General features: G+C 40.1%; 2 protein-coding genes across 4 annotated transcripts in view; one reads left to right on the forward strand and one right to left on the reverse strand.

The window, feature by feature from the left end:
• The window catches only part of dnajc22 (DnaJ (Hsp40) homolog, subfamily C, member 22), a 23,648-nt gene extending 4,609 nt beyond the window's left edge, over positions 1 to 19,039 (reverse strand). Inside the window, exons 1-4 of one of the 3 annotated variants that reach the window (XM_039747253.1) lie at positions 18,769 to 19,039; positions 17,085 to 17,131; positions 7,620 to 8,190; positions 7,236 to 7,531 (exon numbers count right to left, since the gene is read on the reverse strand). In XM_039747253.1, coding sequence (XP_039603187.1) covers positions 7,236 to 7,531; positions 7,620 to 8,151 — 828 coding nt within the window. In that variant the 5' untranslated portion in view covers positions 8,152 to 8,190; positions 17,085 to 17,131; positions 18,769 to 19,039. Of the gene's footprint in view, positions 1 to 7,235; positions 7,532 to 7,619; positions 8,191 to 17,084; positions 17,137 to 18,768 lie in introns of all 3 variants that reach the window. The other 2 variants (XM_039747252.1, XM_039747254.1) reach the window with 2 other exon arrangements.
• A 37,558-nt stretch (positions 19,040 to 56,597) lies between these two features.
• lmbr1l (limb development membrane protein 1-like) lies at positions 56,598 to 114,007 on the forward strand. The gene is made up of 17 exons (XM_039747255.1): positions 56,598 to 56,862; positions 74,834 to 74,918; positions 83,666 to 83,699; positions 91,772 to 91,911; positions 92,283 to 92,386; positions 94,519 to 94,645; positions 97,389 to 97,457; positions 99,966 to 100,030; positions 100,242 to 100,314; positions 100,407 to 100,490; positions 100,717 to 100,793; positions 100,883 to 100,960; positions 101,136 to 101,209; positions 105,345 to 105,435; positions 105,527 to 105,593; positions 110,533 to 110,694; positions 113,234 to 114,007. The coding sequence occupies exons 1-17, from the start codon at positions 56,800 to 56,802 to the stop codon at positions 113,317 to 113,319; spliced, it is 1,479 nt and encodes a 492-aa protein (XP_039603189.1). The 5' UTR covers positions 56,598 to 56,799; the 3' UTR covers positions 113,320 to 114,007.
• Positions 114,008 to 144,179: the final 30,172 nt, after the last annotated feature.

Raw genomic sequence — 144,179 nt, forward strand, 5'->3', positions numbered from 1 at the left:
CATTGCTACTTTCCACTCCTTTTCTGATATATTAATTGAGAGATCATTTTCCCAGTGTCCTCTTGGATCTTTGAAAGGAAGGGATTGTAAAAGGATTTTATATATTGTAGAGATGGAGTCTAACTCCTTGAAATTGAGCAATAATTTTTCCAGCGTGGATGAGGGTGCAAGATGAGGAAAATCTGGAAGGTTCTGTTTAACAAAGTTCCTGATTTGAAGATAGTGAAAGAAATTTGTAGCTGGAATGTTAAATTTGGAATGTAATTGTTCATAGGATGCAAAGGCGTTGTCTATATAAAGATCTCTAAGCAAGTTAATTCCAAATTTTTCCAGATATTAAAAACTGCATATGTTTGTGAGGGTTGAAAGAGGTGGTTCTTTTGCAGGGTGCCACAGAAAGAAGCTTCTCCGTCTTAAAATGCTTTCTACATTGGTTCCAGATTCTAAGTGAGTGGAGCACAATTGGGTTATTAGTGTATTGCCGATAGCGTGTGTTTATTGGAGCACAAAGCAAGGAATACAAAGAAGGACTGCAGGATTTTACTTCTATTGCGGTCCATGCCTGTGTATGTTCTTCTATTTGTGTCCAGGTTCTTATCGACTGTATATTTGCGCCCAGTAATAAAACTGGAAGTTAGGTAGAGCCATGCCGCCTTCTGCCTTTTGTCTTTGTAGGGTCGCTCTTTTGATGCGTGGATGTTTAGAATTCCAAATAAATGAGGTTATTGTTGAATCTAATTGCTTAAAGAACGATTTATTAATGTATATTGGTATGTTTTGAAATAAAAAGGAGCTTAGGAAGAATATTCATCTTAACAGTGTTAATTCTTCCAGCTAGTGTGAGATGAAGGGTTGACCATCTATGCAAGTCTTGTTTAATTTTTTCCATGCAGACGACGAAATTTTGTTGATAAAGAGCTTTATGTTTACTTGTGATGTTTACCCCGAGGTATTTAAACTGTTCTGCAATGATAAAAGGAAGGGTGTCTAATCTAATATTATATGCTTGCGAATTCACGGAAAGAGTACACTTTTATTCAGATTAATTCTGAGACCAGAGAGCTTTTGAAATTCTGTGAGTGCTGCTAAGACTGCAGGCACAGAATTTTCTGGGTCCATATATACAGTACCATGTCATCTGCATATAATGAGATTTTCTGTTCCAGTCCTTCTCTGCTAATCCCCTTTATCTGATCGGTATTTCGACAATGTATTGCCAGTGGTTCAATGGCAATTGCAAACAGCAGTGGTGACAAAGGGCATCCTTGTCTTGTGCCACGTTCTAGTTTAAAGTAGTCTGAGCAAATGTTATTGATGCAAACTGAAGCTTCTGGGTTAGTATACAGTAATTTAATCCATGCACAAATGTTCGGGCCAAACCCAAACTTCTCCAAAATAGTAAAAAGGTATTTCCATTCAATCATGTCGAATGCTTTTCTGCATCCAATGATAATAATATTTCTGGGGTGTTTGATTTAGTTGGTGAGTATATTACATTAAACAGGCGTCGAAGATTTGAAGATAAGTGTCGGCCCCTAATAAATCCAGTTTGGTCTTGTGATATTACTGAGGGGAGCACTTTCTCCATCCTTCTAGCTATGATTTTAGAGAGTATTTTAACGTCGTTATTCAGAAGTGAAATTGGTCTGTATGATGCACATTGTAATAAGTCCTTATTTTGTTTTGGGAAGACAGTGATTAGTGCTTGGCGAAAAGTTTGTGGAAGAGATTGGTTATCTCTGGCTTCTGTAAATGTTGCTAATAGGAGGGGAGCTAGCTGAGCGGAGAATTTTTTGTAAAACTCTGCAGGGTAGCCGTCAGGGCCTGCTGCTTTTCCACCTTGGAGTGACTTAATCTCTGTTTCCTTAAATTGAAACACTTCAGTCTTTTCTCATAGCTCATACCTCGCAGTTCTGGGATCAGCCTGGTCGATCTTCTCTGGACATTCTCTAGTGTTGCAATGTCTTTTTTGTAATATGGAGCCAAAAACTGCACAAAGTTTTTTAGGTGAGGCCTTGCTAATGTATTATACATATTAGGCATAACCTCCCATGACTTACATTCCTCAATTTACACCCCAACATCTTATTTGTCTTTTTAATGGCTTTTGTACACTGTCTAAAGTTAGGTAGTGACAAGACCACTATGATACCCAGGTCCTCCTCATAAAGGGTACTTTCAAATTCAGTCCTCCCATTGTGTATTTTAATTGAACGTTTCTACTCATTATATGTAATATTTTACATTTATGTTAAATTTAATTTGCCACAAATCTGCCTTACGTTGTATGCTGTCTAAATCTATCTGTGCGGATTCTGCTACTTCTAAAGTATGTACTGTACTGTGCTCTTCCACCTAGTCTGGTATCACCTGTAAACTTAACCAGCTTGCTATGTATATTGTCATCCAGGTCATTTCTGAAATGTTTAAAGGACACAACATTTTAACATCACCTAATTCCAATAAAGGTCCCCTCAGCATAATCCTTTGCTTACTGTATTTGTGTCGATTTTGTATCCACCTAAACACTGCCTTGAATTCTCACTTGTTTTAGTTTGACCACTAACCTCTTGTGGTACTTTATCAAACATTTTCTGAAAATCACATAAATAATATCATATGCACCTGCCTTGATGTATTCATTTGCTGCTTGTCATAGAACTCCAGTATATTAATATAGTGTACCAAATATTAGTGAAATAGAACCTGCCCATCTAATCCATACTGAGTGCTTTCTAATACACCTGTTTTGCCGGGTGATGCCCATTCTTTTCCTTAATAATTGTTTCCATTAATTTACCCATGATGCCTGCTAGGCTTAATGGCCTATGGATACCTAGAAGTGGCTCAATCACCTTCACTATATCAGAATATTAGAATAATCTAGACAAGGACACAGCATTTACCCCAACAAAGCTCACCAATCCTATCCAGTTAATTCTTCCAAAATAGCATCAAGTCTAGTCTTCTAATGAAGATCCCTAAAGTCCTATGTTCTACCACACTACTTGGTAATTTATTCCACGTGTCTGTGGTTCACTGTATGAAAAAAAGTTCTTGATGAACTCATTTTAAAGTAACAGTTTTGATCCACTGTACTAATTCCCTCAATAATTTGAAACACTTCAATCATGTCTCCTTTTGATCTTCTTCTGCTTAAACTGAAAAGGCTCAGCTTTTTTAATCTTTCCTCATAATTCATCCCCTGTAGCCCTGAAATCAGCCTAGTTGCTCTGCTTTGGACTTTTTCTAGCACTACTATGTCCTTTTCGTATCCTGGAGACCAAAACTGCACAGAGTATTCCAGATGAGCCCTCACCAGTGCATTATAAAGGTTGAGCAGAACCTCCTTGGGCTCCCACACTGTGCCAAATATTATATCATTCTGTTAGCCTTCTTAATGGCTTCTGGACACTGTCTGACTCCTAAATCCTTCTCATAAGGTGTACATTTGATTTTCAGACCTTCCAGTGTGTATTCAGACCTAACATTTTTACTTCCTAGTGTAATACTTACATTAAATTTCACCTACCACAAATCTGCCCAAGCCTGTATGCTTTCCAAGTCCCTCTGTAATGATTCCACGGATTCTCGATTATCTGCCAATCCACATAGTTTGGTATCATCTGCAAACTTAACCAGCTTGTTATTTATATTCCTATCCAAATCATTTATATATATTAAAAACAGCAGTGACCCTAGCACTGACACCTGTGGAACACCACTCTTAACATTGGCCAGTTCTGATGAGGTTCCTCACACCATCACCCTCTGCTTCCTGTGTCTGAGCCAATTTTGCACCCATCTACACACTACACCCTGAACTCCCCCTTCCTTTAGTTTGATGTCCAACCTCTCATGTGGCTCCTTATCAAATCCTTTGTTAAAGTCAAGATAAATAATATCATGTGCTCCACTTTGATTATATTCTTTTGTTGCTTCCTAATAAATTCTAGCATGTTAGTAAAATACAACTTCTCTCTTCTGAACCCATGTTGACTGTCCAATAAAACTCCTGTTCTTGCATGAATATATAATGCCATAATATACTGTATAACAGGACAACATCTTCTGGCTTCCAATTAATAGGAACTCCTTCATGGATGTTGATTTTTTGAAAAATGCATGTCAGGGGTTTGTATACATGTACTTGCTGCCCTGTTCAAGCAATGCAGATAAATACCATTCAGTGATTTCATTAATCGCAGCCATTTTAATTTCAGCAGTGCTTTTTCCTATACACTCCTAAAAATAATGGATCTGTAATGATACTTTATTGGGTTTTGTGGTTCTTTGTAGGGCATTTGCTTGACAAAGAATCATTTAATTCTGTGAAGGGTTCTTTATATATATCTTTGGTTCATTGGTCTTTTCAAAGGTTTCTTTAACCTTTAATCTCCACCTCAAGAAAACCTGAACTAAGCCAGACTAATTGTATGAAGCAAGAGTCCTTTTAATATCATGATTTCATTGTCACAAATCTATATTGTCAATTCATGGTTACCTTTGAAACCCGTTATGAAGTTAAATAAAAGGATGATGTGGAGGGCCTTTTCGGGGCCCAGAATTGGCTCCCCTATGGCATAGCTCTGAAGAACCACTTTGGCACCTTCATTTTTAAGAGGACACAGTTCACATGTAAAAACTTAAAAAAATGTGAATTTAGACTACTTGCTACTGCACAGCCTGTATCTTTTAGTTTGCCCTCACTTCTGCTAATACTCCTCCTTCACTGAACATTTACTGCTTAAATACTGAAAACGTCTTTGAGTCATCTTTTCCATTTTCTGCAACACCTCTCCAAATGCACTTAATCATTCCTTTTGTAATTGTTACTCTCAAGGTCTCACATCACCAAGGATTAGTGATGCAGTTATTTATCTTGTACACTTTATACAATCACTGTATTTTTTTCTTTGAAATGTCTTTTAAGCTCCTTATGTGTCAACTGCAGAGTTCTCTTTTATTTGTTACTGCTTCTAAATTTTGGGATAAAAGAGTCCTGCATTACACATTAGAAACTGCTTAACTTGTTTCACTAATCCTCAACTTTCTCCGAGCCTAAATGTTTGTCCAGTTTGAACTTTTCAGACTTTGCTGCATCTGGTCAAAATTTAATTTGGGTGGGAGCATGGATGTGCGTTAGTTGCACTACTGCCTCACAACGAGAAGACTGGGGTTCATGTCCTTTGTGCCCTTTGGGCGTTTTCCCCATGCCTGCATGGCTTTGCTATGGATGCTCTGGTTTCCTCCAATAGTGCAAAGACAGTCAGGTGCGCTGGACTGGCATTGCTAAATTAGCCATTACATGTGTGGGTGTATGTTCACCCCATAACAGAGTGTCACTCTGCCCAAGGATTGTTTCTGCTTTGTGCCTGATTATTTCTGGGCTACAGCAACCCTCCACTGGATAAATGGGTTCAGAAAATGGATAGATACAACATTAAATGTAACATTTTGAGCTTTTGAGTAGGCATTCTCCACTGAGAAATGTCTAATATTATGGTCACAAGATTGTATTGGATCAATCAACTCCCCCCCCTGCACTCTGTAGTGATAATTACTAATATTGATGGGATTCTACTCAAGCTGAAGCTTTAACAAACAAAAGTCACTTATTATGTCCAGGAAATCTGGTTCTAATACTCAGCTATTTATCAGGTTATCCCATTTAACACTGATGGAACACACAGGGAAAGACAACACAGAACAAATACAGAAGGACAGAACCACTGACAGAGAATATAAAGTGACACTCAAACTGGCGGAATACTTAAGACAGCTGCTTGTCAAGATTTAATGCTACACAATCTAATAAGATAGGCGGGCACAGAGGTAAGGCTGATTTTGTACTTCTGCATCAAGCCTATGCTGTAACATGCGTAGCCTATGGTGTATTATGGCCTGACATGCACCACCTCAAAATTGTGATTACACATTGTGCCAACGCGGATCCTACATAGACCCCTATGGCTCTGATTGGTCAGTTTAGTAACTACCTATAACCTTAAACATTATTCTGTTCATCTTCCACTTAGAACTCAGTGAATGTATTGTAGTATAGCAAATCCATGGCTTAGAAAAAGGTGGCTGATTTTTAATAAATAAACAATTGGCTGGCCCGATCTCTATGGGTGTGCGTGTACATGCAGCTGCGGGGGAAGGGTGGGTGGATTTATTGAGGTGAGATGCACCTGCACATGAGAATGAGGTCTATCTGAATTACTTCATCAGCTTTCCACAGTTCATGATCAACATGCTGTGCCCACGGAGGTAGATAAAAAGGGAACCGGCACAGTAAGGATGGGTCAGAAAAGAACTGGAAAATGAAGACAAAAGGAAGAAAATTAGCTTGACAAGTTAGAGAAAGATCAGTGAGAGACAGAGGTTAAATGGAGAGAAGACAAAGTCGCAAAGAGAAAGCGAGAGTGCCTGTACTGCAGAGAGCAGGAGGCAGGTGGTCCGGAGTGAGCTTCATGGCTGCGAGAGCCTGAGGCTGAAGAAAAGGTGCTCCTACTGAGCGATAGCCTGGAAGTACGAGCGGCCCTATGGTTAGTGTTTCCCGCAATGGCCAAGTGTGAGTTGCAGAAGAGGCGTGTGTGGATCAAATAGTTGACCAGCAGTGAACGGAACTAGGAATGAAGGTTGACTGCACCTGTCGGTTGGCGTCTCCTCCTCCTGCGAGTTCTGAACAGGATAAGGGGAGAAGGCGCCAGGTATAAAAGGGCAGTATTTAAGACTCAACATTTTGTGGATTGTCTCTGATTTTAATAGATTATTTATTTGTTTTTAATCTTCACCATCACCTTACTTTTATGGATTTTTATTGAACATTATTACTCCATTTTATTTTATTATTGGTCATAATAAAAGCACTGGAGCAGCAACCTATTGCCTAGTGTGTTGTGTACTCATTTGTTACCTCATCCTTGGGTAAATTATCAGCGGTGGTGGGTTCAAGAGGCTCCCAGGATGCATCAAGTAGTGTGGAGCCAACCATCACATGTATGAAAAAGGGGAAAAATGAGAGAGACAAATATGTTTGCTTATGGAAGAAAATGTGTAGCAACAAAAGCGGTGATCCTGGAGGGAAAAAACTGCCCACATTTTATTTTCTTACATGCTACAAACATTGCTAACTAATGTTCAGCAGAAGTATAAACTGCTTTCAGCATAACTATGACATAAGCCAGACACAGAATAATCAGCACTTCTTTGACTTTCTTGGACCTCACCTGCATGGCTGCCTCCCTTCTCTCATTATGAATGCTGACAAACCGCTCCAGGACCCTCTCCCAGTCTTCCAAGATGAGACGCCCTCCCCCAGTCACCAGACAGAATGCTCGGTAAGGCAGCAGAAGAACTGACTCCAAGAGGACACGCAAAGAAGGGAAGAACCATAACCAGTCCAACAGGGCAGCAATACTCTCAGCTACATAGGAGATGGTGGCTGTGGTGTTGTAGACTACACAATAAGACAAAGGTGCAGAGAATGCTAGCCAGGCGAGACTGAGGCGGTAAAGTCTCACACCTAGGTTAAGAGAGAAAAAAATACTATGAAGTTTCTTCTGATCACATATCCAACAGTTTGCCTACAAAAGGCTTTATAGGTACATTACCTAGGGGCTCCTCCAGAGTTTCTCCACCTTTGTAGCGTCGGTTCTGGGTGGCTGTCAAGCTGGCTACTAAACTAGCTGGAAAGGTCCCTAATGGTCGGCCATAAAACACAGTTGATGTCACCAGGCTGGCCATCAGGGTCTTGTGAAGATCAGAGGTCTCCTCACCAACATTGGAAACCAAATGAATGCCCATGCTGACAGCCAAAGGCAGAACCAGGAGGTAAAAGTAATTGAGTGAGGAGAGGCAGATGAGAGCTACCATTCCAAAGTAAATGCCCATGCAAACCTGGCCCAAGAAACGAACTGGGCTTACGGGTGGTACTGGCATCCCAGATGGGCGATGCTTACCATTTGTCTTTTTTACGTATGCTGGCAGTCGGAAGAATTCCCGTAGCCAGCCCACACCAAAGCCTCCAAAGGTCAGCATCCACAAGAGGGCATGGCTATCCCGGCGCAGATAAAGATGATGAAGCCCTAGTGGGCCTCCTACTGCCCAAAGGACATATGTGACCCAAAGCCGTCGTTGCTGCATGCTGTGACATGAGGATTTGGAGATGTACCAGGAAATTCTCTGCAGGGGAAAAAAAATACAATGTGAAGTTGTCTAAAACTCTTAGCTTGCACTGACATTTTCTTGGGGATCATCAAGAACATCTATACATTTAAAATGATCATGTGCGGGCTTAATGACTGGGGTGCCAGCCTATTTTTGACTGCCATTGGTATGATCTTGGTGGTGCAATGGCTTAGTTGGTTGATCTTGGGTTTACCTAACAGCAGTGCCTGTTGATTTTATGGTTTAAGGTTGAAAAACATGTAGATTATTACCCAATATGGCACTCGCATACTCTCATCTTCAATAACCCTGCTTTTTTTTTAGATAGATAGATAGATAGATAGATAGATAGATAGATAGATAGATAGATAGATAGATAGATAGATACTTTATTAATCCCAAGGGGAAATTCACATAATCCAGCAGCAGTATACTGATATAAAGAAACAATATTTAAAAAAAAAAAAAATAAAAATATATAATTAATGTTAGCATTTACTCCCCCGGGTGGAATTGAAGAGTCGCATAGTGTGGGGGAGGAACGATCTCCTCAGTCTGTCAGTGGAGCAGGACAGTGACAAAAGTCTGTCACTGAAGCTACTCCTCTGTCTGGAGATGACACTGTTAAATGGATGCAGTGGATTCTTCATGATTGACAGGAGTTTGCTTAGTGCCCGTCGCTCTGCCACAGATGTTAAACTGTACAACTTTAATCCTACAATAGAGCCTGCCTTCTTAACAAGTTTGTCCAGGCGTGAGGCGTCTTTCATCTTTATGCTGCCACCCCAGCACACCACCGCATAGAAGAGGGCACTCGCCACAACCGTCTGGTAGAACATCTGCAGCATCTTACTGCAGCTTTACTTACTTACTTTACTTTACTTACTTTAGGTGGGCATGCCATGTTGCTTATCTCATGAGCCTTCCTTGCCCTTTCAACTCTTGCTGACATTTTTGACAATGCCAGGTTCTAGACATTTCAGTCCCTAAAGTCTGAATTTGAAATTTCATCCTCCTCTTTTTCCTTTTATTTATAACCCGAGAATACTCTGAGACCAGTCACCATTCAGGGGGAGGATGTGAAAATGGTTCCATTACAGGTACCTGGTGGTTCACTGTGGTGTTATGGGTCCACAGCTCACTGAGCAAAAGCCGTTTCTTTTTAAATAAATAATCACCTCACTCGAGGCGGCTTAATGAGGGGGCGTAGTGGCCATAGCATGCCATGGGGCGATCTGCGGTGTGAGCATTTCTCACCTAGTGCACAGGTGAGGGACTGTCCACATCCGTGATTGTTCCCGTGGCTAATGTGCTGCAGCTGCTGTGGCCCCTCGCTATTTAAAAGAAGCGTGAGTCGGTTGGGAGAGGGAACAGATCAGAAAAAGAGAGAAAGAAAAGGACGGAGGTTACAGGGAGCGAGGAAGCAAGTCGGTGAGAGAGAGAGAGAGACACACACAAGGAACGTGTGGTCGAGCGAACGAGCGCTCGTGGGCAGCTGCGAGGAAGCTGGGTGTTAGGCCGATGCCCAGGAGTCGTAGTTGACGTCGCTCCCGCTGAGCAAACAGGTAGCGGGAGTGACCTGGGAAAGGCGACTGGCCGCGGAAGGCCGGAAAGGCAGCGGGAGTCGGGTGGCTTGGTGGTGGAGTCCCCAACGTGAGCGACCTGGCCGTTGGTGGGAACCAAGTCTTGGGACTGGGATGTGTGCCAGACCGAAGCCAGGGATTGGGAGGTCTCCAGTCTCATGTGGACGTGATACAAAAAGGGGCGGCTACAGAGAGCATCTCGCCTGCTGCAAAGTCCAACTGGGAGAAGCAGGTGAGACGCTAGCATAGAAGAAGTACCGGGCTTGTTGTTGTTGTTTTTAAAGACTGCTTCTTGTTGAACATTTTAACCTCTGGTTTTAAAGGATTGTTTTTGTGTATTTTTAACCTCCACGTTTTCTTTTATGGATTATTTATTGAACTTTGGAAAGCACTGCACTTATTGAACACTTTGTTTTTTGATTGTCTTTTAAATAAAAGCACTTTGCACATCTTTACCATCCCCTTGCTCAATTGTTATCGCCTCAACTGTCTAGCTCATCGGTGACATTACCGACGGTGTTGGGTTGAAGGGCTCCTGAATAGTGATGGGAGCGTGGAGCCAAACCTGCATCGTCACATTCACATAAACAACAAATTGGACTGGTCTGACAGTGACAATACAGTGGCACTGTACAGGATGGGCCAGAGCAGACTTTCCTTGCTGAGGAGACTCAGGTCTTTTGATGTGTACAGCAAGCTGATGGAAATGTTCTACCAGTCAGCAGTAGCCAGTGTGGTGTTCTATGTTGCAGTCTCCTTGGGAAGCAACTTGAGCACAAAAGATGCACAATGCCTAAACAAACTTATCAGAAAAACCTGCTCCATCACAGGGTACACCCTGAGCATACTAGAAGCTGTTGTGGAAAAGAGGATGGTGGCAAAATCAGATGCAGTCATGAATAATCCCCTCCAGGAGGCGATCACTTGGAGAAATTTTAGCCACAGGCTCATTCCACCAAAGTGCGCTAAGAAGTGCCCCGGGTGTCTTTTCTGCCCATTACCGTTAGGCAATTCAGTGCTTCCACCTGACGTACTTGTTAAGTTTATTTATTTATTTATCAATTGATTGGTTGAGTGTATTATCTCTCCTGTGAGTCTGTATTCTTGTTTTTTTTATGTTTTTGCTTCTGAATGTATCTGAATTTCCCCATGGGATTAATAAAGTTTATCTAATCTAATCTAAAATGCAGATACAAATTAATGTTAATTAGTTAACTAGTTAACTGACTAACCAATTGAAAACTTGATTAATAATAATTAATTAGGTAAATTTCAAAGACACTGACTTTGATTGACATAACAGACACTCTATTACAGGGGTATTCAATTACGGTCCTGGAGGTCCACAGTGACTGCAGGTTTTTATTTTAAACATTTTTTTTATTTAGAACCCATTTATTTATTAATAATGTAATATGGGGGTAATTTTTGTTAATTTGCTTGTTACAGTTCAGAATGCTTAATTGTCCAATTTAATTTTAAACTGCTACATTTTGGTTTTGATTGTTGACTGTTCTCTTAACCAGCCTTCATTTAATAATGAGGTGCAAGTCATAAAGGAATGTACTTCCATTTAAACCTGCATGTATGCATCATGAAGTTTCTGTTTTAATACAATGTTTATAATAAAAGTGACAGAAGGGTGCAACCACAAAACATATGGATAAAGTTCTTAAAAAAAATAAATAAATGTGTGTCTCGGGAGAATGAAAGCACAAACAAGCCATACAATTAAATACCAACTTTCATTATCTGTTAGGCCTGACTTATAATGAAACTGTTTGGAATGAAAACCTACAGCCATTGCGGACCTCTAAGTACTCCTGCTTTATTAGATACTGTACATCAAGGATCTTCATTCACGGCCCCCAAGACTTTGCGTGAAAATCCCTGCTGTACATGGATAAGCACAGTGGATCCTTTTGATTTCTAATTGATGGAGAAAAGTGAAAGGCACTAGACAATTTTCTTCTGTTCTTTATCCTAAGATGTGGCAGGAGCAGTCTACTCCCGGTCAAAGTCTTCTTCAGGCGCTTCTTGAACATGCTTCTAGTTGCAAAGCGCCTTAGCATATTGTAGACCAGACTGCCCCTCCAATTCCCTGTGTCTATGGCTGAACTGATTCTTTAAACAAGCAACCAACCAGCAGTCACTTTATACTTTATACCGTCTAATGAAGCAAATGTGCTATGTTAATATTGACTTTGCATAAAAGAGTGTTACATATAATAAACATAGATAAGAGAGTGTGAAAGGTGTTAAGACCATAAAAAGTTTGACAAACAAGAGGAGAGCATTCAGTCTTTTTATCTTGTTCGTTTGTTTAACTCACAGCTAAGATGTCCTGATATATCACTCAGATTCATCTTAAAGCTTGTCAACGGTTTCTGTTTCAGCTACATGACTCTGTAGTTTGTTTTAGATTGGCTTCACTCTTAGAATAGACAGTTACATAAGCTGTAATGGGAGTGATTAATTTCTCTCTGAATATTTTGAAAAAAACAATTTTACAAAGTAGAAAAGTGTAAGAATTTCTATGGGTCCCCCTCGATTGGCTTTGGTGCACATATTACATGATGGTTGGGTTGGGAGACATAGAGGTAGATAAATAAGCTGGTCAAGACAGAGGAAAGAATAGAAGGATTAGACTCTGCTGAGGTGGAGTTTTTCTATTCCCTAAATTCATTTGGGGTTGGCAGATTATGAGCCTTTCAAAACTTACGAGAGCTCCATTTCTAAACAAAGTTAGTTGTGACAGCAAGATTCCAGGAAGTTTTGGCTGAAGGTGGAAATCAAAAGGTTTATTACACACTAGGTAAACATTGTTTTATAGTTAAAAATGTTGTCAAGACTGAGGCACTGTACTAGATGGTTCTTGAATGACAAATGGTTCTTGAATATACTACACACATTCTCTCCTCCTTTATTGTCCCTCATTTTGTAGGACACAAACTAGACAGCTGTCTGGTGGCCAGTTTCAATATTCTTGCATGATGACATGTTTAATGTGAGAAAACAGAAATATAGGCTGTCTTGCTTGTTCTGTAATGTTTTGAAAGCATTCTTCCCTTCTTTCATTTTACTTTGTTCTGGAAAGCAGTTAATACAGTTACCACTGCCTTACTATTTGCCAAACATCCATGATGTTGTTTTGAAGCCTTTGTGAAGGACAAGGTGGTGATTACCATACCTCTATATGCGAAGGGTCTACCTCTGTTTTGTACCGTTGACAATGAATTTTCTGGGAAGCTTAATAACAGTCCAGTTTAAAGATATACTAAGATGGTCACTACAAACAGCCAAAATGAGACAGCCAAGAGGGGTTAGTGGTCTCACACTCTGTGAGATGAGCTCAGCAATATGGGGGAATCTCGCAACAGAAATATGGCTTCTCCAGACTGAAGGAAAAATGGAAGTGGTTTGACATGTGGTTAGACCATACCCAGGCTCTGCCCTTAGGAGTTGTATCTCTTATAGTCCAATGGAAGGACACCCCTTACACACTGGTGTGACTAAACCTCTCAGATGGCATTATGAGGTGATGGAAAAGCTGTCTAGTCAGCCCAACTCAGCATATTGCTAGCACAACCCTCATCAAGTTGAGAAAAGTGAAGATGATGATGAATGTAATTTTCTCATTATTTAATTTCAGCCTTCTTCATAAATTACCAGCTGCTGTTTGAATGCAGAAGTGGACATGTTCATATTTGAGTGAGCTTTAAGATCTGCTGAGCAATTCTGTTTTTAGATTTTTGCCTTAAGCTAAAGTCACATTACACAACTTATAGTCGGAGTGGATATTAGACTTGACAACTGCAGGTCCTGATTTTGTTGTTGGGCCACGTCAATTTACACAACTAGAAATTGTTGGGTATGTCACTTTAGGTTTCCAGCACATTTTCACATTTCCAAAGTAATGTAGACTTATCCATATTCTGACAGCCAGTAATGTGCTACCTGACAGAGACAGTTGTCATGAAAAGGGTTTGCAGGCACAGAAAATTCAGACACTCTATTTTACATCTTATCACAATACTTAAAATTAACAGAACAAGATGCAGAGGAGAGAAAGATATGGAAGAAGATGATCCGCTGTGGCAACCTCTAATGGGAGAAGCCAAAAGAAGAACATCACAGTACTTAAAACAAGAGACATCTGAGGGAAGCTTCACTTCTGTTTTTGAGATTGTTCTTCCAGGTGGGTACTCATTGGTTGTTATCTCTCAAGCACACAAAGTCCACTCCTATGACTTAAGGCAGACGTTACAGACAAGTTGGAGTGAAGTGCTGGACATGTCACATTATGCGATTGCCTAAGGTTCACTTATGGAACTGAAGTCTACATGTGGAAATCTCTAGAAAAGTCATCAAATGTGACGTGGCCTTTAGACTAAAGTGAGCCAGTGTGGATTTGCTGGAGATGCACCCAGGCCTTTAGTGCCATCTCGTAGATTAGGAGTAGTAATTAGTGCTGGTGCAGTTTTGCCCTGCATGCACTTGTATGCATTTACTTCTACTTGATTTGGTTTTATTTAAATGTATTTATTTGGTAAATGCTTTTACCCAAAGGGCATACAAATCATAAGTGCAGAAAAGCAATGTCATGGATATTTTATCAAAATGATTTTCTCAGAGAAGTGCTTCTAACAAGAGTTTGGACACATTAACGGCACTCTTACTTAGAGTGCTGTTAAAGGTTTAAAATAACCTTCTTCTAACTACTGACACTGGAGATTCTGCTATTCTTGTACTGCTAGATCTTGCCTCAGCTTTCGATACAGTGAATTGTGCAATTGTTATATCTCACCTTGAACAGTATGTAGGCATCCATGGCAATTCCCTTAAATGGTTCATATCCTAATTAAGCAATAAGAGTTTATCTATTCACCCAGGTGTGTTTTCATCCTCTAGACCCTTACTTGAGGAGTTCCCTAGCGTTCCATTGGGTCATTTCTCTTTTTGATATACATGCTGCCTTTAGGCTCGACTCTTAGGAAGTATGGCTTCTTTATTCATTGCTATGTGGATATCACTCAAATCTGTCACTGAAATCAAAGCAGAGCTACATAATACAGTCTCTCCATGTATTTTAAATGATATTAAAATGTGGGTGGCATTGAACTTTCTTAAGCTTAATGATAACAAAACCAAGATTGTGATGTTTGGATACCCATAGTTTGAGTGTCCTTGACGTTGTTCCTGGATCACTCACCATACATCATAAATCTTCAGTTAGGAACTTAGGTGGGATTTTTGATAGCTCATTCAATATGGGCAAACAGGTAAACTCTGTATAAAGTGTAGCTTTTTCCAGTTGAGACGTTTAGCTAAGGTATAGACCTTTCTTTCCTTTAGTGATTTTGAAAAGGCTACTCACGCTTTTATAACATTGCACTTGGACTAGTGCAACTCTCTGTACTGATCAGGCATTGTTACAACACCAGCAACTAGTCCAGAATGCTGCCGCTCAGCTATTGACAGGCTCTCACCTCTCTTACCAATACTGACCTCACTCCATTGGCTTCTGGTCCACTACATAATTGATTTTAATATACTGTTACCCGTTTTCAGACTTCTGCATGGGATTCCCCCAAAACACCACACACACGTTTTGGAACTTCTTCATGTTTACATGCCAATGAGAACAGTGTGGTCTACTAGCCAGATGCTCTTAGTGGTGCCAAGGTTAAGGAGGGAGTAAAAGGGGGACTGGGCTTTTGTGGTGTCCGCTTCCTCTATTTGGAATACCTTACCTTATTAAATTACTTCTACCCAGACATAAGTTACTTTTATGCCATCATTAAAGACATTTATTTTTGCAGGTATTTGACCCAATAAGATGTTAAACATTATGATGGAATAAGTTGGTTCAAGTACATTTATAATTAAGTGTGTGTATGGGGGTATTTTATGCATGTCTTATATGTAGTTTGTCATTATTGTGGATTTGTTCTGCTGGGTCTGCTGGAGCCAATCCCAGCCAACACACTTTTGCCAAGGCATCAAGGCAGAAGCAAACAAACCCCAGGCAGGCAGCCAGCCAATGAAATCTCAAGACTATCAAAGGACTCTAGAGAGAAATGTGCTATATATATATATATATATATATATATATATATATATATATATATATATATATGGAACAGAAGGTCTGTGATATTGCCTCAAAGGTTGGTTTGCATATTTGCAGCTGTAGATCCACAAAGGGAGAAAATGAATCACGTATCAAAAGTAGGTTTTTATTCCTGAGCTGCCAGGGGTTTTCATCAGATGATAATGCTTAGACTTACAAGAATCAAAGGCAATATATAGTAAAAAAATTACGTGGAGGGGGTTAGGAAGGGGTGTTTAAGTCAGAGTGGTCGGGTGGGTATTGGGTGTAAAGTCTTGTTTATTATGAATAGATTCTTCTTAAGTTTGCATATGCTGGATTTATGTCCAAGTGTCTGTTGATGGCATTCTCATTTGATAACCAGGATTCGGCCAGCTCTCTGGCACTGTTAGTATTGGCTTTAAATTTTACTTGTACATTGTCCCCGTTAAATGTACAGTATGTCCAGTTGATTTAGTGTGCGTATAGATCAATGATAGTGAGTCCTTTCTTCTGACGGCGTTGCTGTGTTCCTGTGTACGTGTTGCGATTGTATACGAGTGGCATTCACTCCATTATCACCACAAGGTGTCTGAAGGTGCAGCGTAAAACCTGCCCAGGTCTGGCGTCAGAATAGCACACAAACCCACGAACAATCTGCACATGGTCCTCTTTAATGCTAAAAACAAGAAATCGACAGCAGAAATGAGAAATGCAGTGTACAGCATTTCATGCAGTTCGTGCTCAGCGGTATACATTGGACAAACTTCAAAAAGAATTGCAACACGTATACAGGAACACCGCAACCGACCACTCTGACTTAGCCACATCCATGTAATTTTTTTGCTATATGTTGCCTTTGATTCTTGTAAGTGTAAACATTATCCTCTGATGAAGACCCCTGGCAGGGGATGAAAGCTCAGGAATAAAAACCTACTTTTGATATGTGATTCATTTTCTCCCTTTGTGGATCTCCAGCTGCAAATATATATATATATATATATATATATATATATATATATATATATATATATATATATATATTACTTTTAGCTTATCTTGTGCAGCATTTTGGTTCAGTTTAGGCTGTTTTAAACAGGCTTTACAAAGTAAGTTTAAGTTTTAACTTTAGATTTGAACCCAGAGCTCAGTTATGTATAACCAATGAATTGTGCATTAGATTTTTAATGATATATTTCATACAAATAATTGTTTTCAAATGCATAGATTCTTACCCTTTTGCGTTTTTATGTTCTGACCATGAGCAAGTTACTTCAGCTGCCTGTGCTCCAAGTGGGAAAACAAAAGAAATGGAAGCAATTTTATCTCAGATATCATATCAGCCAAAAAAGTAAATAATAAAAATAATTTCTTATTAGACAAACAAGTTCTGAAAACATTCACAAATATCCATCCATTCATTTTTCAAACCTACATGGTCCAATTTCAGGGTATCAAGCTCAAGACATGGAATCAGTCCTGGAAAGAGCCTGAGCCAGAGTCTGCTGCAGTGCACACTCTTTAAATGGCACATAAATTCTTTAATGGCACTTTATGGCTCTTTACTGGGTTGTGAGGTTTCTTATAGAAGAAGCATTGTTTGACCAAGCACCATTTCATTATGGGATGGGTTCTTTGCACATGAAGGTGGATTTTTGTGCTTTGAAAAACGTCCTAATATGAAGAAAAAAATGAAATATTTAAAGTATGGGGGATACCTTGCAGGACACTAACAGATTAAGAAAACCAGAACTTAGCGTGTTACTGTATGCAGTGAGAGTCCTTTTAAAATCCTGAGCCATTGGAATTTCACAAAATCTCTTACCATCATTTCATGGTTATTTACTGTATGGAGCCTGTTATTGATCTAAGTAAAAGTTATTTCTAGAACCTTCATGTGTATGAGTCTTTTAGAAACAAAAATGGTACCCCTATGTGTCTCACTTAAAAGCCACTCTGGCAAATTTACTTTTTAGGGTGCACATTCACACACAGTTATTACATTGATACAACTTAAGAGTTGTCCATCAACCAAATACAGTACTTGTCTTGGATGGGAGATCATCCAGCTTACTGGGGCCAAAGCATCTATGCCCACACAAAGAACATTCAGGGTCCACAGTTGACACCAAGTCACTCAGAGCAGCAAGGCCGTGATGGAAAGCACAGCACAACCCAGGCCAGGTACTAGACAATCACACAATAGATGAACTTAGGAAGAGGAGAGGTTGGGAGCATGCACTGAAACAGCATTTCCACATTCACCACACAACAAACCACCTCCCCATCCCAAATCAGGACCTGACCTCAGCACCACACTACTTTGAATGGAAACAGGTTTATATATATATATATATATATATATATATATATATATATATATATATATATATATATATATATATATATATCAGTATATATAAACACAGTTGCAAGTTAGATTTATTAAAATGATAGAAAAACGATGGATATGACACCATTTAATGTGTAGATGACAACTGCACGGTTCAGGTTCATTTGACGGGGACATTGCTCGATGGACTGAAACGATAGAAGGGCGTGGAGCTAACGCGGACTGTCCAAGAGACGTCCATCTTATCTCAAGAAAACGTTAAGGAGTACGAAGATTAACCCAGCCTTAATATGTAGTGGTGTTATAACACGTGCAAAACGTGTCCGTAAAAGGTAAAACTGAACTACTCGTGACGACGGCGATGGCAGTTCTCTTCTTATTCCGCGATACAGAAAAACTCCACCTGACATACAGAAAATGCGAAATTCTAACGCTGGTGTGTAAACGCGTTCCACTGAATGATTTGTCTCTTATTAATCTAAGAGATTAAGTACATTTAAAGAGTATAAACCAAGAAATGATTAAAGTTATCGAGTTTGGCGTGTAAAATGATCGAGCAGACCTACCTGCGTCCCTCCCTCGGTCGATGCGGACTTTAGCTTCAGAGCGCCCGTGTTGCGACATAACGCGCCGCGTGTTTCACCTTCAACCTGCCCTTCTAATCAATACGCAGCGAAGGCAAATTTGAATTTGACCTCCGATTTACAGATCGGATTTTGAGTCGTAAAGTTGATAGCATTGCAGAGATGTCTAAATCTGTCAGTGCATTCGACTATTGACATGTAACCGAAATGATCGTCACCATTCCGCTCACAACGTAACGAACGTGCAAAAAGATCAAAATATTATTTCAAAAAGAAAAAACGCACTGTAACGAAGAAGACGTTTAATTTGTGTGAAATTGCGTCGTTCTCTCTCAGTACCAGTAGAGAGCAGCATTTGCTTACTATTGGCGTGGCACTCCGTACTTCGATCCTATAGAAATAGAACGGGAGGCCGCTCTCAGACATGGGGACGGTTATGCGCTTCCACGTTATTAATCAATCAGCGATTATTCGCAGCCCTAATAAAAAGTTATTTTCAATCAATTGAAAACCTTAGCCCTTTAAAAAACATAGACAGGAGGAGGAATAAAAAGCTTCCTTTTCCAGTTGAAACGGATTAGATATACAGTATAGCAGGGCAGGATTACTACAGTCCAGGAGTTCCTATCTTTTACATACCACGCCCCCTTGGCGGACCATAAAAAAAGTTGCGGCCCATTTATGGACGAGACCATCCTGACTACGTTCAGAAATAAACTAATGATTTACCCGAGTATTAACACCGATAATCTCAAAAAAATTCACTGTATAGGGAAATCCCGAATACGCCAACAATGGCCACTTCACTGTAATTATTCCCCTTTTGGTTCGAAATATGGGACCCAAAGACAGGCAAAAACGATAACGCTGCAACGGGGCGATCAAATATTTTACCACATAACTTGTTTAAAACATGAAAGTAATTAAATAACCATTGAATGAAAACTAATTTTTCTTCTTGTTTTTTAAAACTGTGTAGTCGTCAAAAATGGATCACCCCAGCATTATTTAGCTTGATCCTTCAGCCACCAGAGTTTCCCCAACACCCACTCTCATGTGCCTGCCATCCGCTCGAGAATCGTCCTCCTCTCAAGGCTGAGGCTGCAACAACAAAAGAAAGGAAAGAAGCGTCTAAACAGCAGAACCAGAGCAGCCAGCACTCGATTGAACGAGGTGCCGACTTGCCACCGTCCGTGATTCACCCCTCAGGATTTTAATAATACTTAACTTTGGACCGGCGGGTTCTTGCTTGCACAAGGAAGACCCCACCAGTTTCAGCTCACGGACCACTTGGCGACGACCTTCCGGAAATCGAACCTGCGTTGCTGGCTCCCCGGTAACAACTACCACCTCTTCTACGACGTCCTGCGATTTTTTAATCACTTCTGTTCCTTTATTTTCGTGTCCTTAGTTTAACTGACAACCTCTTGTCTTCTCTCAGCCTCAAAGAGTGTCCCTGTGTTTATGTTAACTGCACCCCTTAAATCCAATTCCAACCCAGTTAAACACACACCTAAAAAATCCCAATAAGTTAAATACAATTACAAACAGTTAAAATCAAATAAACTAATAGTGCTCAATAAAAAAAATGCATGTTTACTAAATCAAATAAAATATACTTTAAAAATAAAGAATCCTCCATGCATTCTGATACCATGACAAATATACACATTCAAGATACATACAAAAGGAATCTATTACTTAACAAAAAATGCTTTATGTATCTTGGTTTTTGGTTTTTGTTTTTTGTTTTTTTTTATTATGGTACAATGGTATAAGTAAGAGTTGCATTGACATATCTCTAGGCCTCTCTGCCACCTTCTTGAGCCAGAAGGTGTGAAATGGGCTCAAATAAAGACAAAGACAAGGGATGACAACTAAGATGGATGCAAGAACCTGCCTATTAAAAAGAAAGCTGATTTTGTAACTCAAAGAGACTTTAATCCAATCAGGAGACAGTTCAACCTTCCTTTAAAACTCTCTGCACCATCCTGAAGAAGCTCTCTCTAGGATATTCACGGGACACTCACTGAACTCCCAGGGGATTCTCTCGGGGTGGGGAAAAATGAAAAATGTCCTTCTGAAACCTGATCTCTGAAACCTAAGAAGTTATGAGCCATCCTGTCCATGAGGGGCTAAAAAGGTGAAATTCTCCTTTCTTTGTGGAACAGAAGCTGAGACCCAGTTTGTCAAGCCAAGGCTGTGTGTCAGTAGTCTGACAAGGCCGAGAAGCCATTACTCCAAGAAGGGAACTTCAGCATCTGAACTAGAGTGAGTAATGCCTTTTCACAATGAAGTGGCAAAAGACATCAGAAGACAGCTGAAGAAGGTGCAGCATAGCACTGCCAAGGATCATGCTGCAAAGAGAAAGAGTACACTCAAACACATGAAGAATCTTCCACTGGAAACTGGACCAACAACCGAGTAACAACTCCACAAAACACTGGACATCATCCATAAAATCTTGGTATCGTAAAACAATTTATCTGTGCCAAGATAAAGTAGAACTCTGAATACCAGTAAAAAGCCAGTCTATATGTTATGTGTTTGTCTACCTTGTCTGTTTGCATCCAGTCTGATATCTCTCTCTTACTCTCTCTCTCTCTCTCTATATATATATATACAGTATATATATATGTCACACACACACACACACACATATATATATATATATATATATATATATATATATATATATATATATATATATATATATATATTGTAAAAGAATCAGTCTCAACACACGAAAAAGGTTTGGGGCAGCCACCCGTATATTGTCCCTGGCTGCTAATGGGTATGTGGAAAGAAAAAAAAACTGTTCCGGTTGAATTCCAAACTGAACTGGGAGTAGTGAGATGATGGCAGCTTTAAAGGCCAAAACCGGAAGTAACTACATCAGTGCCCGGAACCGGAAGTGATGTCATTCTTGGGGCCAGAACCAGAAGTGACGTCGTTTGTGGTGCTGGAACCAAAGGTGACATTGTTCTTGGCACTGGAACCAGGAGTGATGTTGTTGATGGAAAATTGGGTACCTTGGTATACATCCACTTTGGAATTAGTCCAACTTGGTATACGTCCTGTTTGGATGCGAAAAATTTTGCTTCGTATACGACTTTTGTTTGGAATACGACTGACAAGCTAGAACACCGTGTGCTACCCTTGTTTACCTCTCTCAAGATAAAGCCATGACTGCCCACGAGCGTCAGTACGCCAGTTGCTAGCATTCAGTGAACAACCCACTCACTACCCTTGTTTACCTCTCTCGAGACAAAGCTAGACTGCCCACGAGCGTCAGTATGCACTATAACTCTCTGAATTTTCACGTGAGTTTGTGTATTTTCGTGTAAATTTGAATTGATTGTTGGAAAGTATGAAGGTGGCATGCGTATCCGGGACTTGGCTGCTGCATAACGTATGCCGAGAATGATGGTATCTACGATTGTGAAAAACAAAGATGTTATTAAAAAGTAAAGTGAGGTTAAATTTTTATTTAATTCATCTAATTGCTGTTGTATTTATATATTTTAGTATTAAGCAGTGTTTATTTTATACAACCCCATCAGTGTATAATATGCCAATAACAATAGGATTTTTTTCATGGGAACGGATTCATCATTTTCCCTTTATTTCTTATGGAAAAAATTAGTTTGGTATACGTCCTATTTGGTATAAGTCAAAGGATCTGGGGCCTCATGCATAACGGCGTGTATAGAATTTACACTATAACATGAAGTACAAAAGCAGAAATGTACTTATGCACAAAAAAATCCAGATGCATAAATCTGTGCATTCGCCATGTTCTTCCGCTACATAAATTCCGGTTTACGTGGAAATTAACGCACATGCACATGCACGCGCCTGCTGTCTTGCCCGTCTCCTCCCAGAATTACACCTCTTTGAATATGTAAGTCAATATAAAAATCCCTTAAGCTCAGCATTCTCTGAAAAGACAATGGCAAAAGCACAAGGGAAAATAGAAGGATTTCAGCGAATACCAAGTGGAGGCAAGGAAAAACGTACTATTTGTTGGTTTAAACAATGGTATAAACAAGAAAAGGAAGTCGATTGAGTGACAAAGCGTGTCGGAGAAATTTCCACTTTAATCTCGAAATTTCCACTTTAATCACGTAGTTTATTTTGTCATTAAAGTACAACATCATAAACTTCATCTTAAAATGTACTAGTTTCTCAAATCCCATCGAAAAATAAAGTAGCACGTGCTTTGTTTTGTATTTGATCTTCTATGTGCTCTATGTGTGTGAATCACTACGTGCTTCCGTGCTTTGTCTTCTTCCGACAGGACACAGAATCCATTGCATTCGTAATATTACAGCTCTTTGAATAATTAAAATACTGAGATGTATACTTAAAACAATTTCCATGATGATAGGAGTTAAAGCATGTTATTAAACATGGGAACACGGTGGCGTAGTGATTGTGCGCACCTTCGATGAAATATTTTATTGCAGCAGTACTGTCTCTTTCAAATGTGCTAACCCCCAATTCCTGTCCTTCCTTTTCTTTCTCCAAGTAACCAATCATCACACAATCAGCTCTGTAATAGACGTTAAGCTATCTGTAAGCTTATAATGCTGATTCTTCAAAACATTTAAGGAACATTAAAATATCTTCGTAGTACATGTTTAATTATTCTATCCTTCCAGTGTCACGCCAGTCCCAGTGAAGCATACAGTGTGAGGCAGGAACAATCCGTAAAGGAGCGCCCGATCCTTGCTAGCATAGCGACACCGTGTCCTTTAATTATTAACAATATACTGTAGATTATTTAAATGAAGTTGAAATTTTATCTGTATAATATAATAAACATATTTTGCTGCATTTCATTTTAAAATGATATCGTCATCATATGTAAATGCGTGCTTTAAAAAGTGGCTCAGGTTGTGCAATATTATAACTGTAATGCAAGTTTAGAGTGAGGTGATTGTACAAATAAGTACAAACAGTTCTACAAGGAGCACTTGATAGAGTGATTGATTGCGTTTAGAGCTCTTGGGATGAAACTCTTTTTGAACCGCGAGGTCTGTACAGGAAAGGTTTTGAAGCGTTTGTCATATGAGAGCAGTTTAATAGACAGCACGGCTGAGGCAGCATATGCTTGATGCTGTATCCCGATAATTCTCCTTCTGATCAGCTGCTCCGATTGGTGCAGTGAGAGTAATATGGAAAAAGATGATCCAATGTGGCAACCCCTAACGGGAGCAGCTGTAAGAAGAAGAAGAAGGTGCAATGAGAGTAACAACGCTAAAGCAGCTATGGTATTTGGAATAGTTTGACCATTCTGTGTACCATTATATTGTTACAGGTTAATTACAATCAGATGTCTTAAACTAATAAACAATATGCGGTTAATTTCAGTGTATTTATAAAGCCACGTCAGTAATGTGGATCTGAAAAAGAAATAAACCACACAGGAACATGAGTCTTCTTGGGAAAAGATGCAACAAGTTTTGCACACCTGGATTTGGGGATCCTCTGCCATTCCTCCTTGCAGATCCTCTCCCGTTCTATCAGGTTGGATGGTAAACATTGGTGGACAGCCATTTTTAGGTCTCTCCAGAGATGCTCAATTGGGTTTAAGTCAGGGCTCTGGCTGGGCCATTCAAGAACAGTTACAGAGTTGTTGTGAAGCCACTCCTTTGTTATTTTAGCTGTGTGCTTAGGGTCATTGTCTTGCTGGAAGGTAAACCTTTGGCCCAGTCTGAGGTCCTTAGCACTCTGGAGAAGGTTTTTGTCCAGGATATCCCTGTACTTGGCCGCATTCATCTTTCCCTTGATTGCAACCAGTCGTTTTGTCCCTGCAGCTGAAAAACACCCCCACAGCATGATGCTGCCACCGCCATACTTCACTGTGGGGACTGTATTGAACCTCACTTCCGGCTCATCAGAATGACATTGTTTCCAGTTCCTGCTGCAATGCCAACCATTTCCTGTCATATGTTTTGTTCTGCTATATAACCACCATTTTGTGTCAGTAAAATCATTCATTGTACTTTCAAGACTTTGAATCACTGCATTTTTCTCATATTGTCTGGACGATAATATACGGGGACGGTCCCCAAAACTTTATTTTTGTATTTGTGACGTTTATTCTACCACAATATATATATACAGTATGTATTGTCAGGAATGCCAGGGGCATTCCTCGGCTGTCCTGGAGTAGGACCCGCTTCGTGGGGTGTGCTGCCCTCACGGGACGTGTCGCTCTTCCCTAGTGGTCTTCGCTGGGTGTGGGCCACTGTCAGGGATGCCAGGGGCAACGACCTGGCTGGGACGCCGTGAGGGACCAGATGTGGGTCTGCGCCCACCCTGGATCATGTGGGGGCCGCCGCCCTGGTTGCTTTGGGGGCCACAGGCTGAGGGCATGGAAGCCCCACCCTGTAGGGGCCCGTGGTCACCGCCAGGAGGCGCCCCAATGCCTTGGGGACCTGTTCCCTCAGCACTTCCGCCACACCCGGAAGTGCTGGGGGGAAGATTGAAGAGGACACCGGGTGAGCTGCCGGGAGAACAGCCGGCACTTCCGCCACGCTGGGGCGTGGCCAATGGGGGAGTGTCGGAAACACCTGGAGCTCATCCGGGACATGTATAAAAGGGGCCATCTCCCTTCATTCAGGGCTGGAGTCGGGTGGAAGCAGGACTAGGCAGGAGCAGAGATTGTGGAGGCGGCCTGAAGAAAAGGCATTGTGTGGCCAGGACTGTGTGGGGGTTTGTTGTGCACTTGAACTTGTGTAAATATGGTTGTAAATAAACGTGTGGTGGTGGAAAACAACATGTCCGCCTGTCTGTGTCCGGGCCGGGTCCACATCTGGTGTAGCCGGCAGGATCCTCCGCCTGTTTCAAGGCGGGGACATGATAGTAACAATTTTGTTGTGGACGGCCCGGCGCAGCAGGGGATCCCACCCACGTACCACGGGAGCTGCGTGCACACAGCCCCGCGGGGTAAAGGAACCCCACGGACCGCCAGGGGTCCGCGAGAAGGCCGTTTTTCCCTGTTGCGGGTTGGCGGCGTGCGTGACAAGGGGGCAGTGGTCTCCACCATGCGCGCCGTGGCCGGAGGCGCCCGGGACGGCATGGCGTCAAGAGAGGCTGTGCCGAGGACGTTTCCGGGGAGGTGAGTGCCCTGCCTAACGGCAGCCGGCCCTTGGGGGCCGTGTGTGTTTTCTGTCTTTCAGGCAGGGGCTTCCCGGATTTGCGTCAGTGGCAGGTGCATGCCAGTCTGCGGGGCTCCGACAGTACGACGGCAGCCGCAAGGGCTGCGGAGGAGGAGACACTGCACCTCGAGAGGCACTGGCAACAGCAAAGCTGCCTGCAAGCACGTCGCCGCCGCAGAAGGGGAGGCAAGATGGCCGTGGACCTGAAGTCCCTCCCCCTGACAGGCACGCGATTGGATGGTGTGTCTTGTGTGCCCGCCAATGACTGCATAGAGGCAGGACCAAGGAATGTCCATCATGTGCTGGGGGGAGACCCGATTGGGCCAGAGGAGGAGGCCCACAGGAAGTTGCCAGCGTCGGAGGCTGACAGACAGGTAGGCTCCGCGTCGGATAACTTCCTGTCTTTGCCGGCTGCTCTGTCGGAGATGGAGGCGTGCCTTCAGCCCGCGGAGCAGCGTTTATTTCAGGTGCTACGTGCTCTCCAGGCAGAGATGCAGGTACTGGAGAGGAAGGCATTTCCGTCCATAGAGGAGCTTCGTTTGACGATCTGACGGCGCGGCGCTGGATTCTCCAGCCGGAAGTGCACAGCTGGGAAGGTAGGTTTAGACGTCCCCATACAACATGAGGGAGGGTCTGTTGAACATGGCTGTGACTCACAGGATCAGCTTAAAGTAAGCAGCCCTCCGACAGTAGGTGCGGCGCAGGAGGCTGAGCGCGGTGAGGGGGGAGTCCGTGAGGACGCTGGTTGGACACAGGCTGCTAAGTGCCCCGGGTCCTAGCGCCCTCTGTCCAGAGTCGGCCGCGGTCTCGCTCCTCTCTGTAGGGACGCAGACGGAAAGGAGTCCCTTTCTTTGTTATAAGGGGACTCAGACCGTCAAGGCGTCCCAGAGTGAGAGGAGGAATAGGAGGCTGAGTGCCGGTTCCTCCGATAGGTTGGGACGCGATGCTGGGTGCACACGTCCGGGTCCTGGCCGCCCTCTACGGGGGCAGAGGGAATCCCTGAGGCCAGTGGAGAGGAAAAGAATGCAGGCAGTGCCAGTGGAGCCAACACCAGGAGGGACATGGAATTCGCGGAGAGGGTGCCGAACAGACAAGTGCCGGGGTGCTGAATGGAGGGGGGAATACTGCCAGTGCATGGCACAAGAAGGGTGCCCAGGCAGCGGTTCTGCCCCTGTGTATCTCTTCGTTACAGGGACAGACCCCAGACAAGCAGTAGGACCCACTTCGTCGGGGACCTGCCCTCAGAAGTCGGACCGTCTGTCAAAGGATCTCTCCGCTGGCGTGCGGGAGCCACCATGGCTGGAGGAGGCTGTAAGGGAGCGAGTGACTGTGGGGCATTTTTAGGGATGCCAGGGGCAATGACTCGGCCAGGACGCTGTGAGGGACCGGATGTGGGTCTGCGCCCACCCTGGATCACGTGGGGGCCACTGCCCTGGTTGCTTTGGGGGCCACAGGCTGAGGGCATGAAGCCCCACCCTGTAGGGGCCCGTGGTCACCGCCAGGAGGCGCCCTAATGCCTTGGGGACCTGTTCCCTCAGCACTTCCGCCACACCCAGAAGTGCTGGGGAGAAGATTGAAGAGGACACCGGGTGAGCTGCCGGGAGAACAGCCGGCACTTTCGCCACGCTGGGGCGTGGCCAACGGGGGAGTGTCGGAAACACCTGGAGCTCCTCCGGGACATGTATAAAAGGGGCCGTCTCCCTTCATTCAGGGCTGGAGTCGGGTGGAAGCAGGACGAGGCAGGAGCAGAGAATGTGGAGGCGGCCCAAAGAAAAGGCATTGTGTGGCCAGGACTGTGTGGGGGTTTGTTGTGCACTTGAACTTGTGTAAATATGGTTGTAAATAAACGTGTGGTGGTGGAAAACAACATGTCCGCCTGTCTGTGTCCGAGTCGGTTCCACAGTATATATATATATATATATATACATATATATATATATATATATATACATATATATATATATACATATATATATATATATATATATACATATATATATATATACATATATATATATATATATACATATATATATATATATATGCATTTAATATATTTCTGCAATCCTTGTGTTGCTAAAATCAAATGTGCCTCAGTCACCCTGATATAAGTCTAAAGGCTGGAGACTCCATTCTACAAGGAAAGGTGAGGTAAATATATTAGGAGCCATATGAAATTATTGGATTAGTTGCCACTATTGCAGAAGGAAAAACTGATAACTCATTAACCAGGTTAAAATTTCTTTTTTAAATTCCATATGGCATGCTCTTGGTGGGTGTTTTATTGATTATTAATCATCAAAAATCCTACAAAAACAACATGCAGAGGAGCAGGAAGTTGTTTTAAAGGTGGCCTCCTGCCATCTGATAGCTGATCCCGTATTGGCAGTGTGTCAGGCAGTCTTTATTATGTTTTGTTTTGTTCTGTTTAAATAATATCTTTCATAGTGCAGCTTATAATGCAGTTATAAGATTATAAAATTGCAAAAAAAAAAAACACGTAACAATACTTTTAAAGGAATGTACTGTAATAGCACTTATAAGTCGCATCAACCTGGGGATGAGGCACCACCATTATAATCTGGCGTTCCAGCAGGTAAATGAGCAGCTTCTGAGGAGCCCATAAAAACAGCAAGCTTGCCAGGGTTGCATAAGAATTCCATTTGGTGCAGCAAGAGCGAGTGGTCCTTTTAAGGATACTAAGTTACTCAACATAGACGATGAAAAGAACAAAGAATTCATTTGGCATATGGTGCTGGTGCTAATGTATCGTAAAACTTTTCTGAAAAATGAAAAATATTAGTTCTGGTGTAAGATAGAGACCTACTTACTTCCTTATGGTTATATGAAACAATTTGTCCTTTCAGCACATCACTGCTCACAATTTCTTGTATGCCTACCACCTATTTGAGTTTTAAAGGTCCTCTTTGGTCTTTGTCTGTCTGTCTGGCATTTATTTACTTCCCTGTTCTTACTGAATCTCTCACTCCTACACACACTCATTAATTCACTTCCTCATCTGAGTTGTAGACTTTTACCAAATGTCCTTTTGCTAGAAATTTTGATTGTTTGATTCTCTTGGTTCTGACCTTTGTGCAAACATACATTTTGTCTCGGGCAGCACGGTGGTGCAATGGTAGTGCTACTGCATCGCAGTAAGGAGAACCGGAATTCACATCCTGGGTCCTCCCTGCGTAGAGTTTGCATGTTCTCCCTGTGTCTGCATGGGTTTCCTCCTACAGTCCAAAGACATGTAGGTTAGGTGCATTGGCGATCCTAAATTGTGATTTGTGTGTGTGTGTGTGTGTGTGTGCCCTGTGGTGGGCTGGCACCCTACCCGGGGTTTGCTCCTGCCTTGCGCCCTATGGTAGCTGGGATTGGCTCCAGCAGACCTCCATGACCCTGTGTTAGGATATAGCGGGTTAGACAATGACTGACTGACTGACTGACATTTTGTCTCTTGTTTTGTCAGTCATGTGTTTTGAACTTCTGGTTTTGAGCTCTCTTTCTGTTCCTCATTTATTTCCTGATTCTCTCTAAAAATACTTTTTCAGTTCACTGACAAAACAATTATGATATGACAAACTTAAATATTTTTTTTATTCTTTGCAAATTTTTTCCAAGTTTCAAGATTGCTTTTTTGTTTGTTTAAAATGTAAATGTTGTTTGTAAATGACCAGGAGATGGAAAGCAGCAAGTAACCTGGTCAAACAGATGAAGCAAGGGTCGGAAATGCCAGAAAGTCGAAAATTAAATCAAAACAACAAGCCAGAAATGTAACTAAAAATTAAAACAAAGTAAACACGCAAAATGTTCTTTAGCATTGAAAAATCTTTAAGTAATCCAACTCTAACACTGCAAAGTATCTTTTTAAAAATCCAGAATCTTGGACACCAAAAGGAGCATGCTACAGCCTTAAATACCTTCTGGGTAAGGAGGTCATGACATGCACATTTCTGGTATCACATGACTCAAAATAGCATCAGGCATGGGAAAAACACAATGGCGGACAAAAATAATAATGAACAATAGAAATAATTTCAAAACACAAAACTAACAAAGTATCACAAGAGTCCCAAAACTAATATTACTTCAAAATACTGTAGAAAACTTTACAGCCAAGAGCCAAAATCTGTTACAGTAGTTTGCTGTAATTTTATTAACTTTATGTGGTTGGTGGCAGGATTGGGTGCTCCAGCCACTGTAAAAAAATCCTCAAAATGTTCCAGTGTGGTGCTGAGGTGTCACCCGCTCCACTCGGGTCCCAATCCAGGTGGTTCAGCGTGTGGTGAGTGTGGTAACTTGTTATCAGTACATGCTCCCACCTTATATTTTAAAACTTCTAAGGTGCAAAGTTATGTTTTAATTGGCAAGTACCATTTGGTTGAGTTATTGGTATGATATGACGAAGTATTACTAGGAGGCACACATGATTAAATCATTGTCAAGACCATATAAAGGTCACACAGGGAGCAGTGCCCACTTTGTGGCACTTTGGCAACAGCAGGGCAGTGGCGATCTGCAGGTGACACTCAGGCAGATAAAGGTTCAGTGGAGACAGAAACCACAAATAAAAGATACTTAACAGCAAACAGGGTGGAAAATGAGTAATCAAAAAAATAAAATTTTTAGTGGAGTTGGTGGCTGTACAGCAGTATCCAGAGCAAATACTGGAGATGAGAATTCAACAGAAAAGGCATCTGATACTGAGACTGGCAATTCTTTAATTACTGCAGTACATAGGATGATGACTTAATGGCAAACAGCAGCATACCTGGTTCTGGGTGATTCAATCAGATCTGTACTATAAGCAGGAACTGGTGGCTTAAATAAGGCTACATTTGTCATGAACTTGGGGGTTCCTGAACATAATAAGTACCAAAAATTTATCAAAATGACCACTAGTGGGGGGAACAAACCATTAGACACAGTTAATGATGAAAAGTAAAAATGTGGAAACTTTATAAAAAAAGAAAATAAGCTCATAGGAGAAGAAGCAAATAAGAAGCTTCCAAAAATAGGTAATGCCGTAGAAAACAATGTCCTAAACCCAAAAAATAGTCAAAAAATAGAGCACAGAGTTCAAAAATCCAGTAATTCCCAGAGGCAGAAATATCACAGTAGAAAGTTACCAACACCAGTGTGTTCAATGAATTGCAAGAGACTGTTTGTTTATTCAGCCTTTACAGGGCTTTTTCAGCCACCAGAGGAGCCCTGGCTCAAATATAACAACATAAAATGCAGGAGAGTTGACTATAGAAGTGGAAGGAGACATTTTCGTGTTTTTCAGAGAGTGTGCTGCCTATAAGATCAGCATTTAGTTGAGTTTAAAAAAGACACCAACTGGATGGTCTGTTGTTTACCCTTAATATTGTGAGTTCTCTCGGGCTGTTTGATTTTAGTAAGCTGAGTTTTTGCCTTACCAGTTTTATCTGCATAAATCTAATCAAAAATTACATTTATTTGGCCAGGCTGTTTATTTAATTGTAAAATATCTGCAGATTACTCAATTGTATTTAAATCGTCAAGAATGTGAAAAATCTTACTTGTAAAATCCTCAGCCTCTTATTGGTAAATTCTAGATTAATTTTAGTTCAAGGACACTTTTTAATTTTAAGGGAGATAATTTTGTTATGAAGTGGAGTCTTCCAAAAATGGGCTTGAAGCCTCCAAACGATATGCAAAAGCAAGTCTCAGAGAGGCACACCTTAACTCAGCCAGGTCCCAAATACTACCTGCTGGCTTCAAAAATGGGGAGCTGGCAAAACAATCAAAACATTTAAAAATTTAAAAAGGCCTCACAAGATGCCAGATGACTGTAAACCCTCAGCTTGAATAAAAAGGGTTGACAATAAACATTTATTTTATCTTCTTTTTTAAATTTAATTTTTGTTTATTAAAAAAGAAAAAGAAATGGGGAAGTGCTCTAATAAGCAAAAATAGACTAAAAAGATGTGCCTAAAAATGCAACCTATAGAAAAAAGCCTAATAACACAATTGAGAATTCAGAATTATTAAAACAGAGCAAGAAAGAAACACAAATCAGCAAATCCAGTGCAATGAGTAAAACTCACAGACCTCTAGTTTCAATGTATGATGCCTTGTTCCTGAGCCTTCTCAACAAACTTATACAAGCAGTGGGAGGGCTCAGGTGTCGTGACATCAGGGTGGCCCTGCCTCCTGAGGAGCCACCCACAAATCACACAGAACATTTAAAGGGACAGTATAAAATTACAGAACTGCAATTGAAAACCAGCAGAAATAACATAAAGCCATGAAAAATAATAACTCAGAATTAACAAAAACAACAATAAAACATAAAATACACATAAAATTACACTGACACTTTATAATTAGAGAGGTTTTGAAGCAACTTTGGGAAAATAAACTGGTAAAATTACATTTTTATCATTTTTTCCATGCACATTTTTCACGTTGTTTGCTGTTGTACAGCACAGAACACATCTGGGTTCCATTATATCATAAATATTTTTCTCTAGTTCTGCCTGAAAACTCAAGATAACAAAATGTTCTCTGTTATCACTACAAACTACATGGGGTAAGTAAAATTTAAAAAAATATTTTTGGATAGAGTATTCTTTTAATATCAGGATATTATTATAATGCAAACGGGTAGATAGAGTATTAATCGTAACTTGGAAAAATTCCTTCGATGTACTGTAGATACCTTTCAAGACAAAAGGCAAATGAATTTCTATGTCACCTTTGGCAGAAGTGGCTAGACATGTGTTACATAATTTAATCTATTCAGATTTCTCCTTTTGAATATCTTTATGGGTTTAAGCTCAGTTTACTGTAGTGAGATTTGGACCATTCAGCAGTTCCCTAGTTTGTCAGAGTACCTGACTAGGTTCTGTGACATGTTGAAATGAGTTGGGGAGAACCTATAGTTGGTGGGAACCACTGCCAAGTGATTTATGCATTGCAAATTCTGACAAGCCCCAAACTTTAGTGTTGAGCAGAGTGTGTGGCTTGCAGTTTACTTGAGGGTTCCATCTCAAAAGTTAGCTGTTGGGCTGTATTCTACTTTGGATCAAGAGGGTCTGATATCGTTCATTATAAGTTTGCACTTCTGGCCCACTTTGGGATTCACCCAAGTTTCTTGTCTGAAATCTGTGTATTCCAGCCAATTGTCATTTCTCCATCACCTATTCAAGTACAAAGTCCAACACATTTTAGATTCTCACTGTAGATGAACTTCAGTGGAACATCTTGTAGATTATATGGGTTCTGACCTTGAGGTAAATTACGGGGTTCAATTTAAAGATGTACATGGGCCTAAGTTATTACAAAATTTTCATTTAAAGTTCTTTCATAAGTCAGACACGTGTAGTCAGAGCATACTCATTAAAAGGGGACTCAGTTATGATATTGAAAACTTCAGCAAAAAAAATGTGCAATTTTTTTCCAATGTTCAGAGTTGTTTTTTGTGGATTTTAAAACCCAAAGTATCCAAATCTATTATTATCTTATTTCTATAATTGGATTTGAATAAAGTTACATTTTGGTAACATTAGGTTTTATACAGTATGTCCTAAGGTGATCATTTGTTTTTAATGAGTATCGCCATTTTCTTGAGCTGTTGGTATGGCATGATGCTGGGAGTGGGGTCATGGAAGTACTGCACAGAGGATGAGTCCACTATGTTACATTAGGCAGCTATTTATGATAAAGATGGTGACAATTTTCCAGCCATCTTCAATTATCCTGGATATAGACATTTTTGAACTACTTCAGTTGAAATACAATGTCATGCTAAGCACATCTTCAGATGTGTGTTTTACTTCATAATGTTCTAGTACAGTGCTTCCATTCTGCGCTGTAGACTTTTTTATACTGGATGCTGTTTTCATAAAATTCCACCAACAACAATCAAACATGTACAGTACATATCCTGCCTCAGTAAAGAATGTACTATAAAAGCAGATTACTTTCAGCTTCAGGTTGTTGTCATACACAAACCTCAGAAATATAAAAGGCATGTTTACCTTTATGACACCTGTGTTAAGGTTCACCTTTCATGTTTCCTTTGCTGCCCCATAGGCCACCATTTTATGCCAGTGTCTTAAAATGCTAGCTTCCCTTCAAAACACAAGTATCCAGGCCAAATGATAGTATGCCATGATTATGAAAAATATGTTTGACTTTAAAAACACCTAACTTATCCCTTAAAAGTTCTGCCCACCCACCTGAGGCAATCTTAGAACAAAGTAAAAAAAACGTTTGTAAGCTAAACAGTTTTTGGAATTTTAGTGGTACTAAATTTAACCTGGCTGACCCACATTTGATATACGAAATAGTAAGATTCGGCTAAATGTATAAACTGCATCAAAGACATTTTGGATATATAGGGAAAAACTGAATTAGTCCATCGATAACTTTCAACTACCTGCAAATACAACATTTCTCTAAATGTGCAGTAGTTGTGAAGAAAAGTTCAGGTTCAACAGATATTACCCCAAACCCTTGTCTGGTACAATTTCTTCAGCATGTTTTTGTCTTGTTTGCCATACAGCTAAACCTGAATTCCAAACTTTAGAGAAACAATTAAATTCCAAGTGATGTTCCTCCGTCACCGCCTGCAACTCACAATGGTACATGTGTAGTAATGTCCTCTGTTTGCGCAGATGTGATGTGACACTAGTCCACACCTCTGCCTTGAGGCGACATACCACCACTGCCTTTATTGTTGCTATGGATAGTTTTGTAAAGTTAGAAATGTGACACAAGCATGCAGCTTTCACTGAGCAGAGTGACGCATGCAATTCAGAATAAGTGACAAGGTGGAATATGAATGCTGCATACCATTTAGATCCACTGTGTTGACACCTCTGTAGATGTTCCATCCATCCTTGCTATAAGGTCATTTTAGTGGTTTCACAGTACATCTTACTGCATAATAATAAAATAAAAAAGGCTTGGCATTTGTACAGTAGCAGTTGCATGTTAAAGAAAGCTCCATAGAAATGTAACAACTGGAGGTCAATTTGTAAGGTATTATATAAAACATCCATCCATCCATTATCCAACCCACTATATCCTATCTACAGGGTCGCGGGGGTCTGCTGTGGGAGGAAACCCACGCAGACACGGGGAGAACGTGCAAACTCCACACAGGGTGGACCCGGGAAGCGAACCCGGGTCTCCTAACTGTGAGGTAGCAGCACCACCATGCCACCAATTATATAAAACAGACATTGTTTAATCAAGGAATCTAAACAGATAATTTAATTAAGCAAGTTTAAACTGAGTCATAGGTGGCATGGAGACACATTTCTTAGTGTTGCTGATTCACAGCCTCAAGGTTCTGAATTCAAACCCACACTCTCTGTGCGGAGTTTGCACATTTTCCTCAAGTCTGCAAAGGTTTTCCTTCTAATACTCGACATTCCATGTTAGGTTAATGATTACCCCAAGTGGTATAAATTGTCTCCCTTCTTTGTTATCCTGAATGACAATTAATAATGAAATACATAATCATTTCTCAGTTATTAAAATCAACTGCTTTGCTCTGTGTGTGCATAAAATGACCTGCACAATTTCTTTAGATAGATAGATAGATAGATAGATAGATAGATAGATAGATAGATAGATAGATAGATAGATAGATAGATAGATAGATAGATAGATAGATAGATAGATAGATAGATAGATCTTATTTATCCCGGAGGGAAATTTGGCTTTTTAACAGAAGCACAATAACTAAAGTCAGTCATCAGTCAGTCATTATCCAACCCGCTATATCATTGGGGTCTGCTGGAGCCAATCCCAGCGCACAAGGCAGGAACAAACCCCGGGCAGGATGCCAGCCCACTGCAGGGCACACACACACACACACCAAGCAGATACTAGGGGAAATTGAGGATCGCCAATGCACCTAACCTGCATGTCTTTGGACTGCGGAAGGAAACCCACGCAGACACTGGGAGAGCATGCAAACTTCATGCAGGGAGGACCCGGAAAGCGAACCCAGGTCTCCTTACTGCGAGGCAGCAGTGCTACCCACTGCGCCACTGTGCCGCCTTAATAAATAAAGTATTATATTATAATAAACAACAATTCCCTTCTCAAACAAACCAGAAAGACTAAAAGGAAAGAAAACTAAAAAGAAAAGATAAAAACAGCAGTCACAGTGAGGCGCTATACAAACATATTGCTGTTGGAATAAAGGAGCCCCCGCAGCATTTCTTGACACAGCTTTGCTGAATAATTCACTGGCTGAAAGTCTTCGGTGTTAGTGTGTCAGAGAGATGATGTGCAACGTTTGTCATAATGGCAATTTAGTTTTGTTTTAATTCTCTCCTTTGCTATGAACTTCAGGAGGTCCAGAGTGTATCGTATAACTGAGCTTGCCTTTTTAATTAGCTTGTTAATTTGGTTGATCTCTCTTGAAATGATGTTACCAGCCCAGCAAACCACAATATAGATGACCTCGCAGCCTTCACAGAGATGTAGAAGATGTGAAGGATGCCATTACCCAAAGGAATGTGGATCCCTGAGAAAAAAGAGTCTGCTGTGCAGCTTATCTGGGTTATGATGTGGACCCCCAAATAACTGCAGCAGTGCACCACATCCACTCCCTGAGTAGTGGTCTGATGTAAAGCCTCTTTGGTGTGGTGGAAGTCAATAAGCAGTTCCTTGGTTTTGCTGTTGTTAAGCTGCAGACAGTTCTTTCTTTAGGCAGATGAAGAAGTCACCTAATATTGAAACAGTGACATCTGTGACTTGATGCTCTTGTGCTATTTCAAAAGGAAAGCTGAAAGCCTGTAAAAATTAAACAAAGAATGGATGAGGGAATAGGGATATTTACCAAAGGGGTAGTCTAATCAAGGACTAGAAGTTTGCCAAAATGTAGTTAAGTAAAACACGTAGGAGTTGGATGCCGAATGACAAGAAAAATTGATCACCCAAAACATAAACCAAGAATCAAGAGTTCAAAGTCTTATGACACACAAGGCGTTGAGGATTAGTGTGAGCAAAAGTACTGGGAGATGTGCAAGACAAGAACTGCAGTTAAAAGTGAAAGGCAAGCATCAACAATGCTGTAAATCACAGCAAAATAGAACAATCATAACCAAAAAGGCAAGGCAAAGATGAAGAGATTAAAACCTAATACTAGATCATGTTTGTTTAAATGCAAAAATACATACAATTCTGTTCTATCCTATGCATACAACACTAGAACAAGAACAAAATGAAGCCCCTGGTCCATGTGCTTTCCTTGTCTAAACCAAACAACACCTTAAGAGGTAAACTGTTAAGGTTTTATCCAAAGTTTGAACCCTAATCACTGTACACCATCATCTTAAATAGGCAGGTGAGTGGCAACAAGCATAGCGGCTATAAACAATATGGCCACAACCACGAAGAAATCGTCACAAAATAGATAACAATATAATACACAAAGTAGATAACAATAAAATAAATAACAAACTCAAAAAACAAAACTGTATTTCAAAATCTCAAATGAGAAACAAAAAAAAAAATTAAGATTATCACAAATGCCCGTCAATAGTCTAGCAAGCTGGGTCAGAAAGATCAAGATTGATTTTTTTGTTAGTGACAACCAACTGTTGTGGAATCTGTGACATTGCTCTCCAAAAAAGACAGAAGTGTGTTGTGTTGAGTCAGGAAACAGACAGGCCCAAACGCAATTGACTGGGTTAGCATAATGTCTGTGGGATGCCAGATATACTGGCTGTGTATATCTGTCGGAAGAAGATAATAATAAATAACCCAGTTTTGCATCTTTTCTTTCTATCATAAATCATGATGTACTAATAGAAATGTGATGTAAGAGAAAGATGCAAAATAGTCAAACACATTATTGCAGAGATGCAAAGTGAAATGGAGCTTGTTGTCTTGCAGATAACCTTAGAGGAATATGAAACGCAGTACAGTGAACGTATAATGCAAATTGAGATGAGATGATTCAGTGCTGGGGTTTGTTACCTCAAATCAAGAAATTTTTCGACTTGAAAGTCATGTTGAAAGTGCAGTTGGAATAGCAGAAGTGTTAAAAAAGCTTGTGTTTCTTGTTGATATTGTCAGTAATCTGAATTGGCAGATACTAAGATTCACAGGTAATATGCTGTTGAAATTCTATGTGCTATCTTGGCATTGCAAAACAAGATAATACAGCTGATATATTTCACAAATGAAATCAGCCATCCAAGGACAGGGTGCCAATATACTCCAAGGCCTACTCACACATCTATGAAAGTTGACCTAAAAATTCCTGGAACCGGTCAATAGCACAGTAGTAGGGCAAAATATCAAATATGTGTACTGTGTGCCTACAAGTCTTTTTAATCTGTCTGCTGAGTGGCATAGTGCTGAGCTGATCGACTTTGCATTGTTGGTGTTGAGTCTTCAATCATGCAGATGACCTCAATTTTTTTCTCTAAGCCACCATAGCAGATTTTCAAGAAACAATGATGATGATGTGTTTCAACATTACTACAAGAAAGCATCAAGAAAAGCACCCAGAGCAACACCAAAACTTCATTTTCTACCATAATAATGCACCTGTACATATCGCGTTATCAGTAGGAGTTTTTAGCCAAAACCAATGTGGTTGCTGCTTTGCACGTTTGAATTTGGTAGATTTCACTCCTTGTGACTTCTTTTTGCTCCTGAAACAAAAATTGACTCTGAAGGGAAGAAGATTTGCTAAAGAAATACAGGAAAAATGACTCTACACACAGTAACAAGTGAAGAGTACAGGAAATGTTAATAGGAATGGGAGAAGCGTTGGGACAAGATTATTGCATCTCAAGGGGATTATTTTGAAAGCAACAAATAGAGAAGTGATGTCAATCATTGTCCAACCCACCAAATACAGGGTCATGTGGGTCTGCTGCAGCCAATCCAAGCGCGCAAGGCAGGGTGCCAGCCCACCACAGGGCACACACACTAGGGACAATTTAGGATCGTCATATGCACCTAACCTTCTTGTCTTTGGACTGTGGGAGGAAACCAGAGCACCTGGAGGAAACCCACAAAGTCACAGGGAGAACATGCAAACTTCACACAGAGAGGACCCAGGAAGCGAACGCAGGTCTCCTTATTGCGAGGCAGCAGCGTTACCACTGCACCACTGTGCCGCCAAAGAAGTGATGTAAGTTTTTTTAATAAAGTTTGGTTTTTAAAATTCTGGGAATTGTTGAGCCTCAACCTTGTACAAACCCCTCTCGGGCAGAATAGGGGCCACCAATTAACCTAACAAGAGAAGAGGAGATAGAAAATGACTATTATGAGTGAATGATGAAGAAAAAGTTATGAAGACATGAAAAGAAGCTGGAATTTATCTCTTTTCAAATATTCTCACTGTGTAGGTAAAGCAAGCTGAATGATTACTGGGCAATGTACAGTAAAATAAATTATCTTTCTTTACCACTCTGGTAGTAGCTGAATTATAATAGTGCCTCCATATTGTGTAGCTTAAAGTCATGGCATCAGTGCCCCATTTTGTTGTGAGCCTGTAACTAGAGCTGGACCACTATCTTAACATCATCCAGTCATTCAAATTCTCAGAGTTCTTAATGGATTAACTTTTAAAGAGGTATAAGGATGGATGAGAGTGCCGTGTTTTGAGACACATGAGACAGAGACTGAAAGTGGGCAGATAAGAAATTGAGACTGAGAAGGCAGAAGCGACTAATTTTAAAATATGAATTTTCTCATTAGGTACCACAATGCTGCTACATCCACAAATAAAGCTACACCACACTGGAAATGATCACAAGGCCCACAATTTTCTGTTTGTATTTCATGTGTGATAACAGGCCTCACATTCCAGAGTTCACTTTAGCCTCCTCTATTGTGTTTCTAAGCATTGTGTATATATAGTGTGAAACATGAATGCTTTGCGAGTATCTTACACACTTAACAGTGCACTGAGGGGAGTAGAGAGGGGGTTGATGCCATAAATAAGTCTTTCTTCCATTTCTACTCCCTGGACAGAGGAATTCACTTCCAGTCTCACTAGATTCTGTCTCTTTTTCCTCAGCCTCCATTAAAGATACCCTTACTGTAAGAACGGTGTCACATTGACCAGAGCATTGCAGGAGGATGGAGTTCTGACACAGCAGTACTCATTCTTGCATCTGGGACTTAAGTCCACAATCCTAAATTAAATTTCTAAGTATGAGGCAGAAGAAGACTGGTCCTAAGGGAAAATAAATCGAAACCCTCCATCTCTAAGAAATACTTGGTCTAGGAGTACATTTTTATGAGTGCTTAGAAATCAAAACCATACCAGTTGCATTGATTTCCTAGAAAGTCACAATATGAAAGCCTCAACTATACTGCTGGAGTTAAAATTTTATGATGGTGGAAGAAAAAGAAGAACAAAAAGAAGAAATCCAGTGTTTTCCAAAATAATTTCCAGTGAAATCCAAAATAATTGTATGCCTCTGCATCGAAATATGTGTCCCTGTAAGTAAAAAAGATTTAAATGTTAAAATGAATGCGGCCATAAGTGTAAAACATTACAAGAACCCAGGATCCTGACCCAGAACAATGTGACAGTAAGTAATCTTCTTGTTCTTGTGAAAATTGTTCTAATGTTTTAATGACTACAATTTTTTTGCATAGTCAAGAATGTCTAAATATATCCATATGTGTCATAACTGTAGGGATTTTTCCCTTTTTATCTTGATGAACTAATTTTATTTAATCAGAGTTGCAGAGATGTAAGCTTTTTCATAAATGAAGCCAGTCGTATCCAAAATCAAAAAGTCATCATTTTTGCAGGAGTCAGAAACATTTATATCTATTTGCTAAGCAGATACTTTTATCCAAAGTGACTTAAGAGGTCAACGTAATTAAGAAAACATCTCTGAGGGACAATTTGGGAACAAGGGTATGAAATTGATCTCCACAAGTGAAGATCTCAAAATAAAAACAAGCTAGTAACAATTCCTAGATGACAAAAACCAAACAGCTAATATAATTAAGACATAAATTCACCAAATGAGATCTTCAAACGTTTCTTAAACACTTTGAGGGAATCAGAAATTCCAGTGGAGGTGGTCAGCTCGTTCCACCAGCTCGAAGCTACACATGAAAATGGACTGGACTGAGATTTCATGTGATGCTGAGATGGAATCACCAGACGTCATTTATCAGCAGACCCAAGTGGTTGAGATGGAGCCTAAGATCTCACAAGTGTCTCCATATGCAGTATATAGAGATGCTAACACATTGACTACTCTGTAGGCAAGCACCAAGGATTTGAACTTAATATGTGCTGCTACATGGAGTTAATGTAGTGATCTGAAAAGAGGAGTAACGTGTGCCCATCTCGTCTGGTTGAATACTGGACGTGCCACTGCATTTTGATCATCTGCAGCTTCTTAATGACACATTTTGTCACTAAGCGTACTCAATTTTTTTTTCCACAGGGTTTTTCCTATATATTGCTTCAAAGTTTAGGCATTAACCATAAGCTTATATAACACAACTTCCACAATGTCATGGGTCATAAAGCATGTATCGTGTGCATCATAGTAATCAGGCACACCAAAAGGGAACTGGATTAAAAACCAACACAACAAGATAATGGCACCCATCTGAAAACAAGCCCACAAAATAGCCTGCTCATGAAATGTAAATGCAAAAAATGGTAGCAAGATAGGATTCTGTTGTCATTTTGGTAACAGTAAAAACAGTATATAAATAAATTAACAAAAAGCAGATGAATTTTTGAGTGACACTGACAGCTTCCATCAGAGCAGGGAGCCTCACTATCAAGGATACCCCTCGAAGAGTTCAGGAACCAAACCAGAAAACTGACCAAGTTGATTAAGAATTTTAAAAGCCTCCCTGTGACTTTAATTAATCAGTGAGTCTGAAACCTGACTTTGTGAAAGCTCTTCTGAAGATATGATTAACAGAAGGAAAAATAATGTGTATCCTGCTTTAAGATGGCGTGTGTCTGGATCTACTGCTATTTCACATTCTGTTGCAGCTGAAAAGAATGGCCATAAAGGTCCAATCCTCTATACTGGCTTCAAATTTAAGCTAAAATTTGATTTCAACAAATGTGAAGTTGTAAATGGCTTTGTTCACATTTGCCTTGCAGAACTCATTAATGCCCACACTCTAGAGCATGTGTTGTGTTCTTAAAATCCCAAGGATAAATAAAACTTGTACAACTGTCAGAGCCTTTAGATATAACCACCCTAGCAATAACAGCCTTTAAATAAAGACTAAAGATACTGTGCCATGGAGGAAGGGCAGGCATCCTGTCTACAGTAGGATAGAGGATGATTTCTTTCCATATTGGAAGGACAGCAGGAGTGGAGATTTAATCCGGCTGGAATACCGGATAATCTTCATCCCAACTAGAACAGAAGAATAATGGATGGAGTGGGTGAACCTGGATGCCGGTAGCAGTTCTTTCCCCTACACGGCAGGTGTCAGTGTTCCTCTGAACCCAGTTAGGTCACCTGAGGGGTGGCATGGGAATTGGAGTTCAGAAAGACAGCCCTGTTGGGATACTTGGGTTCCGCCAGGTGAGGATTGCCCTGGTTTCCACACTCAGAAGTGCTTCGGACAACTCATGTTTTGACCCCGAAAACAGTCTCGGGTCTGTTTAAAAGAATTCTGCAGCTTCACCTTGGCGAGTCAGAGTCAAGAGGCAGCGGATGACACTCACTTGGAGGGAGGAAGGAGATAAGAAATTGACTTTTGTTGCATTCTTGTGTTGATTTTGACTGGTGCTTAGTTGGAACGTGTTGTGTTAGGTGACACTGTGGCTGAGGTTTAGGGTTCAGTAGTGCCCATTTGTATTACAATACTTACTTGGGCATAGTTAACCCAGTGATGTGGCTGTTGACAGCTAACTTCATGAATGCTGTAGTTGCTCTTGTACATTGATACACATTTGAACAATCTGCTTACACTTTTTTTTTCTGATGAAGATTTCATTTTTGTAAGGATTTAGACATATAAGCTTAAATTTCATACAATCAAAAAGTCTGGCAATGAAAATGTCAGACTTATCCTCTGTGTTTTTTTTGTTTTTCATAGTGTTTTGAATGTATTTTACTAATTACTAGTTTTAACAAATTTTAGGATTAGATTTGAGCTGGCTTCTAGCTTGTCACTGATAGAGGCTACTAGAAATCATATAAACAGATTTTAAATTTAACAATGATCTGCTGCTGTCATCTCAAACCTGAGTGCTCGCTCATCTTAACTGCCTTTCAGACAAGCTGTGAACTGAGGAGAAGTCACAGGGAAAGCAAAGAAGATCTGAAGGCTATCTTACATCCACAACACCTAGAAATGTAAGGGACACTGAGAAACTAAAAGTGGGGTGTATTAAATATTCATGTAATCAGCTGATAGCGCTGCGAACTTGAGCACCCAAGCAACTCCATTTCACACTACCGCAGGAGTTGTTAATTCAAAGATGTAGTGGACAAAGACCTGGAGCAAGAATTAAAGCAAGACAGAAAGAATTTAGAACTGGTCTGCCATCTATTGTAATTGACAATGTTCTATTACTGTCAGATAAGATGGATGAGTTGCTCTTACAGTGGGTCACAGTGCATACAAATACTGAGGCATTTTGTGCTTTATGGAGAGCTGGCTTGAATCTGATATACCTGACACTGTTCTAAGGCTGGTTGAATTTCATCTTATTTGAGCAAACAGAGCACCAGTGTAGTGTGGAAAAAAGACAGGAGGGGGATTGGCCATTTATGTGAATGAGGAATGGTGTAAAGGTGAGCCTATTACAGTTAAATCTACAATTTGTTATTCAAACATTGAAATTCTGACTACTGGAATTCATCCACATTATCTGTCAAGGGAGAAAAGTGATATCATCCTTATTAATATTGTTATTCATCTCTCTGGAAATGGAGACTCAGCAACAGAAATGATTTATACTGTCACCAACACTCTGATGATGATTCATTCTTCAACTGCAGTTATAATATGTGATGACTTTGGAAGGAACAATGACAAACCTCTATCAGTATGTGTCATGCTGCACTCCAGGAAACAACAAGTTGGAACCACCCGATCCGAATGTAAACCCATGATACTTCTGGGCAGATTTGACTGCAAACTGATCCATCTTATTTCCAGCTACAAGCTTGTTATTAAAAGGCACTGTTACCACCTGGACAGTGAGAAATAGGAGACTGTGGACTGAAGTAGCTCTGTATGATACCTTCCAAAGAACAGTCAGGGAAATCTTGATTTACGAGTTACATGGGGACATTACCGAAAAACTCAGTCACTGCATTAAAGAGAATTTTAAATTCTGTTTCGATATTACTGTATCCTTAAAAAAGTATGCAGTTTTCCAACAACAAGCCTTTGATTCTTAAGAAAAAAAAATGAACAAGGCCTATACTGACCAACTTTGTGGTAATCTCTTTCACTATTCATCTAGAAACTGCTCCTGCTGTAGAAGACATCATATATTGTTCCTGGTCCAAAATTCCCTGTTCACTTAATGACTACAGATCGATGGGTTTTATGTTGTACATCATGAAGAACTTCTTGTAAAAGACCACCTGGCCAGATTGCAGTTTGCCTATCAGGCAAAGATAGGAGTAGATGATGTAATTATCTATCTGTTCCACAAGTTTTATTCTCATCTAGACAAACCTAGCAGTACTGTGAGAATTGTTATATTTTTATTTCTCCAGTGCCTTCAATACTATCTGGAGATTCATTTTAAGTGGTAAGCTCAGAGATATGCAGATGGATGAGACTATAGTGTCCTAAATAATGGACTTTCTGTCGCAGTTTGTGAGACTCAATGACTGTTTCTGATATGGATCTAAGCAACACTGGAGCACATGTACAGTGCTGTCACTATTTCTTTTCACCCTGTAAACCTTGGACTATAAATATAACACCACATCATGTCATTTGCAGAAATTCTCAGATGACAGTTATGGGGTGTATTGATAAGGGAGATAAGACAGAGTACAGCAGTCAGGGGGAGAACTTTGTTTCTTGCTGCAGAAGAACTTTCTGCATCTTAACATCAGCAAAACCAAGGAACTGGTTATTGACTTTCACCACATCATAGATCCTGCATGTCTGGTCACTATTCAGGGAATGGATGTAGAGGTGGTGCATTGCTGCAAGGACTTAGGGTTCAGATTAATGACTGGCTGGACTGGTCTCATAACTTAGTGGAGGCTGCATTAGTTTAATTTGGGAACTGACATCCTTCACATCTTCTTCAACTCTATGAGGCCCAGTGTGGTTTTCTACACAGTGTTGTTTGAGTCCCGATAAATCACTTCAAATGAGACGCACTGAATCAATAAGCTGATTAAAAGCTGTCTCAGTTATGGAATGCACATTGAATGCCCTGTAAGTAGCGGTGGAGGACAGAATGAAGACAAAATTGATGTAAAGATGATTACATCTTGCCTGAAAAAGTGGTCTGAGTTGCCTCAAAAGCTGCATATTGTAATCTTTCTGACTAGACAATAAAAGGTGTCATTTTGCTTAACTTCTCACCACATCCATAATGGCTAACATGGTATAACACCTTAGTACTACTACGTAATTAGCCAACACATTATTCACTAGAAGTGTGTCAAGAAACAGTACTGGGACTATTTCATATCAACAACAATATGCCTTCATAATACCTATATGACTTTATAATAACTCATTTTGACTGCAACTTCAAGCCAGACCTGAAGGATATGTTTCCGAGGCCTGTGATTCCTAGGGCACTTGGCAGGTCATCAATATATTATTCATTATTTTCTCTTTATTTTCTCTGTAACCCACAGGGACCTGGGAACGTCCTTCTCAACTGGCACAAAACCTCACAATCCCATGAGGGACCTCCCCGTCCAATATTGTCTCTTTGACTGCCTCTGAACCACCAAAGGAGATAGAATGTTTTCTCTGGACCTTTACACTCCTGGCCAAGACAGTTATTTTTCTTTTCTGTTTAGTAATTTCTGATGTGTTTATTAGGAGGTTGTTGTTGTTTGTTATTTATTTATTGAGCTTCTGTGTAGAGAAAAGCCAAGCAAAATGACACATTTTATTGGCTAACTAAAGAGATTACAATATGCAAGCTTTCGAGGCAACAGGCCCCTTCTTCAGGCAAGATGTAATTTAATGATTACATCTTGCCTGAAGAAGGGAACTGAGTCCCTCACTACATTCATAATGGCTAACACGGTACAACACCCTAGTACTTGAGCTTCTGTGAAAAGCTAAATTTCTTCCTTGGTACAAAAATGCCATCTATCTATCTATCTATCTATCTATCTATCTATCTATCTATCTATCTATCTATCTATCTATCTATCTATCTTACTGCTGAACCTTATCTATATGTGCCAAAATACACCGATAAAAATATCAAATCACAGGCAGGTGAACAGAGAGGAGATACAAAGAAAGTAAAATTAACAGAAATACTTATGAAGAGGCTCAAAAAAACTAACAATTGGTGGTCTACCAAAGATGAATGCCTTTGCTGCTGTGAGAGCAAGGCTTGCTGCTGCTACCACTGAAGCACCACCACTGCTACCACTATAGAAGAATCTGGTGATGAGTCAACTTTATCAAAAGAGGAGGCCATTTGAGTTACTAATGTGGATATTTTACCATCCCTAAGCATTTATAATGTTATGGGGATTCTTTTTCCTTTTCAGAAGTGAAATTGGAATAAGAATAAAAAGTTAGAAAGACAGAAAAGACAACCTTCCTTAGAGCAAGTTTGTTTTGGATTTTGTGTTACAAACCATAGCTTCAAAGATGACTGAAAATGGGCTGATGGAAACTATAGACTGTTCATTTTTTATTTTATTTTGACATCCTTGGAACCAGATTCTTTAAACCATTTAAAATGAATGACATTGTTATGCTGACTTGCTACAGTCATGTGATACTCTACTGCAATGCATTCAATTCACACCATGGTTTCCTTTACACTGGCTGTAGTTTACAGAAAAACTTCATTCACACCAGTCACTGTCAACAGTCAAGACAAAACATATCTTCCCTCGGGAAAGATGGGCCAATGCCAAGATAAAAGTGAACTACTTCCAGCTTCTATGATGACATCAACATAATTCTGTAATATGGAAAACATATTTTCTTAAACTGGAGTATTTTCTGCTTTGAAGTGGATACATTCACTAAGTTTTAAAGTTTTCATTTTACACTTCTTCTGATGCCCCCATTAACCACAAATGTAAACATCTGGGGCTGCTTCTTGTGCTTTTCATATATTTCCCCTTAGAAACAATACCCCAAAATTCTCACGTGTCTCCTCTTGTTTCAGTGGAGATCTCAGCAAAGTAATACAATGGGTTCAGATCTTCCAAGTAGTGTCTTGACATTTTTCTGCATTGTGTGCTCAGTAATATATGGTGAATTATATGGACATTAGTGATAAAACACTTTACTATAAATTACAAAGCTGTAGTCCTTGCTTCTGATTTATAGTATTAGATGCTCTAATTTATATTGCTGTGCTCCAGTTAGATCATACTCATTCTGGGAGTAAAGGCAGGCAGTGTGGCATAGTGGTAAAGACTGGCAGAGACGGCTGGGGAGGTGACCCAGCTGGGATGCTCAGGAGGACCGGAGGAGGGCTTGCGCCTTCCCCAGACCATGGTTGCTTTGGGGACCACAGGTAGGGAGCATGGAAGCTTAACCCTGTAGGGGCCCAAGGTTACCGCCAAGGGGCGCCCCAATGCCTTGGAGACCCTGGACCTCAGCACTTCTGCCACACCCGGAAGTGCTGGGGGGAAGAGGAGCAGGGACACCTGGAGTGCTTCCGGGGATACAGCCGGCACTTCCGCCACACTGGGGCGTGTCGGCGGGAGATTGCTGGGAAGCACCTGGAGCACATCTGGGTGTGTATAAAAGGGGCCGCCTCCCTTCATTCAGAGCTAGAGTCGGGTGAGGAGAGGACGAAGCAGGAGAAGAGAGAGTGGAGGCGGCCTGAAAAGAGAGGCAGAGAGTGTGAGAGGCCTGGATGTTTGGGGAAGTCTTGGGGTTTGTGGTTCACATTGAACTTTGTAAATACTGTAAAATAAACGTGTGGCGGTGAATTTGCCATGTCTTCCTGTCTGTGTCAGGGGCTTGTTCTACAAGACTTTGACCTTCAAACTCTGAGGTTGTGGGTTAAAATCCCACTAATGACACCATTGTGTCATTACCTGCCTGTGCTCCAATTAGCAAAACAAAGAAAATGTAACCAACCATATCTCAAATGTTGTAAGTCACCTGGATAAAGGCATCAGTCCAATAATAAAGAAAAAAATGTGAAGACTTAAAAGAGATTAAAACAAGACTAGAAGGAGATCTCACAACCTGCTTTTCAAACCAAATTCTTCATTTTGGCTCCCTTTAAGCTATTTCTTCTAAGGAATTTTAGATAGATAGATAGATAGATAGATAGATAGATAGATAGATAGATAGATAGATAGATAGATAGATAGATAGATAGATAGATACTTTATTAACCCCAAGGGGAAATTCACATACTACAGCCACAGCATACTGATAAAGATCAATATTAAATTAAAGAGTGATAACAATGCAGGTATAACAGACAGACAATAACTTTGTATAATAACGTTGAAGATGATCATTTACATGTTTAATTTGTAATTTAGTGGGGTAAGAGCTCTGAAATTAGGAGCACTTTCACTTATTTTGTCAGTTATCCTTTTGATATTTGGAATTTGTTTTATTTTGTGAAATTATTTAATTTTTTATTATTCAATATTTTTCACTGTAAATAATTTTTACAAGAATTGTGTTATCTTTTATTGAACTGTTTGCAATTAAAGCAACTTTTTTTCCGTATCTGCTACCTTTTTTGTTACTTTCTACCTGCCACTTTTTTTATGACTTTTGGTGTTGGTCGGTTGCGACTAAGACTGCCTTCACAGATGGCTTCTGACAGTTACTGATTATGAGATTATTTCAGTTGTATTCTCATATTTTCTTTAAAATGAACTAAAGGTTTTTGTTATGCCCTCTTTGATCACAATAACTGATTTCCACCTGTCTGAGTGCTAGATATACTGCATGGTTCATACTTCTCTATTTCTTGGATGATGTAATTTTAAAAAACTGTGGCGATTAGCTGACATTTTCAAAGGTAATTTTAATATCTCACTCACGGAATCTGTGGTTCCTGCTGTGAAAGCTCTACTTTAAAAGTAGTCTGATGTTAAGTATGAAGCCAGAGAACTAGAAACTTAATGAGTAGCCCAACAAATCTTTTAAACAATATCTTAAAGACAACCGTTAAATAAACAGAAAAAAAAACATTCAGAATTATCAGCATACTAGTAACACTCAGACCTCTGGTCCTCCAGTGCAATGTCCTTCACTGCCATCTAAAGTCACTGCAGCTCATTTCCTTATAGACAGACCGTATGATTGATTGGCAGTTTTTTTCTTGTCATCCATGTTATGTGGCCACACCACCCCTTAGTGTGTGAAGGATCCAAAGTCCAATAACAGGAAGGGAAGGAAACCTGAACCTCCAATTCTTTGGTCGTTTATGACTTTCTGTTGTGCTCAAAGTGTATGACTGGTGCTTGCAAATGAAAATGATTAGTTGATGTTTGTAATGTGCTTTATTGTAGGCAGAGCACATTGTGGTTCTTTTCCTGTTAGCAATGCTGTGTGTCCACACTGCTGCAGTTTTCCTGTCAGTGGTGAGGGCCTGTTGTAATTTTCCTATCAGACACGGAACAGGTTGCCATGAGAAGAACAAAAACCCCATTCCTGAGGCTGAGGTAGCCAGCATATCTAAACCAAGGGTCGCTTTACACGTATCATGGCATCAGCTCTTGACTGACACCAAGATCAAGATTAAAATCCTAGGAGTTTATGAGTTTTTTCTTTACAGATGGACAGCCCTGTGCATTATATAAAAATATATTGATGAAATTGGATTATATAATCAACTGGTCAAGAAAGAAATTAGAAATGCAGTTTTGGGATACTATAAATTAAGTCCAGTATTGACTCAGGATCTGATATATTTGGACAATATAACACTAATTTCAATAAGTGACCAACAGTTACAAAGGAAACAACATGGAAGAGTAAGCTAGAAGCAAAATGCATGATAATACATGTAAAGTAATGAAAATAACAAGGGAAGAACTAGAAGAGAAATGGTTAAAATGGATCCAGATAGATGGAAAACAACTACAAGACATGTCAGTGTATGAATACCTGGGAGTAAGAAGATGGAAAGGTAGATTAAGAAAAAAGAAACAGATAAAACAAGGCCAATAAAGTATACTATCAAATTAACAACTGTAGCAGTAGGGAGCGCTATCGCTCCCTTGAACCCTCAGGTACCACGTCAAACACCAGGTAAAAGTGCAATAATTTTTTTATTATAATAATTATGTGCACTAAGCACCTTCCACCCCACACTATACTCACAAATAAACACAATAATACCAACAATAATCAATCCTCCACTCCCAGACGCGTTGCCCTCCTACCACCCAGCTCAGCTCGCCGTCTGGGAGCTCCCACAATCCTTTTATAGTTCCTGACCCAGAAGTGTTTCTAATCCATCAGTCCATAATTCCCTATCACTTCAGATAAAAGTCCTTTTTTCACCCCAGAAGTACATCATCCCTTCCGCTCATGTGACTTGGAAGTACTTCCGGGGCATAGGGCAAAAAGAAGTCTTTGGTCCTCCCTGCAGCTCCCTCTTGTGGCCCCTGTGGTATCCAGCAGGGCTGAGGATAAAAAATACAAAGTCCATGACTCCCTGCTGGTCTTCAGGGCACCTACATACTGCAGGGAGGGCTCCATCTGGCGGCTTGGGGGACTTGGCCGGGATAAACTTCCAGTCCACACAACTTAATAGGAAAGAAAGAATTAAGAATAATGGTGAAACCATATAAAACCATACAGGTACAACAATATTATATGCTGCAGAATCTTGGGTAACACTGGATAAACAAAGATCTGAAATAACATCAGTTGAAATTAAGTATTTAAGAAGAGTGGTAGATAAAACAAAAAGAGACAAAATAAGAAATAAAACAATCCATGAGCAACTGGAAATGCAACCACTTGTGGAAACAATAGAAATAAAACAGCTAGATTGGTATGGATGTATAATAACGATGAGTGAAACAAGCTATCCAAAAAGGTTTTTGAAATTAAGGGTAAAGGAAAAAGACAGAGGGGAAGATTGTGAAGGGTATGGGAAGAAAATATTAAAGAAGCAGCCAGAAAGAGAGGGATGACCATGGACCAAGTGAAAATCCTAGCAAAAGCTAGAAAGAAATATAGTCATTGGCTCAAAACCTCAACACCATGAGGTATAATGGTAGAAAAGATAAAGTAAGTATTCTGTAAACCCGTCTGACAAATTAACTTCAAGAATGTGTTTTGCATTCATTCCATTAAGTCCTTCCCATCTCAGATAAGCTTGGAAAAACAAACTTGCTTGCCTGTGATGTTTCCAGACGTTTAGCTGACGCTCCTACACATTTCATTATAAAGTTCAGGTTTGCAGATGCTCATGTACTTACAATCTCTCCCAGAACTTATCTCTCCTGATCATCTTTAAACTGCCTTTTATAGTGCCCATCCTTTCAAGTAACTGTGAAAATGAGCTCACCCAGAACCTCACCACATGAGTCAGTCCCTGTATGAATTCACACCTGTTCCCACGAGTAAGCAACCATGCTGTCTCATTAGCTTCATCTCACTGCATACTCTCCATCAGCCCACACACAGGTCCTGCATTGCATGTCTCCTCGGCCTCCAAGCAAAAGGATAACACACAATACAAAATGCTGCCCACACCACCCGTATCTGTCCACGGAGCTTGAGAACCCCAATCCTACCTTAATTATTACTGTCTGTTGTGCTTGGAGATGATGACTGGTACTCGTGATGGAAACAATCAGCTGACATGTATGATGTACCTCACTGTCAGCAGTGCTCACTCGGGTTCTTTTCCTGTTAGCAATGCTGCGTGGCGACACCTCTGGGCTTTTCCTCTCAGCTGCACCGCCGCTTACCATGAGGGGAGCCAAAGATTAATTCCGTGGCCAAGTTGCCTGCATGTCCAGTACATGGGTTGTACTAGGCGTAATATGGCATAAACAGTTAACTGAGACCAAAATCAAAAGTTTAAGGCCCAGGGGTTTGCAGGACACACAGTCAACCCTTAGCATTTTTTATATATAGAAAAATGGCCTGTTAAACCCAGCATTAAGTTCACTACATCTCTCATTTTCACACTGCACAATTATCTGGTGTGAGGCCAAAATGAGACCCATATTTGGGACGGACTTTCTAACTGGCAGTCCCCAGTATCTGTGGAATAGCAGCATCATATCCTCCATACTGATCTTCAGCACAGGCACCCCACAGGATATTGTGCTGAGCCCCCTTCCATACTGCTTGTTCACCTCTGACTGTTTGGTCAGATGCAACTCCAATTCCAACTCCATGATTAAACTTGACAGCATCATCATGGGTCTGATCACCAAAAATAAAGAGGTAACTTAGTGTAGTCGAGTGAGGTTTTGGAGTACCAACCCAGTTGTCCCTGTTTAATCAATGAAAACGGTAAACAAAACACGCACTTGATGTTATTAGAAATTAACAAAATTTTGCCTGACTTTGTGATACCTGATTTAGTCCCTGGGTTTAGGAGCACCATCCTACAATACACTCTTGTATCGTATGAAGCACTCCATCAGGTGATTATGGGAAATATAGCCTGGAAACCAGACGGGGAGGAGTCAAGTGTGCTCACCAGGCATCTTTTCAGCAATGTGGAGGGAACATAAGAGGAATGAGGTTAGCGCCAGTGCCCCCTCTTGACAGTACATACCACAGAAGAACTCGGAGGGTCATCCACTGACGTGCATGAGTGACATTAGAAAGCAGATGTTTATCTTTTGACACATTGGTGCTGCACCAATAATCTCCCTCATTATAAAGCCAGTTTTTTCTAAATGACAGTCACAGTGGGCCAGAGGCCATCCTAGAAACACTGGGCACAAAAAAGAAATGGTTTTAACAGGGTAGCACTCCAACACATCTCCATACACATTAAGGCCAATCTGAAACCACCAATTAAAAAAATACATGTGAACTGCAATCAAATTCAGGACTCAGATGCAGGATGTTGGATCCATGAGGTGGCAGCACTACTCACTGCATCGCAGAATCACTGAGACAACAAGCTCTCCCACTTTATTTCCTTAAAACCAAGGAGTGGGTCCATAGATTTCAGGAAGAAGTAGACAGTCCACAATCCAATCTACACTGGAAAGATGTTACAGAGACAGTTGATAATGTTAAATTTCTTGGATTCACCATCACTAATGACCTTAAGTGGCACAAAATATCTCAGCTATTGCCAAGAAGACTCGCCAATGCTTTACTTCCTTAGAGTTCTAAGTAAGTGTAAATATCTCCATTAAATTTAGGTTACGTTAGGTAGATTTTATTATCCCAGAATGAAATTTGTTTGCAACTGGAAAGTATAAAATATAAGATATTGTTACACAGGTACAAGAAAATAAGCAAAGACATAGCTACTGAAATCCAGTGGTATCATAAGCTCACACTCTGAATTAATACAAATAAGAACAATTACCTTCAACAGTACACAAAATAATAATTCAGAATTCAGCAGCAATCTTACACGTTTTTTGATTTTTCCAAATGCTCATACAGTAAATTCAGAAGTGTTGTTCTGGTGTCCTCCAACACCCTGATGTCCACATAGGCCTCGATTTTGTTATGTAGTTGTCTCTTAACCAACCTCCCAAATGATTTAATGACTGTTCCTGAAGTGAAAACACATAAGTGCTTGTACTCCATGTTTTTGCCAGCCTCCTGGTTCTCCAAAAGATGTGTTATACATTTATCCTGATTTACTAATTATTTGGAGATCGGGATTGGGCACCCTCAGAGTTTTCAGAACGATGAGATACGCTGATTTGATTAGAGGGAGTGTCCCCCTCTCAGTTTTGAGTGTGATGCGTTCATTTGCTCAAAGAGCAAGGGGGTGAGAATCAAGAGCAATGAGATATGCACATTCAGTCAGAAAGGCAAGGTGATCTGGGGGCTCTTGGAGTTAATAAGTGAACATTAAAAGGGGTCCCCTTGAAGGTAGGAGCGGGAGGTGCAGGTATGCAACTATTTACTAAGCAGAATAAAACAGAAAACTGCATACCAGTGCAAATCAATCCACTTCAAGCCCTGTTTAAAGATATGTGGCACTAAAGCTCAGCTTAACAAAATGTGCCCCTCTTCGATCACTCTTGGTGATGATATCATCAGACCTTCTTCTTATGCTAGTAATATTGATGTCATTTTTGATTCTACTGTGTCTTATTGTATCTACCTAAATCACATTAATAAACTTTCTTACTTCTACCTTGTAACATATCTTATGTTCGCTCATTTCTCTCCTTTACTAATGCTGAGAAACATATCCATGGTTTTATTACATTCCACATTGACTATTATGCCTCCCTACTGGCTGTGTGGTATTTCAGCTACAATTGGTTCAAAACTCTTACACTGCCTTCCTGTGTCTTATAGGACTTGAGTGTAAATTCTGTTATTACTAACCTATAAAGCTTTACATGGCCTTGCACCAGACTACATCAGTACCCCACTCCATCACTGTGCTCCTGTCTGCTTACTACGGTCCACTGACTCTGGCAATCTTGTTGTGCCCCAAAGTAACCTGTGCTCTGTGGGTGATAGAGCCTTCAGCTTTTTAGCACCCAGACTTTGGAACGACCTCTCTAAATTAATGAGATCAGATGACTTAATCATTCTTTTAAGATTCATTTGTTCAGGAAAGCATTTAACTTAACCCTGACATTCTGGTACTTCTTTCAGTTTACACTCTCTATCCAGGTGCTCAAGATAATTTGCATTTGTTTAACAAATTATGCTATTTCTTCAGGGTTTTTCTCATAGTATTTTAATTTTTGGTATTTTATTCTGGTTTATTGTCTCTTATTTGATTTCAATGCTTTGTACATGCTGTACTTATCTTTATTTAGTGTTTTATGTGGATATTACTTGTACCAAATATTATATATAATCTGTTGTTCTCCCTGAATTTCTGTGAAGTGTTTTGAGCATGGGAAATGTGCTATATAAATAAAATGTATTATTATTATTATTATTATATGAAGTTATGGCCACTGGTCTGAAGTCATTTAATGCTAACCCACCTCTGTAAGTGGAGTCCATCCTTAATGGCTGCATCACATCCCACTACTATCAACCTGGGTTGACAAAGCACTACAGAAGGTGTTGAAATCATCACAGAATAAGACATGAACACAAGTCTCTTCTGCCCACGACTTACATAACACACGCCAGCTTAGAAAGGCAAACGGTGTTACTAAAGAGCTCAGCCGTCTAGCACGGCCACTTATCTTCGGGTCTTTACCACTCACAACAGGGATGATTATTATCAACAGGTCATAATGCTACTCAGTGGAAACTCACATTGTCAATTGAATGTGTTTCTTGTAAATATCATCTGATGTTGCATTTAAAGTATGCAAGTGAGAATTTCATTGTACTCTGTACACATGACAAAAAACCTAAACTTTATTTGAAAGAAACTTGTCGTCACAGCGATACTCAGGAAAAGGCACCCTTTTTAAAGTGGCATCAGTGAGTGACTATACAAAGCTACCTGCCTGTCCAATGTCTACTCCGGTGTGTGTACAGTAACGTGATGGGCTATTTACTGCGTAGTAATACATACTGTATGCTGCAGTATATATAAAGCTGGTGCATGTATACAGGTATATGGAGTCTGTCGGCAGCAGCGTAAGGCTTTGTCAGTTGAGTTGAAGTCTCTGTATTGTCCCGTTAGTAAAAATCATCAAATACAGTCGTGCCTCCTTGTATTCATTGAACAATGCAGTTGGGAAGCTTGCAGAGTCTGGGAGCGCACGCCATTCGTTTCATTATCTGGAATCAACAGGTAGGGCCAGAGGATTTCCAGGACTCATTCTCCCATGAAAAGGGGAATTTATTTGTGCGACAGTAAAATAAAATCCACTGTAAATAAAGGGTCCAAGCACAATTAAACGAATACGGGAAGACCGTTTCCTGTGCGAATCTCTACAATTCAGACCACAGAGAATGTGTCTGTAATTATTACAAGATGTACTTTTCCGAAAGCAAATTCTTCTGCATCCACGTATTCAAAGCTTGACGCGTTTATCCGCAGTTCATTATATTGTAACGCAAATATTTACGGCTGTGTCACGCCTCTGTAACTTTAAAAGTCTAATAAAAGAGAGCTTATCCCCAGTCGTGGGTGGGGTTATTTTTAACTACGTCAGACGCAAACCAGGCACGACACAGAGCTTATCCAATAATGTGGGCGGCAGCTCAGTCATTCAAGCCAATCCACAAGGGAACCGCGTATTCAATTTTTGCTCGAATTCTTCTTTCTATTGGCCGATATGCTTTATTGACTTTATTTGCATTAAGCCCACCCTTTCTGAAACGTGTACCTATTGAGCTCCGCCTTACCCTCCATCTCCTCCAGTGTGATAGGCCAAGTGAACAACTTGATGCTCCGAGTCTCCCCTGCTTTGCCTAGCCCCGCCTCTGCACCATGTCCAGCCCCACAGTGTAACTCGGAGGAGTAGCGAAAGACTGCGGCGGATAATCCATATAGATAAGCAGCATCGCTGCCGTAGGGACGTTTAACACGCTTTACTGTGAACCCGTGGCTATTCTTTTTTCGCTTTTTCATCGCTGCACTAGAAGACTCCCAAAACCATGGTGATCCCGGAGGATGGACCCGGACGACGTGTCAGTTAGAGAGCAGTTATTTCACAACCGAGTTCGCGAGAGCATTGTAAGTATGTGCGCTGAGTTTGCGATTCCGTCCCCATTGCAGAGGTGCGGCTGCATCAGATCTTAGTTAAACAAACGACGGGAGACTGCTGGGGGTTTAGGAGGATTCATATTCATCCGCAATTGGTGCTTGGGCAGGTTCACATCCAGGGGGACGCAGGTGGGCTGAGCTTTTAGTCCGATTCCATTTTTTCATTCTAGTTTGGTGCAGCGGTGTTGGTGGGGGTCGTCTAACTCTAATATGGAATGGAGACCGCAGCTGAACAGCATGGAGGCCCAGCTGGACATTAGTACAGTTTTTTAGCCAGGGCAGGACGCAGCTGCTTTGTTTTTTACACATTATGTATGAGAACAGCGACAGATGCCATTAAGACACTTTCCATGTGAGACCCTGTGGGACTCTTTCATGTGAGGAAAGGTGGGGGTGGGGAGCGAAGGTTAGAGGTAATTTGTGAATAAGCAAAGTTGTGTCTGCATTATCAACACCCAGGGGAACAAGCGGCCGTCAGGAGGATGATTAGCTGTGGAGTGTCAGAAACGAAGTGTTGCCTTCAGTGGTTTCATACTGATGGTCTTGTGTTCATGGTACTCGTGCCTTCTCAAGGCCATTCAGCCTAGAAAGTAAATGACTCGAGTGTCTTTATAATCGCCATCCATTTATCCGTCTCCCAAACCCGTTTATCCAGAGTTGGGTAGCGGAGAAGCTGGTGCCCACCACAGGAATCATTGGGCATTAGGTAGGAGCAATTCCTGGATGGGGCACCAGACCATTGTAGGGTGGACACACTCCTTGATTGTGATTTAAAGCTTTACAGTTTGATTCCCCATGTTTAAAACAACTTGTAGTTTATCTTGATGGCTGTCAATCATTAAATCAGTTCTGATTGTTATGCAGTTTTTCAAAACGTCATCAAAATATTTTTTTTTTATAAACCCGGAGTCAAAGGGTGAATGTGCAGACTCCTCACAGACATTGAAATGGGTGATGTGCAAACCTAAGATTCTGGAGCTGTGGCAGGAACTTGTGGTATATTGTAAATCCAACATGAGCAAACCATTTTGTATTGCACCTTCCAGGAGTGAACACTGTCCTTAGTCAGCATGGAGTATAGAACAGTCATTTCCATATTTCCATAATTATGGCAGATATGTGACTGATTCATGGTTGCAATGAGCGTCAGAAGATTGGTTAAACTAATTCTGTGGTTTATTGTCTAATTCCTTACCTGTGGTTTAGAACATGTTTGTTGCTTCTTCACTGTCTTCCTAGGCCACATTGGAGGCATGCTTTTGCTGAATAAAGAAATGTAACATTGACTATTAAAGGTTTTTTTTTTTTTTTTTATACAAAATGACTTATTATAAAGGTGCATGCTTCCAGTCATCAATTTCCTATGGTTTCTTTGAACAACATCATTTTGTGCCCTTTAAATCCTGGTGCTCCAGTTGGCACAGACTCTGCTTGGGTCCCCTGCTTGATCCTTTAATTCACTTCCTTTCTTGAAATCTATGCTCCTTATGTTATGTAATGTCCAAACTAACAGAGTTTGGTTGTTAGTGTAACTGTGTATTTAATTATGTAAAGTCATCTTCTTAGATTTACGTTTATAATATGTGACTTTTGTGCCCCGTTATTCCATTAGTGTTTCAAGGGATGAGTTAAAACTGTTACAGAATGTAGAGACGTGGTAACCCTGGCAGGGCATAGTTGCCCTAACGCTGGGTGGTGGGGGAAGTGTTAAGTTTGGCTGGCTCTTTGCTTGCCTTTGCCAGTTGCGCCTCCGTTGGCATGGACTTTAGCATACTGCTCTGTGGGGGCCTTTACTTGTTGGAGTTTCTGCAGCGTTAATCTCTCCAATCTTTTTATTATGACTGTGGCTTAAAAAACTGGTCTGGAAACCATGAGGTTACACACTCCAATCTCACTGCTAGATTTTTCTGTGCTCCAGAAGAGCAAGCTGTCCTCCTATCATTTGATAATGAATATCAGTGTAAGTGGCTCTTACTTCAAATACATTACATTTGTGTCAGAATCAGAAAGCTGCTATATACAGGGAAAATAGTAACCTCAACAACACATTATGAGGGAGCATGCAAATATTCCTCGAACTGTTAAAAAGAGACTTTACTATACAACTTTCAGAAATTAAATTTTAGTCCCCATTAACATGCACTGCTTGAGATGCAATACATTTGTTCCCAGTGCGTTGCCTGTTCCTGTAAACATTTCCTTTACTGGCAATTTAATGTTGCCATGTCTGGAGCTTCCTGTAAATTTTTTCCTGAAATATCTTCCAAGGTAGCAAGCCATCTTTACTTGGCTCCTTCAGTCTCAATTTTAATTTTGGGAATAAAAAGAAGTCATAGGGAGCAAGATCTGTTGAAGCAGAGACATAGGGTGCAAAGCAGCAACCACCTTGTTTTTCTGACAACGTAGCGCGTGAAGATGAGCGGTCATGCTGCAGCAGTGTGTGAAGGTGCTCCGTCAAGGAGTAAAATGCAGTTTTGTATACCCCGCTCCTCCAGCTGTTTTTTTTTTTTTTCTTGATGCTTTCCCACAGACGCCTCAGCAGTTCAATATAATGTTGCTGGTTAACGTTCTACTCATAGCCAACAAACTCTTAATAACAAGTCTGTTAATGTTCAAAAACATGGTCGTCATTGTCTTGATGTTCACTTTGTCCTGATATTCTCTTTACGGCTTGGAGAAAAAAAATCACCCAGGTAATGCACGCGATTATAGAATAAATGCCAGAAATACTCACTTGTTCAAATAAGCACAATGTCACTCGGCTCACTGATTAATGCGACTGTACAACATCTAGCAGCATAGGTGGTAACTATGCCATAGTCCCAAGCTATCGACCGATTCCGGGAATTTTTGGGTCCCCTTTCATAAATGAAGTTTCTTCCACACCCAATTTTTATGCAGCTGCCTACCAGGAACAGTGGAGTCAGGGATTGGCACACATTAACCAGTTTTTACTTTGCACACAAGCAAAATCCAAAGCTTCCAGAGTACAGTCCCAAAGTAGAGATCATTCATTTTTGTCTCTTGTTGTCTGAAAGTGGGGGGTTAAATAAGCATACATAAGCTCCAGCATTAAATCAGATTGTGTGGCATTGCCTATGGTAATCAGAACAGTGAGCCTGTGATTCTGCATGTGCCCTGTTTAAGAGCCGCTGGCAGGTTAAAGTTTAGGGTCGACTAATCTGATTTGCTAGAAGAGTAACATCACTTTAGCTTGCTCCTGATTAGAGTTGCAGTTTTCCTTCATACCTCTTTTTATTCTAACCTCTTTTCTCAGTCCTGCTCATTGACCAGCTCTCAACCTGACTGTGGCTGTAGGCCAAAATTAACACAATATTCAGAATGTAAGCCAGCCATTCGTCTTTCTGGTAATGGCATGCATGGCCTTGACATTTTAATAAATAAATGAAATAGTGGACACCATGTGGTAACTCCATCTACCCCAGTGACCATCTCAAATTTTTTTTTTTTTTTTTAAACAAGGTTTTGCAGTCGTCATTTAATTTGGAACTCAATGCTCAGTTTAGAATGTTCATTATCTTCCTTGAGAATGATCACCTGGCACCCCAGAGTGCTTCCTTGTCTGATTGCAGGGGCATCAGGGAGATCTGTCATTCACTTCTTGCAGTGGTTAAGTCCTGGTCAAGTGACACTCATTTTAATGGCAGCAACTAATATTACTCTTGTCCTTTAAGTTTTAGCCCCTCTCGTGGAATGATCGAAGAAACCTGAAGTGTATGACCTAAAGGAACCTTGCTTCCCCCTTGCTTTTAATCCCCCTGCTTCCCCTATACTATCCTCTTTGTTTGAGGATGGTGGGTAATCTGCGGCCAGCTGTTATAAAAAAAACAACAAATCAATGAAAGTCTGCATTTGTCATAATGGCTTTGTAGAAGAGAAGGAAGTCCCTGTCGCACAATTAATCCTTCTGCAGCTCCCAGGTGGGGGATGTGAAGTGTTGGGTGGGGGCAGCTCTTATCAGGAAGTCTCACCTTCTGTATTAGTGCAGCCTTTGGTGGGTGTGGGGAGAGTTAGTGGATTCACTTCAGGACACAGGCACTTTATTTCAGCACATCCTGACAATTTTATGAGCACTGCTGTTAGCAAGTAAGTACACCATCTAACAAGTGTCCTGTATTTGAACATATGTGAAAATTTGGCAAATCTGATTATTAATTTGATATTATCAGTGGATGGAGGTGATAATCTAACGAGCCACACCAAAAGACTGCAATTGTTCATTTATCTAAAATCAACCTGCCTGAGGAAGGGGCTTTAGCTGTCTCAAAAGCTTGCATATTGTAATCTTTTTAGTTTGCCAATAAAAGGTGTAATATTGCTTGACTTCTCATTGCATCTAAAAACAACCAAAATGCAATTTTCCTGGAACAGGAAAGTAAGCATTTTTGGTCCCCCGCCCCACCTTCTGTTTTAGATGTAGCTATGACTTCTTTAACTGGAAGGAATTTCTGTCCCGTCTCTCATATAGAGCTGCTTTAAGACTGCCTCCCACCCCATCTCAGGATTTCAAAAAGACTTTAGATGCGACTTTGAACTCAAATCTATATGGCATATTGGTAAGCACTGCTGCAACACAGTTCTACAGTCTTAGCTTCTTATTTCTGTGTGGAGTCTGCACATTCTCTACGTGCATGCATGAGGTTTCCTCCTATATCCAGAAGACATCTAAGTAAGGTGAACTAGCAACTCTTCATTGACCCTGCATGGTCACAAGTTTGAGCGGGATAAGTGGATTAGATAAATGGATGGATGCATGGCTTTGTGGATTAAGTTTGAGCATTTCAGGTCATTTGTAGTCCATCTCGTTGACAGATGCCATCACATTCTGTTCCAGTATTCTTGGCTTCACTGTGGAAGTTGCTTTTGATTTGATGACCCAAAGATGCCTAGGTCTGGGAAATTAAAGGATAAGTTGGGTATTTTTAAAGTCTTTTAAGTTATTTCTTCACAAGCATGGTATATAGGCATTTGACACATGAAATTGTGTTCTCAAGTTAAGTGCTTTCTATAAATTTTAAATAATATTTTGCCCGCACTGCACTTTACAATTGAGTGTATGGGGCATGGAAGAAAAGTTTAAAAACTTACCAGATACATCCATTTTTTAAGACAGGACCGTTGCAGAGTATTGTAGATAATTAGTAGCAGCTTGAAAAAATGTTTTAAATTTCTTTGCAATTATGCTGTCATGCTTCCTGGAGAAATGGTCTTTGAAAATCTTTCTTCTTACTGGTAATGATGTGATGCCCACTCACGTGTAGGATTAAGATCCGTGCTTCTCATCTTGCTGATTCACTCCTGATTTTCTTCATCTGATGTAAACTGTAAATCAGTTTAGAGAATGATTAATCCAAGGTTTCTCATACTTTAACCACCACTGGAAATTGTATTTTGTATTGATTAACTGAATAAGAGTACAGTCATTTAGTCACGTTAGCTAGATCAGGAGCCATCATCGGTTGATAATGTTCAAAGATAGGCCAGACTTCCAAATGCTGACATGTTAAAAGATACGACTCTTTTCACTTACGTTCGTTAGTACTAGGGTGTTGTACTGTGTTAGCCATTATGAATGTAGTGAGAAGTCAACAAAATGGCACCTTTTATTGGCTAATAAAAAAGATTACAATGTGCAAGCTTTCGAGGCAACTCTGGCCCCTTCTTCAGGCAAGATGTACACTCACCACTTACTTTCTTATAGCACTGCTTTGATTGGTATCAGTGAGAACACAGAATTAAAGTGAAAGGCCAGCTACTATTCTCCCAGTGTGACAGGGTAAAGAGGGGGTGGGGGAGGGTTGGGGACTGTTTTACATCATTTGTCCAGCTCTTTGCATCTTACGATTTTGGGCAGGATAGCACAAATTTTGTTTTGCTTGTTCACCTCCACTTCTCCTCTGGCACTGGCAGCCCAGTGAAATTCCTTTTATGTCTTTTATGTCCATCAGAGATCAATTATATGTTTTAATTAAATGACACAGGACAGTCTGGTTGGGCACGTGTTTCCTGTAATATTCGTCTTTAAGCTTTCCATTGCTTTTTGTATGTGTTTAACAGATAGATAGATAGATACTTTATTAATCCCAAGGGGAAATTCACATAATCCAGCAGCAGTATACTGATACAAAGAAACAATATTAAATTAAATAGTAATAAAAATGAAAAAAATGAATAAATAAAAATAAAAAAAGCAGACAATAACTGAGTAATGATAGCATTTACTCCCCCGGGTGGAATTGAAGAGTCGCATAGTGTGTAAAGTAAACATACAGTAAAGTATGTACGAGTTCATTTCAGTTTGGTTTATTGTAATTGTACCGACATGTTGGCCAATGGGTAGTGTTTTTTTTTAGATTCGTGGTTGGTAAAGAGTCTGCAGGTTCTTCTCATCTCAGTGTTGTTTTTCGTAGGATATTGTTGTTTATTAGTTTTGTTAATTAGTTTCTCATTTTAGTACGTGGTATAATCTATTCTTGCATCTTGCCTCGAGAGTTGATGCAACACACTCTGCACTTGGTGAGGAGTGCTGTGCACGAACAGAATTTGTACTATTGTCTTATATTTCTAAGCTGACAGTGATAGATTGGCCCACTAGCTCTGTGAAGAGGATTACTTGTGTTCTGTTTTGTATGTTGTATTTCCTCTTTTTTTGGCATAATTTGCATACCCAACCCATCTCTCCAAAGATTTCATCCATTTTTTTTCCCTTCAAGGGTTTTTTGGTATTTTTTTTTTTTTTCTTGTCTTCTTAGGGAGTCAAGGCTGGAGGGCTGTCAAAAAATGGGACCTGTTAAAGCCCATTGAGGAATTGCTTTTGTAATTTGGAGGGGGTATACAAGAAATAATTTGTTGTTGTTGTTGCAGGGTACTTTAGCTTCTTCACGCATTTCAAAGATATGGCTAATTTCCAATTTCATATGAGTAGGTAGAGGACTGTTATTGTGAGTGTGTACGCGGTGTAGGACTGATTGTTGCATTGTGACTGGGGATGTCAAGATAAAATCATATAGTTAAAAAAATGAGTCGTTCATAATTTAATACAATGGGTAATAAGCTATAACTGGCAAAAACAATATCAGACATTCACATTGAATTCCACAAAGAAAAATATATTATGCATGTACAGTAGATGCATTGTTCTTTGTTATTTACTTTTGGGTGTCATGTTCTCTCATTATCCTGAGTCAGGGTGAGTTCATTTTGTGTTACTGCAGCTCACAGTCTGGTGTTGTGGATTGACGGATGTGGTGCTTCACGCCACAGCTGTCTGCTCCATTGTGATTTTGAGTATTGACAAAATGGCTCTTCTGTATTGATCAGCTGTAACTACAGGTCCGTTGGGGGTGGGTGCTGGCCTATAGGAAGAGACAATTATTTTGGTTGTAGGGGGGATGGGTTGCTTCCTTTTTCCTTTCCTGATTTCAGGTTAATTATTTCTTGAATTGTCAAGCAACATGGCACACTAGATACTTTGCTTAACTATAGAAGTACTAGGGTGTTGTATCGTCTTAGCCATTACGAATGTAGTGAGAAGTCGAGCAAAATGACACCTTTTAACTGTAGAACACAAGGTAGCATGTTCAAGTCACAAAGTTTTGACTTTGAGTGAGTTTTTAAATCTTTCAGTTTTAAAAAGTATACCTATAAACCCCTTTGGAATGGTGCTTCCTGTGGATGGACACCATGCACAATTATTTTTAATGACTTAAAAAAAACACACACACACAAATTTGTCTGTATTCATTTAGTCCTGAACCATCGCCAAGCTAATGTTGATGAATTCAGCTGTCACTGGCTATAGGATGGACAGTTAGTTATTTGCACATTTCTGGAGAAACACTTTAACACTTTATTCCAGACAAAAGAAAGCGTCTGCAGAAGACATTTTTAATGGTGTGACAAAAGCAGCTGTTGTCTTCAGGCTGTAGATCTGTTATTGAGTTTTCAGCTTCTGGAGTCTGGCCAGTGCATGTATACAGTACAGCCATCCTAGCACCCATTAACCCCACACATTAGGTTACAGGAAAGAGAATCTCATTCACAACACATATTCAGATACTGAAAATACAGGAGAGGGGAAAACCTTGAAGTTAGTGTCATCTCTTGTCTCCACCAGGTAAGATCCTGGTGTGGCTCTGAGGCTTTGGATCTGCACTGGTATCCCGAAGGTTACCGGTTCGAATCCCCATCACTGCCAAAAGAGATCCTACTTTGCTGGGCCCTTGAGTAAGGCCCTTAACCTGAAATTGCTCCAGGGGCGCTGTACAATGGCTGACAGTGCGCTCTTACCCCAAGGGGTATGCGAAAACTAACAAATTCCCAATACAAGAAATTGTATAAGGTGAAATAAAGAACAAAAAAAAAATACTGAATAGAAAATTAAGACAATGTTGACAAGAATGGGCCATTGATTCAGCCCAAAATGCTTGTCAGTGCTATTCAGCTAATTTCTCGAAAGTGACATCAAGTGGTGTTTTGAAGGTGAGCCAAATTACTATCAACCACACTGCTTGGTAATGTATTGTCAATGTGTCTGTGGCCACTTGTATGAAGGGAAACTTTATAACAGTCAGTTATTTTCTAACCCGCTTAGTCCTGAACAGGACTGCAGGGGTTGTGCTGAAGCCTATCTCAGCTAGCATAACATTTCATTTTAACTAGTTTCAGTTAATGCCCTGTTGAAGAACTCATTTTAAAATAACAGCTAGGATCCACTGTACTACTTCTCTTCATAATTTTAAACACTACAAGCATGTCACTTCGTAACCTTTGTTTGCTTAAGCTGAAAAAGTTCACCTTCTTTAATCATTTCTCATAGCTTATACCTCACTGTAGTGCAATCAGCCTAGTTGCTCTTTTCTGTGTTTTCTCTAGTACTGCAGTGCATTGTTTGTAATTTTAGGCCAAAAATAGAAAGCATGGCAGATGAGGCCCCCCTAGTGATTTATTTTGCAAAAGTGTACCGTCTTATTCCACATAATGTGCTAAATATAAATAACCTAACAACTTTCTAGCCTTCTTAATGGACAGTGTGCATTTGTCTGGATGTGGATAGTGACATGTCCACTTTGACCTTTGGGTCCTTCTCCTAAGGTCGTCTTTCAAGTTTCAAACTTTGTGTATTATAGTCTTAACATTTTTATTTGTATTAAATTTCATCTACCACATATTCCCTGGGGGATGCTAAATCTCATACCCACACGGTCACCTGTGGGGTCTCACATGGATCAGTCCTTGGACCAACCCTTTTTATTATCTATATGCTACTCCTGGGTCACATCTTCGGCAAGCATGGAGTTTCATTCCATTGCTATGCCGATGATACGCATCGCTGTGTGAGACTGGATTTGATTTCTCTTGCACCTCTATCAACCCTTTCCTCCTGTTTGGATGAGATTGAGGCCTGGATGTCCAAGAACTTCCTTAAGCTGAACAGCACCAAAACTCAAGCTCTTTTAATTGGTACCCCCATCAACTTGTTCCTTTTCTTGTCATTCTATTACCCTCTGCCCCTCTGTTATAAATTTGGGTGTTAAATTAGACTCCCATCTGTCATTTGATACACATGTTCATCACATCTGTAAAATTGCATTCTTTCATCTCCGAAACATAGCCAGACTCCATCCTTGCCTCTCCATTTGTAATGCTGAAAAGCTGGTTAATGCCTTTGTCTCCTCCAGGCTGGACTATTGTAATTCACTCCTCATCGGGATACCCAACAAGAGCCTTCAAAAGCTCCAATAAATTCAAAATAGTGCTGCAAGGATCCTGATGAGGGTGCGGAAATATGAGCATATCTCGCCAATCCTTCTGTCACTTTATTGCCTTTCTATTCACCTCCGTATTGAATACAAACTCTGTTTGCTCACTCATCAGTGTATTCATGGAAATGCTCCACAATATCTTAAGGAACTCCTTATATTACAATCTTCTACAAGAAACCTCGGTTTTGCAAATACCTACTGCCTTTGCTCCCCAAACTTCGTACAATGGGTGACCGAGCCTTTGCAGTCGCTGCTTCACGGCTCTGAAATGCTCTACCAGAGAACTTGAGAGCACAGCAGATAGTGGGCTGTTTTAGAAAACAGCTAAAGACTTTTTTAATTAGGAAAGCATATTAACAAGAATTCCACTATTTATTGTTTTATCTTTGTTAAATATTTATATGTAGCACTTTGAGATTTACTACTAATGTAAAGTGCCTTATAAATAAAATGAATTATTTTTATTATATTTGTCTATGCCTGTATTCACTCCAAGTCCCACTGTACTGATACAGCTGATGCTAGGTGATCTGCCATTCCACACAGTTCGAAAATAATCTAGATATTTAACCATCTTTTTTTTTTTTTTTATAGTCTTATCAGGATCATTTTTTGTATATTAAAAAGAGTAGCTGCCCCAGCACTGAACCGCAGTGGACACTTAATTCTAAAAGGTTCATCTAACTGTAATATTTTGCTTCCTGTGTTTGAGCAAATTTTACCACCATCCCGAAACAGTGCCCACTTGTTTGACCACTGGCCTCTCATGTGATGTCTTGTCTAAAGCTTTCTGAAAATCAAGATAAATAATATTACATGCACCTCTCTTGTTATATGCTTTTGTTATTTCCTCATAGAATTCTGCCATATTGGTGAAACACAACCTCCTTGTCTAAACCCAACTTCCGCCATTAATTTATCCATGATGTATGCTAAACTTACTTGACCATAGTTACTTGGATTAGTGTGATTATCTTTTTATATAATGAGATAACATTTGCTAGATTTGCGTCTTTAGGAATTTTCTGAGAGTGTAATAATTTTTAAAAAATATGAATCTTTTTAGTTCAGATACTGTTAATATAAGCGAGGCAACGCTTCATGTTAGTCCCCATCAGCTAGAATACCTGGAATAGACAAACACCTCATTAGTTCAGATACAGGGGATACAGAAGAGAAAACACTTTACAGTAAGTTACATCTCCTTGGCGAGTGGCAATGCATCATACAGTACGTCCTGCTAGTTCAAGTATAGGAAAAAATTAAAGAGGACATGCTAAATAACTAAATAACTGAGCCATCAGTTATTGGTCGATAGTGACTTGCCTGCTGGGAGGAATGAGGCTGGTAGTAGACTTCAGTTTGCAAAGCAACTTTGAACGCAGTTATCCTGCTTGGTCCGACTCGTTCTGCCAGCTGTGTTACATGCCTCTGGCAGACAGTGCAAATAAAACACCATTGACGCAAATGAGAGCTTTCTAAGAAGGGTGCGTCTTCAGAGCTCACTTCAGAGATCCTAGGTGCATTTAAATGTGAAATTTTAAGTTTCTTCAAACAGTGTCTAGTCAGAAATCTGTATTGTGTAGACTGAGATTGGGTGTGTACAGATTGAGTTAAGTAAGCTCTGCCATCTGAGCCGCCGTAAAGGCCTGGAAGCGCAGCAAAGTGCCCATGGGCACCAGAAACCCTAGTAAATACACCTTTATTTTATATTGTGTCTTTCATGAGCAGAAGATTTTGGTTTAAAAAGCCAGAAAAACGTTTCTGTTGCCATGACCCATCTGCTGTAGGTGCCACTTGAATCCTGTAGGGTTGCAGTTGTTCGATAGAAGAGATGGGCTTTGTTCCCTGACCAGCGCTTTGTTAACCCATATGGTATAATGGGGCAGATTGCATGAATCAGGCTGTGCCACCTTGCTCTTTGGGTGCAGAGGAGAAGGAGGAGAAACAGACACTTGCACTTCCTTAGGCCATGTCTACATTGCCATATTTTCATTTAAACTCATATGATCTCCATCCGTACAAGGATTTTCACATGGTTTACAAAAGTACAACATTGTAAATTTGTCCAAACTTAAATGACCAAAAACACATATGATGCAGACATCGGCCTGTGCTGGACATGTGCGTGTCCAGTGGAAGAATCCTTGAGTGGACAGTAATGCCACCATCCATGGGATATATCGCAAAATTATAACGACTAGTAAATTATTTTTCTTTCTACATGCATATGCAGAATTCAAATTGCACAAAACACAATTTGACTGCATACAACTAAGCTATATAACACGTACCATGGGATACATCTTTTCTATGTCTGCTGAGTTGAAATACGGTTTTCTTCCACAAAGTGTAACAAATCAGGTCATGAGATATTGTAATGAGCAGTATCCAATCAGAGAAGGGACGGATATAATAGTAAGCATGAACCATTTTCAAAAATATGCGTTTTCAACTAGGTACATTGCAATGCTGAGCTGGCATTTTCAGAAGTATGCAGCTCTCAAAAAGTTTTCAAAAGTCTCTGTTTTCAGGGGTTGAAAATGTCAAGGTAAACTGAGCGAAAGGTGGAAACATAGACTAATGTCTTGTCTGAGCTGTTAAATGAAAAAGTAGTAGTGTGGAATGGGCTTTAGTATTAAAATGCTGAGATTAGAATGGTTATACAGTGAGGACATGAACTAATAAGAAGAGTCTTTTATGACTGACCCTCAGTGTCCCTGGTGCCCCCAACTGACCACACAATTACTAAGACTGTAGTGTGCTTCATGTGTCCTGAGTGCTAAGCCATCATTAAAATTGGCTACAATTACTGACCTCTTGGTTGATGCCACCTCCTGCAAGTGCCAAGCCTCTTTTGTGCCTGACCAGCCTTGACTACACAGCATCTGTTGTGTCTTATTGGCCCTGCATGCTGTTCCCTGGTTACTGGAGCTCTGGTGTGCTTGACTGGATGTGAATGCTAAGGTCGCAGTGTGCCTAAATGGCTGTAAGTATAAAGCTCTTGTCAGTGTGGTCTGTAACTGCTAAATTCCTAATATGCTCGACCAGCCTACATTATTGAGTCCTGATTACTAGAACTTTAGTGTATCTGACTGGGCCTGAGGGATAAGCCCTTGTTGTTCCCATCTTGCCCTAAGTGCTGAGCCAATGATACGTCTGCCTGTGCATCTTCTTCAGATATCTGCTGTCCGACCAGCCATCTTGGATGTTTCTTAAAGACATAACTTGCTGCTTAACAAAGCTGTCTCTGGTTTGTACATGTTTCTGATGAGCTTGATTTTTGATCCCTAATTGTAGTGAGCTTCCTGTTTTTGTGCTCATGTATCTTCCTTTGGAAAGACTGAGACTTGGCTGGCTCAGCTGGATTCCACCTTGACACATCTGCTCACATGCTTGCCTGTTTCCTGTTTCCTTGATTGTGTGTTAGGGGCTGAGGTAGGGAGGTGTTGGTGGTGTTTAGGCTCCACACATCAGCTTACATAATGTCTGCGCCTTGTTGGCCCACGATAGTTATTCTGTACTAGAAGATTCTGTCATGCTAGACCTCATTAAAGGCCGTCACCCGTGAGACATGGTGCATGAGTCTGATAAACTCGGAGAGTACTGATTAGAAATAAAGGCTCCTCAGCAGTCTCAAGTGAGCCTTCGTGAATGTATACTGCAGCATACTTTTCTTGCCCAGTTTGCATATGCTGATGACATGCTGGTGTAACTGGAGGAAATTTTGTTGTCTCCTGTGATCGGGGTGGCGGTGTGATCTCAAAATTGAAGCAACAACAAAGGTGAAGGCGGCAATCAGAAGGTTCTGGGAGTGCTTCTTTCCTCCAAATGTTTTAAATGCCATTCTTTCTTTTTTCCAGAAGCTACCCTTTAACTGTAGCTTCCTCCCTGGAATCTTTCTTTCTTTACATTCACATCCTTTTTCCATTTTATTCCTCTGAGCCTCAATATCCTGCCAGCCTTGGTCACCACAGAAATTGCCTTTCTGTTGCATTCCATAAATTCTGCTGTGACCAAGGCCAGATGTGTATACTTCACATGGAGCAGAGTGGTTTCTGGGTAGTACTTTCTTTAATTTCCATCCATAAAAAAAACAAAAACATTAAATCTGTCATGAGGGGGACTTGTATACATGAGGGAGAAATGCGTCTTCTAGAACAAAGGATCCTTTATTCAATTTGCTTGTCCAACATGTAAACCATTGGTAAGAAATCAAGGTTATGATTGTACCCATTGTGTAAGGTGTTATAGATCTATTGACAAATGGCATTTGATTACTAATTTAGAGTGCCGGCACGCTGCTTGGCTTTTGAGGTTTTGCCTAACTGCAGCAGCCTTGGGGCTTGATTTTTGAATTTTCCTTATAACAAGTAGACATGAGGAAAATATTACTTAAATTTTGTAATGACATAGGAGCACCAGGACTAACATAAACACAGTGAGGCCAAGTGAGGCACGCATATGTTAGCAACTAAAGGGTAGGAATTACATTGTATGGACCAAAAACAAAAATATGCATTTGCTGAACTTAAAGCTGGGCAATATGGCCTTAAAATAAAATCTCAGATTTTTTCACCAGAAACCAATTTATGATTTTATTGGATTTATTAAAAGAAAAAGCATTTATTATTCAAATATGTTGTATTTTCATTTTTTACGTTTTGTTTGAGTAGCCATATCACACACAACCTCTGAATCCTGCTCTGTGGCTGCCCACAGCTTGTAGTTGATCATAAAGTGTAAACCCAAGTTAAAAAATAAAACATTCACAATTGGAAAATAGCAAAATCAAATGTGAGGTGCATTTAATGTCCTTTCAAGATTTTTACAGTTTTTTGCAGTCTATACAAGCATCTCTACTGTATCTGGCTTGAGACATGCCCTGTTGTATTAGGGTGGGACACAAACCAACGCAAACAGTTGATATTTGTAGAATTGTTTCTCCACAAGGCTGATTTTTTTTTGTGTCCATTAGGGATAGCTTACGTATTTGTTAAATTTCAGCCTGATTGTGTAACATTTAGAAGTGACTCCATTCTGAACATTTTATTTGTACTGCTACTATGTACATACACTTCTGTGGGGGTTATTAACTGGCTAAGTGATTGGTAAACAATAAAAGAAATGAAAGGGAGAAGATTCAAGTACTAAGGTGGATTTTCAAGAACATTCTAGTATTAAGTAGAAGTTTCTGCTTTAGACCTTTATGATGACAGAGTCTCAGCAGAAACAAAGAAAAACATGAGGCAAAGCCTGCAGCGGGCACCGTTACGAGACAATCCTCAACATCGTTGGGCGAAGAAATAAATCTGAACAGCTGAAGTTGAAGGATCTGGTAACAGAAAGAACAACATCCTTTGAAAGCATTATGAATAAAGGCAAAAAAAGTTCTTGGACGTTTCTAAAGAAACCACCAGAACAGTGGACTGATGATCAAATATTCAAGTATAATGATAATGAGCGACACAGCTGAAAGAGGAATAAGTCTCATCGATAAGTCAAAGGATACACTGACAAAGGATGAGGAAGAGAACCAGTCACAAACCATCTCAAGAATTTTCCAACTCCATCAAAGACAGTTGCTAGTGTTGTTGTCCTATAAGTGCAGAAAGGTTGTCGGCTGTTCAGTCCAGTTGACATAAAAAGTGCCAAATGGAATGACCTCTAAATGTTTATTTTCATTACAGTTGTGTGTGTTTGTTATAAGAATTAAACTAGCCTTGTGGGCAGCTTGAATCTGTTGGTTTTTGTTTTTTTTTTTTGGACCACCCTTCTGCCATCTGTAGAATTTTACAGTGCTCCCCACCAACACTCTAAAGACCCTTTCTGATTGGACACTTGTAGCAGCGACAAACAGATATTTCTTGGCCAGATTACTGACCTTTAGGACGTTTCTTTCATGGCACCTCCACCACTGAAGTGGATCAGTGCTTGGATCTGGGAAAATGATGCTGCTATTGCTACCTCCTTTTTACCAGCTGTTTTGGGTTTGCTACTAGATTGATCAACTCTCTCACAGAGCTGCAGACTTCTCCCATTTGGCTGCGTGCCTCTGTCTGAGATGCTGGAATAAGTTTCTCGTGCTACCTTTACAGTAGTTAGCTCAGAATATAACGGACAGTGGTTTGATCAACATCGAACTTTCCATAACCAAATCATTTCAGAATGGCTGAGGAGATGTTGCTAGTTTTAGACATGAGATCCTCACTTGTTTATGCAGTGGTGCTGCCATCTCACTACTGTGTATGTGTTAGGAGACAGGGCGGTTTAAACAGAGACCACCTCGTCCAGTGTTCTGTGGCTACCCAGGTTACATTGAGTCTACAATTTCTTTTTTGCACCTCTCCCTAAACCACAAATTTGAATTAATCAATAAAATTGATGTATTATTCAGCTCTAGCTGAACCCACAACTAGAGGAAAGACTCCAGCAGCAGCATCTATAGCCAGTCATAGCATGGTATGCAAATGGAGTCACCCATTTTAATTTATATCAGGCCAGATTAGAGTCTACAGTTACCTAGTCTGTAATCCTTTGAGGGAGGTGTGAGGAAACTGGTATAACTCAAAAAACCCACGTGATCACAATTAGGGTTAGTAAACTCCACGCTGACGGCAACTAGACCAGGTATTGAACCTGGGTCTCTATATGTGAGGCAGCTTCACTCCTGGTTATACTTTCACCACCCAACCCCCATCAGTATTTCCTATTCATAGTGGCGAGGAGTCCACACATATCTCATCAACAGTAGATGTAGAAAGGGGAAAGCCATGGAAAGGTTGAAGTGTTGGTACATGCAACCACACTCCTACAATTTTTAGAGTCACTGATTAACCTTATGGACACATGTTTCACATGTACTAAAGCAGTGAAAGGCAACCTTTTTCTAGTTGCGGCGCACTAAGTCCAAAAATTTTCTTTCGCGGCGCACCTGAGGGACTACTCATAAATAAAGTCGTGATGACACAATCTATGGGCAATCGCCAATAAAAACAGCTAATTTTACAAGTTTGAAAGACATTTTATTAATAAAGGAATCAAAGGATAAATCTTAAATTTAATTAATGTGAACATTGTTCAGCACATATGAGATTGATGCGAGGATCTATTTTCAAAAGACAGACACTCATTTCCTTGTCGATCATTTGAAGTCTCTCGCGTTTCTTAGATTTCATTTCCGTAAGTGTTCCATTATCTGTTTTTCCAACATAAAATATATATTTTTTAAACATTATCTTTTTAATCAACCAAAACTTCAAAAGCACTTTTAAATATTTTACAAAAGTTTTCGCGGTGCCCCTAGAAAATTCCACGGCACACTGGTTGCCCAACAATGCACTAAAGGATCGAGCAGTACTTCAGTTGGGATTTGTACAATGGCACAACAACACTACCAACTGTATCATTGTGCTCCCCTCTGTCTATACAATTATAAACATATTAGACGACAGCTCTACAGTCTTTCCACAAGTCAAATGCTCACTCCCAAAACCCTAGCCCTTCTTCCATCCCAACAGTGAACCATCTTCTACTTGTTACCCTCTATAAGCTGCCTGACCTTTATCCAAAAATAATCTTATAATCCCCAGAGCTGAGCAACTTGTGGATACAGAAATGATACAAAAATTAGTAGTTAGACAAGGAATTAGTACTCTTCTGGAAACCATTTAGAATTCAGTCAGAAGAGAATGGCTCCTTGATGAGTCTCTGGGCAGCCTGTGTGGACCCAACAGTGGGTGAAAGAGAGTGGCCAATCTCCCCCATGGAATTTAGGAACCTTCCACTTATTCATATGGCTCCTCCATTTGCTTCTCTGCTTAGTGATCTTGAATTAGGGTTCTCTTAACATTACCAGATGGGTTGAATGTGTTATTCTTTCACTAAGGTGGCCTTTTCTCTAATGTATATCATGGAAAATTGTTAATGGGGTTAGTGAATAGAGTATGGATTTGATCCGTTTTCATGTATGCGACTCGCTTAGACTTGTGTCTGATTTGGCTCCACTGTCCAAAAGACCTAACATTACAGATGAACAAATTATGGGCCTCCAGTTTCATGCTGTGCAAAGGACAAAAAATAAGTGTGTGCAAGTGGCCTAAAGGTTTTTGTGCTGGCATCACACCATTTGCTGACCAGGGTTTTTCTTTTTGCAGATATGCTGCCTCTTGTTCCTGTGCCTTTATATCCTGTCGTACACTATCATCACTCGATTTAAGAAGAATGCCGATTTCTCCTACGGTAAGTATCTCCATGCTAATTTCCTTTTGCTGTCTTCTCTGCGAGAGGCATTGTACAAGGGTCGGTGGAACCATCTGTCAAAAGAGCTGTCTAACAAACAAGGTTGGATGGTTGGAGGATTGGCTGGGGTAGTGTGTCTAGTTCAGTGCTTCCCAAACTCGGTCCTGGGGACCCACTGTGGCTGCAGGTTTTTGTTCCAACCAGCTTCTTTTTTAATTGGACTCCTGAGCTAATTAAGTGAACTGTTATTTTCCAAGTTCTGTGTTTTGGGAACAATATAAAAATGAGAACACTAAGTTTGGTAAAAAAAAAAAAAAAATGAAAATGTACCAAACAGTTACAGTATATGGAAATAATGTTTTTTTTTCTTTTTAACAATATTTTCATCTTGATTTTCATTATACATTTCTAAGGTTTTATAATTAATTAATCCATTATTTACAAATTAGTGGGACTGACACTAAAGTAGTTGTAGCCTTTGTTGTTTCAGTGTTGTTTACCCAGGTGTCTGTTTTGCTTGTTTTTTAATTGTCATTAATAAGATACAACAAAGGGGGAAAACTGCACAGAAAAAGGGCAAAATATAATGAAGTCAACATAAGAGAGTTAAGTATTTAAATCTACAGCAAAAACAGAAATATTTCTAAGTGTCTTATAAATGTAAAAAACCATGCTGCAGTGCTTTTCTGAATATAGAATAAGAGAAAACAATTCCAGTTAATTAAATGAGATCAGTGTTATCAAGTGTGGTCACTGATTATGAATCTGGTTGAAACAAAAACCTGCAGCCACAGTGGGTCTCCAGGACTGAGTTTGGGAAGGACTGGTCTAGTTATAAGTGAGCAGTCTTTGCAGTTGTTCACTCCTGTGTAGAGCAGGTGTTGATTGCCACAAAAGGACTAAGCACTTGGTCTCAGTTCAGTGCCTGGATATTTTTTTAATTCAGACAATGAGTACTGTATTTAAAAAAAAAAAAAAAAAAAGCTGCTGATTGGGACAGTAGATTATTTAGCTGTAGCAATATATAGAATATTCAAAGGATAATGATCTTTGGCTCAAGATCTGTCACTGTTAAGAAGGAAAAAATCAGTTAGGAATGTATTAATAGATCGATTGATGATGTTTCTTTCCAATTACAAATTTAGAAACGGATATCACGGATACAAAGAAACGTAAGCTTTCGGTTCAGAAGTCCGTGATGAAAGTGGTCATATGGAAAAAAAATAAAAGTATGAGATGGCAGTGGCGTTTACAATGCAGTTTTAAGGACAAAAATTAAGCCTAGTTTTGACAATACTTCATCTAAATTTACAGTTAGAAATCAATGCCCAAATTCTGTCAGGAAAACAGCTTCCATAGATTCTGATTATTTCTAAACTGTAGCAGCTTTCAATCTACTATATGATGAAATGCATCAGTCTGTGTGTGTGGCCGGTCGTTTTGGGTTTGTCAGTTTCACTTGGGCTGCTGTGTTAAACATGACTGAGGTGGGAAGTGCTGTTCAAAGAAGGTTTAATTTCTTTTATCTTTACAAAAAATAGCATTTCAGTGACAACAAAGCAAACAATATTCCAAGTGATGCTGGGTATACTACTAATGTGGCATAACCCAAGTTTCCCTCAAAGATGGGAATATAAAGCTGATGGGAGGTGAACAATGCACCTCAGAATAACAGTCTGGGAAGCAGGCTTTATGGGAATGAGGCTGAGAGAGGAATTGTCAGCCAAGACATGTTGAGACACACAAGGATAACAAGAAATTATATGACGAGCGCTTATGGTACACACAAGGCAAGAAATATCAAATGTAAAATATCTTCTTCTTTATTCTATTACCTGTCTTTGACATAGTTAAGTAGCTAGTTATTCTACAATATTTAACTTAATCCAACACTTTGGTACTTCACACTCATCTGTGCTGCAAGACTCTCAAAGGATTTGATTTGCTTTAGCCACCTCTGTTCTCATTTAACTGTCTATTGGCTAAACCTCTAGTTCATTCATTGTCCTTCAAAACTAGCAATAAATAAATCACTTTGTTCCTTTTCTAAAGTAATGTGTAAGTTAATTATTTTTGTTCTTCTTGTCAAGTTGTCTTTGAGCTTTGAAATATGAGCTTTTCCAGCCGTAGGTGCCGTGATCTTCAGCTGGATTTTAGTCACATGCTTCTCCTACTTGACTTTATTAAACAACTGTAACATCAGGTCAATATATCTGATTCTGCACTAATGGAGTATATTGATAAAGAGGATTAGACAGAATATATGAGTTGGTGGGGTTGAATGGGTTGTGGGAAATGCATATCAACATCATCAAACCCTAGGAACTGGTTAGTGACCGTCGCCATACCAAAGAGCCTGTATGTCCAATCACTATTCAGGGAGTGGATGTATGGGTGGTGCACTCCTACAAGTTCTTGGGGGAGCCACATAAATGACAGGTTGGGCTGGTCTCATAACACATTGAAACTAAATAAGAAAGGGCAGAGCAGGCTCTACTTTCTCTGGAGACTGAATTCCTTTAATGTGTGAAGTGACATCCTTCACTTCTTCTTGAACTCTGTGATGTTCTGTGTGCAGTCGTCTGTGCTATGGTGTCCTGGGCTGGTAACATCATTTCAAGAGAGTCCTACCAAAGCAACAAGCGAATTCAATGGGCAGGCTCAGTTATGGGACACACTTTGGACCCCCTGGAGTTAGTAGGGGAGAAGAGAATAAAGGCAAACCTGGTGGCCTTTAAGAACAATGTTGCGCATCCTCCCTTCGAAAGACTAGCAATTAAGTACTTTCAGCTAATGAATTATTTGATTGAATAAAGAAACTCCATTATACCTACAGCAAAACATCTTTATAATGTCTCACCGTGACTGCTCTCTTTCTCTTTAGTAAATCTGGTGTTTGAGGGGAATGGTGTTTATTTATTTATTTATTTATTTATTGAGTTTCTGTAAAGAGGTAAATTTCTCCTTTGGGGCAAACAGTTCTTACTCTCTATCGATTGATCGATGGATGCCAAGAGAAGCAAGTTGTACTGCAAATATTAGCCAGATTATTAGAGAAGCAGCACATCAGTAGTGTCCTCTTATAAGTAAATGAGTGTTCCCTCCACTATATTAAATGAAAGTGGCATTTTCCTCATATTCTCTGTGGTCTTCAGTGTCAATGTATGTGCCATACCATGCTTCATTTTGTAGGATGCCACAACACGTGACATTGTTTGCCTCTGGAGGACTTTCTGATCACAGCTAATTGTTTTCGACAAGTCTGTTAATTGTGGTGCCAGGGTGAATGGCAAGTTGTGTTCTGCTATAAAGCCAAGTAGCATGCCCTATAATTAATAAAAAAGAAAGACAAATAACTTGTTGATCTCAATAATGTCTTAATTACTTTGTGATATATGTACATTAAAAGGCTACACTGTAGTTTAATAATTTCTTCATAAAGTCACTTGCTACATTTGCAGTGAGCTTCTAGTTTAAAGAGTATCCATTTTGTAAGTTCCATAGTTTTTTTATGATATGAATGGTTAACGTCTTTTGCAATGTTAAAGCCATTCAAAATGCAATCTAAGCATGCTAATCATAGGTAATGTTACTCCGTGGTGATTATTGACAAGCACAAAATGAGAATAAAGCATTGTGCATTATTTTAATGAATGATGAAATAATTACACTAATTGCAGGTAATCGCACAATTCTCTTTGATACCTACTGGTTTTTCCCCTCAGTCATCTATAGCAATCGATGGTCTAGTTACCAAATCAGATTGTTAAACTAGGCGGTGTTGCATTGTTGGTGGCTGAAAAAGCCACAGACGAAATGTATTGTATGTAACAAATTTTGTATTTTTCCTTGTGTAAACTTCAAAAGCCTTAAATCCCCTCAAGGTGTAATTGATGAACAGAATTTGCATGATAATTTTCCAGGGATATCCGCTTTATTTTGCAATAGTCACCCATGGTCAATTCAGTGTTCCTTTTCACTGAAACAGGTGTTTCCTGTCCAACCAGTCACGAATACATTTTTATATAACTATCAGTGTCATTTAATTTACACTTGTTTTTTTTTTTCTTTTTTCAGATTACTTTTACAGTCATTCTTGTATTAATTGAAGCTTACTATTGAATGTTTGCCTGGCCATTAACATATTAGACGACAGCTCTACAGTCTTTCCTCAAGTCAAATGCTCACTCCCAAAACCCTAGCCCATGTTCCATCCCAACAGTGAACCATCTTCTACTTGTTACCCTCTATAAGATGCCTGACCCTTATCCAAAAATAATCTCATAATCTCCAGACCTAAGCATACAGGAATGATACCAAAATTAGTAGTTAGGCAAGGAATAAGTACTGTGCTGGAAACCATTGAGAATTCCTTCAAAAGAGAATGGCTCCTTGATGAGTCTCTGGGCAGCCTGATTGGTCAATCATTTTGTATGTGGTGATTTACAATCAACCATTAAAGGCCATCCTCACTCAAGCCATACGTGTTCACACAGATCTACAGTAAGTGACTCTGGCAAATGATGCCTTTAGACCTGGGACGAACACAAAGCTGTGCATCTACAGAACTATTTTGTCTCATTAGAAATACAAAAATTAGCAGTGGAGAAAACATTGCACGGGAGACAGAAAAGCAGCAATAGAACATTCAGTAAGTAAAGATCCTCGGCTTGAGATTACTGACTTGTGTTCTGAAGTAACTTGTTAGGAACAAATATCAATTTATTGAAAGGTAGCAGTTATTTAAAATTCCTTAGTGCATGGAAAAAATATAAAAATAAATTTCACTGTAAAAATACTGAAGTTGTCAACACAATGTGAATAAAATCTCAGAGATGTTTACCTACCTCCCCTCAAGGTTTAGCATTATCAGTGAGAACTTCCAATGGGGAAAGGCTTCTAGCAAAACTGTGAAAGTATTCATAGTCTACAATCATTTCTGTTTAGTTAATACTTTCTAATAAATTCTGCAACAAAAACATGAGGACACATTTGGAAACTTGTTAAGGGTAGATGTCACACATTTTGTAAAGTTTTTCTTTTCTCAACGAACCACAGGTACCTGGAATAAATTACCAAGTAACTTTAGAGACCTTCAGATCTTGACTTGATGTTCTTTCAGGTAGGTAGGTAGGTAGGTAGATAGAACTTTATTTGCCCCCAGGGGTAAGTTTTGCTTTTCAAAAAAGCTCTTTAAATAAATACTTGGTCTAAACACACACCAGATCACTACGAAGCAAGAAATCAAAAAGAAAAAAAAAGTTGACTTGACTGTCAAGCGTTTCTTGACACCCTTCTGCAGAGTAATTTGTTGGCGGAAAGTCCTCAATGTTGGCATGTTAGAGGATGTGCAGCATTGTTCATAATGGCACTTACATTTGTTTTAATTCTCTTCCAGAATGTATCCCATAACTAAGATTGCCCTTTTAGTATCCTTGTTGATTCGGTGAGTCTCTCTTGAAGTGATGTTACCAGCCCAGCGCACCACAGTGTAGGAAATCACACTGGCCACTACAGAATTATAGAAGGTGTGAAGGATGTCACTTTTTGGACATGTAAATAAGATGGGTCGAGTTTGTTGGGTTGTTCTCATCAGTTTTTTTTTAATGTTCTAATTGATACTTTTCTTTGTGGTTTTTTTTTTATTTATGCGTTTAGCCTAAAATATTTAACCCTCACCCTCTTTATATTTTAGCACCCCCATCAGCTCAGTACACTTTTGTATTACAGTCAAACTTCAAGGTCGCTTCTTGTCACATGTGTTTTGGCCTTAATGCATTCATTTTATGCTTGCACCCCTTTGGGCAGAACCCCTAGCTACGAGACACACTGGCTTTTGATTTCAGTTTTCTTACTCTGCACCGCCTCATCAAGTTATTTCCTAAAACCCTATGTTGAACTCAAACGCATTACCGTTAGGCCTTTCCCAACACAGAACCTGTTTTGGCACTCAGTGGACACAAGTAAGTCAATTACATATGTCACTGGTTATTTATTATTTTTTCCCCTTAATGGGTTACTTTTTGATTTACACTTTCCAATTCAGGTGCCAGAAACTTGTAACTCTTCCATTTAGCAAACTACATCAGACTGTGGTGTTGGATAAAAGTTAGCAACTCAACACCCTCCATATTTTATTTGTTGTGTCACAGTTTCCAGGGAGCACCAGTGTAAATCTGTGAATGCTTTCAGCTTTGGGATGGCTGTTTTTGAGCCTATCTCTGCTGACCTGTCATCATTACGCGTTATATAACTGCTTTGATTACATCAGCATGCTGCACATTGGCATTCTAAGACTTAAGCTCCTGACTGCATTGTTTCCCAAAGTGGAGGGGCTGCGGGGGGTTTAGTGTGTTCTTGGCTTCAAGCACCTCTGGATCAGAACTCTTTGTTCTGTTATTTCTGGTACAACACCCTCCCCCCAGTGTACAGACCCGTTGTCGCTCTAACTTTAGCGCAGTCTTTCGTCAGCTGTTGTCTCTAGTGCTCTACTCTCCTGGCAGTTGAGTTGTGTCAGCATTTTCCTCAGGATTCTGCTTTACACCTGTTTTACTGGTTGATGTCGGCACAGTACTTTAACATTGGATGTCTTGGCTGGCTAATTCGTGGACTTCAAAGCTCTCTATTGAACTTCTTTTTCATTGACTGACTTTAATAGTATTTTCCTTCATGTTATGTCGGGTAATGAGGGGTGGCATGGTGGCCCAATTGTTTGTCTCACAGTTCCACAGTCCCCTGTTCAAATCCTTGCTAACTTGGCATGTTCATGTGGACAGTGGGTGCTGCCGTATACTGCAACATCTCAAGGACATGGAGGTTACGTACATTCTGCTCCAGTACTAGTAGATCAGATCATGAATGAATGAACAGGGAGACAAGTGGTTTCTTTAGCATTAGGAGGCATTTCAGATTTCTCTTTGCAGTGTCATATGTTTTCCTTGATCTGAATACAGCCTCATAGGAGTTGTCACCTTTTGCTTTTTGATTTCTACTTCAGCACTGATGACAGACTGAGCTTTGTCCTCAGCAGCCTTACAGGGAGACTTTCAGGGTATGTCTTGAGCTAGTGGGGCTTTAGGGTTTTCAGGTGGGATATAGGCGTGATTTTTAGCATTTATGTCTGGGTGCAAAAAGGCCTTGGGAGTTTGACCTGTGTTACAGGGGGCATATTCCTGGATGGTGATGTAGGGTGGCAGAATGGGACTATTTCCTACCAGTTGCAGAAGACTGCATTTGATGTACAATGTACTGTATGTGGAGTTTGCATTTTCTTTCTTTCTTTCTTTTATCCCAACACTTGTCTCCCAGGTACCCTATATTCATTTTTTTTTTTTTACTTCCAGATGTTTAATCCCATTCAAAGTCATATGAGACTATGAAGGCTCAATTGGGTGCCAGGGTCTACCTGACTCAGGTCAGGTTGGGAAGCATGCATTGGTACAGCACATTTCCTCACCCTCCAAAACAGCCCAGGATCTCAGTCGGCAACCCCCAGGCAGACATGTGGTCCAGTCCCACCCTCTGGAAATGACCATAAATCTACTGCAGCCAGGTGTTACTTGGGCGCTCCCTTGGCCTGGTTCAGCCACTTGGGTGCTCAACAATGAGGATTCTGTGAGCTGGATCACCCTCAGGGAATCGTGCCACATGGCCGTAGTGCCATAACTACACAACCTCACAATACAGGTATCGTACATCATCGGGACTCCGTGAGCAACCGCTCATTCAACATAAAGTCAAACCAGCGATACCCAAGGATTCTCTGAAGAGATACAGTACCGAAGGAGTCCAATCTTCATCTCAGGTCACTGGATAGCATCCATGTCTCACTATCATATAGCAAAACTGGAAGCACCGGGACTTTAAAGACTTGGATCTTTGTCCTTTGGCAAAGATATTGGGAGCTCCACACACTTTTCCAGCAACCTCATGACCCCCCATGCTCTCTCAATCCATCTACTGACTTCATAGGAAGAGTCACCAGACACATGAATGTCTCTGCCGAGATAATTAAACCTCTTGAAGTGGTTGACACTCTCCCCACAAACAGTCACACTGCTGATGGCTGTGCCCAAGACATCATTAAAGGCCTGGATCTCTGTTTTTATCCAGGACACTAACAAGCACAGACACTCAGACTCCTCACTTAGTCTTTTGAAGGCTCCTATCAGAGCTTCCACCAACTCCAGAAAGATCACAGCATCGTTGGCAAAGTCAAGATCAGTGAATCTTTCTTTACCAACAGATGCCCCAAAGCCAGCTGGACCCCGCAACACTGCCTAACACCCAGTCCATGCAAGCATTGAGCAGGGTAGGAGCAAGAACACACTGTGGACAAACATGAACCAACTGGGAAAAACACAGAGGTTCTGCCTCCACTCTACACAGCACTCACAGTACCAGTGTAGAGACTGGCCATGACATCCAACAACTTTGTGGGGATCCTGTGAAGTTTCAGGATGTCCCACAGGGCAGCTCAATCAAATGAGACAACCAGAGTACCCAGGGTAAAACCAAAATATAAGGAGAACCTGCAGTCTCCTTGAAGACTTTGACTAAGAGAGGGATTTAATACCAAGAGGACTAAAACTATGAGGCAGCAGTACTAGTCACTGCACCACTGTGGCACCACATGTTTCAGTTTTTATTGTACAGTACTTTACTGCTTTTATGAAATCTGTGTGATTAGGTCAGTGTGCTTCATTTGCTGATTTATTAATCACTATTCTTTTTTCTGTGTTTTTTAGATGACAGTGAAGATGCCACCGTCAACAGAATTGTGTAAGTTTTAATTTTTTGTTTCTGATCTACTTCATCTTGGCTTCACCCATAGTTAGGGGTTTCAGTCTTGTGGTGTTTAAAGTGGACTGTAAATTAGGGAGTTACTGGTACAAATCCTACTGCCAAGTTAGTTGCTCCTTTTATCCATGCATGCCATCCTAAGAATTTACCAGTTTCCATGCAGTTTCCATGGGCCTAAATTGGGTAAGATTGTCATGAATCTAATTATGGTTTAACAAAGCTATAAAAGTAAAAGACACCAGAATCCACAAAGGTACAAAGCTTAGAGACGTTACTGTAAGTGTCCTGGTCATAAGAGATTTATGTGTTTAAGTTAGCAGCTGATTGTTTTTAAGTTCAGAATTTATATTGTGTTTGGTTGTGCAAGATTAGCTAATGGTACCCTATCTGGAAATTGGATAAATCTGACTCAACGATGCTGCTTTCTTTCTGATTTTAAGTAGAACTTGTGCTAAAGTTTAAATGATGATTAATTTGGTTTTTACTTTAAGACCAGGGCTTGAGCTGTAGAGAGGCTCTTTTATACAACTGCCAGGGAGTCCTCTCCCTTGGATGATTATACTAATTTAGGGGCCCATGTGGACAGGCCAGTTGTACTCCATTTCTGGGGTTGGTAACCTGGCAATGCCCTTGCTTTGGTGTGCGAGAGTGACTTCTGGGTTTTATGGTGAGTGTGTTACTGCCCAGACTTTAATCATATAAATGTTAATTTGTGTAGGAAAAGGACTGTAATTTTAAAAAGTCTTTTATGTGCAGGTTCCCATCCTTTAATCCAGTAATTCTGACATGGCACACAAGAAAATTTTGTTGGATTTTTTTTTCCTTTTTTCCTTAAGATTTCTTCTGGTGTAGCAAGACATGCTCACTCCAGATTCCTCCACTTATGCTTGCACCCAGTTTTCTGAAACACGTTAACTTTGCACTTTGTGACGTGGCTGTTATGTTGGCAAAGTTCTTTTGGCATTCTGCGTGCTGTGTAACAATGTAGGTGCACTTTGGCCTGTAGCTGCTTTGTGGCTCTGCTTCATGCATACTTAAAATGGACTCATCAGCACAATGTTGGCAGTGGCCTTACAGGGAGGAGTAACTGGAGTGCCTGGCTGGCACTGTTTAAATTTTATTAGCTGGTGGACTGCAGTGCTGTGTACATAGTAAGAGTGACTCTGTGGCTTTATGTTGCATGTAAACACAGCTGAGCTGCATTTGCGGAAGACCCCACATAGATAGGCTCACAAACTTCTAGCAGTTCACTCGTGGCCTGTATGTCTGAACTTGTTTGTGTAGCTTCACAATGAAACCAAGGGATGAGGAGTGTGGTGTTGTTGCGAAGAAAATTGGACTTTAAACCTCAAAGCTGCTGGTTCAGCTCCTCCCTGTGATGCACTGTGTGACCCCTGAGCATGTAGCTTGTACTGCTGGTGCTCCATTTGCAGATAAAATATGAAAAAAATTGTGAGTGACTATTGATAATGTAAATTGCTTTAGATCAAGACATCAGCAAAATTAAATAATAAAAAAATGTACCTCCCCAGTGTGCATCACTTCAGTTATTTTCAGTCTGCAGGAGAACTCTACAGGGAGAAAAGAGATTTGCATTTTGTCTCCATTTTTAGTAGTGGACGACCCACAAATTCCAGTTTGCCAATGGATGAGTGAATATAAAATATTTTTGTTCATAAGAATGCATTAACATTCAGGCAATGTAAAGTTTTGTTTTTGTAACTTAAAACTTGATGCAAAATAAAATCGGGAGCAGCTGGCAGAACGTACTGGAGAAAGTAGGCAGCGAAATAAAATGCATTGTCAATTTTTACTATAGTTGGCATCTTTCATGGAGTAAACTTGCTAGCTCAATATTTATTTTACCCTTTTCATAGCATATCCCTATTAAAATATTGTCTAACCTAACTTAGTGTAGTTCATGGGTATGGCAGGCTGGAGTCTTTCGTAGCAGCATTGAGTACAACGCAGAAAATAATCTAAGACGGTGTACCAGTCTCTGTAGTCATCCTCTGTCAAGCTGTACATTATTTAACAATTTAAGCAGTCTTCATGTTTTTAACATATACTTGGGAATCTATAATGTCTTTAAGTCAGTCAGATTTTATATTTCATGTTTCAAACACCTTCTACAGCACATCTTCAGTTAATCTTACCATATATTGCAGCTTTCATAATACACAATGCACTTGTAATGATTTACCTTGTAAAAGGAGCTATATCAAATATACAGTGCATCCAGAATGTATTCACAGCGCATTACTTTACTTTACAGGCCATAAAAGAACATTTTATGTTAATTTATTAGGAATATGTTATGTAAGGCACTATATTCATGTAAATATACAGTGCATCCGGAAAGTATTCACAGCGCATCACTTCTTCCACATTTTCTTATGTTACAGCCTTATTCCAAAATGGATTAAATGAATTTTTTCCTCAGAATTCTGCACACAACACCCAATAATGACAACGTGAAAAAAGTTTACCTGAGGTTTTTGCAAATTTATTGAAAATAAAGAAACTGAGAAATCACATGTACATAAGTATTTACAGCCTTTGCTCAATACTTTGTTGATGCACATTTGGCAGTAATTACAGCCTCAAGTCTTTTTGAATATGATGCCACAAGCTTGGCACACCTATCCTTGGCCAGTTTCGCCCATTCCTCTTCAGTGTCCTGAAGGCACTCCTTTGATATCTTGGCTGTGTGCTTAGGGTCATTGTCCTGCTGAAAGATGAACCGTCGCCCCAGTCTGAGGTCAAGAGCGCTCTGGAGCAGGTTTTCATCCAGGATGTCTCTGTACATTGCTACAGTCATCTTTCCCTTTATCCTGACTAGTCTCCCAGTTCCTGCCGCTGAAAAACATCCCCACAGCATGATGCTGCCACCACCATGCTTCACTGTAGGGATGGTATTGGCCTGGTGATGAGCGGTGCCTGGTTTCCTCCAAATGTGACGCCTAGCATTCACACCAAAGAGTTCAATCTTTGTCTCATCAGACCAGAGAATTTTGTTTCTCATGGTCTGAGAGTCCTTCAGGTGCCTTTTGGCAAACTCCAGGAGGGCTGCCATGTGCCTTTTACTAATGAGTGGCTTCTGTGTGGCCACTCTACCATACAGGCCTGATTGGTGGATTGCTGCAGAGATGGTTGCCCTTCTGGAAGGTTCTCCTCTCTCCACAGAGGACCTCTGGAGCTCTGACAGAGTGACCATCAGGTTACCTCCTGGTCACCTCCCTGACTAAGGCCCTTCTCCCTCGATTGCTCAGTTTACATGGCCGACCAGCTCTAGGAAGAGTCCTAGTGGTTTCGAACTTCTTCCACTTATGGATGATGGAGGCCACTGTGCTCATTGGGACCTTCAAAGCAGCAGAAATTTTTCTGTAACCTTCCCCAGATTTGTGCCTCGAGACAATCCTGTCTCGGAAGTCTACAGACAATTCCTTTGACTTCATGCTTGGTTTGTGCTCTGACATGAACTGTCAACTGTGGGACCTTATATAGACAGGTGTGTGCCTTTCCAAATCATGTCATATCAACTGAATTTACCACAGGTGGACTCCAATTAAGCTGCAGAAACATCTCAAGGATGATCAGGGGAAACAGGAAGCACCTGAGCTCAATTTTGAGCTTCATGGCAAAGGCTGTGAATACTTATGTACATGTGCTTTCTCAATTTTTTTATTTTTAATAAATTTGCAAAAATCTTAAACTTTCTTCACGTTGTCATTATGGGGTATTGTGTGTAGAATTCTGAGGAAAAAATGAATTTAATCCATTTTGGAATAAGGCTGTAACATAACAAAGTGTTGAAAAAGTGATGCGCTGTAAATACTTTCCGGATGCACTGTATATTTACATGAATATAGTGCCTTACATAACATATTCCTAATAAATTAACATAAAATGTTCTTTTATGCCCTGTACTCCTTTGACCTTTAAAGTGTATAGGGTGGTCCAGATCTAATTATGCAATTTTCATTACGCTATAACTTATTAAGTTTACTACATAGAAAATTACCTGAAAAATCCCGGACCATCGAGAATTGTGAACTGGCTACATGAAGAATCGTCTTCGCGCCGAACTGAATCGTCCCCACATAAATCAAAGTCATCCAGATGATCTGGATCTGCATAATTAAATCTGAACCACCCTGTATAGTGCCTTTCACAGCAGGTTCTATTTCACACTTTGCAAAGTGACCCAATTACAATGCAAGATTATTCAAACCATTTTTTTATACAGTGTTTCCATTATGTTGGGGACAAAGACACATTTTCCTTGGTTTTCCTCTCTGCTCCACAGTATACAATTACAAGTCAAACAAGTTTGACATGATTAAAGTGCACATTGCAGATTTTCATTTAAGGGCATTTGCATACATTCTGGTCATGCCAACTAGAAATTATAATGATTCTTCCACATGAACCCCCCTATTTCAGGGCAGCATAATGTTTGGGACAGTTGGTGTGTTTTATTGCTTCATTAGTGCAAGTTAGGCTTGCTTCTACATATGGATTTCCTTTGGAGTCTGGAGTTGCCATTGTTCAACATAAGGACAAGATGTGTGCCATTGAAAGTCAAAGAAGCCATTATGAGGCTGAAACACAATAATAAAACCATTAGAGACACTGCTAAAAACTTAGGATGACCTAAATCAACTGTGTGGTGAGTTCACTTATCACAAAGGGAGTGGTAGGCCAAGGAAGACCTGCACTGCTGAGGACAAAAGAATTCTTACTATGGTAAAGAAAAAGCCCCAAACGACTGAATGACAGATCAGAAACAGTCTTCAGGAGGCAGGTGTGTGCGTGTGCGTGTGTGTGTGTGTGTGTCAGAGACGACTATCTGCATGAACAGATGGAAGAGGCCACACTGCAAGATGCAAATGACTGTTTAACCACAATAACAGGGTGGTCAGATTAAAGTTTGTGAAAAAGTACTTAAAAAAAAAAGCCTGCATAATTCTGGAAAAATGTTTTGTGGACAGACAAGACAAAAATGAACCTGCATCAGAGTGATGCAAGAGCAAAGTGTGGAGACGAAAAGGAACTGCCCCAGATCCAAAGCAGACCACCTCATCTGTTAAACATGGTGGTTGAGAGTTATGGCTTAGACATGTATGGCTGCCACAGGCACTGGCACACTCAACTTCATTGGTGATGGGACTGCTGACGGCAGTTGCACAGTAAATTCCGAGGGGTATAGAAACAAGCTCCAGTAAATACCTCCAAACTAATCTAATTGTGCTTCATCCTACAACAAGATATTGATCCCAAACATATTGCTAAGGCGACACAGGAGTTTTCAAAGCTAAAAAGTTAATAATTTCGTGAATGACTAAGCCAGTTACCTGATTTAAATCCAATTGATCATTCATTCCATATGCTGAAGAGAAAAGGGGACAAGCACACAAAACAAGCAGGAGCTGAAGATGGCTGCTTTAGAAGAGAGAGCATCACCAGAGACGATTCTCAGCACCTGGAGATGTCTATGAATCACAGACATTAAGTAGTCATTGCATGCAAGGGATATGCGACAAAGTCCTAAACATGACTGCTTTAATAGACCTACCACTGCCGTGTTCCTAATATTATAGTGCCCTGAAGTGGGAGAGCATGTAGAAAAAATTTTTAACCAAAGTGAATGCAAATACCCTTAAATTAAAGTCTGCATTGTGCAATTTAATTATGTCTAAATTGATTGATTTGTAATTTTAAACTGTGTGGAGGGGTAAATCAAGGAAAAAATGTGCATTTGTCCCAAACATCATGGAGGACACTGTATATACTGTACATAAGAAGAGATCAGTATAATGGAAATCCTAAATCTGATTCTTGTTGTAGGGCTGCTTAAAGGCCATAGACTGGAGTGTTTTTGAAAAGGCCACTAACGATATTCATGAATATACAGAGACTGTGGGTGACTACATTAGCTGATGCACGTCCATATGTGCCCCTCCCAGGACTGTGCGTATGTTACCCATTCAAAAACTTTGGTTTAATGGGGATATAAAACAGAAAATCAGGAAGCGGCAGGAGGCCTTCAAGTCAGAAGATCAAGTGGAGTATAAGAGAGCCCGGTATGAGCTGCAGAAGTCTATCAGAGCAGCAAAAAGGGCTCACTCACAAAATCTTGAAGGCTACTACCTTAATCACAATACGCACAACACGTGGCAAGTAATTCAATCTGTCACAAGCTACAGGAGAACCACAACAACTATAGATCTCCGAGATGTCACCCTTCCAGACAGCTTTAACACCTTCTATGCCAGGTTCAACAGGTTGAATACCGACACACCCTCAAAGGTCCCCTGTGACCCCATGGACACTGCCTTTCAGGTGACACACACAGGTCCTGAAAGCCCTGAAGAAGGTGAACCCCCACAAGGCTGTGGGACCCGTTGGAGTTCTTCTCAGAGTTTTGCAGGACTGTGGGGAACAATTAGCTGGCGTGTATGCTGACATCTTCAACCTGTCATTATCCCAGGCAGTAGTCCCCCTTATTTTTAAATCCTCCACCATTATACCAGTCCCCAAAAGATTGGATACATCTACTCTAAACGACTTCAGGCCAGTGGCACTCGCACCAGTCGCTAACATCAACCATATGGTCCTGGACACTGTTGACCCCCTCCAGTTTGCCTACAGCCCCAATCGATCAGTGGATGATGCGGTAGCAATAGCCTTACATCACATTCTGCAACACCTGGAAAGTAGCAGAACGTATGCCAGGATGCTTTTCCTGGAATACAGTTCTGCTTTCAATACTATTCGCCCGGGAAAACTGATCAAGAAGCTGATAGACCTCGGCGTCCCAACTCCCACCTGCAACAGGATCCTGGACTTCTTGACAGATAGACCACAGGTGGTGAGAATGGGAGGACGGGTGTCTGCTGAGCTCACAGTCAGCACAGGATCCCCACAGGGCTGTTGCCTTAGCCCCAAACTTTTCACTCTGTACACTTATGATTGTGTCTCCACCCAGGAGAACACCATCATCATTAAATATTTTGATGCTACCACCACCTAGGGGCTCATCGTGTTTGGGGAGGACGAATCAGGGTGCAGGACCCTGGTAAACAACATTCTTGTCTACGGAGAAGAAAATGATGTCATCCTCAACATAGACAAGACCAAAGAAATAATATCAGACTTCAGGAAGAAACCCCCCTCTACAGTCTCTTATCATCAAAGGGACTGAGGTGGAGAGGGCCGACAGCCACAGATTCCTGGGATTGCAGGTTACATCAGACCCAAGCTGGACTCTTAACACCACAGCCACAGTGAAAAAAGACCAGCAAAGGCTATATTTTATTAGGTTGCTTGGAGGAAAGACGACCTGAACCATCACCCTCTCACCCAGGCCTACAGATAGATAGATAGATAGATAGAGAGTATTCTCACCGCAGGTTTCGCTGTCTGGTATGGGAACACCACACAGGCAGAGAGGAAGGCTTTGCAAAGAGTCATAAAGACTGCGGAGAGGATTATAGGGACAAAACTTCCTTCCATGGACTTAATGTACACAAATCATTGTCGGAAAAGAGCAGAGGGAATTATCAGGGACTCACTCCATCCAGCTCACTCTCTGCTCAGACACAAAAACTATACGTACAGTGTGAGACACAGCAGAGCGGACATCATCATCACTCACAGAACAAGGTTTTTCAATGGCCTTTTCTCCGCCATAGTCAGACTGATAGCAAAACAAAATTATTGAATATGTGAAATAACCCTACACTACCTCACTTCACTTGTCATGTAAATGACGAGTGAAAAATGTGCAATACCTACAATATATTGTATTTTTTTGTGTGTCTAGATATTACCTCCTTTCTGTATAGTGCTGTTATAATCTATATTATTTATTATATTGTTTTACTGTTTTTAAATTTTTTTAATGTTTTACTATGACTCGGACAGAGATCTGCACAAGAATTCCAATGTGCTTTGACTGTTGGTTTTATGCACAAATGGCAAATAAAAGAACCTTGAACCTTGAAGGTATGTCTTTTTCACTGTAACACTTCTGTTTCCTTTCATAGGCTGTGGCTCTGCACCTTCACACTTGCTGTGTCAGTCGGTGCTGTCCTGCTCCTGCCTTTCTCCATCCTATCCAATGAAATCCTGCTGTCCTTTCCAGAGAACTACTACATGCAGTGGCTTAATGGCTCCCTCATCCACGGTGTGTTGAAATTGTTTCCTAAATAGAGAAGTCTGCAAATGAATTTTGTCTTCATAACATCAGAGTGCCCCCTGGTGGTCATATAATAACTTTTTAGATGGCTTTCCATGAAAACGTCCTGTAACTTGAATACATTAAACAGGGGCTTCCTCATACTCATGTCAGTACCAAAACATGCTCCACCTAATTTCTGCCTGGATTAAAAAAAAGGGGGGGATAAGTACTATCTTTTGTGCTCCGGCACATCCATGACTTAGTACTTGAGTGAACTGAAGGGTGCCTGGGTAGCTTTATAACGGTGTCATCTTCACGACATATCAGGAGATTCCACCATTATTCTGACTTCTGTCTCTGATTCCATGTTATTTCAGGCTTGTGGAATTTGGTGTTTCTCTTCTCGAACCTCTCACTGGTGCTCCTCATGCCATTTGCCTACTTCTTTACGGAATCGGAGGGCTTCGCTGGCTCCAAGAAGGTAAGAACAAAGTGTGAAGATGTGGTACACGGCCATTTGCTGTCCTAGGCCTGACATTGTGAATTCCTTTTCTGTTCTGTTTCACACATTTTAAGGCACATTCCTCATCTTTCTCCACATTAGTTTTATTCTCATGGCTGGTGCACACAGAGATGAAAACTTCATACTGGTATTTGACATATTGTATTTATGTAGCATAGAAAATAAAAGCCTTTTTTCATGTAGTCATTTTCCTATAGTAAGCACAAGCTTGTGATCATTAAGGTTAAGTGACTCAACTAGGATCCCACAATGAGTTCGGAAAGGAGATTAAACTGGAAGCCTTGTGGTTTAAAGTACATTACCTTAACCATTAGGCCACACTGCCTGAAAAATAAACCAAGTGAACTTTGCATACTGTGCAGCAAAGATGACAACTGAGAAATTTTGAAATGGCCCAAGGTTGTTGTAGGGGAATTATTTTGTATCTATAAAAAGTTACACTTGTAACTGCAAAGTTTACAGTTTAGATGCAAAGAGCACAGTAAATGAGAAGATAACAGTCAGTCGACATCTCTGCATGTATGGAGATAAGGCATAGCGAGCAGCACTGCAGCAGATAAACTATCCATATTCTGTAAAGCTTTCACCAAGACCTGTAACCTGCTCAAGACCGAAATGGTAACGAAAGTGAGAGTAGGAACCATATCCAGATGGTCCTAACAGATGATCAGACAGAACTGTAGGAAAACATTTTATGTAAATGTAATGCTGTTTTAGCTGCTGCCAGGGAAAGAATGACTGTCTTCTGTTAAACAATGTCATGGATTTCATAATTTTTCTAATCATCTTTAGCCAGTTTGAAGGTTTTTGGAGCTGCAACTCGTTCAATCCATATCATTTTTTTTTATGGGAGCCAGGTCCTACCCATTAAGCACAAGACAGGAACCAGGCTTATCGACTGTACAGCCCACTCACACCTACATTTAGACTGACAAATCAACCTGATACAGAGAAAGATGTATGAGGAAACTAGAGTACTTGGCAACATAAGTGTCTTGAGCCTGAGAAAGGCACTATATAAATAAAGTGTATTATTATTGTTATTATCTTATGTCCCATGAAGACATGGAGAAAATTTGCATATTCCACACAGGTGATACCAGTCTCTGGATTTGAACTTTGGACATGCGATCTGTGAAGCACCAGTGCTGACCACTGTGCCACTACATCACATAATTAATAATGTGTAGTCAAAATAACAAAAATGCATAATCCGAAGATACAGATACTGGCAAATGGCCCTCCCCACCCAATGACATTCCTGAAAGCTGTGGTTAACTGTTGACTTTAAACTGCAGTATTTGATAACGTTATCAGTAGTTTAGACACTGGGACTGTGTATTGACTGTGGACAGATAACTGTTGTTTTTCATTTATGTTAATTAGTTTCTACTTTGTTTTTGATGTACTTGATCAAATCTGTACCCTTATATGTGATACTTCTATATTTAGTGAGTAGTATAATCTATTCTTGCATTTCGTATTGAGAGTTGTCACAGTGCCGTTTGCCTGCACTTGCTAAGTAGCGCTGTGCAAGAAAAAAGTCGTTTCTACGGTTGGATTGTATTCCTGAGGTGGCAGTGATAGATCTAGCTCTGTATAGAGGATTACTTGTGTTCTGTTTTATGTATTGCATTTACCCCAATTTCTTGACACTCATTGCATGCCCAGTCTTCTTGGAAGGGGTCTTTCTCTGAACCACATTTACCAAGATTTCTTCCATTTTTTTTCCCCTACAATGTTTTCTTTGGGGAAGTTTTTTTATTGTCTTTTTAGAGAGTCAAAGCTGGGGAGCTGACAGTAAAACAAGACCTGTTAAAGCCTATTGAAGTTTTCTTTGTGTGAGTTTGGGATATACAAGAGAAAAATTGTTATTGTTATTAGTTTCATTGCAAATCCACAATACTTCTGTAAATTGTCACATCATAACATTCATTTCACTGGTTGTAAAGCCCACAGTTTCTCAAGTGCACTCTGTATGGGGTTGTCCTCTTCTAGCTGGCAACAGGATTAACAGAGCAGCCATCTGTACTGTGTGGACAGGCATGTTTAATACTAGTTGAGCTTCTGATTATTTTCTCTTTCTATAGGGTGTCATGGCACGAGTGTATGAGACCTCCGTTATGTTGCTACTGCTAACGCTCCTAGTGCTGGGTATTGTGTGGGTGGCATCGGCCATCCTTGACAACAGTGCTGCCAGTCGAGAGAGCCTTTATGGTGAGTTTGGGACATGCAAGGTTTAAGAGGGAAAAAGGGAAGGGTCACCTTGGACTAAAACCTATACATGCTGGGGGTTATCTAATAGTAAAGAGTATAAGCAGGTTACCATATGATGAGTATATCAAATTAATATATTTAATGAAACAAATGACGAGGAAACATAATAATACTACATTAAAGAAAGTGTACATAAAGTGAGCACAATTGAACAGGTGAAAATAGTTCAGATGTATAAGTAGAATAAACAGAAAGTAAATAAAATGAGACAATATTCCTATGATACAATAACAGAGAACAACAAAAAGTCCACATATACAGTAATCCCTCCTCGATCGCGGGGGTTGCGTTCCAGACCAAGCGCGATAGGTGAAAATCCGCAAAGTAGAAACCATATATCTGTATGGTTATTTTTATATATTTTAAGCCTTTAGAAACTCTCCCACACTGTTTATAAATATTCTCCGCACAGTTATACAGTAAACCCTCGTTTATCGCGGTTAATCCGCTCCAGACAGTTAAATGAATTTCCACGAAGTACTGTAGGATTCTTTATTTATAAATCTAATATTTTCGCAGTTAGAGCATTGAAAACCTGTTTACGACCTTCTAAATACATTTTTTAACAATATTAGAGCCCTCTAGACATGAAATAACACCCTTTAGTCAAAAGTTTAAACTGAGCTCCATGAAAAGACAGAGATGACAGTTCTTTCTCACAATTAAAAGAATACAAACATATCTTCCTCTTCAAGGTGTGCATCAGGAGCAGAGAATGTCAGAGAGAGAGAAAAGCAATCAAAAATCAAAAATCAATAGGCTGTCGGGCTTTTAAGTATGCAAGCACCGTGATAAAGTGGCCGCAATGAAGGGATCAATGTGAAGGTAGTCTTTCAGCATTTTTTAGGGGAGCGTCCGTATCTTCTTCACAAACAGCCCCTCTGCTCACATCCCCTCCGTCAGGAGCAGAGAATGTCAGAGAGAGTGAGAGAGACAGAGAAAGGCAAACAATCAAAAATCCATACGGGCTGTTAGAGCTTTTAAGTGTGTGAAGCACCACACGGGAAGCATATTGTATATCATTGAGGAGTTTTATTTAATACGTAATACATGCTCTGATTGGGTAGCTTCTCAGCCATCCGCCAATAGCGTCCCTTGTATGAAATCATCTGGGCAAACAAACTGAGGAAGCATGTACCATAAATTGAAAGACCCATTGTCCGCAAAAATCCGCGAACCACCGAAAAATCCGTGATATATTTAGATATGCATACATTTAAAATCTGCGATGGAGTGAAGCTGCGAAAGTCGAAGCGCGATATAGCCAGGGATCACTGTATATGCATCTGTATTACATCACATTACAGTAAATAAATGAAAACTGGTAAAGGGTAGATTGTCCATTTAGAGAGGTGTTTATTTGGCCCTGAAGAAGTATTGCTATGTACCCCTGAAACGTGTTGGCCCCTTCCTTGATATTTCGATGGTGTAAAAATCTACACGGGGATGAAGCCATTTGCAGTTACTGTATAGGGAATCAATTTATAGAAAAAGTTTGTGAACACTTGAAAAAGTTTTGTTCTGTTATTTGTAACCTTATATGCACAATCTTTTTGTATTATGTGTTTATTTCCAGATTGTATTGATATTTTTCTGCCAAATATATATGTTGTATTCCTTTATTTGAGCATATTTCTATTACCTGTTTTGATTTATTTACTTATTTACTGTTTGTGATGCCATATGTGTGTGTGTATGTATGTAGGTATGTTTTTATACACATATACTGTATATGTATATATAAAATACACGTCTGTGTATGTTTTTGTGTTTTTTTCTTTTTTGTTTTATTGTAATATTGTTTCATTTTTAGTTTATATTTATTCTCTTTATATGTCTGAACTATTTTCACCAGCTTGATGTTCTCACTTTATGTGCTCTTTCTTTAATGTAGTATAGTTACTTGCTGTTTGTTTCTTTAAATGTATTATTTTGATATTTTCCTCATATTGAATCTTATTACTGTTAGGTAGTCCTCATTATAAGCAGGCCTTTAATTTGCTTTGGTAAATGCTTTGGATTACACCACTAATAATATAGGAATGTAACTTCATTTCAGAAATTTTAGAACTGAGGGTCTTGGCCTCTTTGGATTTTGTTGAAAGGTAAAGTGGTGGCACCTTATTGGTAGGAAGGGTGAGATGCACTGGAAAGCCCATGAAGAAAAACGAATGTGGTCACACTAAGAGCTGTGCGTAGACTGTCGGAGTTCACTGGGGAGCAAGCAGGGCCTGAGGAGTGGGAATCGACGTGACTTTATTAGGGACATTGTGGAGATTGAGACAATTAGTGTTCCAGACATGACTTGAGCATCATCTGTGTCATGCAAGGCTCCTTACGAATTAAAACAAAAAAGAACTTTGTGAGTATAACCAGTGTATAAATATCTTGCCAAACTAAGATTTAAGATTAAATATTATAGGCACACTGAAGTGAAATTCTAATACAATAAATACATAGTAAAATAAAAATGCAATGACATGTATTTATGTACATTGCACATTTGCTTGTGGAGTCTGCACTTTCGTGTCTGGCAATAGGCAGCAGTGTGAGTGGCTTACACGTCCTGTCTGAACTGAACTGTCGAGTGTTCCCAGTTAGTCCGACTTGAGCTCATTTAGTCCAGTGACAGCTATGTACTGAGCTTTAGGATGCTGACTTGCTCGGTGTTTCTTCATTGCAGACCTGTGGGACTACTACCTGCCATACCTCTACTCCTGTATTTCACTGTTTGGTGTCCTGCTTCTTCTGGGTGAGTATGGAATTTTTGCTCACTATGGGCAACTGTAGTATTGGAAGTGTGACAGCCAAGTGTTAAAACACACACCTTTATAAACTTCTCCATTTAAAAATAGTTGATAATTCAGATCTGTGATAAGATAAAATGATTAAAGGGGGTTCGACAATATTTGTTGCTTTTGAGTCCCTTGACAACTCCTAAAGAGATCCTGCAATTTTTAAAATGTTGCGATTAGGCCAAAGCTATGTGACACAAGCATCTCCTATTTCTGGAATTCTGTGAAAAGATGCAATTCTCAATTTTGGTGAGCCAACATTAATTCTTCAGATTACATGGAAGCAAAGTATTAAAGATACATGATGTAAAGGATGAAGGAAAGAGAGCACAAACCAGTCAGTGTGGTCATTAAAGCTGGCAGTGGCTAACTGGGTGTAGTTATGCTCTTGGAGTTTTTTAAGCAAATTGACAAAAGCTGGGCCAGTGTCGAAGTCACTGGGCATGCTTGGTCTAAGCAGTGAAGACCAGTTTAGGTTTTTTTAGGGAGCAGATCCAAATTCTCTGTAAATAAAGATTTAGGGAAACATTCAGATGACTAAAAATGTCATACATGGCCATCCTTACACACTTGTTGAAGCAAAGAGGTATTTTTATGCCTCAAGGATCACGGGGTTGAATGGCTTTTATTCCAGCAAAGTGCTATCCCTGTTTAAAGTTGAGATGAATTCAAACAAACTTGAACTTTCAACATTATAGCCAGGCCATATACAGGGTGGTCCAGATCTAATTATGCAGATCAAGATCGTCTAGATGACTTTGATTTATGCGGGGACGATTCCAGTTCGGCGCGAAGACGATTCTTCATGTCGTCAGTTTGCACACTTCTCGTTGGTCTGGGATTTTTCGGGTGGTTTTCTATGTAATAAACTTAAGTTATAGCGTAATGAAAATTGAATAATTAAATCTGGACCACTCAATAGTTGCTTCTTTTAGTGTTCCTTCCATGCATATAACAAGGTGCATAGAATTAAGTAATCTATGACACCATTGCAATATCATATATTGTAGTTAAAGTTTATGTACAAGTGGAGCCTGAAATCGGGGAAAATCATAAGAGACACTTTTCACATGTTATACTATCCGGTATCTAAAATAATTAAATGAAAAATAAATCCTAATTTGAAGCTCACAATACAAAAATTCAGTTTATAATATAATGTAATGTTATGAAGCAGAAAAGTGCAGTGGAGTGACACAATTTCCTTACAGTTTCAAGAACTGCGTTGCAGATTTCAGCCCAATCAGTGCCTGGGTATTGTTAGCATGCTTTTAGATAGCTAATGTAGGTGTTTTTGCATGTCTAGTAGTACACAGTTTAGCCTAATTTTAAACTCCATATTAACCAGGTATTAGTAAGTGTGGATGTGTGCTGTAATGTACCTTGTAAGGCAATGATGCTCCATCCAGGGTTCTCCCAATACTGTCAGGATGGTCTCCAGCAGTGCGTGACAATAATGGAAAACGGCTTTTAAAAAGTGAATGGATAGGTTCAAAGACCAGAAAGTATAAACATTATATATTTAGAACTGGTCACGAAGGTGGCATGGCGGATTGTGCCGAACCCGTGGATTGTCTAAATCCAGTGCTGTGACGTTATTAATGAGGAGTTAAATTTTTTCTTCCTGTATCTTCATTTGTCTTTCTTCAGTATTCTGTTTTGTTTTTTTTTTTCTCCCACATTTCCAAGTGTGCAGATTAGGTAGATTGTCAATTTCAAATTGGCTCCTTTGTGAGTGTGAATGGGTCCTGTGATGGACTGGCACCCCCATCTAGGATTGTTTGTGGCCTGACCAGAGGAAAATCCATGCAGACATGGATATATAACATGCACATTCCAGATGGATGATGATCAAAAAAGGGAATTTGATACCAAGATACTGGATCTGTGCCACACACTATGCCTCCATATAGTATTCAATTGCCCATTCATTAATCCACCCTTCCATTATCTGTACTTGTTCTGTCCTAATTCGATCATTAGAGCTGCGAGTGGCTTGAGTTGTCTGTACTTGCAGGGGGTACCAGTCATGGATGTGCCAGTTCTTTAATGGATATAGGAATTAAAAAGTCAGTGTGAATTCCACACACAAATTGACCAGGCCAGGATTAAAAGCTAAGTCGTTGAAGATCTGAGGTAACAGCAGTAATCAATGATTCACCACACCTTCTTTTGTTCCATTGTATTGCATTTTATTTTATTAACGTAATGTGCATTGCTGCCCAATAACCCCAAGTAAGCTCCATTTTCAAGAGCTTAGGCAGAGCCAAGTCCACAAGCGACATCTGGTTGTGTTTCTCTTTTCATGGTTGTTGTGCCACTGTGTATTATATTTGTGAGGCAGACCTTCCTGCTTCCCCGGCCTAGAAGAAATGGACAGAACCCTTTGTGTGTGTTATCACCCTTATTGCCTTTGTGTCTTTGTGGTTGGGTATTTATATACTCCTTTTTTCTTCTGCTTGTAGTGTGTACGCCGTTTGGACTGTCTCGAATGTTCAGTGTCACTGGGAGCCTCCTGGTCAAGCCAAGAGTAAGTCAGTTTGTCATTACTGGGCAAGTAGTGGCGGTTACCCTTTTCAGGTCTCAAAGTTTGCTTCCTAAATTTGTTATAGCTGCACAACTTTTAAGAAAAGCCTTTGGCTCATTAATGTGTGTGGTGCCTTCAGGTTTTTTTGGTTTGTGTTTATTCTTACTTTTTGGTTAAGATTTTTCCAAGACCTATGTATTGGTCTCTCTTCTAGCTTTTGGAGGATTTGGATGAAACTCTCAACTGCACTGTCTTTGAGGAAGCAGCTCTATCTGCAAAAATGAAAGGTGAGCAATACCTTTAGTCTGTCACTCTTTTTGGTAGAGTTAATAGTTTTCAAGTTTGTTTTGACAAATCAGGCTTTTATTTTTTGCTTTAGGTAAAGCGTCGTGTTGGATCAATGTGGATATGGTGGCCTTGAAGAAGCAGTTTCTCACCATTAAAGCTCGCCGCCTAGCTCTGGGTAAGTGCTGAATGTCCTCTTGTTATTATGAACCCTCTGCAACCATTTAAAAAAGTACTGTGTAAAAGTGGAGTTTAATTTGTAAAATATCAATCAGTATTTTATGGGAACTTTCCCCGTTAATACATGGTAATAATAAATAAATACATTTTTGAATTTTTTGAAGAGGAGAGCTACTTACTGTATTTCCTAAAATTGATTTATTTGTTAAATCTCCTCTTTTCAGAGATGCGGAGAAAGGCGTCACCATGGCAACGCAATTTATGCTACCCGCTAGCCATGCTGCTGTTACTTGGGCTGACGGTTGGTTTAAATATTCTTTAAGCTCTTAATGGTGGTGTTGGGGATTTTGTTAGTGGTCCATTTGAGTAACTTCTCTTTTTCTCCACTAGGGGGTGTCAGTGCTGATTGTGTGTTTCCATGTGCTGGAGCTCTTAATTGATGAAGCGGCAATGCCTCGTGGAATGGAGGTATGAACAATTTCTCTTGTCCGACTCCCTTGGTGGACTCAGAGAGTCCTAGTTTTTTTTTGTTGTCAGGCTTCTCGGAGTCATGAAAATCTTTTTCCTTGGTACGTAATTGAGTCATTCAAACATAAAGAAAACAAGCAAATAACTTTGTCTGGCTTTTCTGACTTTCCTTCAGGACCACCACCTAGGAAAGGCTTCATTTTCGGTGTTTGGATCATTTGGAGCTGCTGTGCAGGTCATCCTGATCTTGTATCCTTTTATAGCTCTTTGAAAAGGAGCCATTTTCTCTGTCAGTGGCTTTACTGAGAGACCGCATTTACGGTCATGTTTAAGGGAAGACATCCTTTTTTGGCTGTAACATTTGAATGCTGAAAGCTTGACGGAAAGTGGCTGCATCTTGCATGTTGGGTGTGTGATTACTGTACGACTATTGGACTTACTGTTAGTGATTTGCAAATACCAAATTGAAAGGTCCACAACATGTGGTGTCTTTTGAAGTGCATTGCCTTTGTGGATGTCTTCAGTTTCTGTGGAAAACTCGGGTTATGTGATTTTTTTCCCTGCGATGCCACTTTCTAGGGAGAATGTTGAAGGAAAATTTTGATTCTGGTATCTTTTTATTTGATGAAACACCACTGGCACAAAGTATCTTTTTCAAATGTTTTCTCTTTGCGTTTGCTGCCAGGCAGTTGCATTTTTATTAATTGTTAATACAAAACCCCCAAGACTTGTACAGTCTGTAAACTTGCGACTCATTTATACACTTGACACATACTAATGTCAAGATGCCACAGTAGATGTATAAGTGCAATAAACTCTGCGCTGTCAAGGAAGCCTTAGAGGACCCTTATGTTGAGGGTATTTTGAAACGTTTTGGCTGCATGGTCCAGAGCTGTGGAGTCGGTAGATAAATTCTTCGACTCCAGCTCCTTAGTTTCCTTTACTTCTGACTCCAACGCAGACTCTGACTCCACAGCCCTGGTATGGTCACTACCTGCCACATTCTTTTTTATAAGAATGATGATGAGTAGGGAGCATTTGCCTCCCCTACACTTATCTTTTAGGAGAAAAAGCGACTTTCCATTTGTTAATTTTTGTGTCTGTGGACACCTCCAAACTAGAATTCAAAAACTTGCGTTGATCTCATCTCTTATATCCCTACATTTTTTGCCTTTGGTCAGCACCAGTGGGGTGTATTGTGTATTGTCCTCTTTACCCCCTTGATATGTTTGGATATAGCTATCCTCCTTCAGTTGTTTGGGCATTGAGTTTCACTTCGTTTCAAGACCAGTCTAAGTCACAGCTCTTCCTTGGTTTCTTAGTGATACATCCCATAGTCCTAAAGAGCTTAAAGGAGAGGAAAGGTGTGCCATTAAACCTTCTAAAACAATTTCTTGCATACTTTGTGCCTAGTAAAACTGTTAAAAATAGAGTTTTGGTAAATATAGCCATACCACCTACACTTCAGCCCGGGTAAACCACTGGAAGCTAAACATGTTTGGATCCGGCCTGTACTTGGGAAGTCTTGGGTTATTAATGGAAGATCTGGGGGCGCTTACCCTGTGGTGTATCTGTGGATCTCAACGCTCCAGGGTAGTGACAGGGACACTGTGCTGTCAAAAGGTTGAGAGGTAAAAACATCCTGACTCTCTGTGGTCAAAAAAGATCCCTTGGCTTCTTTCAAAAAGAGTAGGGTGTTTCCTTATGACATGGCTGAAATGTCCAACACAGCCTGGATATTCTGTCCCTCTATTCATCCCCTGTGCCTCATCTCCTTCATTCCTACACCACCTACTTGCTAATATGTGGTGTGTGTAATAACACATAAATGGCTGCCATTGTATCATCCAGGTGGATGCTGAACCTTGGTGGTGTTTAAAGCTCTCTTTGAGTAGCTAGAAAAAGCGTTTATGTAAATGTAATGAATGGATTAATTTTTTAACTAAAACTTTAACTGACTTTTTCAGAGGTGAAGTAATATGTGTGTCCAAAAATATTTCTGCAGTAATTTTGGTTTGCTTAGTCCAGTTCAGGGTCATAAGAGGGCTGGAACCTAACCTGGAAGCATAAAGCAGTTACCATATCTGGACAGGGAGCCAGTCCATTGCAGGGCAGACTCACACACAGTTCCTCTAGCTCACATTTGGCCAAGGTAGATAAAAATAAATGTAACACACATTTGAGATGTGAGAAAAGGCCTCCCGGTCATAAGGTAAAGAACTTGCAAAGCCTGGCATTTGCACCTAGTCTGTTGGAAGTGGGAGGCAGTAGTGCTTAGTTGCCCATCTTTTTCAATATGAATTAAGTCCCCTTCATTTCCTAATTGGATGGCTCTCTTGCTCTCTCTCTCTGTCTCACCTCTGCCAGCTTTGGAGATATGAGTTCTCAAGGCCTCCTGTATCCAGCAGTGTTTCCTAGGCCCAAAGCTGTGAAACAGTAGTTTAATATTCTGACACTCCTGCCTCCACACAATCACAGCTTATGTTCAATACAATATTTGCTGGGAATCTTCCATGTTTTTCTGATATCTCTTTTTCATTAGTAGTTGGAACAAGTGCTCTCTCTTGGGGTGGGACATCCTTTGACTGAATATGTTAGCAGCTATGCAATGAATGAGTGCATCTGAGAATATTATTACAGTGCTTTGTATTTACTAGATGCTTTTTATTCAAAACATCTTACAGATTTAAAGGGTCTTTGATGCAGAGTCATGTAGAAGGCTGTGAGGGGAGGCTGTCATGAGCAAGATGTTGCAAAGCTGACAAGAGACTGAAACAGAGACTCTGTTATTGTGTAGTGAGAAAGTAAGAATACTAGGAAGTGGTAGATGCTGTCAGTGACCAAATGGTGACCTTTGTCTCCCAGCCAGTTCATTATAGGGCTAGAGATTTAGTTGATGCCACCGTTAGGGCCGGTTTATACAACATGCTCGGAATGCTTATGCACACACCTCATGGCTGCAACGCGTTCACAGCATTCTTTTGAAGCATCATCTGAGCACATCGTCAGAAATTAACGTGTGCACGAGTTGCAATACCAGCAAAAATACGGGTGGTGTGTGTGTTGAAGTTTTGGTACGTAATGTCAGCATTGTTGTTTACTGTCAACATGTGACAGCAGGCTTGCAGCTCTAACAGGATCAATCTGCGTGCTTCAGTGTTTAATTAATGTTTTGATGCAGTGAAGCAAATTGTCAAGCTTAAATACTGACATGTGAATGTATTCATAATACTCCATCCATTTCTGGCATAGTCAATACAGATGTCACATATTCCCTATTGTAACGACGCAATACATTTAAAGGGCTCACATACCATCTTCTGTGTCGCTGTTGCAGTCAGTTAAGAGCATCAGGATGCAAAGAATTTTTATCTTTAACATCAAAACACCATGTTGTGTTCTCACCGTGATGACTGCTCACACCACTACCTGGTGGAATCCTCCAGATTTACTTAAAGCATGCACACAAGAGTCAATGCTCAAGTCGTCCTCAAGTGTATGCATCGCATAGAGTTAAGTTTATCCTCGGCCTTACACAACCGATTTCTTAGAGAGAAGGAGACTGAGGCCTCACTGACAGCTGGTAGCACATGGTCTCTAGCTAAGGAAGCTGGGACATTGTAACTGAATATAGTTGTTCTTTTAAGGCAGTGAGCATATAGAAAGGTTACAGATATTTTAGACAAGTGGGGTCACTAGAATTTACTAGAGGTATTTTAGGCTGTTGATCCTTTAATAGGAATCATCCCACTCTTAACCCAATAAGTGATGCCAGTAAGGAGTTTAAATTACTCCATATAACTGAGTCTGTAATCAGGAGGAGGGCTGTAGCAGGGGCAGACTGGCTGGAGGATGAAATGGCTGCGAGAGAGAAACAGAAAACAGAGAGGAAGGTTGTGTTTGGATGGTAATCGAGAGGTGGGCAAGGGGACAAGCTGCCCACCTGGTCAATAGGAGTTCAGAAACATGTTAGGGTAGCTGTCATTTTGATACTTCACTTCTCACTTGCGTGTTTATTATTTAAAATTAACAATAGTTTCATAGTTTTGGGCTGTTTAGCATTATTCCTGATGAGGAGATATGCCAAGAAATATCCCCCTCGACATTGCAATATGTTTGTTATAAGTCATCATTCACAGCATCCATTCAAATGAAAACACTCATGCAGCCAAACCCTAATACTGTACTTCTACTGAATGCTCCTTGTAAGGCTAAATGTGAACCACATCTGGTACCCTGTTTTTAGATTTGGAAGCACTTAAGGTGCTGACAATGAGAACATAAGTCAGAGCAATGACTCCGAGATAGGATTGGTCTCGTCATGAGAGGTCTTCACTTGTTTGTGTTTATACATTTGTTTGTTCCCTTAACTTATTACACACAGTTACTTGATGGTGTCATCTGTTGTTGGCTTCTACAGCTCCCCCTTTTTCACCAGGTTACTGCCCAGAAAGCAGGATACTACCATGACAAAGGTAAAAATAGTAGATTGGATGTCCATACGCAGCTCTTTCTCTTTCTGACAGTTTACTTTCATCACTTACCCTGGCTGCCTTCTCTCTGCAGATCATCGGTAACTGCGTCTCACTGTTGGTTCTTAGCTCAGCTTTGCCTGTTTTTTCCCGGACTCTGGGTAAGTGGAGGTGTTTGTTTTATTAAAATGTGGCCTATAGCTTAGGTTGTCTCTTTGAATGCAACCATGCCCCTCAGTCTTCAGTGCCACTGCAGATATTGTGGGGTTGGGATTGGCTGGGAACCCACGCTAATAGGAGTTATGGATACAAGAGTATAATTATATTCTGGACACCTGTATAATATATATAGTAACAGATAGGGGGCGCTATCGCTCCCTTGAACCCTCGGATCAGACGCCAGATAAAAGTCTAAGAATCGACTTTATTATTATAATAATGTGCTCCAAGAACCCTACACTCCACAATACTCATATAAATCACAATTATTGAACAATACACAATCCTTCTACTCCCAGACACGTTGCCACCCTTCCTCCTGACTCAGCTCAGCTCCTGAGATTTCCCACAGTCCTTTTATACTTGTTGACCCGGAAGTGTTTCTGTCCCTCAGTCCATGTGATTCTTAACACTTCCGGGTCAGGTGAAAACTCCTTTTCTTCATCCCAGAAGTACGTCATTTCTTCTGCCCTGTGATTAGGACGTACTTCCGGGTTATAGTGCACATAGCAATCCCTGGGCCACCCTGCAGCGTCCCCATGGTATCCAGCAGGGCTGTGCAGTTAAACTCCAATGTCCATGAGGCCCAGCTGGAATTCGGGGCACCTCCATGTTGCAGGGAGGGCTCCATCTGGCGGCCTGGGGGTATTGGCCGGGATAATCGGCCGGCCATATCCCCATATATATATATATATATATATATATATATATATATATATATATATATATATATATATATATATATATATATATATATATACTGCTCAAAAGAATTAAAGGAACACTTTTAATCAGAGTATAGCATAAAGTCAATGAAACTTATGGGATATTAATCTGGTCAGTTAAGTAGCAGAGGGGTTGTTAATCAGTTTCAGCTGCTGTGGTGTTAATGAAATTAACAACAGATGCACTAGAGGGGCAACAATGAGATGACCCCAAAACAGGAATGGTTTAACAGGTGGAGGCCACTGACATTTTTCCCTCCTCATCTTTTCTGACTGTTTCTTCACTAGTTTTGCATTTGGCTACAGTCAGTGTCACTACTGGTAGCATGAGGTGATACCTGGACCCTACAGAGGTTGCACAGGTAGTCCAACTTCTCCAGGATGGCACATCAATACGTGTCATTGCCAGAAGGTTTGCTGTGTCTCCCTGCACAGTCTCAAGGGCATGGAGGAGATTCTAGGAGACAAGCAGTTACTTTAGGAGAGCTGGAGAGGGCCATAGAAGGTCCATAACCCATCAGCAGGACCAGTATCTGCTCCTTTGGGCAAGGAGGAACAGGATGAGCACTGCCAGAGCCCTACAAAATGACCTCCAGCAGGCCACTGGTGTGAATGTCTCTGACCAAACAACCAGAAAGACTTCATGAGGGTGACCCAAGGGCCCCATGTCCTCTAATGGGCCCTGAGCTCACTGCCCAGCAGCATGCAGCTCGATTGGCATTCGCCATAGAATACCAGAATTGGCAGATGCACCACTGGTGCCCTGTGCTTTTACAGATGAGAGCAGGTTCACCCTGAGCACAAAAGTGAAAGGGTCTGGAAAAGCCATGGAGAACATTATGCTGCCTGTAACATCATTCAGCATGAGCAGTTTGGTGGTGGGTTAATGATTGTCTGGGGAGGCATATCCATGGAGTCACACAGACCGCTACAGGCTTGACAAAGGCACCTTGGCTGCCATTAGGTATCAGGATGAAATCCTTGGACCCATTGTCAGACCCTATGCTGGTACAGTGGCTCCTGGTGCACGACAATTCCTGGCCTCATGTGGTGAGAGTATGCAGGCAGTTCCTGGAGGATGAAGGAATTGATACCATTGACTGGCCACCACACTTTCCTGACCTAAATCCAATAGAACACCTCTGGGACATTATGTTTTGGTCCATCCAATGCCACCAGGTTGCACCTCAGACTGTCCAGGAGCTCAGTGATGCCCTGGTCCAGATCTGGGAGGAGATCCCCACAACACCATCTGTCATCTCATTAGAAGCATGCACCAATGTTGTCAGGCATGTATACAAGAACACAGGGGCCATACAAAGTGCTGCGTACAATTTTGAGTTGCTGCAAGTAAATTTTGGCAAAATGGACTAGCCTGCCACATAATTTTTTCACTCTGATTTTTGGGCGCCTTTGAATTCAGGGCTCTGTAGGTTGATCATTTTCATTTCCATCAAACGATGTGGCATCCTTTCGCTCCTAACACATTACCCAGTCTATATCAGTATAGATATCCAGGAGGATTTCTTTTTCCCATTGAGATCTGATGTGTTTTCAAAGTGTTCCTTTAATTTTTGAGCAGGTTATATATATATATATATATATATATATATATATATATATATATATATATATATATATATATATATATATATAATGTTACTTACTTGATGTAGTTTGTAGTAATGACTGAAATATCTGTAATGTCATGTTTTCATGCAAAACGACGATGTCTGTTTATAACAGAATAGATGTCTTTGCTGGCTAACACTGGACAACTGTAAACAATATCAACAACTGTTCATGAAAAAAATCTCATGCTGCTCGTATGGTATATTCTACATATCAAGTCATCCAGCTATCTGTTCAAAACATCCAAAACACATGTATTTTTATGAAAATATTGTTAAATAAACCACTTCTCGAACTTGCTCTCAAACAAAAATAAAATGCGCTCAGATTCAAACAAGCATTTGAATTGTAGACCTGGCTGCTGTCATTACATTTAAATTTATCTCCTCAACTGGCGTACCTTGGGTTTATTTAGCAGCAGCCTGTGAAACTACACGGGTGAATAGACCTTCTGTCAGTTAAAGCATCTTCGATATGCACAAATAAGGCAGCATATTCTCTTCCTGATGATGTTTTTACTCGCTTTTCTTTAACTTTGAAACTTCAGTTGTACTTGCCTCTCAGTGAGCTTTTCACAGCGTTAGCTAATGAAGTAGGTGTTATTAGGCTGGACCCCATGATTAATGAATGAGGAGGATAGATGGGTTTTCAATTTAAATGTTCAGTTGTGTTTCCATTTTATTATAGGAGAAGGTTTTCCGGAATTAGTTTATTTAACAATATTTTAGTAAAAATGCTTGTGTTTGTGACCTTGTGAGTGTACAACTGGATGACTTGACATGTGAATTACACAAGATAAAGTTAAGTGAGATTTTTTTCATTAACATTTTTGATCTATTTTTGCTGTTGTCCAGCGTTTGCCACCATAGATGCTTATCCTATCATAAACTTTCTTATCTATGTTCTGCATGGAAACATGAGATAAAAAATTTTCTTGGCCATGAGTACAGACTACACAGGGTAAGTAACATGTAAAATACATATAATTTTTAGGTGGCGTATTCCTTTAAGTAATGTTTATTGCAGCCATCAGGTCAAGGGAGAAGTGGGCTTTGTATTGTACAGAGTACAGACACAGAAGTCATTTTGGTGCAGTGCTCCTAGGTTCAAATGTTGGCCTGATGCACCTTCTGGTTAATCTGACTTCCTTTCACATTTTAGAGATATGCAGATTAGGCCGATGTGACAATTTCACGTTATCTGGTGAGTGAACGTGCAGCACAGTGTAGTTGACACTCTGTCCAGTATACCTGATGCTGATGGAGCCATGAATAAGCAAATAAATAATACAAGATAAATTAAGAATGGGTAAAATGAATGGAAAAACAAAAGCATCCAAGAGCAGTTTAAAAATGTGGCAATTTGTGCCACTAGAGGGCAGTAACATCACAAGGAATACCCAAAAGGACAGTGTGAAAGCAAAAGTGTTGAGCACTTCGAGATGAACAGATTCATTTAAACAGAGATCTTCTACTTGTGGACACCAGTAGTGCAGTTCAGCCCATCTGATCATCAGGCTATGAGCAGATTTCATCAGCTCTGGATTCACTCATAATTTTCATTCACCACTAATATATTTATTGTAAGACTTCATTCTTAGTAATTAAATGTTACCAGTATGACTGTGTCTGACAATTCTTTTTTATCCAAAGCCCAGTGTAACCATTATGCCCCCATTGATACTTTTGCATAGATGACGAGTCCTGTCTTATAGTGAATTTCAGAATCTCTGTGTTACCAACATAAACCACAGCTTCCTAGTCTTTGGTAATAATTCATTTTAGGATCCCAGTGTTCCCATTATAAATACAAGATGATGCTGACCTACATGGAGATAATTCTAGAAAGGATTCAGAGTTGCCACATTATTCTCGTCCTATATGCAAAGTGCAGAGGATGAATAAAATATTAGATCATAAGAAGCATTGAATGTTGATCATGATTTCTCTTGATTTAAATGTATAATGCACCAATGAGCTGATTAAGAAAACAAGAAGCGATTAAAAATGGCAAAATTAGCTGCTTGACACTGAAAGAAGCAATTAAGAATTGGGAATATTAACTATAGCTTTAGCTATAACTGCTTTAGCAGCAATAAGTGGTATGTAATGAAGAAACCGGGCTGGAGCTCAAACCTACAGCCACTGAGGCCCCCTAAAACTAAACTTGACAACCCATGGACTTGACCTAATTCCTGTATTCAGAGTTTGCAGTAGAACTGATAAGCCTGATCCAGCAGACATCTTTCAGTTTTATAGTGAATGATATGCTCAAGAAAACCCGGAGGAAGCTAAACATGGGTGCATCCAGAACAGACGCCAGAAAGCATTTCTTCATTCAAAGGGTTGTTTAACACCTTTTATGTTGCTATTCATGACGTTTCTTATATTCTTACTTTTATGACACCTAAGATGATGTTTCAGCTTCCTAGTCTTGACCAGTGTGTGAAAGTCAACTTGTTGGCAGCACAGTGCTCACCAGGGGGTGTTCTTCTCTTCTCTGATCTGTTGCTCTTCTTTTCCAGGAATCACCCGTTTTGACCTTCTGGGAGATTTTGGCCGGTTCAACTGGCTTAGGAATTTCTACATTGTCTTCCTCTACAATATGCTGTTTGCCGGCCTGACCACCATGTGCCTTGTCAACAAGTTCACGTGGGCCGTGCAGGCAGAACTCATCCGTGCCTTTGGTAAGCCCACTAAGCTGTCTAACGACAGAGTGATAATTTACAAATGTGTGGGGTGTTTAGTACTGCTTTTGAGAGAGCTCCTTGGCCGATGTGAATTAACAGAAGGTAAAGATGAGCAGACGCAGGGATAGAACCGATTAAATTTAGAAAAAAGGCAGACACTCGAACATCCTAACAGGACTACGTGTGCTGGAGCTGAATTGAGGGGTAGTGCATTTATGACAATGGGTCTGTGTGGCAGTGAGGCTGCATGAGGTAGGCTGACTTTGGTTTGTGTTAAATGGGGTGTTAATGTGTCACTGCTGGCTTAATGTGTTGAGGTCAATGAGGGGAAGTGTGCCATGGCTTAGAGCAGGGATGTCCAACTTGAGTCCTGGAGGGCGCAGTGGCTGCAGGTTTTCATTCTAACCATCTTCTTAATTAGTGAGCTGTTCCTGCTGCTGATTAACTTGTTTTGCCTGAGTTTTAATTGACGTGACTCAGAACCCCTTAGTTGTTTCTTTTTCCTTAAATAGCAGCCAAACATTAGTAAGACACAAATCAAGTGTCCACATGACCAGCTAACCTGAAAATAAAGAAAGGTGAAAGTCTTGGTCATGCTGGTCTGCTCAGGTCACCAAAACCTCTTGACGGTGGTCTTAGAAAAAACAGAAAATCAACAGTCTGCTATGGCAAAATGAGAAGCAGTAACAAGTCATGTCATTCAGTAACAGCTTTAATTAACAGCAAGAATTGGCTTCTCTGGCGTCTCATTAAGAAACTGGTTGGAGTGAAATTGGCTGGAGTTTGACATTCTAATTGTCTTGTTTCACATCTCATTTCTGTTTGGCTGCCATTTAATGAAGAAACAAATCAATTCAGAGAACTGAATCCTTAAAAACATGGCTGTTGAAATGAAGGGAAAAGGAGTTAATTAGCAGTGAAAACTACTCACTGATTAGGAAAAGGGTTAGAATGAAAACCTGCAGCCATTGCGGCCCACCAGGACCAGAGTTGGAAACCCCTGGCTTAGAGGATGCTACTGACTCTGTTTGTGAGGTTGGCTTTTATGAATGACTGAGGCTTTTACTACAATTGAGCAGATTTGTTTTTTTATTGAACTAGTAATCATCTACAACGTAAGATCCTAACGTCTGCACCATTTCCCCATGAACTGGGTAAAATGAGAACTTTGCAACTAAATTATTAGTGGAGAGTCATCTACAGCCAAATTGTCACGTCCCCATGGAGTTCTTAATGCTGTACATGTTTGTTGGCTTTCACTATTTGTCTTGTTACTTGGCCCGTGCTGCCCACCTCCTTATCAAACTGACCGTGAAACACCTGCCCACCCAGCACATGTACATCGCAAGTCTATTATAGCGCTTGCAGATTTCCCCATTCACAAGGTTTAGTGTTCTCGTGAGCCCCCCTCACCATCCACACATGGGACAACTCAGGCCGACGCAGCAGGCCCCGTGGACCCGAGTTCTTGGCACCCATCCACCCAGCAGGCTGCCTGCCCTTCTTGGCCATTTCCTCAGATAGAAAGGCACACAATTCTCACAGGAAGGGCCTTTTTTCTTTTCTTTTTGAGGGAGGCTGAGTAACTGAGAGGCCCCTAGGGGCTCATCACTTGCAGAATCTGAACCTGAGGGTCCACCCTAACCACCACCAATCTCCCCCCCTCTCTCTCGTTAGTGGAATGAGATGCCTTGCCCTTTATTTGAAACCTTGGTGCTTCCGAAGAAAAACATGTCGCCACTGAGAACTGTCCCACCCTCCCTGCCTAAGAGTTAAAAGGAGCCACTGAGATAGCATCTTGGCACAAATGGGAGCCTGGAGTGCAGGGGACACTGCCTTGCTGAGGTCACACACCATCACTTTAGGGGTGTCTACTGGGTTAGAGGTAGGTGGGCACATAAAGTTGAGTCACAAACTAAATTAGAGGCTGACAACAGCTTGGCTGAATCTTTTCAGTTAGTCAGGTCCTTTCAATCTGCTAACAAAGCATTTTCAGAAAGATTTTATTGCCCTGTCAGTTTGTATTTGGTCTACTGTATTGTGATCTTGTTTGCTCTTTCTTAAATAAAGAGTGTGTGTGTTGTGTGCGTGTTTGTGCACGAGTGTGCCTTGTGATGGCCTGGTGCCCTGTCCAGGGCTGATTCCTGCATTACACCCACTGTTGCTGTGATAGGTACTGGGATCGAACCAGCCTGAATTGGATTAAGTGCTTTAAAAATGTTGAACTGAATTGGTGGAGCCGTGTAAAGCGCTATATGAACATTCTGTGCACTGCTGAGGTTTGGATCCATGAATGTGCCTTCACTTTCTGGCAGCTTTACTTTGTCGTGGAGTATTATGTGAAAAGGAAGTGACTGGCAGTACGGAGTAGTTGGCACATCTTGAACAAGGGATGCTTTCTAAGACTCTGTGAAGCGCCTTGAGCATGGGAAAGGCGCTATATAAATAAACTATATTATTATTATTATCCTCCAGGTTGCCTCAGATACCATACGACCTGCTTTAACAAGAATGCAAATCTCTGATTTGTCCACAGGGCTCCATAAGCTGCCGTTACCAGTATCCCGATCCCGAAACTTAGCCAAGAGCATTACCATCTCTGGATCTTCTCCCATGCAGTAGGCCTTTTTTGTGCGTGAAGTGATGTTGAAGATGGAAAGCATGGACCACAGCAAACCTAGTGCTACTGTTGAACAGCAGCCATTCCTGTACTGAAGAAATCGGGTCCGGGATTCAGGAATGAGAATGATCCAATATAGCGCCTTTCTTATCTTAACCTCTGAGCCATAATATAAAGTGACTTCTTGCAATCAGAGCACAAGGAAGCGAGCGTCGAGCTATCATATTGGTAGGGACCACCATCAAACTAACTGAGTGGATTGCTTTGGACAGCTGGGTTCAGTGTTTTTGTTTTTGGTTTATTTTTGTTTGTTTTTTTTTTTCTGTCTTTTGAAAATGAACACTTTTTTTAACCAAATTGTATTTTATGTGAAAATCCGTTTGTTACTTTTACTGTTTTTAACTCCGAATGCATCCTTTAAAAAAAATCTCAAAGGCAGCAGCAGTGGACATGCGACCATTGACTGGTCACTCTGAAGGAGAAACTGGACAACCATGAAAACTGTGAAACGTTTACATTGTTAGAGAGAAGTGCAATATGGGGGGCTCGGGTAATAGTGATTAGCTGTTTACAGTATTTGTGTGCTGACTGTTGACTCTGTGCTGTGTCGTCTCCCGTGTCGTCGTCGTTCATCTCCCAAGTGTGTGTGAAAATAAACGTGTGCTGATGAGTAGTGATTTTTAACTGCAAGTGTGGCATCTTTGTGTTGCTTTGGCGGTAATAACTTAAGAGGTGCTGTGTTTTTCCCCAAATACTTTATTTTTGGGGAATCCGTGTTGCTTGCCATTTATTTCAGTATACACTTACGCCAAGCATTCACTGCAATTTTTAGAAGTTGTGGTCAAGTGACTACTCACAATTGTCAGAAAAATGACCAGAATGTCTGGTAAAGGTTTGGGGCAGCCACCCGTATAATATGTCCTGGCTGCAAAAGGTTGATGTTTTAACAGTGTTGTTCACAATACCGAGTCCAGAACAGAACTGAATGGTTGGAGGTAAGATGGCGGCTTTAAAGGCCGGTGATGGAAGTGACGTCATTGATGTCGGAAGTAATGTCATCACAATCACCGGGACCAGAAGTGACGTCTTCAGAAGCGCCGGAACCCGACGGGATTATCTGAGAAAGGTCTGCAAGGAACTGAGAGAGACGGTCAGCACACTCCGCTGCCCCCTGGTCTGGTGTAAAATTACAATTACTTAAGCCCTTTAGCTGCCTTCTACTTGCACGTGTGTACCACAATGTACGTTAGAGTCGCCAGTCATGTATGAGCTCAATCTGCACAAGCACGACTGGTCCAATCGACCTGCCACAATGCCGGTGCTGAGACTTTGTTTACATGACCCCGACATTTTGCAAGCTTTGCCCATTCGAAAAAACAATATGGCCGCAGGCTTCTCAAAATGTCAACAAACGAAAGAGCTGCATAGCTTAATGTGTCTTCAAAACTAGAAAGAACAAAAAATGACGTAACTGGAAACACAGAAGGTTGGCAAGGCATGGATTATACAGTATGTCTGTCTCTTTTACAGAGCGAATTGAAGGTATGTAATCTTACATGTTTTACTATTGTATGTGTTTCTTTTTGAGTTTTTCCAGTAAACATTTCCTAAGATATGTTTGCCATTGGCCATTTAATTTTATGTGTCTTGCTATGTGATAGTTAAGTTTTTGCAAAGTGAGCATTACAGCAACAACACCCAATGAACAATGCACACTTAATGTGTTTGTAGCATAATGAATTTCAAGATATTATGTTGCAGCATCAAAAATTTAGCATGTGTGACCGATCCCACTACAAGATAGCCAACATACATTTCTGACATGACAAGAATTCTGATTGTAGGCCAGCAATCGAACATCACAACCGCACTCCTAACTGCTTTTGAAGTGTTGACTGATGAAGCTGAAATTCGAGTCGGCTCAGAAAATCAGTCGACGACTACAGATTGGACCTAAAATCATGACAAAATCGCACATTGTGTGTCTGGAATAAGTGGTCACTTTACGTTTCAAGGTCTTAATATGTGCTACAGATGTTCTACACCATTAGACTGCCCTGCCAGTTTGTACTGGTGACATAAGTCAGGTTGGTTTGACTGTTGTTTATGCTAAGTTCTGATCCAACCCCCTCTCCTCTATCTATCTATCTATCTATCTATCTATCTATCTATCTATCTATCTATCTGTCTGTCTGTCTGTCTGTCTGTCTGTCTGTCTGTCTGTTATATAGTGTCTTTCCCTATCTATCTATCTATCTGTCTGTCTGTCTGTCTGTCTGTCACTTGCTTGCTCCATTTTATAAGTGTATCAAGGCTAATATGGTATATTAATCTGCTGGGATACACAATAAATACTTTACAAGTTCATACTTGCTCTGAACAAAATTAATAATCATAATTTGCTTTCACACTACAGATGTTTCCATTTCTATTTTAAACCTATTTGTCCATTTTCTAAACATGTACTTTTCCCTATGACAACACCATTATGTGCAGCCAATCCTGTCAACATATAAACAAACCTTGGTCCCAACCACAATCCCTTTTCAATTCACAGTAAATTTAAAATAATATATCAAAACACTTACACTGCATTAAGAAGTTCATCCATTAATGTTCTGTCTCTGCAATCACTGATTTTTAGAGGTCTTAATATGTGCTATAGATATCCTACACCATTAGACTGCCCTGCTAGTTTGTACTGGTGACATAAGTCAGGCTGGTTTGACTGTTGTTTATGCTAAGTTCTGATCCAATCCCCTCTCATCTATCTATCTATCTATCTATCTATCTATCTAGTACATATACTGTACATCATATATAAAGTTAAGTTGCTTATTTATTGTCTGTGATCCTGCACTTGAAGCAACTTCATAGCAACCTATTCATATTTTTTGACAGTGGTTATTGAAGTGTGGATTACCGGTAAAGCTTACTTGAACTACACTTGCACATCTGTTGAATTTGAGAGCTTTCTTAATGTCTTCATGGACTTGTGCAGTCTTTATCGTGCTGTGTATAAAAAGCTTTTATTCGGTGGCTCACTCAACACAATCTTCACTTTGATCGCTAAAGAGCCAACTGGGCACACTGAGATGTGGCTTAATTAAACATTTTTATAAAGCTGGTTTAGCTCTGTAAACTTCAGCTGGGAGCAGTGATGGACAGCAATCTTCGAGTCCTGTCGCAAATATTCATTTGAATGTTGGCCAAGGATTCAACAAAGCCTCTCTACAACATATACATGTGATCTTGAACCAAGCTGTAGGCCCAGTTGGTCAGTGGTTTAACTGGGTGACTCATGAACATGAGCCTTTGGTGAAGCTTCTGAAAGACACGGATGAGTATCTTTGGGAAGAGCTCCGAACAGGCTACTCAAGGACGTACACCACTGAAAGGAGCTTTGGTGAAGTTACCTTTATTCTTGGCCATAACTGGAACTCAAAAGTTAGCAACTTTCCTTTGTTGCTGTGGTCAGTGCTTTGGTCAGAACACTCAGCTAAAACATGATATGTATGTATAATCTCGTCCCTTGTTTTGTGGTGTGTATTCCCTTCTTCTGATTTAAGCAAGTAGCAGCTCTTCTTCTAAACATGCTCCATTGATGTTGTAGGTTGTACTGAGTCTTTAGCACACTAGTGTCCTCTTCCACTTGTTCCAGTGTTGGAAGTGAGCTCTTTATGTGTCAGTTGGAAAGGCAATATTTTCTGTTTGTCGTGCTCACAGTAATCAATACTAATTTGAAGCAACTTTTCATGGTGGCCAGAGGTGCACAAGCAAGTACACCAGGGTAGCTTCCTCCCGCGAAATGGTTTGCTAAATGAAGTGACCTGTAGAGGGTATCTGAAACTTGGGAGAACTGTGGAAATGCAATTTTCCTATTTGGTGTTGAGCTCAGAAAACTGTTTAAAACTGTATGTTCCAGTCAAGAACAACACTGCATTGATTATTGTTTAGCTTAGAAATGAAGCTTTTCTCACTTTTGATCCATTTATTTTCTGAGCCATGATAGTTAAAGGTTGCCTTTCTAGTTTGCATAAAGCCTGAAGTGAAATAAGAAGCCAGCAGGCTTCAGGATGTAACTTGAGGACACTCTGATGAAACCTAATTAACGGGGAGTCGGTCATACCATCCATCCATTATCCAACCCTATAGCTATATCCTAATTAGAGGGTCACGGGGGTCTGCTGGAGCCAATCCCAGCCAACAAAGGGTGCAAGGCAGCGCATACAAACACACACACCAAGCACAATTTAGGATCGCCAATGCACCCAACCTGCATGTCTTTGGACTGTGGGAGGAAATCCATGCGGACACATGGAGAACATGCAAACTCCACGCAGGGAGGACCCGGGAAGTAAACCCAGGTCTCCTAACTGCGAGGCAGCAGCGCTACCCACTGCACCACCGTGGTGGGTTATACCATCCCTAGAAAATGAACAGATAATAAGCCATGCTGACCCTGGGACATGGATAGGAGGAAAGTCACGGCAACAAATGGAGAATCGTTAATGGATGTAGTCAACATTTTAAACAATTATAATTAATGTAAAAAAGTTAGATGACAGCAAGTTTGAACCTATTAGGCGTATACTCAGGCATCTTTTGCAAGGGCAGTCGATTGAACTCTGGGCAGAGAGCGAGAGATGACACCCTGCTCATTGTTCTACCAGAAGCTTCCATCAAAGCTGAGAATCTGCAGCAGAAGTGAAAGTTGCTGCTCAGTGCTACTGGGTGCTTCTGTCTTCCTTGGCTCTGAATTATCCTGTGGAGTGCACTTGAGCATTTAAGGGTTTCACAAGATTAGATTATCTAATGCAACAGCTTGTGGCTATTGTGTTTGCTGATTTACAGTATCCGAGCTCTTGAGAGGCCAGAAACAATGAAAATGTAATTAAGAGTGCATGTATCAGAATATGGGATTTGGAGTATTGAAGTAACACTGACTCCTGTTTGTCTCTGCTTACTGAGCACAGAATGTGTCCAAGGGAATGCAAAGAGAGGCACATATGTACAAGGGGGTGTACATGGGCAGTGCCAACTCTGTCTGTCTTGAGCACAAAGGTGTGCAAAGAGAGGCATAACTCATAGAGCTGTGCTTCCCAAACTCGGTCCTGGTGACCCACTGTGGCTGCAGGTTTTTGTTCCAACCACATTCACAATCAATGATAATAATCAACAACAACCGATCTCGTTTAATTAGCTGTTTTCATTTACTCTTCTCTTATTCTGCATTCAGAAAAATAACAGGTATGATTTTTATATTTATTAGATGTTTAGAAATATTTCTATTTTTTAATATAGCTGTAAATGCTTAACTCTCTTTTGTTGTTTTCCTGTTATTTTCCCCTTTTTCTGTGTAGTTTGCTTCCTTCATTTAACCCTAATAATGACAATTAACAACCAGCACAGCAGACATCCGGGATGATGAAAGCAGCAACAACTTCAGTGTGAGATTAGCAAATGATTAAATAACCAGAACACCTGAGAAAGTAAAATGAAAATTGTGTTGAAAATACTGTTAACAACTATACCTATTCCCCATATAGCGGCTTATTACATTTTAATAAAAATCTACCAAACCAAAATTTCCACATTGACTCCAAAACACAGAAACTGGGAAATAATGACTCACTTAATTAGGCTAAGAGTCCAATGAAAAAACAGAAGGTGGTTGGAACAAAAACCTGCAGCCACAGGGGGTCCCCAGGATCGAGTTTGGGAACCAGTGTCATAGAGGAAGCTCCTTCCCATTGAGGGATAGGCCTGGGGTGACCTTTGCCGTAGTTAAATTATTTTGCGTTTACATTTATTTGCTTAGCAGACGCTATTGTCCAAAGTGACATACAAAGGAGGTCAACATAATTGAATAGACATCAGTTTTGGGGACTGTTTGGGAATAAGTGTTACAGGACAAGAATACAAAATTGATCATCACAATGGAACAAAATGCAACCCAGTTATAATTCCTAGGTTTCAAAAACCTAACAACTAACATCAGACAGAAATACACCAAACAAAGAGATTCTTCATAAACATCTTAAACACACTGCTGAATTCACATTGAGTCAGTATATTGAATGGAGGTGGACAGCTAATTCCACCAGCAAGGAGCTACACACATTAAAAGAGTGTGTGGATTTGATGCCAAGCAGAGGTGGCATCACCAGGCACCTTTCATCAGCAGACCTGAGTGGTTAGGATCTCTATCGATATTGGTGCTGACCCATTGACTACCCTGTAGGCAAGCATCAAGGATTTGAACTGAACATGTGTTGCTACAGGGAGCCAATGACGTGATCTGAAAAGAGGAGTGATGTGTGCTTATCATGGCTGGTGGGACACCTCAATTTGAATCATCTGCTGTGGCTTGGTGACACATTTCATTTCCTTAAAAGCAGAGAGTTAAAATAGTCAAGACAAAACCAAAGATTGGAACAGGGGCTGAGTTTTATACTCCATCAGATATGGTCCAGTTTTGCAGATGCTGTATGGAGTCTGCTAGGCCGAGTAACCATTGCATCAGTCAATGAAGGACTGCTAATCATCAATCATTACCCAAAGGTTGCGTACAAACTTGGTGGGTGTTATCAATAATGAACCCAGTTAAACAGAGGTGGGTTGCTGAATAGATAGGTGGGTGAGGTGAAATATCAGAAAGGCCCATCTTTGCAAGGTTGAGCTGGAGATGGTATTCCTCCATTCAAGTTGCAATATCGGTGAGACATACACATATTCTAGCTGATACAGCGTGGCTTTGTGGAAGAAACAACAGGTATAGCTGAGTATCATCAACATAGCACTTATTAGAGAAACTATGGGACAGAATGATAGGGTCTAGGGAGAAGGTGTATGGAGAGAAGAGAAGGGGGCCCAGCACTGATACCTGGGGCACCTAGGTGCTCACCTGGCACACCCTTGACATCTCTCATCACCAGGACACATGATTGGATCTTCCCAAAAGGTAGGACTCAAACCACCTTAGGATAATGACAGTGATGCCAAGGTCGGATCTGGTGGTTGATCGCGTTAAAGGCAGAGGAGAGATCTAGCAGGACAAGGACAAATTATCTCTAAACAGAATCAAAAAGAAACCCTCAAGTAATTCACCAGAACTCTGGAGATGTGAGGTAGCAGCACTAATCCCAGCACCTCAGTGTTGTGAATTAATCACTTGTGTAAACTGAGCTTGTTTTGGAGTGCAACTTTCAGTTCTCATGCAGTCAGTAGGCAGCCCTGAAGAAAGGGTGTCAGTTGAGGTAATGCGTTTGAAGTTCTCATTCTGCCATTGCATTCACTAAGAAAATATGGGCTAATTAATTTAATGATTTGCAAAAGGTAGGGAATGTGGTTAATGATGCTGTCTCAGAGATCCACTCTTCTAGCTTTAAATCACATGCCAAGTCATTATTAGGTGTGGAGTCTGCATATTCGCCTGATGTCTCTGTCAGTTTCCTTCCAGCTGCTGCAATTTTTCTCCCACATCCCTAATAATATAATATAATATAATATAATATAATATAATATAATATAATATAATATAATATAATATCTGCGGTGGGCTGGCGCCCTGCCCGGGGTTTGTTTCCTGCCTTGCGCCCTGTGTTGGCTGGGTTTGGCTCCAGCAGACCCCCATGACCCTGTAGTTAGGATATAGCGGGTTGGATAATGGATGGCTGGATGGATAATATAATATAATATAATATAATATAATATAATATAATATAATATAATATAATATAATATAATATAATGCTAATTGGTGACTCTAAATTCATTTTAAGTGAGTGTGATTGTGGATATTTTCATGACCAGGACTGGAGACCCATGAGGCAGAGTTGTTTCCTGCCTTGCACCTGATGCTCTGCAGATAGGCTGCCCTTGGGTAGGTGGGTACACAAATGTTGAGTGATTAGTTAATATTTTAGAATAAGAGGGGAGGCTTTGAATCTTTGCCTAGTAATTATGTTCTGTTTTTATGTTCTCCATTTGTTTGAGTGTGTTATTTATATGGTACTACGCTCTTCATTCCACATCACAGTGGCATGCATTGCAGATTAACAAGCCTGAGGGAGGCAACATTTTCATGTTATATGTATGACTGTGGATGACTGAACTGTGCATCCAGGCTGGACTCACCCCTTGCAGTAGGTTCTGTAGGGAGAGGTTCTGGCCGTTATGAATCTGAGCTGAATCAGCAGGCTTGAAAATGTATGAAATAATGATAGATCAGTATGTAAGGGTGACTGGCAACTCTAAATGAGCGAGTGTGGGCATCTGCTCCAATGTGCCTAGAGATGAACTGGTGGCCAGCTCCATCCATCCTAGACTGGATTAGGTCTGTTAGAAACTGATGGTGGCAGATGCAATGTCTACTGCTGCTACCTCACATATTCAACATCCTGTGTTCAGTCCCATACCTGGTCACCGTCTGTCCGGCGTTTCCATGTACTCCCCACATCTGCATGGGCTTTTACCCGGGTACATGGAGTCTTCTTCTTTCTACATCCAAAAGACATTCATGTCAGGTTAACTGGTTACTCTGAATTAGTGTGAGTGTGACTGCACTGGACTGGGTTCATTCTTGCCTTGAAGACTATACTGTAGAGGTAGACACCTTCAGTCCTAAATTGGATGAGGCAGAATTGAGAATGTTAGGTTATTTTACGAGAAAAGTTAAGGATGTATAGAGATAAAAAGAGTGTTTAGACATTGTGCTGTTTAACAGGAATACAAAGCACCTTTTCCTGCTGTCTAGTAGTTTCCATAATTTTATTGTTTATTCATTTTAACTTTATTACTGGATTAAATAAATGTTTATTTATAATAATCATGGATAATTATTGATAACCTATACACAGCTACTGTAATCTTTTGCTTCTATCCACAACTTAAAGGAAAACCATTCGGTCATTCAAAACCTAAAGGTTCAACTAACATGTTTAGTTTCATGTGTAGAAAGCTCTTGCTTCTCTTTGAGTTGATCATGAAAAAACTGTTCTTTAATCAGTTCAGGATCTAAGCTGACTTCCAGGATGACGCCTTCCCCACAGGTAAAGTTTGGCCAGTAGGTGGCAGTCCTCTCTCTTCACCAGAGACTTCAAATCACTGCAGCCTCGGGGATGCTTGAGCACTGAGAGAGCCGAGTTTTCATATTTCACATTACTAAGATGACTAGACTTTCATGACTGTTACAGATCATTAGCTATATAGTATGGGAAAGTGTCCTCTTTTGATTCTTTTATAATTTGAAAAAAAAAAATGTAAATACTTGGTAAAAGGGGTAGGTGGCTGCACTCTGTCCAGTGGGATAATATCATTTTATCCTTATCCTGTAATAGTCTAATGGACAACATGCATTAACATCATTAAATAAATACTTTCTGCAATTTTTTGGAAAGACAAAGATGTGTGTTACTCTGTTAGTGGTCACACATGCCATACCATGTTCTCTTTGTGTTTGTGTGATTGTGGTCCGGCGACTCTTTTCTCTTCTTCAGCTGGTATTAGAGAAGCAACTTCTGCTTCAGCACATGAAAGAGAAGTAGATTTGTTAAACTATGTATGACTTTGATTTTAATTAAATTTAATTTTAATGAATGCAATGTTCTTACAATGATAAACCTCCTATAATGGATGCCTACCTCTAGTACATTCTTCTCTTTATTCTGTCTGAGTAGCCCAGTAGTAACCGTGATTAGCCTTTCTGTTTCAAAGCTCCTGGATTAGACTATGTGGGGTCTGCACATCTCCTCCTGTTCACAGAACTCTTCTCCGGCATTAGCATTATAAGGATGGTGAATCTCTTGAAGCTCTCTACCTCAAGGTGCATTGGTGGATGGACCCATTAATTGGCACAGGAATTAATGCAGTCTCTGTTTCCCACCTCATCTTTGAAGAAAAAGCCTGGAGGAAGAGCCCTGTCGTCACTTCTAAGCCACCCAAGTGCCTCTCCTTTTAGTCAATTCAACAAAAAAGGGTCTTTGTATAGTAAATGGGCGTCAGTTTCAACCAAGGCATTCAGAGACACACATCGCAAACCTGAGGCCAACATTTTCAGTCTTGCTCTTTTGTGTTTTCATTGACTTCCTACCACAGCAATTAAACTGGGTAACAATACTGGAATTTCAGCCCTTTTCACTTTTCTTGTTGCTAATTTTACACCAGGCTACTTAGTTTTTTTTTTTAAATATATTATGCTGTATTCACTCTACTATGTTTTCATTTAAAATAATGTTTTTAAATGAAAAAAGTCCACACTGTTGACACTAGAGGTTTCACATCATTTGTGAAAGGTTTCTCTGTCCACACTAAAATGACGTTGACGTTCACCCATACTGGGCATGCACGCAATGCCAGAAAAATCCTTGAAGGGACGGTAAACACAGGATTTACCATAATTTGAAAACTGTTGAGATGGGCATATTATTTTTCTTTTGCATATACATGCAGGATTACAACTGTACAAAACATAATTTATATGCTTACAGATAAGCAACACACTATGGAAAGTAACTCTCTTCTGTGTCCACTATGTTGGAATATGGTTATCCTCCATGAAAGGTGACCAGTTGGGGAAAATGCATTACAATGTCAAGCTGGTGTTTTCTGAAGTACAGTCAGGTCCATAAGTATTTGGATAGTGACACAATTTTCATAATTCGGCTCTGTACACCACAAAGCACTCATTATTTGATTGACGTGTAGACTTTCAGCTTTACTTTAAGGGGTTTACAAAAAATATATTATGAGCCATTTCGGAATGACTGCCATTTTTATACATGGTTCCCCTGTTTTCAGGGACTTTAAAGAATTTGGACAAACTAACATAATCATAAATATAATGATTATTTTCAATATTTCATTGAAACTCCTTTGCATTCCGTGACTGCCTGAAGTCTGGAGTCCATGGCCTTCTTCAACTGCTGCAGTTGTCTTCAGTGCTGCTTGTTCGTTGGACTTTCTGCCATCAGTTTTGTCTTTAGCAAGTGAAATGCGTGTCCAGTTGGGTTGAGGTCAGTTGATTGACTTGGCCACTGAAGAATATTCCACTGCTTTGCTTTGGCTCATTGTCCATCTGTACTGTGAAGCATCGTCCTATCAGTTTTGTAGCATTAGGCTGAATCTCAGCGGACAGTATAGCCCTGTACACTTCAGAATCCATCCTGTTAATTCTGCCAGCAGTGATATCATCAAGAAACACTGGTGACCGACATCCAGTGGCAGTCATGCATGCCTATGCCATAACCATGTTTCACAGATGATGTGGTCTGCTACAGATTATGAGCCATTCCTTCTCTTTTCCGTACTCTTCTCTATCCTTATTTCTGGTATATATTGATCCTAATTTCAATTTTCTAAAGAAATCTGTTCCAAAACAGCTGTTTTAAAATATTTTTGGCAAAGTCTATACTGTCCTTCCTATGCTTAAGGATTACCTTTTTTGCACCTTGTGGTAAACCCTCTGTCTTTGCTTTCGGGAAGTCTTCTCTTGATTGTAGACTTTGGTAATGACAGGTCTATCTCCCAGAGAGTGTTCTAGGTTTGGCTAACTTTTGTGAAGGTTTTCTTTCTCAAGGGAAATATTCTGCGATCATCCAGCACAGTTTGTTTAGGCCTGATGTTGCTGAGCTTCTCTTTATGAATGTACTAGATGGTTGATTTGACCACTCCTCATGTTTCTGCTATCTCTCTAAAGGATTTGATTTGTTCCCTCAGCCTAGTGATGGCCTGTTTTTACTTGCATGGACATCTCTTTGGACCTCATATTGAGAGTTCACAGTGACAGCTTCCTTCTACCTGCTTAACAGTTAATGAAATAATGAGGGACCCACCTGGAACAGCTTGTCAGTAAATGTTCAAATATGAAAATAGGGAGACCATGTATAAAAATGTCTGTTATTCCTAAATGGCTCGTACTATATTTTTGGTAAGCCCCTTAAATGAAATCACTTCAACTACATAATGATTGCTTTATTTCAAATCCATCGTAGTGGCCCACAGAGCCAAAATTATGAAAACTGTATCCATTGTACAAATACTTATGGACCTGGCTGTATATTGCTTTGGAGAACATTTTAAAAATGTAAAAACTGCTGGGGTGGTGTGGAAAAAAAGGCAAATGGGGAGAAAAATGTCTGCCTTAGAATGACAACTCCTAACTAGCTTGGTTTGTAAAACAGATGGATGTATTCTTAATTGTCAGGATATTTGCATGTTATATTGTTTAAAAATTAAATATTTATTTGTTCCATTGTGATTTTATGCTGATTACCACAAACACAAAATATCAGGACGTGAAGGCAGCACCTTGGGACAGTGGTTAGACGTTCAAGGACACTGACGTTGCCATGTTTGTTAATTTTAGAAATGATGAAACCTCAGTCCCATAAATCTATAATACCCAAGGGCATCGTCTTTACAGGGTCATTGTACATGACCGTCAAATTATACAATTTATCAACTCTGAAAAAGTTTTCATGGTGATCTAGAGAATAGTGCTACCACCTCACAGCTGCAGACTGTTTGGTTTTAAATACTAGCTAGTGTGAATTTCACACATTCTGCCTGTGTCTGCTTGGGGTTTTTTTCACTGTCCTCCATTTTGGTTGATTGGCTGGTCACACTAATTTGACCCTTTGTAAGTTTGCCCAATATTAAAGCTGTTCTTGTATTGAATAGGGTGCTGCAGCCCGACGTAAACCTTTTACTGGATTAGGTTATATCAGAAAATAGGTGCATGCATATCAAAATGGTAACAACATTCTTCAAATTCATTCAAATTATAAATAAAACATTAAATAACTAATTTCAAAAACATTTACACCCCTCATGCTGCTATTTGGCCTTTTAAGATAAGCCTATTCCAGCTTTGCATATCAGCGTACCGTCTTTATTGCCCAATCCCTGGGCTTGGTAAAACTGGATGTCTCATGTTTAAGACAGAGTTCCTCTGCTGACTTATATTTCAATTCCTTTTTTGTTCATTTTGGATACTTTAGAAAGTTATGTTAAATCCTGTTATGTGTATTTATTATTTGTCTTATGTATTATATATCAACATTATTTTATTTTGTCATTATTTAGTTTCTGTGTGTTGTGGTGGATGGCTGAACCCGTTTTTTCCTAGCCAGGACACCTCCATAATGGAAGAATCAGGGACTGGACATACACAGGACACTACCTCCCCTGGAACACTAGATGGCAGCACTCCTCGGTTGTAATGGTGCCTCGGATTCCCACAGAGCCACATAGGAGTTGGAGTTGTTAATCCTGTTGGGTTCTGGGGGTGCTGCAGAAGCAATAGAATCCTACTACACCACACCTGAAGTGCTCACGGGTGCAGCATAAAAGGGACCACCTCACTTCATTCAAAGAGCTGGAGATGGGAGGAACTGTTATTACCTGCTCAAACGTCTTCTTGTCCTTTATGGGATTAACTGATTTAGAATGTACATTTGACTGCCACAGAACTACATTTTGAATGCTGCAATTCATAAAGGTATTACACAATGTTATATTTTAAGAATGTTTTCTTTTGTTATTATTATATTTTCTTAGTGAATATTTTGTTTTAAATTATTGTCTGTGTTAATGAATGTTTTGCTGAATGACATAATATTATTGTCTTATGTTTATAGTATAATTTATATCTGCATTCTTTTTGCTGTGTACTCGGCTCTCTGCAAATTGAGACTCCCAGGTTGGGAGCGGCAGGTTGGCCGAGGTCTCCAGGACTCTGGCCATTTCTGACTTTGTCTTTGATTTTTTTCTATTACAATTGACTGTGGATTCTCCTGAGATTTATTTTCTCCATCGATGCTGCTGATTGGAGCTTTTGTTTTAATCTCCTCCATTGTCAACTGGTCGTAGTTCAATAATTAATTAGTGGACAGATATTGTTGTCTTCCAATTAAGTCAAGCTTCAAACTATTTTGTGTTTCGGTTTGTTTTAACAAATTTGTACAATATTTCTGTATTTAGTAAATGGTAAAATTTATACTTGCATTTTATGAGAACTTTTTGCATTGTTCTGTACCTGTACTCAGTGAGGAATGCGATGCAAAAATAAATGGCATTGATTTGAGCCCAAGGGGCCGGGGCCACCTGATACTACAGCTGCAGGACTGCTCTATCCCTATTTATGGGAATAGCAGGCCACAAGGTGGTGGCTGAAACACAATTTATTAGCTCTGCCTTGATTTCATTTTTATTAATCTCGTATGCTTTTGATTTTCTGTATTTTTTTTTTTTTGTTTCGTGTTGCTGTGCGTAAGGATTTGGATTTTGGATTGTAAACTGGTTTGGTTTACTTTAAACATCACTGTTAGGAAATTATTTCCTTCTTTACTGCTGTTTCACTTTTAGAATTTTTGTTAAGAAAATCTTAAAATATTAACTATGATTATATTTGACAATAGTGGTTTCCCTCTTTCCCTACTATTATTGTTTCAAGCAGTTTTTTTTTTGGACTGTGCAGACCATGAAGGCTGTTTCTCTAGTTTGGGGTCAGGCTGATTTGTGTATTCAGACCGGTGTGAGAGTACAGGTCTGGGCTTCAAATTGGAGGTTACCATATTTTTTATGTTTTGTGAGCAGGTAAATGAGGATTAATCACAGACTACATCTTTCCTGAAGAAGGGGCCTGAGTTGCCTCGAAAGCTTGCATATTGTAATCTTTTTAGTTAGCCAATAAAAGGTGTCATTTTGCTTGACTTCTCACTTCACAGAAATTAATAAATCTAATCAAAGAGCCATATTGAGATCCTAACTGCAGAGCCTTGAAGCAGGTGAGTGTCAAAGGCTCCCTCAAGATTTTTAGTACAACTAGCAAACTACTGTTCTGAATAAATAAGAACATTAGAATAGATGAGAAGAGGATGTTTTTACAAGAATCAGGTAAGAACTGGGCCACAATCATGATTGAGAATTCCTAATTCATAAACGGTATTACTGGGAAAGCTGAAAGCAATCATAGAACATTAGCACAAAACACCTTTAAACGAGAGCAATGTCTCTTAATTATTGATTTGAATTAGAAAATTAAGGTCATATGGTATTGCCAATTCTAGACAAAGCAAGACAAATTTTACTTTGTAATCTTAGAATCCAATACCCTAATCCTTGTTCCTAATGTCATGATCTGACTTATAATTTTATATTTTTCTGTCTGTTCCTCAGTCTCCTCAGTTTCTTTTGATATTTTTTTTTTAGATTTTGGACATCAAGGAATCCACTTGTCACATTTTGTTTTTCAACACATTTGTAACAATGGTAGAAATGAAATGTGTTTTTCCTGTAATGGCTTTTGGTTTTTCTCATGGGTGCCGCCATTATATGCTCCCAATACCACAACAAAACAATCAGATGTTAGAAGGTATGTTGCCGGAGGTCACATTGTATGACATTATCATCATGAGCATATATAAGATGGCTCTGTGCTGGGACTCTTTGTCCAAGATTGTGAATTCAACACCATTTCCTTTAAGCTTGTTATTTTGCCTTGTTTTGACTTCTCTGGTTTTAAAAGATACCACACTCATTTCTGTGATTTAAGACTTATGATTTGGCTCTAGCTACATGCTCATTTATTTATTTATGAATTTCCTTGCAACATTTATGGACTATAATTTCTGTTACACATCAAGATGATCCACTGTGGCAACCCCTAACGGAAGCAGCCGAAAGAAGAAGAAGAAGAATCTTTGTTACACATCCTGAGCTTTTTATTTGATTCTTGTCTTCCCAGCTATGACTTTTTGCTTATTTAAATTTTCAATCATCTCCTGATACGATTTTCATTCAAAACTGCTACCACCCTGTACAGCCAGAACGCCTGCTGGGAACAGACAGCACACACCTTACTGTACCTTCATCCTTTGACATCTTAGTTCTATCTCGTGTTTAACAAATCTCATTCTCTGTACATCCAGTTCTTTTACATTTTGTCTTTTTAGTTTTCACTGACCAGTGCTTGACGGGATTCTGCACACCGAGGCCTGTAATTCTGCAATTACTACTGAAAGGATTCACGTAAGCTCATTTTCTTCTTTTACATTTGCTGAAATACGCAATTGAGTAAGTGAAAGGACTGTGTGTTAATTCATTTCTTGTTTTAAAATGGGCCCTTTTTTCTTTGATTAAAGAATTCCTTCAGTGGCCAGACGTAGAATTTGGATGGTTTTGCTCTTGTCTGTCACCAAAAGCACTTTACTGGGAGGTGACCAAGGCGCTTTCTCTCGCATGGGGGACACGCGTAGACAAAGCTGAAGAGGATGTTTCCTTGCAATCTCTGATTGTGCTATTTGCAGATAATGTTGAGAAGCGGCAAGTGTTTGAATCAGTGCCGATTTTGTTTATTTCCCTTTATTCTGCTTCAAACAGGAGAGGAAATGAAGCTAAATAGAACAAATCCTGGGCGCTGATTTGAATCTTTTTTTTTTACTGTCTTTAATTTTATTTATTCTTCAGAATGACCAAATGTTCCTGTGACAATAATAAAGAGGAACAAGAGATTCGTGCTTCTAAAGGCGCACCCTGTTATGTGATTCATAAAAAGAAAAAAATACTCACAGTGAAAGCCAGAGGCAGAAGAATGAACACAGTCCTCCCTGTTAATCTTTTCAGGCTGAACTGCAATGTTTGGTTTCTTTGTTTCGCTTGTGAAAGACAGAAGTTTGAGATTTAAATTTAGACTGTACTGGAACAAATAGGTGCCGCTAGTAATTAGTGAAGATAGCTTTATATAAATGAGTGTTAGGAGTCCAGTGCGGCTTAAGGGTCCATCAATGTCCTGGTCAATTTCTTAAGGTGATGTGAAAATTATCAAGCATGCAGCTACTGTACATTTATTAACTATCCATCCTTCCACCCATCTATTCATTTCCTGAATCTGCTTTTTCCATTACAGAGGATAGGGAGCCAGAGTCAATCCCATTGGTTCACGTTTATTCATTTAGCAGACATACATTTTGTAAGCAGCTTACAAATCATACTCTGTATATAAGGGAACCATACAAGACCTAAACCACAGGTAATGAGTTGGAATTAATCCATAAATAGTTTTTCCTTGAGGTTTATCAAAAGCTAAGTAAACACAAGGATGAAGTATGACACTAAATTCACAAGTAAAACCAAGTCATTTTGAGCACTGGTAAAATAAACAAGGCCTTAAGTGGTATATTTTCACTCCATTTTGAAAACTGAAGTTGAAGATTGTTGCACTTGTGTAGGTTCAGGGTTTAGAAGCGTTGAGAAGCAGTTTTGAATAATGAATATTACTGCAACCAGATATATATTTATTAAATATACTCAGCAGCAGGAGTCTGGTGCAGCCAACACAGACCGGACTGGGCAGTCAGTCTGATATACAGAATAACTACAAACTCTTTATCCGAACATGTGTTCCTGGTTTCCACCGTAAACACCAGGTCTATTTTGGTAGACATATGTGTCAGTTGTCACCTTCAATGGCAACTAACGAGGACTCTGTGAAGCAGCCGGTCACCTTCAGGTCTGATTTTTGGGCATATGTGTCAAACAGGTGTCTTTATCAATGCTGATATGAGAGTGAAGCAGCTAGATGTTTAACTAAATGCTCTGGACTCTGTTGCAGGCAGAAGTTCAAGTGTGGACATTTACTTGCCCATCAAAAAACTTTGATTTCTTCCTTTCTCAGCCATTCAGTTTAGATTTGCCATTCTCCATAAGATGTGTTGTATGATTAAATTTTGGCCAAGTTTTATCTGTCTGACTCATGGCTTTCTATGTTCCCCTTGTGTACTCATTTATAAACAGAAGTTCATGGTGAACCATAGCTATTGTAAGGTGTTCAGGTCCTGTGACTTTAAAACTATCACAATTTATCACTGCCATATTTGATGCTTAACATAAGGTTCTTCAAGAAACATGTTATGCTTTTTTCCACTAAACACAACACTGGGCATAATGAGAAGAAACCTAAAGAAATCTACTGCCGAACGATTTGTTTCAGAAATGTTAAGGTTCAAATGGATGCAACTTGGCAAACCTAAGTCATGTTACTGGTCTTTTTGAAGAGAAGATACTTTCTGAAATATCCATGCTAGTAGGTAGAAAGTTCTTGTTCTGTAACATTTACTTTGTTGACAGAGGCCTGTATTTTTCTAACTGTAGCTTTTGGGCTCCTAACAAATTCCTGTACCGTCATACGATGCGATCTTTTAGTGTATTTTCAGAGATGCCCAATAATCCTTCTCACTGTAGAATGATAAACTTCAAATTGCACAAAATGACAACAGCAGTTGCTTCTTTGAGGTTATTACAGATGCCTTTTGTCTTTGTTTCCACCAGCACAAATACTCAAGGTGGTAGCTCTTCCTGATTGTTAACCAATTTGTTACAGATGACCCACATGAAAGATAATACTTATGTAGGTCATTTTGGTTTCCTCATTTTCTCATAGAAAGAAAGAAAAATGAACGGCTAGTTTGAGTTTTTCTTTAAACTTTAGCACTGTCTGTTTAGCTTTAGCACCATTTTAGCAATTTAACTTTAGCATTGTTTAATGTTTTCCACTAAGGATCTACTAAAAATGAGTTAAATGCAGGAAATGTGTGAAATGAAAAAAATGTCAGTGATATATTGTTATTTGATTAGTACAAGTCTGGATTTGCTGTACTTAAGTTTTGTTTTACAGTTTTACAACATCTATTTTTATGATTACTAGTAATGATCCAGTTCAGGGATATTCAAAGAGTTTTGCAACGAGGATCACTTAGCTAAAGTCAAATCTAACAGCAGACCACTTGAATCAGACAGTCGCCTGATAGCAAAATTCTGTTTTACATTTGGCAAATTTATTTTACAAAATGTACTTATGTAAAACTAGGGGGCTTCGCTCTCCAACCCTTTTCACCCCTCTTAAACGGTGATACAATGGGAAACAAATACATTTTTTTTAACTCCTCTTTGCTCGAGCAGCTGCTGGCATGCTTCTGCTGCCCTATCACGTGACCAGCAATTCGCTCGCCTACCCCCCACCTGTGATAGGTGCCGTTGAGAAGAGGGGGACTGAACGCACTCCAAGGAGACACAGCCGCTCCTCTGAAACACTTCTTAAATGGTGATACATTGGGAAACAAGTACCAGGTGTTTTTTTCACCTCCTCTTTGCTCGCAAAGCTGTTGGCTTGCTGCTGCTGCGTGCCACATGATCTGCATTTCGTGCGGAGCTTTGAACGTTTAAAAGCCTGTACAGCTCCTGAATATTCAATCTCTTTTCGTTGTTCTGTTATTTCCCCGAGTAATATTTTCAGATTGTTTGCGCTAATGCGATCTTTACTCTTATTTTCTCAAATTCGAATATTCCTACTTCCATTATCTCTAAGCTGCTCTGCATGAGTATCACAGGACTTGCATTTGAAGATTGTAAGTAGGAGGTGACTTGTCCATCTTACGGGAAATGAAATTGTCTCTGCCTCTCTGTCTCTCTTCAAAAGATCACATCTCGTCCACAGGAAAAAGTCTCGTCTCGTCACAAGTTTTTTTTTTTTTATAATAGAGAGATATGTTAAGATTCACTGTTGCTAGGTTTTTATTTCATAGTTCCATAGTTCCATAGTCCCAGATTTCAGCCGGTCATCCATATTAACTCATGATAAATTAACAGCAGACAGCCAATCAAACACCGATGCATTAATTATTGGCAGCATGGAGGTAAAGGACTGCCTTGGCTTGATGTGGTCTCTCCAGGCTGACAACAAAGTGAGTTTAGAAGAAAAATCTACAGATTGACTGAGATTGGCTGGACTGGGGATTGATGGAGATGTTAGAGAGAGAAAGAGGGAAAGAAGTAGAGGAAAACAGAATGTTACTTGTGTGTTCCATGGTGGAAGTTTTAAACCTGTTTCTCATGTATCCAATTATATTGATTTAATAGATGCCAATGTTGAAATAGCAGCCTTGGTTTTTACAAATCAATGTGTATGTAACAGAATGACATACTTGAGTGATTCAGAAGTTGGTTTGCCCTAATGATGTCAGCTTGTGGACCACTTAACTCACACATGGGAACTATTGGTGGTCTGTAGGCCACACTTTATGAACCATCGATCCAGTCTGAACTTGACCTAATTTGTTTATTTTCAATCTGTGGAATTATTATGGTCCTTTTTGTCTCAGATGGTTACTCCTTTTCATGAAACAGTGACAAGGTAAAGCCCAATTTCAGTGTTGCACAAGCAACCTTGTGTTTCATTTTGAAAACAAAATAAGTCTAATACATTCACGCTGCAGTTCAATTTTAGAGAAACGTGATGTGAAGAAAATGTAATGGAAGCCCAAGCTCTAAAAAAAGTATCTACTTTCAAAACCACTGTTTTGCATCCAATACCTCAACTTCTCGCTGCCACAAGTCCTGCCATTTCCACAGGATTTTATTGAGAGATATGGCACATGATAACCACACTCAAAACAATAGCTATGATTTTCTGTTTCGTTTATTTCATCCTTGCCATTATAAACTGAAAAATGGGCATAGAAAATATGTGAACCTGTGCAGCAACCATCATCAGCACCACCACCACCTACTCAAAGCATCATGATGCTCCAACAATGATGGATGGATTAAAAGCCAGAAGTCTACGTGACCATCATCATCATCATCATCATCATCATCATCATCATCAAGTCCTTCCGTGAGAACCCTAAATCCAAAGAGGACTGTTTCATTTATGTTAGGTAGATTGCCCAGAGGGGACTGGGCGGTCTCATGGTCTGGAATCCCTACAGATTTTATTTTTCTCCAGCCGTCTGGAGTTTTTGTTTTTTCTGTCCCCTGGCCATTGAACCTTACTCTTATTCGATGTTAATTAATGTTGACTTATTTTATTTTCTTATTGTGTCTTTTATTTTTTTATTCTTCATTATGTAAAGCACTTTGAGCTACTGTTTGTATGAAAATGTGCTATATAAATAAATGTTGTTGTTATTAGTTTGCATCTGTCACACTGAATTGTTTCTATTCATTTTGCTTATGTTGAGGGCACATTCAGGATGGATATCTGTACACATTCATATCAGATTTGAATCCCTCACAAAATCTGAACAGTCACAATCCAGTCTGAAAAAACACAGACACAAGGCACAAATAGAGTTACTTTTTTTAAATGTCAACCACAGCTCACCTGCAGGAAATCGGTAAATATGGGAACTTTAAATTTCTGTAATGTACAGTGGGATGCAAAAGTTTGGGCAACCTTGTTAATAGTCATTATTTTCCTGTATAAATTGTTGGTTGTTACGATAAAAAATGTCAGTGAAATATATTATATAGGAGACACACACAGTGATATTTGAGAAGTGAAATGAAGTTTATTGGATTTACAGAAAGTGTGCAATAATTGTTCAAACAAAATCAGGCAGGTGCATAAATTTGGGCACTGTTGTCATTTTATTGATTCCAAAACTTTTAGAACTAATTATTGGAACTCAAATTGGCTTGGTAAGCTCAGTGACCCCTGACCTACATACACAGGTGAATCCTATAATGAGAAAGAGTATTTAAGGGGGTCAATTGTAAGTTTCCCTCCTCCTTTAATTTTCTCTGAAGAGTAGCAACATGGGGGTCACAAAACAACTCTCAAATGACCTGAAGACAAAGATTGTTCACCATCATGGTTTAGGGAAGGATACAGAAAGCTGTCCCAGAGATTTAAGCTGTCTGTTTCCACAGTTAGGAACATATTGAGGAAATGGAAGACCACAGGCTCAGTTCAAGTTAAGGCTCAAAGTGGCAGACCAAGAAAGATTTCGGATAGACAGAAGCGACGAATGGTGAGAACAGTCAGAGTCAACCCACAGACCAGCACCAAAGACCTACAACATCATCTTGCAGCAGATGGAGTCACTGTGCATCGCTCAACCATTCGCACACTTTACACAAGGAGATGCTGTATGCGAGAGTGATGCAGAGGAAGCCTTTTCTCCGCCCACAGCACAAACAGAGCCGCTTGAGGTATGCTCAAGCACATTTGGACAAGCCAGCTTCATTTTGGAATAAGGTGCTGTGGACTGATGAAACTAAAATTGAGTTATTTGGGCATAACAAGGGGCGTTATGCATGGAGGAAAAAGAACACAGCATTCCAAGAAAAACACCTGCTACCTACAGTAAAATATGGTGGTGGTTCCATCATGCTGTGGGCTGTGTGGCCAGTGCAGGGACTGGGAATCTTGTCAAAGTTGAGGGATGCATGGATTCCACTCAGTATCAGCAGATTCTGGAGAACAATGTCCAGGAATCAGTGACAAAGCTGAAGCTGTGCCTGGGCTGGATCTTTCAACAAGACAACGACCCGAAACACTGCTCAAAATCCACTAAGGCATTCATGCAGAGGAACAAGTACAACGTTCTGGAATGGCCATCTCAGTCCCCAGACCTGAATATAATTGAAAATCTGTGGTGTGAGTTAAAGAGAGCTGTCCATGCTCGGAAGCCATCAAACCTGAATGAACTAGAGATGTTTTGTAAAGAGGAATGGTCCAAAATACCTTCAACCACAATCCAGACTCTCATTGGAACCTACAGGAAGCGTTTAGAGGCTGTAATTTCTGCAAAAGGCGGATCTATTAAATATTGATTTCATTTCTTTTTTGTGGTTCCCAAATTTATGCACCTGCCTGATTTTGTTTGAACATTTATTGCACACTTTCTGTAAATCCAATAAACTTCATTTCACTTCTCAAATATCACTGTGTGTGTCTCCTATATGATATATTTAACTGACATTTTTTATCGTAACAACCAACGATTTATACAGGAAAATAATGACTATTAACAAGGTTGCCCAAACTTTTGCATCCCACTGTATTTACTGTATTTTAATTTAGCAAGAAAACAGTGAAATCTAAGACCAGGGACTGCATATTTTTGCTAGATTTTTAGATTTTTGGATAACATTTTGGCAATTGGGTGGAGTGGTGGCACTGAGGCTGGGGTTCTGTGCCAGTAATTGGAAGGTTGCAGATTCAAATCCCATAAACACCAGAAGTGACTTTACTCCATTGGGCCCATGACCAAGGCCCCTAACCTGCAATTGCTCCATCCTGGGTATGGTGTTAATCTGCATCCAGCCCTGTAAGCAGGTCCTCCAACTTGTAGGGAAAACTTGAGGGTTGTTGGCAGGATTGGCACTCCAGCCGCTGTAAAAGAAAAAACCCACCCTGTTCAGTGTGGTGCTGAGGTGTCACCCATTGCACGGCTGCACTCAGATCTCAATCCGGGTGGTGGGGTGGGTGCAGCAACACATGCTCCCCTACTTCAACTTCTAATCCATTTATTTCAACTATTATTTGTCTCTCCCGTTCAATCTATTTTCATTTCTCAGTTCATCTAATGAAAATTATTTCTTGACTAGATTTTTTTCCAACAATGACAAATGCTGAGGCATCTAAGAGTCTTTATGTTTCCCTCAGGTGGCTGCAGCTCTATAAGCTGCAGCTCACAAATTGAAGACCCCACTCTTGGATATACAGTAGCTTGATATGTTGAAACAATACTATCTAATTAAAAAATTTAGAGGAAAACAGGCAAGAGAAATATGTAAGACAAAAGACAGTTAATATTGTATAAGCGATGCAAGTGTAATGCATTATGTACCACTTGTAGAAAATCAACAAAATGTGTAAAAACAATGCGCATGAAACAGCTCCGGCTCTGATTCCTCATTTAGAAAGTTCTGGTTGTTACATAAGACTCATTTTTATTTGTACAAAAGTTAATGTTTGTCTTACCTTTCTGTGATCTTTCACTGATTCATGATTGTATGGCTGCTTACAACTCTAAAACCTCTTTTTTTTCCCAGTTGATTCTGGGGATAGTCAGGGGTGTGTTGTTTCTCCTACTCTGTTCAATTCTTGCATTGACTGGGTGTTGGGCAGGGTTGTGTGGTTCAGCGGCTGTGGGGCATCTGCTGGTGAAGACAGATTCACTGATCTCGACAATGCTGTAATGTTTGCAGAGTCAATGGAGGCTCCAATCAGGGCTCTTGAGGGACTGAGCAAGGAGTCTGAGTGTCTGGGCTTGTGAGTGTCCCGGATAAAAAACAAGATCCAGGCCTTTAATGACCTCTTAGGCACAGCCATCAACAGTGTGTCTGTCTGCCGAGAAAATGCCAATCTTGTCAAGAGGTTTACTTACCTCGGCAGCAACATTCATGTCAGATTGGGAGAGCATGGGGGGTCATGAATTCACTGGAAAGTAGTGTGTAGTGCTCCCGATATCTTTGCAGGAGGACGAAGGTCCAAGTCTTTAGAGACCAGGTACTTCCTATTTTACTATATGGTTGCGAGACATGGATGCTATTCTGTGACCTGAGACAAGACTGGACTCTTTCGGTACTGTGTCTCTTTGAAGAATCCTTGGGAACCTCTGGTTTGACTTGGTGTTGAATGAACGAGTCCTGAATGAGGCACTTTACAGTATCTGCATTGTGAGGGAGTGTCAGTTACAGCACTTCGGCCATGTAATGCAATTCCCCAAGGGTAACCCAGCTCGCAAATTCTCATCGTTGAGGACCCAAGCGGCTGGACCAGGCCAAGGGGATGACCACGTAACACCTGGCTGCAGCAGATAGATTGTTATTTCTGGAGGGTAGGACTGGACCTCATGTCTGCTTGGGGGTTGCCAAAAGGGATCCCGAGCTGTTTTATTGTGTGGTGGATGTAGCAACACACTGTACCAGTGCATGCTCCCCAACCTGACCTGACCTGACCTGATACCACTCTAACACCATTGTTAAATCTGCGGATAACACAATGGTGGTGGGTCTCATCAGCAATAGAGATGAGTCAGCTTAAAGAATGCAGATGCAACAATTGGAGGACAGGTGCAAGTGCAACAATCATTCTTTTAATGTGGACAAGACGAAAAAGATGATTGTTGACTTCAGGAAGGCCCATGCTGTCCACACCTCACGACACTTCAAGTGTTCTGCAGTGAAACTGGTCAAGAGCACCAAATTCCTTGGTATGCATCTGGCATTGGTATGACAATAAAGCCACGTGATTTGACTTGACATGCTATAAATATTTAGATGTTCTTAAACTTAGGCTTTCTTCATTGAAGCTAATATTTGTTATTTCAGAGCTATATTTTGATATGTTAGAATTTTTCATTGGCAGTTTTTGTGGGTCCAGGAACCAGGAGTGCAAGTGGATGAAAGCGGAAAGCATGCAAATTGTATGTAAATACTACATAGTCATGACATTCTGAAAATGATGACAAAGCACAAATATTTCGCTGAAAAAGATGTAGAAAATGGCCTTTTTCTCTTTGAGCTCAATGTCTGAACTGGTTGCGGAGCTTGTCTTTATAGTCTCATAGAATGGAGGAAATGTCAGTTCAATCTTAGGTGATGGACAAACCGTGATATCCACTATGGGTCCTACCCTATTACTGGGTACTCAGTAATAAGTTTTAAATATATAACTCTTATAAAAAATATATATCTTTGAAAATTTGGAATCATTACACAAGTGAAATACTACACTAATTGAATAAAAGATTAAGCACATGATAATCACTAATGAACATATTTATTGTGCTCTCTGTTATCATTATAGCACAACTACTGTCTGGGCGTTAGTCTTATCATGTCTGGACTGCTGCATCTCTCTGCTAGCAGGAGTACCAGCATGTATCGCCAAGGTGCTTCTGAGGATTCAAAATAACAGACACATGTCATTCCTCTTTTCAGATTACTACATTTGCTCCTTGTAGTGACATGGATTAAGTTCAAATCCTTGATGCTTGCCTACTGAGTAGTCAGTGGGTCCACACCTAAATGTACAGTATATGGAGACATTTTTGAGGTCCTATGCTCCTTCTCATCAACTTAGGTCTGTGGATGAATGCCATTATTTGATGGCACCTCTATGTGGCATATGTGGAATATCAACTCAGACTCTCTTCATGTGTGGCTATTAGCTGGTGGATTAATCTGCCCATTTCCATTCAGACTTCTGATTCCGTCAATGTGTTTAAGAAACTTTTCAAGACTCTCTTGTTTGATGAATTTCTGTCTAATTGATAATGGATTTGTTAGGTTTTTGTAACCAAGGAGGAGTAACTAGCTTGTATTTTGTTCCAGGCACTTCACCTCCAGACTGATGTTTTCTCTATTATATCGACCTCTTGTGTAAGACAAGGCCATTGCTCCTACCTTATGCTCAAAGCAGCTACCCCCCAATCCTAAACTGGATTAAGTTAGCCTAAATTGGTTGGCTAGACAGGTGTACTTCTCAGATTAATTTCTGAAAATATTTCATTTTGAAGGTAAGAACCATTCTCTCCATGCTGAGAACTCTGAAGCTAGCATTCGGAAACTTGTTTCTTTGGGAGATAGTACTTTGTAACAGCGACATCTTTAGACTTTAAAACATGAGGTTACTGGTTTACACCTTCCCTCTACTCACTCTGTGGCTCTAAAAAGCAGCTTAAAAATTCATATAGAAAGTCAGCTATGAAATTTATAAAAATCTCATAGAAACTACTAAGCGTATTTTTCTCTGAACACTGCCTAATTTTGAATTGCAGCAAAGGTTTACTTTAAGGCTTTCTTCATTCTCAGTTTTCTGAATTGTTAGCTTCTGGTGCCCTGATCTGCTGGTACATTGTAATGTAAATATCCATGTTAAATTTACTGATTGTGAATTTGAAGCTGATTAGTGTGCATTAATCTTAAATACAATATAAATTGCCTTTTGTTGCATTGCTAAAGAAACCATATACTTGATCTTTTATGCTCAGGTATTATTTTCCAATAAATATTTCCCCACCTTTTTGTTTAAACTTTTATTATGATATAAAATTTCCAGTACTGCAACTGGAATGCACTAAAGTGTGCATGTTAAACTAATCCTTAAACAAAGGGAAGTGCAGCAGCTAATATTATTTCCTTATTTTCAGGGACTAAGACTCTGAAAATACAAAACATGTCTGACTGGCTGCAGTATAGATTAAAATCTTTTCTTGATTAACCATATAATTACATTTATACTTACCTTGAATTTGTACAGCAAGTATCATGTTAATATAGACTCTTCACAAAACATCTAATTTCTATTAACAGAGTAACAGAACAAGGAATATCTGCTTATGAAGAACTACAAGTAATTTCCTGCTGTGTCACTAATTTGAATTTCTTTTTAATTAAATGTAATTCTTTTCCGAAGCTTTGAGAAACTAAATGATTATTTTCAAAGGTGCAGATTAGTTGCACTTAGGCATAGTGGTTAGCAGTGCTGCCTCACAACATTGGAGTCCTGTACTCAGAATGGCTCCTAGGAATTGCACTAAAAGTCTGACTAGGATAAGACGTTTGTCTGTTTCAGAATAGACCAAGATAAATATTTACAAAAATGTCCTGCATCTATTCCCAGCTAGGAGTATGAGTTCACATTTGAGAATGAATTATGTCATGATTTTGCAACACCCCAAGCTGCAAAATAGCACTCATGAAGGTGTTTTGTAGTTTACTTGGAATCATGAGAATGTTTTGTAGTTTTCTGATTCTAACGGCTATGGCTCCACCACATAGATAATAATAATAACGATAATAATAACAATTAGGTCAGGTTCAGGTTGGGGAGCATAAACTGGTACAGCATGTTGCTGCATCCACCACACAACAAAGCAGCTTGGGATCCTGGTTGAAAACCCTCAGGCAATCACGCGGTCCATTCCCACCATCTGGCAATGACTATCTATCTGCTGCAGCAGGAAAATTTGGACATTTTGCAAACATATTGGGAGCGTCACACACCCCTTTCCAGCGACCTCATGACCCCCCATGCTTTCCCAATCCATCATTTGACTTCATGGGAAGAGTCACCAGAGACATGAATGTCTCTGCCAAGGTAAGTAAACCTCATGACACAGTCGACACTCTCTCTACAGACCGACACACTGTTGATGGCTGTGCCCAAGAGGTCATTGAAGACCTGGATCTTGGTTTTTATCCAGGACACTCGCAAGCCCAGACACTCAGACTCCTCACTCAGTCTCTTGAGAGCCCCGATCAGAGCTTCCATTGACGCTGTGAAAATCAGAGCATCGTCAGCAAAGTCAAGACCCGTGAATCTCTCTTCACCAACAGATGTCCTACAGCCACTGGACCCCATAATAACAATACAGTAAAATATATATATATTAGAACATTAGAACATTAGAACATTAGAACACTCTAGACGAGAACAGGCCATTCAGCCCAACAAAGCTCGCCAATCCTATCCACTTATTTCCTCCAAGAAAACATCAAGTCGAGTTCTGAAAGTCCCTAACGTCTTACTGTCTACCACACTACTTGGTAGCTATCTATCTACAGTGGTGTGAAAAACTATTTGCCCCCTTCCTGATTTCTTATTCTTTTGCATGTTTGTCACACAAAATGTTTCTGATCATCAAACACATTTAACCATTAGTCAAATATAACACAAGTAAACACAAAATGCAGTTTTTAAATGATGGTTTTATTATTTAGGGAGAAAAAATCCAAACCTACATGGCCCTGTGTGAAAAGTAATTGCCCCCTGAACCTAATAACTGGTTGGGCCACCCTTAGCAGCAATAACTGCAATCAAGCGTTTGCGATAACTTGCAATGAGTCTTTTACAGCTCTCTGGAGGAATTTTGGCCCACTCATCTTTGCAGAATTGTTGTAATTCAGCTTTATTTGAGGGTTTTCTAGCATGAACCGCCTTTTTAAGGTCATGCCATAGCATCTCAATTGGATTCAGGTCAGGACTTTGACTAGGCCACTCCAAAGTCTTCATTTTGTTTTTCTTCAGCCATTCAGAGGTGGATTTGCTGGTGTGTTTTGGGTCATTGTCCTGTTGCAGCACCCAAGATCGCTTCAGCTTGAGTTGACGAACAGATGGCCGGACATTCTCCTTCAGGATTTTTTGGTAGACAGTAGAATTCATGGTTCCATCTATCACAGCAAGCCTTCCAGGTCCTGAAGCAGCAAAACAACCCCAGACCATCACACTACCACCACCATATTTTACTGTTGGTATGATGTTCTTTTTCTGAAATGCTGTGTTCCTTTTACGCCAGATGTAACGGGACATTTGCCTTCCAAAAAGTTCAACTTTTGTCTCATCAGTTCACAAGGTATTTTCCCAAAAGTCTTGGCAATCATTGAGATGTTTCTTAGCAAAATTGAGACGAGCCCTAATGTTCTCTTTGCTTAACAGTGGTTTGCGTCTTGGAAATCTGCCATGCAGGCTGTTTTTGCCCAGTCTCTTTCTTATGGTGGAGTCGTGAACACTGACCTTAATTGAGGCAAGTGAGGCCTACAGTTCTTTAGACGTTGTCCTGGGGTCTTTTGTGACCTCTCGGATGAGTCGTCTCTACGCTCTTGGGGTAATTTTGGTCGGCCGGCCACTCCTGGGAAGGTTCACCACTGTTCCATGTTTTTGCCATTTGTGGATAATGGCTCTCACTGTGGTTCGCTGGAGTCCCAAAGCTTTAGAAATGGCTTTATAACCTTTACCAGACTGATAGATCTCAATTACTTCTGTTCTCATTTGTTCCTGAATTTCTTTGGATCTTGGCATGATGTCTAGCTTTTGAGGTGCTTTTGGTCTACTTCTCTGTGTCAGGCAGCTCCTATTTAAGTGATTTCTTGATTGAAACAGGTGTGGCAGTAATCAGGCCTGGGGGTGGCTACGGAAATTGAACTCAGGTGTGATACACCACAGTTAGGTTATTTTTAACAAGGGGGCAGTTACTTTTTCACACAGGGCCATGTAGGTTTGGATTTTTTCTCCCTAAATAATAAAAACCATCATTTAAAAACTGCATTTTGTGTTTACTTGTGTTATATTTGACTAATAGTTAAATGTGTTTGATGATCAGAAACATTTTGTGTGACAAACATGCAAAAGAATAAGAAATCAGGAAGGGGGCAGATAGTTTTTCACACCACTATAGGTGTCTATCGTTCTTTGTGTAAAGAAAAACTTCCTAATGTGTGTGTGAAATTTACCCTTAACAAGTTTCCAAATGTGTCCCCGTGTTCTTGATGAACTCATTTTAAAAAAACAGTCTCGATCCACTGTACTAATTCCCTTCATAATTTTAAACACTTCAATCATGTCACCTTTTTCATATCAATATATAACAATAATAATATTTAAAATAGTAGCAGTAGAAGAAGAAGAAAAAGAAAAATAAGGAAACATAATAAAGTAGAATATCGTGCTAAGTTGCACATAACTGTTGACCTTTCACAACAGCATTAAGAATAATACTGCAATGAGCACTGTGATGGAAAGACCGAGACACACATACTGTACTGAAGGATAGTCGTACATCGAGAAGAATCACCTTCCTGCTGTTATGGCCACAGGAAATGGCTAGTAAAGTAACAGTTATTATTTACATTTACATTTATTTACTTGTCAGACACTTGTATCCAATGTGACTTACAAAAGACGTAACATAATCGAGTAACATGGCTAGGGGCTGTTTGTTCAGCAAGTGTATTAGGACAGGTAGCAAAAGTTAATTGCCATAAATAAAAAGATGTAATAACTAATACATTTACAATTGCAGGTTAATAATTGATAAAGCAATTAAACAATGTAACAAAAATCAATCAACAATATGAAAATCAATAATTTGTTAACCAATTAGACAGATGTTATAACTAGCCATGGCTATAAGTTGGTTTTACTCTTCCACTGTCCCTCATCATCATCCACTTATCTTCTACAAGGCTCTGCTTATCCAATGCTCCAAGAATCTCTGCCTTTTTGAACCTTTTTAAGCTAGTAAAGTATAACACGAATGCTCTAGGGGTTTGTGAAATGCAGAGCTTA

This window comes from Polypterus senegalus, chromosome 3 (genome assembly GCF_016835505.1).
Source record: "Polypterus senegalus isolate Bchr_013 chromosome 3, ASM1683550v1, whole genome shotgun sequence".
NCBI classification, from domain to species: domain Eukaryota; kingdom Metazoa; phylum Chordata; class Cladistia; order Polypteriformes; family Polypteridae; genus Polypterus; species Polypterus senegalus.

Excerpts from the sequence above, each read along its gene's own strand:
- lmbr1l (XM_039747255.1), top strand. The coding sequence starts at position 56,800 with ATGGACCCGGACGACGTGTCAGTTAGAGAGCAGTTATTTCACAACCGA. Across the intron at positions 83,700-91,771 it reads GCCACCGTCAACAGAATTGT|GCTGTGGCTCTGCACCTTCA; the intron begins GTAAGTTTTAAT and ends TTCCTTTCATAG. Across the intron at positions 105,436-105,526 it reads AGGATACTACCATGACAAAG|ATCATCGGTAACTGCGTCTC; the intron begins GTAAAAATAGTA and ends TTCTCTCTGCAG.